Source organism: Hevea brasiliensis, chromosome 8 (genome assembly GCF_030052815.1).
Source record: "Hevea brasiliensis isolate MT/VB/25A 57/8 chromosome 8, ASM3005281v1, whole genome shotgun sequence".
Classification (NCBI taxonomy): domain Eukaryota; kingdom Viridiplantae; phylum Streptophyta; class Magnoliopsida; order Malpighiales; family Euphorbiaceae; genus Hevea; species Hevea brasiliensis.
In genome coordinates, this window is record NC_079500.1 from 79355034 (window position 1) to 79499212 (window position 144179).

Below are 144179 nucleotides of genomic sequence, written 5' to 3' on the forward strand. Positions count from 1 at the left end.
GCCAAGTCAAATTTTCACTCTCAAAACCCTAATTTTCCCTTTCAATTCACCCATACACCTAGTTAATCACTTTCATTCATTCTATATGTGTATATACACCTTAAACATAATCTCTAATTCATTTTAAGTCCATTAAAACCATCAAAAACACTCCATCATTGTTCCTTCCTTAGGGCTACCGAAATTCATGGTGGACATACACATATATTTGGTTCATTTAATTCACAAATTCTTACCTATTTCAAGTCTCTAACATGGAAATAAAGAGTTTAAGGTTTATATGTGCACTAACCTCTTGTAGGGCAGATTTTTCCAAGCTCAAACTTCACTTTCTTTCCTTTTCTAGGCTGCCAAACACTTTCCCAAGATGAGTGGACAAGTTTTAATGAAGAGAAGAAGGGATTTTATGGTGGGGAGTGAAGGGAATCAAGCATGAAACAAGAGCTTCAATGGAGGGAGAGGAAGATGGGTTTTGGCTGGTTGTAAGGAAGAAGATGGCTGCGGTATTTTTTTTATTTCTTTGGTCATATTTATCTCTTTTATTGGTTAATTAATTGGTTGTTTAGTTATAATTGGTGGAATCTTTTAAGTAACATCATAATGATGTCATATTTGACATTTTATTGATTTTCTTTTCTTTTCATCTCTACTCATTTTCAATTTAATTTTTAGTAATGTTTATTCATATTTTATGTCATAATAATTATTTACTTAACTGGACAAGTCGGCCAAAAATCACCTCTGAAGGCGAAATGACCAAAATGCCCTCCGTTTGGCTTAACGGGTCAAAATTGTTTGTACCGATTGAAAAATTTTTCTAAATATTTTCTTGGCATTCTAATGTCATAGGAACCTCAATGACCCTTCTCTGGAGTCCCAAAAATTATTTTATAATTTTTCCCCCGGGTCTAGGTCTCCTAGTTGCGAGAATCGCAACTTCCCACTGGTTACCCATCGCTTGGGCACCGGCTCGTTTAACTTGGTTGTATTTTATTTCTAAAATTTTTCTTAAATTTTTCTTATTAATATTTGAGTTAATTATGGTTCCTGACTTTAGTTTAAATATTTTTCCGGACGTTCTAGCTGTCCGGACCGACACCGGTCACCGGAACAGTAGAATGTACGGAGTTGCTACCGAGAGGGTGTTACATTAGTGACCAGAATGTCTTGGTCACTCTCCCCTACTAGTGTCCCCCTTTCTACGGGTAAGTTGATGCAGATGTATGAATGAGTGGATCCTGGATCCACCAATGCATGCACAGGTGTATTGTAGAAGGAGAACGCACTCGATGACGCCCGGGCATCTTGCTCCCTGAGCTCTAATGGCATAGGCTCGCAGTGGTCCGTTATCCGCCTCTCTGCTGGCTCAGATGCAGGCCTCTGTGATGGTCCCATTGCGTCAGATTTGCCAGATTTCCTATCCCTTTGTGGTGCAGGAGCAGGTCTGTCTGCTTGTGTTGGAGCAGCTGTAGTAGTTCTGCGTGGACAATTCTTCAACTGATGCTCTGTTGACCCACACCTTAAGCAGGCACCAGTTACTCTCCAACACTCCCCCTTGTGCCATTTCAGACAGTGTGGACATGCAGAAGATGCTGGGGCTGGTCCTCGAACCCATCCTCGAGAGCGCCCACCGATGGTGTGGACCGACCTCTCCTAGGGGTAACCGTGGTGCAGGCCCCTGAGACTGACCCTGACCGTGTGGCTGACCTAAACTCTGTGCAGGTGGACCCTTGAACCTCTTCCCAGATGCAGGAGCTGAACTAGACTGACCTGGGCCCCTCTTCTGCTGTTATCCCTTCTGGTCTGCTCACTGATTCTCACTTTTTCAACCTTTATTGCAGCTTCCACTAACTTAGTAAATTCTGTGATTCCCAGGGCAGTGAGCTGGATCTTTATGTTGTCATTTAGTCCCTCTTCAAATCTCTTACACCTTTCAGCTTCATTAGGGACTATCTCCCTTCCATAGCGGCTTAATCTAACGAATTCCTTCTCATACTCGGCCACTAACAGTTGTCTCTGCCTCAGGTTAATGAATTCCCTTCTTCTCTCTTCTAGGTATACAGTACCCACATATTTCTTCTTAAATTTAGAGAGGAAGAAGTCCCAAGTTATAGCTTATGGCTGTACTTCACTGGACACCGTATCCCACCACTCATATGCATCATCTTGCAATAGAGATATGGCAGCTTCTAAGTTTTGCTCTGGGTTGCAGTGGAGTTGTTTTAGAACTCTGCCTGTTCTGTTCAACCAATTTTCGGCTGCAACAGAATCATCTTCTCTCTTGCCGAAGAAGTCCACTGCTCCAAATTTTCTCAATTTTTTCAGGTGTGATTTTGGTTGTGGAGGTGGTGGTGGTGGTGCTGCTGCTGGCATTACCCTAGCCATTTGTCTGAAGAATTCGGCCATTTGTTGGAACATGGCCTGTGGAGGCTGAGCAGGCTCTGCTTGAACTGGCGGAGTAGGTTCTCCACTACCCCGAGTCTCAGCTGCTGCAGGTGGAGCATGACTCTCCACTTCCTCCTCAACTGCCCTCTGAGATGTAGGGTCCATATCCTATTTAAAATAAGAAAGACAAACAGATCTGCATTAGTGTCACCTCGACTCTTACAAATGCAATGCATAGTATGGACTCAATCTAGGCCCAGAAACGCCTAAACCGTGCTCTGATACAACTAAATGTGACACCTCTTACCCGTGTACAGTATATCCGAGTAAGCAATGTCACACAGTGTACCGGCACACTCTATTTTGCCTTAATTTATTTTTATCATAGTTTTGAATATAACTTGTGAAATATAGTTCATTTAAGCCATTTATTAAAATTACAATTTATTTGAGGTTCCAAAAATTTTATAGAAAATCCGGCAGAGTACCGGCTAAAAATGGAGAAAACAGTTCTTCAGAACCTGTGAAAAACACTTCCAATAGCCATGTTCAATCATTCTCAAACTCCAATATCAAAATCTCAACATTTTTCAATTTCATTTCTCAATCATTCATCTCATATAATATCATGTATAAATCACAATCAAACATTCACTTTTCCATTCACAAACACAATTCTCATTATTTACATGAACATCAAAATACATTTCATAAGTTCAACTACATATGAGAAAATAAAAATTTAGTTACAAAACACCAAAATGACACCTAGTGTCCTACCAATGCACTGTAGAAGTTGAGGTGACATGAACACTGTGCAGAGCTGCAAGATGGACTCACCCAGTCTGCGGTCTACTGGGCTCACGATCAGAATCTCCAGAACCTACGCGTGGCAAAAGCAACGCGCTAAGCAATGATGCTTAGTGGTGCAATAATAAAATAGAAAGAAATAACAGAAATAAATATGCATTGAATGTATATGTCTTATTTTTTTTGTATTTGTATATCCATTTATTTCTTTAACTTTGTCCACTTTCATTCATTTGGTTGCCCAAGTAACCTATACTGAACGACTGGATTGGATAAACGGGTAAACTGGCACTGGGTATCAAGTACCTTGGGCCGTCACACCATCGGTCACATATGTATCTCCCGGTGTGCAACAGAACAGCTAACAAGCTGTAAATAATATTAGGCATGAGACCAAGTCTCAACACAATATCAAAATGGCTAAAAGCCATAAAATCACAGAATGGCATAATGCCATGTGCAGTACTGCTAACTGAACCCTATTGGCATGCCAAACTATCCAAACCATTCTTGTTAGGTATACTAGGGCATTTGATACTTTTGAATTCTTCAAATTTTGAATTTCAAGTTTTGGTGTCACTATTCACCTCATTGGTCAACAAAAATGTTGACTTTTTGATAGAAAATAGGTACATTGGTTTTGGCACTCCCAACATACCACATTTTGCATTCAAAACTTGTTGGCATTAAGCATTAATACCATTTCTAAGCTTAAACCAAGGGAAGTAGAATTTTCAGTTTTTTGTAGCCCAATTTTACTGTTCCATTGGGCACTATTGCATTGGGAATTTGAGAAAATGGTAAACATGAAAGTTGTTTCTTATTTTGTCTAGTTGAATTTCGGTTTTTGAATCACTCCATTTGGAGTTTTGTAGCTCCAGATATGGTCCAAAAACCACAGCTGGCCGGATTTCAAATCTGCAGAATTTACCAAATCTATAGTACCATGAACAGTGGCTGCCACTGCCTTGTTGGATAGGTTCTGGTCATAATTTTGGGTAGGTTTCTTCATGAAAGTTGTTTGTATATGTCTTAACTTGTTGCTGTAAAAATTTCAGGTCAATTGACCATATCTACAGTGAGTTATGGCCAAATGAACAGTTACTGTTCATTTGGTCATTCTGCAGAACCTGTTTGCAGGGTATCCGGATTGGGGCCAACTTTTGGTCCACTTGCTTTGGTCTTTTGGACATGGTTTCTTCAGAAAAATTGTGCCATTATAAGTCTAGTTTCATGTCCAATTGGCCAAACACCAATTGGACCTACACAGCCAAAGATATGGCAGTCCAAACAGGCTGGACTCACAGCCTCATTGCTGCTGTCACTAGGCAGCCTACCAAAACTCTTTGTAACCCTCTAATGCACTTCAAATTATGGTCAACTTACCTCAAATGGTCACTAATTGACCATTAAAATGTTCTTTAACAATTTCATCAGCCAAGTCAAAATTTTACTCTCAAAACCCTAATTCCCATTATGAGTTTTCACAACATACTTTAATTAACTAACTAATCCATTATACTTATATTTACATACTTTAAACATAATCTCTAGTGCACTCCAAGTCCATCAAAAACACTCAATCTTGTTCCTTCCTTAGGGGCAGCCGAAATCCATGGGCTACATACACTTAACTTTTATTCATTTGGTTCACAAATTCACACTTATTTTGAGTCATTAACATGGAATAAGAAAGATAGGTGTATAAATAGGCACTAACCTCTTTGCTCAACTTATTGAACTTGTGAAAACTCTAGAATTTCTCCTCTTTGTGGTTGCCTAGAGCTTCTTTAGGATGTGTGGATTAGTTTTAGTGAAGATGACTTAGGGTTTTGGGGTGAGGTGTGAGAGATTTTTAAGCTTGAATGGGGTGTTAATGGAGGTTTAGGGCAAGGCATAGGTTCGGCTGGTTTGGGGAGGAAGATGGCTGATGGAATTTTTAATTCCTTTGGTCTAATTTTATCTCTTTTATTGGTTAATTAATTGGTTGTTTAGTTATAATTGGTGGAAGCTTTTAATTGACATCATAATGATGTCATATTTGGCATTTTATTGATATTTTCTTTTCTACTAGCTTTACATTAATTTTTCATCACCCTTAATTCATATTTTATGTTATAATAATTATTTACTCAACTGGACAAGTCGGCCAAAAATCACCTCTGAAGGTGAAATGACCAAAATGCCCTCCGTTTGGCTTAACGGGTCAAAATTGTATGTACCGATAGAAAAAATTTTCTAAATATTTTCTTGGCATTCTAATGCCATAGGAACCTCAATGACCCTTCTCTGGAGTCCCAAAAATTATTTTATAATTTTTCCCCCGGGTCTAGGACTCCTAGTTGCGAGAACCGCAACTTCCCTCTGGGTTACCCATCGCTTGGGCACCGGCTCATTTAACTTAGTTGTATTTTATTTCTAAAATTTTTCCTAAATTTTTCTTATTAATATTTGAGTTAATTACGGTTCCTCACTTTAGTTTAAATATTTTCCGGACGTTCTAGCTATCCGGACCGACACTGGTCACCGGAACAGTAGAATGTACGGAGTTGCTACCGGTAGGGTGTTACAAGGCATCAGTGTTAACATAGCTAGTGTCGGGAAAGGACTTTGCGGTCTTCAGTGATGCCTTGCATAATGGGTTAGGGTGTGTATTGATGTAAGAGGGGAAGATGGTTGCCTATGCTTTCAAGCAGCTGAGGCCACATGAACAGAACTTCCTTACCCATGATCTAGAACTTACAACAATTATCTTTGCACTGAAGATATGGAGGCACTACTTGTATGGTGAAAAGTGCTACATTTACACAGACCACAAAAGTCTAAAATATTTGCCAACCCAAAAGGAGCTCAACCTTAGATAGAGGCAATGGATTGAGTTCCTAAAGGACTATGACTGTGTGATTGACTATTATCCTAGGAAGGCTAATGTAGTTGCTAATGCTTTTGAAGGAATAGAAGCGTGAAAAACACAAGTTTATACCATTGAATTCAAAAATTTTCACCTAGGGTCACATGCATCATGGAAGATTTATTTTTATCTATTTGATTTCAATGATAAACAACATATTAAAACTCTTTTAATATGTTTTTGGATCTGTATTTGCCATTTAAGATTTTTAAACTAATCAGATTAATTTTCGAACCCTAGATTAAATCAAGAATGATTACACTAACCTCTTGATGCACTGCAGCGTGTCTGTGCCTTTGAGATTCGTCTTCAGGACACTAGATGTTGTCTCTCTAGCTTGTCCACACCAAGAACACCTATGGTAGCCCTTGAACAGCTTCTAAAGCTTTTTGTATTAATTAGAAATTCAAGTTCTTCCTTTTAAGAGATTAGAAATGTAAACAGGACCCTAGAAACAATTTCTAGTGTTCTTAATTCAAGAGATTGATGGCTAATATCTTTGAATTGATGAGAGATGAAGAAGAATAGATGGAGAGCCTCAAAATGGCGTGACAAAGGAGGAGTGGCTGCTGGTTATATTTTTCTTTTTCATAACAACACTTATAAAGGTAGGTTAACACATTAAACCCTTGCCATATGTCACCCTTCGATTAGCTCTAGGTTTAAGTGACCCAATCACATTGTGCCAAGTGTCAAACCTATATTTAATCTTGATTTTAATCATCTTACATGATTAAAAAAAAACATTTGGCAAGCTTATGTGTAATCCCATGTGTCACCATCTCATGGTACCACGTGTCATACTGTGAAATGACCAAAATGCCCCTGTGTCTTAATTTTGAGTTCTCAACCCAAAATAATTATTTTTCTTCTTCTAATTATCTTATATCAAATATAAATTAATTAATTAATCTATATTAATTAATTTATCATTAATTAAATTTATATTTAAACACTTTAAATATAAATTTAACTCATACTATACATCCAATAATCTAGATTTGGTTTCAAGTCATGCTAAGGACTTTGCAATCTAATTGCAAACCAAACCTATTTAATTAATCAATTAAACTCTTTAATTAATTAATTAAATCATATTTAAATAGGTGATAACTTGTGTATGTGTGTGACTGACTAGGCTCATTACTAATTGGCAATGAGACATGATATCAACTCTTAGTATCATCAGAACTCTTTCTTACCATAAATGATTTCTCTAAATCATTTTATGCACCTCATAGACAATGGTTAACACCTAGAATAGCATGTCATGGACACCCAATTAGTAATAAGGTTTACCTTAAATGAACCTATAATCATATGTTACCATGCACTAGAATCTCTCTGTTATAAAATCCCAACTCAAGCTGGAGCCATGGTTTATGTCAAACCCCATTTGCTATGAATATTATGTTCTCTTTTAATTCCAGTTCTTAATTAAAAAGATTTTCTCATCAGAAACTCTTTTCTGAATAAATCTATCTGTCCTGGCCAGGAACTTGAAACATCAAGAACAATTAAATAAACATAGGATTTTATCTTTATTTACTTAGAGGAACAAATTCCATCTTGATCAACACCTACCTCCATATATAACTAGTAGGAGCCAACACATGCCCATATACCCATACACAGTACAAGTATGAAAGCAGTATCAAACTCAAACTACCTATATACAAGATAACTGTTCTATCTCAGGTCTAAAGATTATATGCACTGATATGATTCACGACAAAACATTGACAAGAGTAAACTCCATGTGCTTGTCATAAGTGTCACTGGTTCGGCCTACTTATCATGTATAAGTGCCTATCATGTTTGTTATATGGCATGAGACTCACTATTCTATCTTATTTATATATCATATAAATAACTTGGGAACAAACATGAATATAATCTTTCTGGATAAGTCATGTCCTTATTATGAAGTATCCTCGATTGTGAACCTATTTATGATACTTTGTGCTAGAAATATCACTCATATTCTTAACAACTTAAGAATAATATTTCTAGCAAAATATCAATGGAACTTTTCTATTACACATAAATATATTATGTAAATGGAAAAGTGGAAATGCCTTTTATTAATAAAATATGTACAAGATACATACTAAATGATATGCTCTAGGCCATACTACTAACAATCTCCCACTAGCACTAGAGCCATTCATTACAATATCTTTGACCTATCTTCTCAAGATATCGGTCTAGCTGAGTCTGTGACATAGGCTTAGTGAGTGGATCAGCTGGATTTTCAGCTGATGCTATTTTCTACATGGTTATATCGCCTCGTCCAACTATTTCTCTGATAATGTGGTAGCGCCTTTCTATGTGTTTGGATTTTTGGTGAGACCTTAGTTCCTTAGCCTATATGACTGCTCCATTGTTGTCACAGTGTAGTGGAACTGCTGACTCAATGGAAGGAACTACTGTAAGTTTTATCGTGAACTTCTTTATCCAAATAGCTTCCTTTGTAGCATCTAATGCAGCAATATACTCAGCCTCTGTAGTGGATTTTGCAGTCGTGCTCTGGTTGGAACTCTTCCAACTGACTACACCTCCATTATAAATAAACACATATCCAGAGGTAGACTTTCTATCATTGATATCTGATTGGAAATCAGAATCAGTATAACCATCCAATTGCAAGTCTCCACCTTCACATATCAAGAATAAATCCTTAGTTCTTCTCAAGTACTTAAGGATATTCTTGACAGCTATCTAGTGTTCCAAACCTGGATTAGATTGATACTTGCTAGTCAAACTAACAGTATATGCAATATCCGGCCTAGTACATAACATTGCATACATTAAACTTTTAATAGCCGAAGCATATGGAATTCTGGCCATCTTATCTCTTTCTTCAAGTGTCTTTGGAGACATCTTTTTAGAAAGGTGGATAACATGTCTCACTGGTAATAATCATTTCTTGGAATCAAGCATGTTAAACCTCTTTAACACCTTTTCCAAGTATAGACTTTGGGATAAACTAATTATTCTTTTCACTCTATCTCTATAGATGCGAATCCCAAGAATAAAGGTTACCTCCCCTAAGTCTTTCATGGAGAATGTATTTGACAATCATACCTTTATAGTTGTCAACACACCTATGTCATTACCCATCAATAGTATGTCATCCACATATAAGACAAGGAAAGTGATAGCACTGTCACTAACCTTCTTATATACAAATGGCTCATCCTCATTTTTGATAAAACCAAAGGATTTAATGGCTTCATCAAAACAGATGTTCCAATTCCTCGAAGCTTGTTTCAACCCATAAATGGATTACTTTAGCTTGCATACCTTGGAACCATCTTGGGATTCAAAAACCCCTAGGCTGTTCCATGAAAATGTTTTCCTCAATGTATCCATTGAGAAAAGCTGTTTTGACATCCATCTGCCAAATCTCATAATCATAGTATGCGGCTATTGCTAATAAAATCCTAATTGACTTAAGCATGGCAATAGGAGAGAAAGTCTCCTCATAGTCGATTCCTTGCCTTTGGCGAAACCCTTTCGCTACTAGCCTTGCCTTATAGGTCTCTACCTTTCCATCAGAACCAATTTTCTTCTTGAAAACCCAATTGTTCCCTATAGGTACAATACCTTCAGGTGGGTCAACAAGATCCCAAACTTGATTCTTATACATGGAATCAATTTCGGATTTCATAGTATTAATCCATTTTGAAGAGTCTATATCTGATATAGCTTCTTCATAGGTAAGTGGATCATCTCTATGATCTACTTCTTAATGAGTAGACAACTCTTGTTCTTTTTCATGAAGGAAACCATAACTCACTGGTGGGTGAGATACCCTGGTTATTCTACGAGGAACAGCTGTAGATGTTTCATCAACGGGTATAGGTTGACTAGATGGATCTATATCCATCTGATCTGTTTGTTGGTTAGAATTCTCCAATTCTAACTCTATTTGCATTCCTTTGCCTCCTTCTTGAGCAAACTCTTGTTCAAGAAATGTGGCATCTCTACTTATCACAACCTTTTATGAAGTAGGCAAATAAAAATAATATCCAAAACTATCTTTTGGATATCCAACAAATCGACCCTTTTTTGATCTGGTCTCCAATTTATCAGTGTTCAGCTTTTTGATATAACCTGGATAACCCCAAATCTTAACATGCTTAAAACTTGATTTTCTTCCATGCCATATCTCATAAGGTGTGGAAGAAACTGATTTTGATGGAATTCTATTCAGAATATACAAAGCTGATTTTAATGCAAATCCCAAAAAGGAGATTGGCATATCAGTATAGCTCATCATACTACGTACCATATCCAATAGGGTATGATTTCTCCTTTTAGATACACCATTCAGCTGTGGCGTTCCTGGAGGAGTCAGCTGAAAAACAATGCCATGCTCTCTCAAGTATTCATCAAATTCAGTACTCAAATATTCACCTCCACGATCTGATCGAAGAGCTTTAATACTCTTTCCTGTTTGATTTTCTACTTCAGATTTAAATTCTTTGAACTTTTCAAAGGATTCATGTTTGTATTTCATCAAATACAAATACCCAAACCTTGATTTATCATCAGTAAAGGTAATAAAATAATGAAAGCCCCCTCTAGCCATTTCTTTAAATGGACCACTTACATCACTATCTATTAGCTCCAAAATATTTTCAGCTCTTAGCCCTTGTCCAACAAAGGATGATCTAGTCATTTTACCCTGAAGGAAAGATTCACAAGTTGGAGTAGGCTCAGAGCCCAATGAGGATAGAATCCCCATTTTCTCCAGTTTTGCAATCCTATCTTCTGCAACATGACATAACTTTAAGTGCCAAATATATTTTGAGGTTGAGTTAGTTTTCACCATGGCATTGCATTCTTTTAGATCACTTGCATTCAATTTGTGTTTGTCATTATTATCCAAATAATAAAGACCATCATTCATATAACCCGAACCAACATATTTATTTCCAAAATAAATATTGTAAACATCATCTGTGAACTGAAATTCATAGCCATTTCTAGTCAAACTAGATATAGAAATGTTATTCTTAAAAGCATCAGGTACATATAAAATATTATTGTAACATCCTCATTTTAGCTAGTCCGTACAGTCTACTGTTCCGGTGACCAGTGTCGGTCCGGACAGCTAAAACATCCAAAAAAATATTTAAACTAAAGTGAGGAACCATAATTAACTCAAATATTAATAAGAAAAATTTAGTAAAAATTTTAGAAATAAAATACAACCAAGTTAAATGAGCCGATGCCCCAGTGATGGGTAACCTAGTATGAAGTTCCGGTTCTCGCAACTAGGAGTCCTAGACCCGGGGGAAAAATTATAAAATAATTATTGGGACTCCAGAGAAGGGTCATTGAGGTTCCTATGGCATTAGAATGCCAAGAAAATACTTAGAAAAATTTTTCAATCGGTACAGATAATTTTAGTCTGTTAAGCCAAACGGAGGGCATTTTGGTCATTTCGCCTTCAGAGGTGATTTTTGGCCGACTTGTCCAGTTAAGTAAATAATTATTATGACACAAAATATTAATAAATGCTGGTAAAAATTAAATTGAAATGTGGTGGAAAAGAAAAGAAAGAAAAAGGAGTTAAATTGGGAGTTATGATGTCATGCTTATGTAATTAGGAGTTTCCACCCAATCACCACTTAACAAAATGACTAAAGAGATAAAAGGGACACAAAATAAGATAAAAACAAAGAAAAAAATTTCCAGCAACCATTTTCTTTCCAAAGCAACGGGAATATTAGAGAAAGAGAAAGAGAAAGAGAAGAGAAACTCCATGGGAGCTTAGGAAAGCTTGAGATAACCCATTAAACCTCCTTGAAACTCATCTTGGTCTTCACAAAAAATTATTTCTACACTTTGGGCAAGCTAAATACAGCAAAAGGAAGAAGAAAGGAGGAGATTTGATAAGTTTGAAATTCATTCCATTAGAGGTTAGTGACTTAAACTCATATTTCTCATCAAATTTATGTTGAATATGTATAATTAAGTGCAAAATTGCAAAGAAATTTGCTACATATCTTGTGTATGCCCTTCCCAAAATTTTTGGCAGCCTTGAACCTAGTAGAGTTTTGAAGATTTCTTAGAGATAAATTTTAAGTTGGCTGCCTTTAACATCAATACAATGCTTAGGACAATGGAAGGTATTTAAATGCATGACTTGAGATATTAGGGTTAGGGTTTGGGCATAAATTGGAGACTTTAATCATATAATGGTGAAATTAAGTTTTAAATGGTCAATTATTGACCATTTGGCTGTGTGTAACTTAGAAATGAAGTGGTTTATATAGTGGGAATTGAGATTGGTGTGGCTGCCCATGGTGACCTGCAGAATTGGACATGAGTCCAGCAGGTTTGGGCAGCCATAACTTAAATTATAGAGGTTCAATTGGTGCAAGGCCAATTGGACTAGACACATAATGGCACAACTTTGGTGAAGAAACCATACCCATAAAACCAAACCAAGTGGACCAAACTCTTACCCTAATCCGGGTGAACTGCAATCTGTTTCTACAGAATGACCAAATGAACAGTGATTGTTCATTTAGCCATAACTCAATGTAGAATGGTCTAATTGACCTGAAATTTTACTAGCAACAAGCTAAGATATATACCAACAACTTTCATGAAGAAACTTAACCCAAATTATGACTATAACCTATCCAACAAGGGAGTTGCAATCACTGTTCACTGCACTTTAGATATGGTCAGTCCAGAAAAATTCCAATCTGGCTAGTTGTGGTTTTTGGACCATAACTTGAGATACAAAACTCCAAATGGAGTGATTCAAAAAAGGAAATTCAACTAGACAAAATAAGAAAAAACTTTTATGTTAATCATTTTGCCAAATTCCCACTGCAAGAGTGACCAATGGAACAGTAAATATAAGGTATGAAAACTGAAATTTCTGCTCAATTAACTTTAAGCTTAGAGATGGCATTGGCAACCAATACCAACAAGTTTAAAATGCAAAATGAGGTATGTTGATGATATTTAAACTAATTTACCTATTGCCAATGCAAAAGTCAACATTTTGGTTGACCAATGAAATGAATAGTAATCATAAAAATTCAATTTCAAAGAATTACATAAATAAAAAGTGTTAAATGCCCTAGTAGGCCTAATGTGATTGGTTTGGATAGGTTGGCATGCCAATAGGGTTCTGGTAGCAGTACTGCATATGGCTTCATGCCATTCTGTATTTCATGGCTTTCCATGCCATTCTGTGACATAATAGCCTTTGGTTATGATATTGAGTTGTTATACTCGGGTTTAATCCCCTATAATTATTACAGCTTATTAGCTGTTCCGTTGCACTCAGGGAGACACAATGTGACCGATGGTGTGATGGTCCGAGGTACTTAGTACCCAGTACCAGTTTACTCGTTTATCCAGTCCAGTCAACTAGTATAGGTTACTCGGGCAATGTTAATAAATCTTACCAAACTTTAATCGAATAATATTGCAATAAATATTTGAAATTAAGTCTACCAAAAAATGTAAACATACATTCTGCATACATTTTTTTATTTTAATTTTATTTTATTTTATATTGTCACCACTAAGCAGAATTGCTTAGCGTGTCGCTTTTGCCACGCGCAGGTACTAGAGACATAGTTGTGGAGTCCAGCAGAATACAGGGTGAGTTTTCAGATCTACACTCAGAGTTCAAAGTCACCTCACAATTGCAGTGCATTGGTAGGACATTGGGCTACCTAAGTCTTTTGTATTTGTAATCTTTTGTTATGTATATTATAAACTCATGTAATCATATTTTTGCTGTAATTACCCATGAGCTGTGTAAATAAATAAATATGAGTATTTCTCATTGAATTGGGTGTGATATGAGATGAATGTGAATTTTGAGATACTGAATTGATTTGAGAAATTGTTGAAAAATGTTGGTGGTTGACTGAGATTGAGATTATAATTATATTGGAAGTGTTTTTAAACAGGTTCAGAAGAACTGTTTTCCAATTTATAGCCGGCACTCTGCCGGATTTTTTATAAAATTTGCGAAAAAATTTAGATTTATCAAAAATTATAAATAAATGAATAAAAAGGGATTAATTGAAATTGAAACATGAATTGTTGTTCCGACACACTGAGTGGCATAACTTGCTCGGCTATACTGTAGACGGGTAAGGGGGTGTCACATTTAGTGGTATCAGAGCATTGGTTTAGGCATTTCTGCGTCTAGATAGAGTCCATACCATTGCATTGCATTTGTAAGCGTTGAGGTGACACTGATGCATATCTGTTTGTTTTCTTATTTTCAATAGGACATGGATCCTGCTTCGCAAAGAGCAGTTGATGAAAAGGTGGAGAGTCATGCTCCACCAAGGGCTGAATCTGGGGGCAAGGGAGAACCTACTCCACCAACAACTGAGGCACCTGCTCAACCTCAGTTTGCTCTATTCCAGCAAATGGCTGAATTCTATCGACAAATGATGGGGGCAATTCCACCACCACAAGCACAGCCACAACCTCCACCAGCATAACAGAAATCTCATCTGGAGAAATTGAGAAAGCATGGGGCTATGGACTTCTTTGGGAAGAGGGAGGATGATCCCATGGCCGCAGAAAACTAGTTGGATAGAACCATCAGAGTGCTGAAACAGCTAAATTGCACCCTCGAGCAGAACCTAGTGGCTGCTGTGTCCCTACTTCAGGATGACGCATATCAATGGTGGGACACAGTAACCAGTGAGGTGCAACCTGAATGGATCACCTGGGAATTCTTCCTTACAGAGTTCAGGAAGAAATATATTAGCAAAGTGTGTTTGGAAGAGCAAAGAAGGGAATTTATCAGTTTGAGACAGAGACAGTTGTCAGTGGCTGAGTATGAGTGTGAGTTTGTCAGACTGAGCCGGTATGGGAGGGAGATAGTCCCTACCGAGGCAGAGAGGTGCAGACGGTTTGAGGAAGGGCTTAATGACAACATCAAAGTCATGATCACAGCACTGGAGATCATAGATTTTTCTAAACAGGTGGATGCTGCATCAAAAGTGGAAAGGGTCAGAATCAATAAACAAAATAGAAGGGAAAGACAGCAGAAGAGGGGTTCGGGTCAGTCCAGTGCATTTTCTGCCCCCAGTAAGAAGAGTAAGGGTCCTCCTGCTCAGAGTTTAGGACCACCACAGGGTCAGGGCCAGTCTCAGGGGCCAGACCACAGTTCACACCTAGGAGAGGCCAGTCTACACCATCAATGGGCAGCTCTTCAGGGACGGTATTTAGGGGACCAGCCCCTGTATCTTCTGCTTATCAGTACTGTCAGAAGTGGCATAAGAGGGAATGTTGGCGAGTGACTGGTGCATGCTTATGGTGTGGATCAACAGAACATCAGATCAAGAATTGTCCAAAGAGGACTGCTATAGTTGCTCCAACACAAACTGACAGACCTGCTCCTGCACCACAAAGAGGTAGGAAGCCTGGTAAACCTGAGGCAGCTGGTCCATCACTGAGGCCTGCATCCGAGTCAACTGAGAGGCCAAACACTAGGATACCTGCCAGGGCCTATGCCATCAGAGCTTAGGAGGAGCAAGATGCCCCGGATGTCATAAGATTACGTTTTCCCTCTACAACACTTTTGTACATGCATTGGCGAATCCAGGATTCACTCATTCCTACATTTGCATCAAACTACCCATAGAGAGGGGAGTTCCAGTAGAGGAGAGTGATCAAGACACTCTGGTCACAAATCTACTAGGCCATAGTGTGCTAGTGAATAAAGTGTATAAGGGTTTCCCGTTGAGGATTCAAGGGTATGAATTCTCGGCAGACCTAATTGAGTTGCCCTTCTACGAGTTTGACGTGATTTTGGGTATGGACTGGTTATCACATCATCAGGCAATAGTTGATTGCAAATTAAAGATGATTTCTCTGAAAACTTCTGAGGGTAATGAGATCACTGTTGCGAGCGAAAGGATAGATTTCCTGTCCAATGTTATCTCAGCCACAGTTGCAAGAAGAATGATGAGAAAAGGCTTTGAAGCTTACCTAGCACACGTGGTTAATACTAGGCAAGCTAAGCCAAACCTGGGTGATATACCCACAGTAAGAGACTTCCTAGATGTATTTCCTGAAGAGTTGCCTGGTTTACCACCAGAAAGAGAAGTCGAGTTTGCTATTGAGGTAATGCCGAGTAAATCACCCATTTCCATTGCTCCTTATAGGATGGCACCCACTGAATTGAGGGAGTTGAAAACTCAGTTGCAAGAGTTGCTTGATAAGGGGTTCATACGCCCTAGTGTGTCACCATGGGGAGTTCCAGTGCTATTTATGAAGAAAAAGGATGGAACCTTGAGATTGTGTATTGATTACCGTCAGTTGAACAAAGTAACTGTGAAGAACAAATATCCATTGCCCAGAATCGACGATCTGTTTGATCAGTTGAAAAAAGTCGGTGTATTTTCAAAAATTGATCTCAGATCAGGGCATCATCAGTAAAGGGTAAAGGATGCGGATGTGTCAAAAACTGCATTCAGAACCCGGTATGGGCATTATGAATTTCTAGTGATGCCGTTTGGGTTAACAAATGCAGCAGCAGCATTTATGGACCTTATGAACCGTATCTTCCATTCATACTTAGATCGGTTTGTAGTGGTCTTTATTGATGATATTCTAGTGTATTACAAGACCAGGGAAGAACATGATGAACATTTGAGGATTGTTCTGCAAACCCTGCGAGAAAAGAAGCTGTATGCTAAGTTGTCCAAGTGTGACTTCTGGATGAGTGAGATCTCTTTTCTTGGACACATAGTATCAGCTGAGGGGATTAGAGTGGATCCCAAAAAGATAGAAGCAGTGATGGAATAGAAGCCTCTCAGAAATACAACTGAGGTCAGAAGTTTCTTGGGGCTAGCTGGGTATTACAAAAGATTTGTGAAGGGTTCTCTCTTATAGCTGCTCCAATGACCAAGTTGTTGCACAAGAATGTGAAATTTGGCTGGAACGATAAGTGCCAAGCCAGTTTTGAGAGGTTGAAGGCTATGTTGACAGAAGCACCAGTGTTAACATAGCCAGTGTCGGGAAAAGACTTTGTGGTCTATAGTGATGCCTCGCATAATGGGCTAGGGTGTGTGTTGATGCAAGAGGGGAAAGTAGTAGCCTATGCTTCTAGGCAGCTAAGGTCACATGAACAGAATTACCCTTCCCATGATCTAGAGCTTGCAGCAATTATCTTCGCGCTGAAAATATGGAGGCATTACTTATATGGTGAAAAGTGCTACATTTACACAGACCACAAAAGTCTAAAATATTTGCCAACTTAGAAGGAGCTCAACCTTAGACAAAGGCGATGGATTGAGTTCCTAAAGGACTATGATTGTGTGATAGATTATCATCCTGGGAAGGCAAATGTAGTGGCTGATGCTTTGAGTAGGAAGTCCATCACAACTTTAAGATCACTAAATGCCTGTCTATCCTTAGCTCAAGATGGAGCTATTTTGGTTGAGTTACAGGTGAGGCCAACCCTACTACAGCAGATACAAGATGGGCAGAGGGCAGATGAAAAACTAATGGCCATTGTGGGAAAAATTCTTGAGGGGAAGGAAACTGAATATGAGATGAAAGCAGATGGGTGTTTGTACTATAGAGGAAGAGTGTGCGTACCGGATGATGGGGAACTGAAGACTAGTATTCTAAAATAAGCACACACTAGTGTTTATGCTATACACCCGAGGAGCACAAAAATATATAATGATTTGAAGCCTCATTATTGGTGGCCTAGTATGAAGAGGGATATAGCTGACTATGTAACTAAGTGTTTGACATGTCAGTAAGTTAAAGCAGAACATCAAGTTCCATCAGGATTGCTACAGCCTATAAGCATACCTGAATGGAAATGGGATCGGGTCACTATAGATTTTGTTAGTGGTCTACCTCTCACCCAAAGGAAGCATGATGCAGTGTGGGTGATAGTGGATAAATTGACAAAGTCAGCACATTTTCTGCCAGTTAGGATTGACTACTCATTAGAGAAGCTAGCAGAATTGTATATCAGTGAGATAGTTAGACTACATGGAATCCCACTTTCCATCATATCTGACCGAGACCTAAGGTTTACATCGAGATTTTGGAAAAAGTTGCAAGAAACCTTGGGCACACAACTCCGTTTTAGCACTGCTTTTCATCCCCAGACGGATGGACAGACAGAATGAGTAATCTAGGTAAACCTAAGAACTAATTGAATTTTCGCAATTAATAAATTGAAATGATAGTAACAATGTGAATCATGTGATAGATCCTGGAGGATATGCTAAGGAGTTGTGTCATTGAGTTTGAGGGGAGTTGGGATAGATATCTCCCACTGGCAGAATTCGCAAATAATAATAGCTACCAAGCTAGCATTCAGATGGCTCCGTATGAAGCACTGTATGGGAGGAAATGTAGAATCCTAGTATGTTGGACTGAATTGGGCGAAGATAAGTTGGTAGGAGCAGACCTGGTGAAATAGTCTGAGGAGAAAGTGAAGATAATCAAAGCTAACCTGAAGGTTGCCTCAGATAGATAGAAATCATATGCCGACTTGAAGAGAAAAGAGATAGATTATGCAGTTGGCGATAAAGTGTTTCTCAAAGTCTCATCATGGAAGAAAGTACTGAGGTTCAGAAGAAAGGGTAAGTTAAGTCCTAGGTTCATTGGCCCATATGAAGTCACTGAACGTGTGGGACCAATGGCCTATCGGCTAGCTTTACCACCAGAACTGGACAAAATTCATAATGTATTTCATGTTTCTATGCTGAGAAGATATCGCTCTGAACCTTCACATGTCATTTCCATGAAAGAGATTGAGATCCAACCGGACTTAACATACATAGAAGAACCTATACAGATCCTAGCTCGGGAAATGAAGGAACTGAGAAATAAACAAATTCCACTGGTGAAAGTGCTTTGGAGGCACCACAACACTGAAGAGGCAACATGGGAAAGTGAAGAGATAATGAGGCAACAGTTCCCTCAACTGTTTGCATCAGGTAAATTTTGAGGACGAAATTTTTCTTAGAAGGGAAGAGTTGTAACATCCGCATTTTAGCTAGTTCGTACAGCCTACTGTTCTGGTGACCAGTGTTGGTCCGAACAGCTAGAACATCCAGAAAAATATTTAAACTAAAGTGAGGAACCATAATTAACTCAAATATTAGTAAGAAAAATTTAGTAAAAATTTTAGAAATAAAATACAACCAAGTTAAATGAGCCGGTGCCCTAGTGATGGGTAACCTAGTGAGAAGTTGCGGTTCTCGCAACTAGGAGCCCTAGACCCGGGGGAAAAATTATAAAATAACTATTGGGACTCTAGAGAAGGGTCATTGAGGTTCCTATGGCATTAGAATACCAAGAAAATACTTAGAAAAATTTTTCAATCGGTACAGACAATTTTAGTCTGTTAAGCCAAACGGAGGGCATTTTGGTCATTTCGCCATCAGAGGTGATTTTTGGCTGACTTGTCCAGTTAAGTAAATAATTATTATGACACAAAATATGATTAAATATTGCTAAAAATTAAATTGAAATTTGGTAGTAAAGAAAAGAAAGAAAAATGAGTTAAATTGGGAGTTATGATGTCATGCTTATGTAATTAGGAGTTTCGATCCAATCACCACTTAACAAAATGACTAAAGAGATAAAAGGGACACAAAATAAGATAAAAACAAAGAAAAAAATTCCAGCAGCCATTTTCTTTCCAAAACCAACGGGAATATTAGAGAAAGAGAAAGAGAAAGAGAAGAGAAACTCCATGGGAGCTTAGGAAAACTTGGGATAACCCATTAAACCTCCTTGAAACTCATCTTGGTCTTCACAAAAAATTATTTCTACACTTTGGGCAAGCTAAATACAGCAAAAGGAAGAAGAAAGGAGGAGCTTTGATAAGTTTGAAATTCATTCCATTAGAGGTTAGTGACTTAAACTCATATTTCTCATCAAATTTATGTTGAATAAGTATAATTAAGTGCAAATTTGCAAAGAAATTTGCCACAAATCTTGTGTATGCCCATCCCAAAATTTTGGGCAGCCTTGAACCTAGTAGATTTTTGAAGATTTCTTAGAGATAAATTTTAAGTTGGCTGCCTTTAACATCAATACAATGCTTCGGACAATGGAAGGTATGTAAATGCATGACTTGAGATATTAGGGTTAGGGTTTGGGCATAAATTGGAGACTTTAATCATTTAGTGGTGAAATTAAGTTTTAAATGGTCAATTATTGACCATTTGGCTGTGTGTAACTTAGAAATAAAGTGGTTTATGTAGTGGGAATTGAGATTGGGGTGGCTGCCCATGGTGACCTGCAGAATTGGACATGAGTCCAGCAAGTTTGGGCAGCCATAACTTAAATTGTAGAGGTTCAATTGGTGCAAGGTCAATTGGACATGAAACTAGACACATAATGGCACAACTTTGGTGAAGAAATCATACCCATAAAACCTAACCAAGTGGACCAAAAGCTTACCCTAATCCAGGTGAACTGCAATCTGTTTCTGCAGAATGACCAAATGAATAGTGATTGTTCATTTGGCCATAACTCAGTGTAGAATCGTCCAATTGACCTGAAATTTTACCAGCAATAAGATATATACCAACAACTTTCATGAAGAAACCTATCCCAAATTATGACCAGAACCTATCCAACAAGGGAGTTACAACATCGCTCATCAGATCAGATATGGTCACCCGTAAAAATTCCAAACCGGCCAATTGTGGTTTTTTGACCATAACTTAAGCTACAAAAATCCAAATGTAGTGATTCAAAAAAGGAAATTAAACTAGACAAAATAAGGAACAACTTTCATGTTGATCATTTTGCCAAATTCCCACTGCAAGAGTGACCAATGGAACAGTAAATATAAGGTATGAAAACTGAAATTTCTGCTCAATTAACTTTAAGCTTAGAGATGGTATTGGCAACCAATACCAATAAGTTTAAAATGCAAAATATGGTATGTTGATGATATTTAAACTAATTTACCTATTGCCAATGCAAAAGTCAACATATTGGTTGACCAATGAAATGAATAGTAATCATAAAAATTCAATTTCAAAGAATTACATAAATGAAAAGTGTTAAATGTCCTAGTAGGCCTAATGTGATTGGTTTGGATAGGTTGGCATGCCAATAGGGTTCTGTTAGCAGTACTGCATATGGCTTCATGCCATTCTGTGTTTCATGGCTTTCCATGCCATTCTGTGACATAATAGCCTTTGGCTATGATATTGAGTTGTTATACTCGGGTTTAATGCCCTATAATTATTACAGCTTATTAGCTGTTCCATTGCACACCGGGAGACACAATGTGACCGATTGTGTGATGGTCCGAGGTACTTAGTACCCAGTACCAGTTTACCCATTTATCCAGTCCAGTCAACTAGTATAGGTTACTCGAGCAATGTTAATAAATCTTACCAAACTTTAATCGAATAATATTGCAATAAATATTTGAAATTAAGTCTACCCAAAAATGTAAACATACATTCTGCATGCATGTTTTTATTTTAATTTTATTTTATTTTATATTGTCACCACTAAGCAGAATTGCTTAGCGCGTCACTTTTGCCACGCGCAGGTACTGGAGACATAGTTGAGGAGTCCAGCAGACCTCACACAGGGTGAGTTTTCAGATCTGCACTCAGAGTTCAAAGTCACCTCACAATTGCAGTGCATTAGTAGGACATTGGGCTACCTAAGTCTTTTGTATTTGTATACTTTTGTTATGTATATTATAAACTCATGTAATCATATTTTTGCTGTAATTACCCATGAGCTGTGTAAATAAATAAATATGAGTATTTCTCATTGAATTGGGTGTGATATGAGATTAATGTGAATTTTGAGATACTGAATTGATTTGAAAAATTGTTGAAAAATGTTTGTGGTTGACTGAGATTGAGATTATAATTATATTAGAAGTGTTTTTAAACAGGTTCAGAAGAACTGTTTTCCAATTTATAGCCGACACTCTGTTGGATTTTCTATAAAATTTGCGAAAAAATTTAGATTTATCAAAAATTATAAATAAATGAATAAAAAGGGATTAATTGAAATTGAAACATGAATTGGTGTTCCGACACACTGAGTGGCATAACTTGCTCGGCTACACTGTAGACGGGTAAGAGGGTGTCACAATTATCCAAACACAAAACATGTCCAAACATGTAAAAAGATTTAGATTCTATGGCTAAAGCTTCAACAGTTGAGCCATTGCCAATCCAGACTCTAACATCTTAAGAACGCAAGCTGCTATTATTTGCTAGTTTCTGCATATCATTGAAAATGTGAAAATGGGCACCTGTATCTAAAACCCAAGCTATAGATGAACTATGAGTATCATTAGAATCTAAATAACAAGATATGGACATACCTTCCGAAGGTGTATCCTTCTTGTCCTTCAAAGAAGTAAGATACTCTGGGCAGTTTCTTTTCTAGTGCCCATCCTTTTGGTAGTGGAAACACTTTCCTTTGCCTCCATCAGCTTTAGTGTTCCTTTTTTGTTTAGCTATTTTCTTGGAAGGACTAGGAATCTGAGGTTTCTTTTTCTTATTGCCCTTCTTCTTGTTGTACTTTCCAGCAGAAGAAGATGCAATCAAAGCTACCTCTTTTCCTTTATTGCCCGGCATATTCTTTTGGGCAATAACCAGCATGTTGAGTAAACCAACTAAGGTCCATTCCTGTTGAGTCATATGAAAATTTGTCACAAAATTCCCAAAAGACTCAGGAAGGGACTGAAGGATCAAATCCGTCTGTAGTTGGAAATCCATGTTGAAGTCAAGATGCTCCAACTGCTCAATCAGCCGAATCATCTTGTGGACATGATCCCCAACATTTTATCCCTTAGACATCCTCATACGGAATAGCTATCTAGATATCTCATACCTAGCATTCCTGCTGTGCTCACCATACAACTCTTGTAGGTGAAGGAGGATCTCACTCGCACTTAACATGTTCTCATGCTACTTCTGTAACTCATTACTCATAGAAGCAAGCATGTAATACTTTGCTCTCATATCATGCTCCTTCCACTTGTCCAAAGTTTCATGTTCCTCTTGTGTGGCCTCTGGAGGTAAGGGACCAGGAACATTTGAATGTAGAACATATCCTATATGTTTAAGGTTTAGGACAAGTTTCAAATTTCTTAGCCAATCAGACAGATTAGGTCCTGTCAACTTATTACGATCAAGTATGCTTGTAAGGATATTGGATGGTGGTGGTTGTTCTGTGCTCATTTTTATTAGAAAATTAACTGCAAAAAATAACCAGATTAATTAGTAAATGTATCATGTAATTAACCAAAATGATTATGGTCTTTTAATCAAATTGGTCCTCCCACTAACTTAGCGAATCTTACACTTCCAAAGCAGAAAACGGAAATCCTAGTTGGATGGATTTCTAGTGGGTGATTGAATTCTTATAATTCTATTGATCATCCTCAGGTACATCCATTATTGGAATTACAATAAACTATAAGTGAGCAACTCCTTGCCCATCACATCTCATGTGAGGTTCAATCCTTTATCTAGCCCTTAATGCTTAAAATCTCAGGTACATCCATTATTGACTTATCTTGCATTAGTTAAGTTGATCCCATTGAGCCAGTAATTATGCAAATAATTTTAATGTCCTCATGTACATCCAATATTGGCCACCAAACCATTTACATATTTACAACATCTCATGCTTAACAATTATTCTTAAGAAAATCTCTTAAATTAATTGCATCTTATGCAACTATTTAAAATTTCTTAAAATAATTGCCCTAATGGAAGGCCCATGTTATAATTACTTTAATTATAGCATATCCAACTTAATCATTTATTTGGAAGATTTTATGGTCATCCTAATTACTATTAAGGTCTCACTTTGCAAATTATCCATTTAGCATGCATATATCATATACTGCATACATTCACATACATCTCATGCATTCATGGACAATAAATAAATATGGTATGATCATGGACTTTCTAAGGGATTCAATCTGAGCCACCAAGAATTGAATCAGGGCATTCCTAGGTGCATTTCATTCATTCATTTTACAAGAGTTGCTGAAGGAGTACACAATCAACACTTGATCTTGAATTCCTCCCACTGTTCCCACCAATGCTCTTGACCTCCTTGAACCTCTTGCAATCCAATATTACATAGTAATCCTTGGCATACCAAGGCGAATTTACAAGAACTTAAATAAATGAAATTACAACCCAAAAATTATTGCAAACTTAATAATACATGCCCAAAATAAATTAAAATAAATTAATTAATTTACAATCCCAAAGAAACATAAAAGAAATAAATCCAATCACATTGGTCTTTTATAGTCCATGATCATCCATCATGCATATCACTATTTAATAATTAAATAAAACATACATACTTAAATTAAATTTAATATCTCATATTCAACTTAAAAATCTAGATTTGAATATGATTCAAATAAATTTAAAATTTAGATTTGAATCTCATTCAAACAAATTTAAAAATTCAGATTTGAATCACATTCAAACATTTTTTAAAAATCAGATTTGAATCACATTCAAACATTTTTTAAAAAAATCAGATCTGAATATTATTCAATCAACTTAAAAAATCAGATTTAAATATGATTCAAACAACTTTAAAAATTCAGATTTGAATCACATTCAAACAACTTTTAAAATTCAGATTTGAATCACATTCAAACAATTTTTAAAATTCTGATTTGAATCATAATTTAATTGTGTCATTAAAACTACTAATTAAACACTTTAATTAGTCAAAGAATAGGCCTTAGATCATACAACAATTGCAAAATTAAAAGCCAAACCTTGAACCACCCATGGAAGCTAAACCATGCACACCATTGATGGTGTTTTTCAAGCATGTCGCCAAACCTACATTGCAACCAGCAATGGATAAATCATCTCATGATCATAACACACAATTAAATCATATAATCAATAATCTAAATGGCAAATATAGTGGCTCTGATACTAATTGAAGGAACAGAAGCGTGAAAAACACAAGTTTATACCATTGAATTCAAAATTTTTCACCTAGGGTCACATGCATCATGGAAGATTTATTTTTATCTATTTGATTTCAATGATAAACAACATATTAAAAATCTTTTAATATGTTTTTGGATCTATATTTTCCATTTAAGATTTTTAAATGAGTCAGATTAATTTTAGAATCCTAGATTAAATCAAGAACAATTACACTAACCTCTTGATGCACTGCAGCATGTCTGTGCCTTTGAGATTCGTCTTCAGGACACCAGATGTTGTCCCTCTAGCTTGTCCACACCAAGAACACCTATGGCAGCCCTTGAACAGCTTCTAAAGCTTTTTCTATTAATTAGAAATTCAAGTTCTGCCTTTTTAGAGATTAAAGATGTAAACAGGACACTAGAAACAATTTCTAGTGTTCTTAATTCAAGAGATTGATGGCTAATCTCTTTGAATTGATGAGAGATGAAGAAGAATAGATGGAGAGCTTCAAAATGGCGTGACAAAGGAGGAGTGGCTGCTGGTTGTATTTTTCTTTTTCATAACAACACTTATATAGCTAGGTTAACACATTAAACCCTTGCCATATGTCACCCTTTGATTAGCTCTAGGTTTAAGTGACCCAATGACATTGTGCTAAGTTTCAAACCTATATTTAATCTTGATTTTAATCATCTTACATGATTAAAAAAAAATATTTGGCAAGCTTATGTGTAATCCCATGAGTCACCATCTCATGGTGCCACGTGTCATACTGTGAAATGACCAAAATGCCCCTGTGTCTTAATTTTGAGTTCTCAACCCAAAATAATTATTTTTCTTCTTCTAATTAATTTATATCAAATATAAATTAATTAATTAATCTCTATTAATTAATTTCTCATTAATTAAATTCATATTTAAACACTTTAAATATAAATTTAACTTATACTATACATCCAATAATCTAGATTTGGTTTCAAGTCATGCTAGGGACTTTGCAATCTAATTGCAAACCAAACCTATTTAATTAATCAATTAAAATCTTTAATTAATTAATTAAATCATATTTAAATATGTGATAACTTGTATATGTGTGTGACTTACTAGGCTCATCACTAATTGTCAATGAGACATGATATCAACTCTTAATATTATCAGAACTCTTTTTTACCATAAATGATTTCTCTAAATCATTTTATGCACCTCATAGACAATGGTTAACACCTAGCATAGCATGCCATGGACACCCAATTAGTAATAAGGTTTACCTTAAATGAACCTATAATCATATGTTACCATGCACTATAATCTCTCTATTACAAAATCCCAACTCAAGCTGGAGCCATAGTTTATGTCAAACCCCATTCGCTATGAATATTATGTTCTCTTTTAATTCCAGTTCTTAATTAAAAAGATTTTCTCATCAGAAACTCTTTTCTGAATAAATCTATCTGTCCTGGTCAGGAACTTGAAACATCAAGAACAATTAAATGAACATAGGATTTTATCTCTATTTACTTAGAGGAACAGATTCCATCTTGATCAACACCTACCTCCATATATAACTAGTAGGAGCCAACACATGTCCATATACCCATACACAGTACAAGTATGAAAGCAGTATGAAACTCAAACTACCTATATACAAGATAACTGTGCTATCTCAGGTCTAAAGATTATATGCACTGATATGATTTATGACAAAATATTGACAAGAGTAAACTCCATGTGCTTGTCATAAGTGTCACTGGTTCGGCCTACTTATCATGTATAAGTGCCTATCATGTTTGTTATATGGCATGAGACTCACCATTCCATCTTATTTATATCTCATATAAATAACTTGGGAACAAACATGAATACAATATTTCTGGATAAGTCATGTCCTTATTATGAAGTATCCTCGATTGTGAACATATTTATGATACTTTGAACTAGAAATATTGTCACTCATATTCATAACAATTTAAGAATAATATTTCTAACAAAATATCAATGGACCTTTTCTATTACACATAAATATATTATGTAAACGGAAAAGTGGAAATGCCTTTTATTAATAAAATATGTACAAGATACATACTAAATGATATGCTCGAGGGCATACTACTAACAGCTTTGAGCAGAAAGTCCATCACAGCTTTCAGATCACTAAATGCCCGTTTGACTTTAGCTCAAGATGGAGCTATTTTGGCTGAGTTGCAAGTGAGGCCAAACCTGCTGCAGTAGATTCTAGATGGGCAGAAGGTAGATGAAAAGCTAATGGCTATTATAGGTAAAATCTCAAAAGGGAAAGAAACTGACTATGAGATGAAAGAAGATGGGTGTCTATACTACAAAGGAAGAGTGTGTGTACCAGATGATGGGGAATTGAAAGCCAATATTCTAAAAAAGGCACACACCAGTGTTTATACTATGCACCCAGGAAGCACACAAATGTATCATGACCTGAAGCTTCAGTACTGGTGGCCTGGTATGAAGAAGGACATAGCTGACTATGTGACTAAATGCCTGACATGTCAGCAAGTCAAAGCAGAACATCAAGTTCCATTGGGGTTGCTACAGCCTATAAGCATACCTGAATGGAAATGGGATCGGGTCACCATGGATTTTGTAAGTGGTCTACCTCTCACCCAGAAGAAGCATGACGCAGTATGGGTGATAGTGGATAGATTGACGAAGTCAGCACACTTTTTGCTAGTTAGGACTGACTACTCACTGGAGAAGTTAGCAGAACTGTATATCAGTGAGATAGTTAGATTGCATAGAATTCCACTTTCCATTAAATCTGATTGAGACCCAAGGTTTACATCAAAATTTTAGAAGATGTTGCATGAATCCTTGGGTACACAACTCTACTTTAGCACAGCTTTTCATCTTTAGACGGATGGGAAATCAGAAAGAGTAATCCAGGTTTTCATCCTCAATTGGTATCATCAAGTTTGAGGGAAGTTGGGATAGATACCTTCTATTAGCAGAATTTGCATATAACAATAGTTATCAAGCTAGCATCCAAATGGCCCCTTATGAAGCATTGTATGGGAGGAAGTGTAGAACTCCAGTATGTTGGACTAAATTGGGCAAAGATAAACTGGTAGGGCCAGACCTAGTGAAACAGACTGAAGAGAAGGTAAAGTTAATCAAAGCTAATCTGCAGGTTGCCTCAGACAAACAGAAATCCTATGCCGACTTGAAGAGGAAAGAGATAGAATATGTAGTTGGCGACAAAGTGTTCATCAAGGTGTCACCCTAGAAGAAGGTACTAAGGTTTGGAAGAAAAGGTAAGTTAAGCCCTAGGTTCATTGGCCCATATGAAGTCATTAAATGTGTTGGTCCAGTAGCTTACAGGCTAGCTTTACCACTAGAGCTGGACAAGATCCACAATGTGTTTTATGTATCCATGCTGAGAAGGTACAGATCAGATCCTTCATATGTCATTTTAATGGAAGAAATTGAAGTGCAACCGGACTTGACATATGAAGAAGAACCTATACGGATCTTGGCTCGGGAAGTGAAAGAACTGAGGAATAAACAAATTTCACTGGTGAAAGTACTTTAGAGGCACCACCACACCAAAGAGGCAACTTGGGAAAGTGAAGAGATGATGAGGCAATAGTTCCCTCAACTGTTTGCATTAGGTAAATTTCGAGGATGAATTTAAATTAGAGGGGAAGAGTTGTAACACCCTCACTGTAGCAATTTTGTACATTCTACTATTCCGGTGACCGGTGTCGGTCCGGATACCTAAAACGTCTGGAAAAATATTTAAACTAGAGTGAGGAGTTATAAATAACTCAAATAATAATGAGAAAAATTTAGGAAACATTTTAGAAATAAAATACAACCAAGTTAAATGAGCCGGTGCCCTATCGATGGGTAACCCATTGGGAAGTTGCGGTTTTCGCAACTAGAAGCACTAAACCCGAGAGAAAATTCTTGAAATAATTTTGGGACTCTAGAGAAGAGCCATTGAGTTTTTGCTGGCATTAGAATGCCAATAAAATGCTTAGAAAAATTTTTAGATTGGTACAAACGATTTTGGCTTAATAATCCAAACGGAGGGCATTTTGGTCAATTCATCTTCAGAGATAATTTTTGGTCAACTTGTCTAGTTAAATAAATAATTTATATGACATAAAATATAAATAAATATTGCTAAAAATTAAATTGAGAATGAGTAGAAAAGAAAAAGGAAAGAAAATAAATTAAATAGGATATTTGACATCATTATGATGTCATTAAAACATTTTCATCCAATCATATTGTGACACATGTTTATAAACCACTTAAAATGAGTTAAAAGGGAAGAAATGAAAGAAAAAAAAAATTAGACTCCTCTTCTTCTTTAATTGGCCGAACCAGCACCCTTCATGCTCCACCATTATTACTCCAACAAAGCTCCAAATCCCACCAATTTTCCCCATAAAACCCCTAATCCTCTTCACTAAAACGTGTTAACTCTTGTTGGGGAAGTGTTTGGCTGTCAAGAAAAGCCAAGAAAGTGAAGGAATTTAGAGTGGAAAAATTTTGCTCACAATGTTAGTGTTCAATCTTTCTCCCTTTCACTCAATACATGCTTACGGACTTGATTTAGATTAGGAATTGCAAGAAATTTAAAAGAAAACTATAAGTATGCACCCTTTCTAATTTCAGTAGCCCTAGGGTACATTAGGATTTCAAGGATTAAATTGAATTATAATGGTAGATGGATGCAATGGAATATGAATTTGATGGATAAAACTCATTGATTATATGTGTATGAAACATTGTAGTTGTTGGAGTTAGGGTTTAGGCATAATTTGGGATTTTGCTCATGTGTTAGTGAATGAAAGTTCTAATAGTCAATTAGTGACCATTTGGCTGAGTATAATGAGGAATTGAAGTGGATTGTAGCTTGGGATTTGAGGTTGGGTATGCTGCCTTGTGTGACCTGCAGGACTAGATGTGAGTCTAGTAAGTTTGGGCTGCTATAACTTGAATTGTGTAGGTTCAATTGGTGTAAGGTCAATTGGACATAAAATTAGACACATAGTGGCATAACTTTGATGAAGGAACCCTCTCTAAAAAACAAACTTAGGATGCCCTAAAAATTGGCCAAATCCGGGTAACACAAATTCTGCCTGGGCAAAATTACCAAATAAACAGTGTTCATTCATTTGGTCATAACTCAATGTAGAAAGGTCCAATTGACCTAAAATTTATATCAATGGAAAGCTTAGACAATTTAAAACAACTTTCATGTAGAACACAAATTCAAATTGTCACACCTTACTCCTCTGTAAGGCATAACATGATTCCATAGTATACCTAATGAATTACAAAACTTCGTCTACTGATAACCCATTAAACCCACTACAAGGGATTTTAAACTTTTTCTTATTTTTTTTATAGTAGTGAGCACTTTTCATAGGTGTTAAAATTTTTTTAATCGAAGTTATCAAAAAACAAATCTGAAGTATCAATAATTTCTGTAAAAATTTTAGCAGAGTGCTGTCTGTATTTGGAGCAAAACAGTTCTTCAAAAACCTGTCAAAAACACTTCTACTATATTTGTTCAATTCCAAACTCTTATATGGCTCAACTCAAATCAGTGTCTTCAACACAGTTCAAACTCAATTTAATATCATTTTCAGCAATTCCAAAGATAAAGTGCAAAATAAATGAGTATTTCAAAAGCTGAAATAAGAGAATTGTAATACAACATTTTGACAGGCCAAAATAATTTATAACTTTATTTTACAACTGCTCAAGACCAAGTACAATATATACATACAGTTCACATACATTATAATAATATTTACTAGGAAGTGGTATACTCAATATACCCGACAAAATCCCAAAGCGAAGTCACAAGCAGCCTACTCTGTTGCTTTATCTGTCGGTCTACCTGCGACAGTAATGAAAAAGCTATCGCTGAGTAAAATTTACTCAGTGGTGCACAAAAACAATTTAAAATGCAGTATATAAAACTTTTATTAACAATTTACAATTCAAATAATTCACAATTTCATGTCACAATTTTCAAAGCTCATATAACACAAATTTGATCAAACAATTGAATAACACAGTGTTACCAATTAATAACACAACTTAGGTCATGACATAAATTTTCCGAACATGTCATGTTGTATACCATGACAAGGCATACTCACCTCATTAATCAAAATCAATAAGGGAGGTGGCTAGCTAGCTAATGAGTACTCATCCAAACTCACCTCAGACTAGCAAGCCAGAGAGGGAGGAAAGTGATCAAATATCAAACTCAACCCCACAAGTGGAGGAGGAACATAGTAAGAGACTGCCATGCTAAGTGTGAATCAAAAACAATTTCATAATCATATTATTCAACATTTCATGCAAAACACAAATCAATTTCCAATTCAAATTTCTATTCATAAAATAGCAACACAACATTTCTCAAAACTCATAATTAGTACAACTAATTCACAATGCATAGCTAAATAAGTTTTCAATTAGAAAAAGATAAATTAAAGTTTATTGTGCACAAACCTGATTTGAGTCGCCTTTAGGCCTTGACTCAATATTCCTTATGCTTTTCAATATCGTTTCCAACTGAAATACACAATTTAAAGTGTTTCAGTACTCAGTTAAATTATTTCTAATAATAAAATCCAATATCTAAATTTTCTTGGTACTATTCCCTTCAATTCATTTCTTTAGTCAACCTATAATGTTGACCATTAATACACTCTAGGTGAATTAATTTTAATATTCCCAATTTGTCACATTTTATAGTCTCTAAGTGTTGGTATATATTACCAATTTTATTTTAAAGCTTATTGAATTTTATTGTAATTTTCCAGATTTCATGGCCAATGTTTACTATCTATTAGACTAAGATAAAGTGCAAATTTAATAGATTTCTCTTCATTAAATTGTTTCTCATTGTGTCTTCTTTAATTTTCTTTTTGAATCACTCTATTTGGAGTTGTATAGCTCAAGTTATGGTCAATTAACCATAACTAGGTTAAATCTAAATTTTAGTTTCCTTTTTAGGCATTTTTTATTTTGAATTTACTAATTTATTTGGACTGTTTGTAATCACATTGATGTCTAGCATTCTTCATAAGTATTGTTGCCCTATGTCTTAGGGACAACTAGAAATTTTGCTTATCGTTTTTTTAGTCTTATAGAATTCTTTATAGACAAATTATTAAATTGGACTCAAAGGTCCTATATTGGCATAGTCCTCAATTAGATCAATGGTTTGACCTTAAATTTTGACCTTATACATTTATAATTTGAGGAAGTTGTCTAAAACAACATTTTAGGTCTCTTTCTTAGTTTTCCAAATTGGTATGGCTCATTTAAATTGAACACTTCTGGTAGGAGATATGCTTATTTGAATTTTTTGGATTTTATGGTCAAATGTGCTAATTCCAGATTTAGTGTGCCAATTTAATCAAGTTAATTGACCTAGTTTCCTTGATTTTTGGGTTTTGGTGAAATTACCAATATTGTAGATCTATGTCTTATTGAAATTTTAGGACTGATTTCATGTCATTTGGAGTTCTATGGACCAAGTTATGGTCATTTTACTATTGCTGATCAAGTTGCACTTATATTACAAAGTTTAGGTCATTTTTAGGTCAAAGTCAATTCGGCCAGTTTTTGTAACCCAAATTTGGTGATCATTTTGACTTGGTAATTGGAATTTCTGGGCTTGGTGGTCTTCACCAAAGTTATAGCCTTATGTCTAAGCTTTCCAACGATATAAATTTCAGGTCATTTGGACCTGTTTTGAGTGAGTTATGGCCAAAAGACTGACCACTATTCAAATGGTCAATTTCTGAGTTCTCAAAGTTTCAGTTCCGGATTAGGTCATTCTTTTAGGTCAATTTTAGGAAGAATTTTGGTAGGCTTTCAACATGAAAGTTGGCACATTTTGTGCCTAGTTTCATCTCCAATTGGCTTCATACCAATTGGAGTCACACATTTAGAGGTATAGGCTCATTTGTATACTGTCCTTAAATACATTGCTTAAACATCTATCAATTGCACATTTACCTTGCTATAAGTCCGCTTCTCTACCCAATTCTGATTTGGTACATTACCATATTCATTTATCATTTTACATTATAGTCAACTTGGGCAGAATACAATGACCTTTAATACACCAAATATAATCCTAATTTACAAAGTGCATTTATATCAATTTATATACACATAACACTCCTAACCATTACAGATAACTTCCATCATCAATTATGCATACTGCCCCTACATCATCACCACCAGAATTCATCAATAATTTTCATCAATTTACACATAAAATCATGAGTTTACAAGCTGCCAACCGTGGCAGTTTACTAAGGTAATTAATTCCCCTTTTAAACCCCTAACTTCAACACTAACATTAATATACACATACAATTAACTTGTTAATCTTTCTAATCACTTCATTCAACATCAATTCCCACTAATTTAATGTGAGAATAAATCAAACCTCTTTCATCACCATGGCTGCCAAATTCATGGTGAACCAAAACTCAAGCATTTCCTCAAAATTTCTTAACCATTTAACTTGTCTCAAGCTTAACACAACTTTACTTAAGGAAACTTAAAGAAACTAGCACTAACCTAATTATGGAGCTTGATCAAACCTCAACTAATCCTTTCCTTTTTGTTCCCTACAATCTGCCTAAGGTGTGTAGAGCAATTTTAATGAACAAACTTAAAAGAAATGAGGGCTTGATGATGGTGGAGTGAAGCTCCTTGCATGGCCATCCAAGGTGGTTTCTATGGGAGAATTTTCAATTGGCCAAGAATGGAATTGAGAGGAAGAAGAAGGTGTTTTGGCTGTCCACTTGTCCACTTAGGTTTATATAATCCCATAGTGCTCCACTAAGGTGGATTAAAGATTTAATTAATCCAAGTCCCTTAATTTGTAATTTTGCCACCATTCTCTCACTATTTATTTTATATACCCGATTTCTTATTTTGATGGTATTTTTAAAATTTAATACTACTTATTTTTCATGGAAATTTAGGTCAAAAGTCAACTCTAGGTGTCAATTGACCAAAATGCCCCTCTTTGGGTTGTATTTTAAATTTTCAGTGTTACCAATTTACTCCTTGTATCGCTGATTTCTTTAATTTTAATTTTTTTTATTTGTACTAACTTACTAATTTTTCTTTGACATTTTCAAAGTCAATTACACCTCAGCAAACCTTTAATTATATCTTGAAAATATTTCTCAGGGTTCCCCGTAGTCCAGGGCTAGTCAACAGTCCTTAGCGCAACTTCCTGGTGCGGTCACCCATCGCTACAGTTTTTGGCTCATTTAACTTAATCACATTTCATTGCTCTTATTTTTCTTTTGTTTTTCTTGCATTTTCCTCTATTGTATTTCATTATCTTATTTCTCTTCACTAACATTTAAGTATAATTCCTGGCATCCTAGCTGTCTGGACAGACACCGGTCATCGGAACAGCAGAACGTACTATGGAATATAGGGGTATTGCACAAATTCTGGACTTAACTAAATGAAATTGCTAGCCAAAGTTGAACTACTACAAATAATTACCAAAAATTTGTCCATATGAGAAATCAACACATACACTGCATATTTATTTCTTTTTAGTTCTTTTTATTTTATTATTGACACCACTAAGCAGCATTGCTTAGCACGTTACTTTTTGCCACAGGTAGGTTCTGGAGAGACTGACAGAGAGCCCAGCAGACCACAGACTGGGTGAGACTTGTATACAAATCTGTATAGTGTTTGTGTCACCTCACAGACTATAGTAAATTGGTAGGACACTAGGTCCCATTTTGGTATTTTGCACTGCTTGTACTTTGTAATTAAATTTTTATTTTATCATGTATAGTTGAAACTCATGTAATACACTTTTATATTAATGCAGCTATTTGAATATTGTGTTTATAAATAAATATTGAGTATTCTCTTTTATGAAATTGAGTTGAATTATGTTCTGAATAAAAATTGTGGAATTGTAATGAACGGTTGAGATTATGTTGATATAAATGGAGTTTGAGAATGATTGAAAATGTATTGAAAGTTTTTTTCACAGGTTCCGAAGAACTATTTTCTCCATTTTTAACCGGTACTTTGCTGGATTTTCTATAAAATTTTTAGAACCTCAAATGAATTTATAATTTTAGTAAATGACTTAAATAAGATAAATTTCCTAAATTGCACTTCATAACCATGAATAAATAAATTAAGAAAGGATAAAAATAACAGAGATGAATTTTGGTGTTCTGGCACACTGTGTGGTATATCTTGCTTGACTACACTGTAGACGGGTCACAAATTATTTACAGTAAGAAAAAGTTCTAATAATATTAAGAGTTAATATCATTTCCCATTGCCAATTAGTAATGAGTTTAGTAAGTCACACATCTACACAAGCAATTCACCAAGTGTATTATGATTTAATTGATTAATTAAAGAGTTTAATTAATTAATTAGGTTTGGTTCACAATAAGATTGCTAAGTTCCTAGCATGACTTGAAACCAAATCTACGTTATTGGATGTATAATATAAATTAAATTTATATTTAAAAGGTTTAAATATGAATTTAATTGTGAGATTAATTAATAGAGCTTAATTAATTTGAAGAAGAGAAATAATAATTTTGGGTTGAGAACTTAAGGATATATAAAAGGGCAAATTGGTCTTTTCACATGGTGACATGTGGCACCATGAGATGGTGACACATGGCACCATACAAGCTTGCCACTTGTCTTCCATTCATAAAAGATGATTAAATGAAGATTAAATCTAGCTTTGACAAGTGGCTTAATGTGATTAAGTATTCTAAAAGTGAGATTCAATCGTAGCATGACATGTGGCAAGCATTTAAGTGAATTAGTCTTATGTATATAAATGAAGAAAGAAGAAGAAAAACTATCTTCTTCCTTCTTTTTCATGTTGGACAGCAACCATGGGAGTTCCTCTCTCTTCTTCAATTCTTAATTAATTCTTGAAGAAAGCTTTCATTTCATCTTGAATTAATTTACTAGAAAGTGTTTCTAGTTCATTATATACATTAACCCTCACTAAAGCAAGAATATCTCATTTTAGTTGTTTGGTAAACAAGAAAAGAGAGCTTAAGGGTAGCCATTGGTGAGTCTTAGTGAAGCTCTTGGTGGACAAGCTAGAGGGAAAACATTGGGAGTCCTTGGAGCACCCTAAGGGAGTAAGATTGATTGATTCTGTGCCTTAGAGGTTAGAAATCAACAATCCCTCTTTTAGTTAGGGTTTAATGAATTTAATTTCTATAATTCAATTCTTGATGGCAAATGAACCTCTGATGCATGCTAAAATGTGTTTTGCCATGTTTTTGGGCATTAAAAATTAGCTAGGCACATAACTTATATGGTATGGTGCATGTAACCCTATAATAGATTTTAAAATTCAATGCTCTAATGCCTTTAAATCCATGCTTCCATGCCTTTAGCTGGAACATCATAAGCTAGCAGAAATGCTTAACCCACTACCAATTTCTGAATGGAAATAGGAAAATGTGGCAATAGACTTTGTTGTGGGGTTACTAGTAGCCTCCAATAGGCATGGTTATTGTGGACAAGTTGATCAAGACTGTTCATTTCATTCTTATAAGAACTAACTATTCTGTGGATAAGTTAGCTCAAGTGTACGAGGTAGAGATAGTAAGGTTGCATCAAGCTTCAATGACAATAGTCTTTGATAGAGAACCATAATTCACATCAAGGTTTTGGCATTGTCTTCAGAATGAGCTAGGCACCAAGTTGGACTTCAACACAGCTTTCCATTCTCAGACAGATGGTCAGTCAGAAAGAACCATATAGACTTTGGAGGATATGTTAAGAATGTGTGTATTTGAATTTAAAGGATAGTGGAAAAAGTACCTTCCTCTAGTTGAGTTCGCATACTATAACAATTATCACTCTAGCATCGAAATGGCACTGTATGAAGCTCTATATAGAAGGAAGTGCAAGTCTCCTATGTGTTAGGAAGAAGTAGGTGAAAGAGCTTTAGCAAAAACACAGTTGGTGGAAATCACCAATCAGGCCATGCCTTTAATTAGAGCAAGGTTAAAGACAGTAGCCAGTATCTTCATTGAAGGATGTCATCTGGTTTGGGAGGTGAGGCAAACTGGCTCCAAGATATATTGGATGGTATGAAGTGCTACAAAGGATCAGAAATGTATCTTATAAGCTAGCCTTGCCACTAGAAATGGAGAGGATCCATTTGGTGTATCATGTTTCTATGTTGCGAAAGTATATGATAGATCCAAAAAAGGTTATAAGTGAACCCGACATGGAAATTTTAAAGAATCTTTCTTATGTTGAGCAACCTATAATAACCCAAACTATAGGTCATTATCAGCACTAGGGATTGAGTCAGCTTAAGGCTGCCAAAACCCATAGCAAGCCTAAAACCTGGGAAACATACATACATTTCTTCATCTCACCATTTACACATACATCAAACTATTAAACCTTAGTCCTTTCATTCATACATAAACATTCATAACATAATAATACTTCATAATTTGAACCTTAACATACATAAGATCCAAAGTGTAATGGTTTAATATGTGCACCCTCACAAGGGTTAGCACAACATATACATCATCATACTTAAACAATTATTACATATTTCTAATTATCCCTTAATCACTAGCACAATATTATGCATTCCTAATATACATGTCCATCTGTGATACCCCTTACCCGTCTACAGTGTAGTCGAGCAAGAGATGCCACACAATGTGCCGAAACACCATATTTTATCTCATTTATTATTATCCATTCTTGATTTCTTTATTTATAATTATTAAGTGAAATTTATGAAATTGATCTCATTTAGATCATTTATTGAAATTATAAATTAATTTGAGGTTCTAAAAATTTTATAGAAAATTCGTGTTACACCCTACTCCTCCGCAAGATGTAACATGATCCCGTAGTACACCTAATGAATTACCGTACTTCGCCTACCGGTAACCCATTAAATATACTACAAGGAATTTTAAATCAATTTTTGTGAAATTTAAATCATCGATTAAAATCTGGTGTTATAAAAATTTTTCAAAATTTTGGCAGAGTGTCGGCTGTATTTTGAGAAAACAGTTCTTCAAACCTTAAAAGGAAAACACTCCCAATATGTTTTCTCAAATACAACTCCAATAAACTTCATTTCATCTCACAATTCAATCTCATTAATCAAATCATTTCACTTTCAAACCAACCTCATCATAAAAGAAACATTTCATTGATTACAAGACTCAAAAATTAATATTACAAAACTATTCAGGTAAATGAAATCTCAAATTTACATTTACAATAATTTACATTTAATTACATACCAAAATATTTTACAAGTGTTTTTATACAACTGCTCAAATAATTTACATACATATATTTACATGCATACATCAAAACCTATGTACATGGGTATACCTATGTTATACCTGGAGCTGATCTGAATGTGTATTTAAAGAAGCTTACTCAACCGCTCTATGCTCTTTTCACCTGCGACAGCATACAAAGTTATCACTGAGTGGTGAACTCAGTGGTGCACAACTATAATTTAAAACATAGTACAATATAAATTGATAAAATTATAACAATTAATTTGAAAGTCTCAAAATTTAACAAAATTCCAAAAGTTAAAATCTTCATTGCCAATAATATAAATCATTAGTTAAAATGACTTTGAGCAAGAAATTCAATTTATCAAATCACAACTGGACATTTAAAGTAATTCCAGCAATCATGGAAATAAAGATTAATTCCAACAAAATCAATTATGCATAAATCCCATTTGAAATCGAAATTCTTTACTATTTAAAAACCATTCTTTATCTCACTAACTATGCAAGACTAATTCGAAAGGGCCATCTTCGGGGTGATTCTAACTCCCTATGGTCGGGAAGGTCGAATCGGATTCTAACTCCTTATGGTCCGGGAGGTCGAATCATCGTGTACAGTACACACCACAATAATGAAACTTCCGAAAGGGCCATAAAAAAAAAAAAAAAAAAAAAAAAAAAAAAAAAAAAAAAAACTTAGATCTAACCTCTAATAAGAGGACAATCTAAGCTTGTGCATGTACCATGGTAATCAAAACAAAACTAACTCCATTGTCTTCTCAACAAATGAGAGAGACGGGTAATAACCTAGTCAAGCATCTATAGTGAGATATAAAATAATATCATGAATCCCTTTGTCCTTTTTTTGAGCATAAATCACAACACAATTCGATTCAAAGTCAATTCCAATATCCAATAACTTTTATGCTCATCACAATGCAAAATATAAATTCTTATTTTTCCATGCAATTTGCCCATCACGATTCAAAACATATTCTATCACAATTTTTCAAAACATAATTTATTCAATCCACAATAATGCTTAATACTTGTCGAAATACCATTTCACAAAGCTAAATTCATACATACTATAACAATTTCAATAATCATTGAATTAAATCTAATACTTGATAAACATAATACATAAGGAAAATAATGTCATTTAATCATATAAAATATTTAGAACAAAATCAATTAAAAACTAGTTGTGCACAAACCTCTGATGAGTCATCACTTGGCCTTTACACAGTGGGTCCTTTCCTTTCCCAGTGTCTTTTCTAACTTAAACACACAATTTAAAGTATTTCAGTACTCATTTAAATTATTTCTAATAATAAGGTTCGATAATTAAATTTTATTAATACTACTCCTTTCATTAATCAACCTATAATGTAACACTCCTATGTTCGGTAGTGCGTCCTACTGTTTCGGTGACCAGTGTTGTCCGAACAGTTAGGATGCCTAGAACTATACTTAGATATGGATGAGAAGACATAAAATAATGAAATAAAAGAAAAGAAAATACAAGAAAAACAAAGGAAAAATAATAGCAATGAAATGTAACCAAGTTAAATCAGCCGAGAACCATAGCGATGGGTGACCGCACTGGGAAGTTGCGGTGTAGACCGTTGACTAGCCCTGGACCATGGGAAACCCTGGAAAATATTTTTAAGACTTAAATAAACATCTATTGAAGTATAAATTTCATTAAAAATATCAAAGAAAAATTAAATAATTAGTACAAAAAAAGACGAGAAATTGAGAAAACGACAAAACTCGGTATTACCGAAAAATCAGGAATGCAACCCGAACAGGGGCATTGTGGTCATTTGACACCCCGAGTTATCTTTTGACCTAAATTTCCATTAAAAATTAATGATATTACACTTTGAAAATGTCATGAAAATTTAAAATAGTGGTACATAATCTAAATAGCAAAAGATAGGAGGAAAATATGGAAAATTGGAAAGTTTAACATTAAAATATATTTTTATTCAATTAGTGCTCCACTAACACCCCTTAAGTGGACCTTTAATCAACCTTTGGATAGGAAAATTCTATCATCTTCAACCTTGGGAAAAACCAGCCAAAACAAGTGAGAGAAACCTTCATGGCCGAATCCTTTCCAAGCTCTATGCAATCCACTTTGAGCCACCATTTTCACTAAGTCTCTTCTTTAAAGTTAATCCTCACCTTGCAAGGAAGATTTTGATAGCAATTTTAAGGAGGTTTAGTGAGGTTTTGATCAAGCTTCAAAAGTGGTAAGTGTGTATTTTTTATTCTTATTTAATTAAACTTTGAGTGGATGTTGTGGTGAGTTGATTTGTGGAAGAAGTTTAGATGTTTGATGAGTTAATGGTGGTGCACCATTTTGGAAGCCATGAAACCTCACTATGAACAGCTTGTTCTTACATGTAAATAGTGGTTTGAATGATGATTTAAATGTTTGATTGTGTTGTAGTTGAATTCCATGTGTAAGGTTTGATTTGGAAGCTTGAAAAGTGAAAATGGAAATTGATGAGTATGTGTAAACTTGTGGCAGCCTCATGAAGAAGATTGAAGTGTTTGAGTTCATGAAATATTGTTGAATTATGTTGTCATTGATGGCAGCATGTGTATATAAATAATTGTTTGAATTTGGACATGTAAATGAGGTATGCCATGTGGTTAAATTGTTGTAAATGGACTTTGGAAAATTCTGTGTTATAGTGTGCATATTGAGAGTGCTTACAAGCTGCTAAAATGACCAAAAATGTGAAGTAAAGTGTGTTAATGTTATGGTACAAACCAGAATTGGCATGAAGGAAGTAGTTTGGTAAGTATAAAATGTGTAATTGGTATGTGATGAAGAAGTGTGTAGTAGGGCAGTATGTGTTTTGGCTTAGAACCTTAAGTGTGTGACTCCAATTGGTATGAGACCAATTGGAGGTGAAACTAGGCACAAAATGTGCCAACTTTCATGAAGGAAGCTTACCTAAATTCTGCCTGGAAGGTGACTTGAAAAATGACCAAATCCGGATTAGTGACTTGAAAGTCTGAAAATTGACCATTTTGGCAGTAGTTAGTGTTTTGACCATAACATACCCTAAAATGGTTCAATTAACCTGAAATTTTTACCATGAATAGTTGAGACATATATCTACAATTCTTGTGAAGACACCAAAGCCCAGAAATGGCCAGAACCAAGCCAAATAGCTTGCACAAATTTAGGTTCAAAAATTAGCTGAACCAAAAGTGGCCAAAAAATGACCTAAAGTTACCATTTTCGTACATTCTGTCCAGCATTGGTAAATTAACCATAACTTGGTTTACACAACTCAGAATAACCTGAAATTTTGCCCCGCCTGCAATAAGACATGGACCTACTGTTAGTAGTATGCCCTAGAGCATATCATTTAGTATGTATCTTGTACATATTTTTATTAATAAAAGGCATTTCCACTTTTCTATTTATATAATATATTTATGTGTAATAGAAAAGGTCCATTGATATTTTGTTAGAAATATTATTCTTAAGTTGTTAAGAATATGAGTGACAATATTTCTAGCACAAAGTATCATAAATAGATTCACAATCAAGGATACTTCATAATAAGGACATGACTTATCCAGAAAGATTGTATTCATGTTTGTTCCCAAGTTATTTATATGAGATATAAATAAGATGGAATGGTGAGTCTCATGCCATATAACAAACATGATAGGCACTTATAAATGATAAGTAGGCCGAACCAGTGACACTTATGACAAGCACATGGAGTTTACTCTTGTCAATGTTTTGTCATAAATCATATCAGTGCATATAATCTTTAGACACGAGATAGCACGATTATCTTGTATATAGGTAGTTTGAGTTTGATACTGCTTTCATACTTGTACTGTGTATGGGTATATGGGCATCTGTTGGCTCCTACTAGTTATATATGGAGATAGGTGTTGATCAAGATGGAATCTGTTCCTCTAAGTAAATAGAGATAAAATCCTATGTTCATTTAATTGTTCTTGATGTTTCAAGTTCCTGGCCAGGACAGATAGATTTATTCGTAAAAGAGTTTCGATGAGAAAATCTTTTAATCAAGAACTGGAATTAAAAGAGAACATAATATTCATAGCAAATGGAGTTTGACATAATTCATGACTCCACTTGAGTTGGGATTTTGTAAGAGAGATTCTAGTGCATGGTAACATATGATTATAGGTTCATTTAAGGTAAACCTTATTACTAATTGGGTGGCTATGGCATGCTATGCTAGGTGTTAACCATGGTCTATGAGGTTCATAAAATGATTTAGAGAAATCATTTATGGTAAGAAAGAGTTCTGATGATATTAAGAGTTGATATCATGTCTCATTGCCAATTAGTGATGAGCCTAGTAAGTCACACACATACACAAGTTATCACCTATTTAAATATGATTTAATTAATTAATTAAAGAGTTTAATTGATTAATTAAATAGGTTTGGTTTGCAATTAAATTGCAAAGTCCCTAGCATGACTTGAAACCAAATCTAGATTATTGGATGTGTAGTATAAATTAAATTTATATTTAAAGTGTTTAAATATGAATTTAATTAATGAGAAATTAATTAATAGAGATTAATTAATTAATTTATATTTGATATAAATTAATTAGAAGAAGAAAAATAATTATTTTGGGTTGAGAACTCAAAATTAAGACACAGGGGCATTTTGGTCATTTTGCAGTGTGACACGTGGCACCATGAGATGGTGACACATGGGATTACACATAAGCTTGCCAAATGTTTTTAATCATGTAAGATGATTAAAATCAAGATTAAATATAGGTTTGACACTTGGCACAATGTGATTGGGTCACTTAAACCTAGAGCTAATCAAAGGGTGACATGTGGCAAGGGTTTAATGTGTTAACCTATCTATATAAGTGTTGTTATGAGAAAAATAAAACACAACCAGCAGCCACACACCTTTGTCACGCCACTTTGAGGGTTTTCATCTCTTCTTCTTCATCTCTTATCAATTCAAAGAGATTAGCCATCAATCTCTTGAATTAAGAACACTAGAAATTGTTTCTAGTGTCCTGTTTACATCTTTAATCTCTTAAAAAGGCATAACTTGATTTTCTAATTAATAGAAAAAGCTTTAGAAGCTATTCAAGGGCTGCCATAGGTGTTCTTGGTGTGGACAAGCTAGAGGGACAACATCTGGTGTCCTGAAGACGAATCTCAAAGGCGCAGACACGCTGCTGTGCATCAAGAGGTTAGTGTAATCGTTCTTGATTTAATCTAGGGTTCTAAAATTAATCTGATTAATTTTAAAATCTTAAATGGTAAATACAGATCCAAAAACATATTAAAAGAGTTTTAATATGTTGTTTATCATTGAAATCAAATAGATAAAATAGATAAAAATAAATCTTGCATGATGATGTGACCCTAGATGAAAATTTTTGAATTCAATGGTATAAACTTGTGTTTTTCACGCTTCCGTTCCTTTACCTACAAGTTTGTAGTTTGGATCGAAACCCGAAAACCAAGGGAACTAGGTCATCCGGTTAGGTCAAATTAGTATACCGAAATCCGACAAATTGCAATAAAATGCAATATACATGAAAATGAATTTGGTAACATGTACCAACACTAAAAGGCTATAAAATGTGACATATTGGTAACATTAAACCTAATTCACCTAGAGTGCATCGAGGGTCAACATTTTAGGTTGACTAAGGAAAATAATAGAATTCAATAAATTAATTATTAAGCCTTATTGTTAGAGACAGTTTAAATGAGTACTAAAACACTTCAAATTGTGTGTTTCAGTTAGCAAAGACTCAGGGAAGGGGAAGGAAATATTGAGTCAAGGCCAAGAGACATTTATCAGAGGTTTATGAACAATAGTTATTTCTTTTGAATTTTTCAATTGAAATAAATTATGATAATTTGTATGTTATTGTTTTAAATTGTGAAAATTTATTTGAATGATATTTGATGGATACTTATTGATTGAAAAACATTGTAAATGGTTTGAAACCACAGCTATTATGTATATTGATTGAATTCCTTGCTAGCTTGTCTAGTGGGATGAATTGACTTTGAATTCCCTCTCTGGCTGAAGTGTTGAGGTGTGTGCCTGTTGAGGACGAATATAATGAGTACTCATATTATTACTAGCTAGCTATGTTATTCCTCACTAGCCATCGGCTTTTGGGACGAATTGGAGTTTGGCAACAAGATTAAGCTGTGTGTGTGATTTATTGATATTTATTGTGATATTGTGAAATGGAGTTTAAATTCTTTATGACATTCATTGTCTTTGAATTTAACTATGGTTTTAAGTATCTACTATTTATATGACTTGTGATTTGTGATTTAAAGTTGCATTTTGTTAATGTTGTGCACCACTGAGACATTGGCTCAGCGATAGCTTTTCATTGCTGTCGCAGGTAAACAAACAGATTGGGCAGCAGACTAGGCTGCTAGTGCTTCATTGAGAGTTCATCGGGTATATTGAGTATACCATATTTTGCATTTTGTATTGTAATGTATGTTCACTGTACGTATATATTATTCTTGGTTTTGAGGAGTTGTAAATTAAAATTGTACATTAAAGTTGTAAATTAAAATTGTAAATTATTTTGGCTTGTAAAAATATTGTGATATATTTCTTTTATTCCATCTTTTGGAAACACTGGAAAATTGATTGTTGAACTGAGTTGATAAATGTTGAGAAAATTGTTGTGTTGAATTGTTATTGGAGTTGGGGATTGAACAAACTTATTGGAAGTGTTTTTTATAGATTTTTAAAGAACTGTTTTATTGAAAATACAGATGGTACTCTGCCAAAAATTTTACAAAAATTATTGATACTTTAAATGTGTTATTTGGTTTCACTTCAGTAAAAGAAAATTTTTAACACCTGTCAATAGTGCTCACCACTATAAAAAGAAGTAAGAAAAGGTTTAAAATCCCCTGTAGTGTATTTAATGGGTTATCAGTAGACAAAGTTTGGGAATTCATTAGGTACACTACGAGATCATGTTATGCCTTACGGAGGTGTAACACCCCTATGTTCGGTAGTGCGTTCCACTGTTCCGGTGACCAGTGTTGTCCGGACAGCTAGGATGCCTAGAACTACACTTTGATATGAGGGAGGAGACATAAAATAATGAAATACAAAAAGAGAAAATACAAGAAAAACAAAGAAAAAATAATAGCAAAGAAAGGTAACCAAGTTAAGCGAGCCGAGAACCCTAGCGATGGGTGACCGCACCGGGAAGTCACGGCGTGGACCGTTGACTAGCCACGGATCGGGGAACCCTGGAAAATATTTTTAGGACTTAAAGAGACCCCTATTGAAGTATAAATATCATTAGAAATATCAAAGAAAAATTAATTAATTAGTACAAAGAAAAGTGAGAAATCAAAAAATGGACAAAACCCGGTGTTACCGAAAAATCAGGAATGTAACCCAAACAGGGGCATTGTGGTCATTTGACATCCCGAATTGTCTTTTGACCTAAATTTCCATTAAAAATAAATAATATTACACTTGGAAAATATAATGAAAAATTAAATTGGTGGTACATGAAGTAAATAGCAAAAATTATGGGTTTAATGTGGGATAAATGAAAGTTAAACATATAATATAATTTAATTTGTGTAAGTGGACCACTATGGAATAAACTAAACACTAAATGGGCAGGTGTAAACGTATTACACAATTTGCAACTTCATCTTCTCCAATTCCTTCATCCATGCCGAAATGGAAAACTTGAGAGCCACCATAGCCGTTTTGCTTCAAGCTTCATCCTCTCCTCCATTTCACCTCTAAACATCTAGGTTTCTTCATTAAAGATTATCCCCACATCACAAGGAAGAGTTTGATAGCAAAATCAAGGAAGTTTAGTGAAGATTTAACAAGTCCCAACAATAGGTAAGTTTGTGTTTTTGAATATTGTTTTGTTAAAGTTTGTAAGCATGTATGGGTGTTTGATTTGTGAAGAAAATTTTAAAGTTTTGAGGAGTTATTGATATATCCAGTTTGGACAGCCATGGAGTTGTATATTTAATGAAATATTCATACATATATTTGATGGGAATTTATGTTGAGTAGGGTGATTTAATGTCCTAGTAAGTTATTTCCATGTATATGTGGTGATTGTGCATTTGAAATTAAAGTTGACGAATCATGGGAAACTTTGGCAATGGGGAGCATTTCGGCAGCCTTGAGACTCCTTGATGAATGTTTGAATTCATGAAGATATTGGATGAATTGTGATATTGAGGATTGATGAATATATATGTAAATTGGTTGTGGAAATTGTATGTATAATTAGGAGTGGTTATGTGTATATATATTGTTTTATTTGGACTTTGTGAATTAGAGTTTCATTTGGTGTATTGAGGATATTTGTATTCTGCCCAAAGTGACTTTAATATGAAGTGATAAATGGTTTTGGCAATGTACCAAATCAGAATTGGTAAGAGAAGTGGATTTATAGCAAGTAAATGTGCAATTGATAGATGTTAAGCAATGTATTTAAGGACAGTATGCATTTTAGCCTATAACTCTAAATGTGTAAATCCAATTGGTATGAGACCAATTGGACATGAAACTAGGCACAAAATGTGCCAACTTTCATGAAGGAAGCATACCAAAATTCTGCTTGCAAGGTAGCTTGAAAAATGACCAAATCCGGATTAAGTGCAAGTGAGGCCTGAAAACTGACCATTTGGGCAGCAATTAGTGTTTAGGCCATAACTCACTCAAAACAGGTCCAATTGACCTGAAAGTTTAACCATGAATAGCTAAGACCCATATCTACAAGTCTTATGAAGACACCAAAGCCCAGAAATGACCATAAGCAAGTCAAAAAGCTTACACAAGTTCGGGTCCAAAAACTGGCCGAACCAAAGTTGACCAAAATTGACCTAAAATGACCAAATTTGATGACATTTGACCAGCAATAGTAAAATGACCATAACTTGGTCTACATAACTCAGAATGACCTGAAATTTTGCCCCACGTTCCATAAGATATAGATCTACAAGTTTGTAGTTTTGATCGAAACCCGAAAACTGAGGGAACTAGGTCGTCTGGCTAGGTCAAACTAGTATCCCGGAATCCAGCAAGTTGCAATAAAATGCACTAAAAAAGGAAATGAAATTGGTAACATGTACCAACCCTAAAAGACTATCGAATGTGACATATTAGTAACACTAAAACCTAATTTACCTAGAACGCATCGAGGGTCGATATATTAGGTGATTAAGCAAATAATAGCTTTCAGTGAATTACTTATCAAACATTATCGATAGAGACAGTTTAATTTAGTACTGAAACACTTCTAATTGTGTTTCTCAGTTAGTAAAGACTCAGGGAAAGGGAAGGAAACACTGAGTCCAGACCAGGAGACAGTTATCAGAGGTTTGTGCACAACAACTATTTCTTTTGAATTTTTCAATTGAAATGAATTATGACTATTTGTACATTATTATTTTAAATTGTGGTTGAATGGATATTTATCGCTTGAAAAGCACTGTAAATGGTTTGAAATTGTGAGCAATTGTTTGAATGATATTGATGGATACTTATTGATTGAAAAGCATTGGAAATGGTTTGAAACCACAGCTATCATGTATATTGATTGTATTCCTCACTAGCTTGTCTAGTGGGAAGAATTGAATTCCCTCTCTGGCTGAAGTGTTGAGGTGTGTGCCTGTTGAGGACGAATTGGATGAGTACTCATATTTTTGCTAGCTAGCTATGTTATTCCTCATTAGTCATCGACTTTTGGGACGAATTGAATACCTCATTAGCCATTGGCTTTTGGGACAAATTGAACTTTGGAACATGATTAAGTTGTGTGTGTGATTTATTGATTTGTATTATGAGATTGTGAAATGGAGTTAAATCTTTATTGACATTCACTGTCTTTTAAAGCTAACTATGTTTTGATCTCTGAGATTTATTGTGATATTGTGTTAAATTCCTTCTGACACTCATTGTCTTGAATTTAACTATGATTTTACATATCCATCATTTAAATGATTTATGAATTGTGATTTAAAGTTGTATTTGGTTAATGTTGTGCACCACTGAGACATTGTCTCAGCGATAGCTTTTTATTGCTGTCGCAGGTAGACAGATAGACAGGGCAGCAGACTAGGCTGCTAGTACCTCCAGCGAAAGATTTTCGGGTATAACGAGTATACCACATTTTGTATTTTGTACTGTAATATATGTTCACTGTATGTACATATTGTTTTTGATTTTGAGCAGTTGTAAATTCAAATTGTACCTTGAAGTTGTAAAATAACTATGAGTTATTTTGGCTTGTAAAAATTGTATTATATTTCTTGTATCGCAGTCTTTGAAAAATCACTGTGGATTTGAGTTGAGAAACATGTTGTGTTGAGAAATATGTTGGAGTTGAGATTTGGAAAAATATTGAAGTGCTTTTTACAGGTTTTTTAAAGAACTGTTTTATCCAAAATACAGATGGCACTCTGCCAAAATTTTTACAAAAATTCCAAATAATTCAAATGTGTTAGTTCTATCACTTCAGTTCAAAAAGGTTTTTAACACCTGTAAATAGTGCTCACCACTATAAAAGAAGTAAGAAAAGTTTTTAAAATCCCTTGTAGTGTATTTAATGGGTTATCAGTAGACGGAGTTGGTAATTCATTAGGTATACTGCGGGATCATGTTATGCCTTACAGAGGGGTAGGGTGTGACAGGAGGGGTAGGGTGTGGCATGTTTAAGTGGTATCAGAGCTAGTTTTTAAATTATGTTTTCACCTATAATTTGAATATTCTTTCTTCATAGTACAACTGCTTAATGTCAATGTTTGATACATACAGTACATTACATTATAAATATGCACTAACGGGAGGAAATGTCCTTGTGTTATTTGTTCAGGAGGTCTAAGATCCTTGAATTGACTATGGAAGAGGGTGATCATTCAGGCGATCAATCTATAGAGGCTAAGGTATAAGGGGATGCCCCAGGCCTACACAATGTCAGTGGATCAGCTACACCAGCCCCCTCGGTATCACAGTTTTCTGCTCAGTTTGCACAGCATATGGCTACAATATTCTAACAAATGGCTGGTAACATGCCTACTCAAGTCCCACTACAGACACCAGTGGTACAACCACAGTCTTTTGCTAGGCAGTATGACAAATTAATGAAATATAGGGCTACTGAGTTCAAGGGGACAGTAGATCCTCTAGAGGCAGAACAGTGGTTAGAGAGAATGGATAGGGTGTTCAAGAAGCTACATTGTACAGAGGAGCTCAGATTTGAATATTCATTGTCTCTGCTACAAGGGGATGCATAAAACTGGTGGAAAACCATTCTCCATAGTCTGGTTGAACCTTCAGTGCTAACATGGAATGATTTTCTATGGGAGTTTAAACAAAATATGTCCCTGATGCTTATGTGGACCAGAAGCTGCAAGAGTTTCTAAGTATGAAACACGGGAGTAGAACGGTGGCTAAATATGAAAGGGAATTTTCCTGCCTGAGCTATTATGCAGTAAGTCTACTTGCTACTAGCAGGGAGAGATGTAAGAGGTTTGAAACTGGCTTGAAGCCCAGTATTAGATTACAAGTGGTCGGATTCAAACATACTAACTTCTCTGAACTTATTTCTCAAGCACTGGAATTAGAAAGAATTGAGTTAGAAGCGGCCCCAGAGAAAAAGAAATCAGAGAAGACAGAAAAAGAGGGAAAGTCAGTAGAACAAAGTTCCAGTGGTCCTACTAGAAAGAGGAAGAACCATGGGGGACACAACAAAGGTGGTAAAAAGTTTGGTAGGGGAAGATATTTGGGACAAAAGCCTCCTCTATCTGGTCAGCAGAGTACCAAAAGTTTCTACCAGCCCCGCCAATGTGAAACTTATGGAAGAAATCATGGTGGGGTGTGCTACAAGGCCATAGGAGCCTGTTATAACTGTGGAGGCACAGGGCACTCTACCAAAGACTGCACCAGTACTCGCAAAGTTGGACCACCTTCTACTACTACAGAAGGGTCAGTTCAGAATCCTGCCATCAGAGGTTCACAACCACCTAGCAGAGGTAGAGGTAGGGGTAGAGGTAGTCCAGTAGGCAGCCAAGGCATAGTGAATCAGTCAGAGTAAGGAAGTGCATCAGTCAGAGTCTACGCCATGAGATAGAGAGAAGAGGCTGAGACATCTGATGTTGTGGCTGGTACCTTTTCAACTTTTAATCAATATGTGTTTGTGTTATTTGATCCAGGTTCTACCCATTCTTATGTGAGTGCTAACATCATTGATTGCCTTGTTGTTCCATGTACAAAAATGGACTTTGAGGTGCTAGTAACAAGTCTGCTAGGATAAGAGGTTAGGGTCAATAGAATGTATAGAGATTATCCTCTGGTGATCCAAGGACATACTTTTCTGTTTGATTTCATTGAAACGCCCTTCAGAGATTATGATATCATCTTGGGCATGGATTGGTTAGCCAGACATCACGCCATGATTGACTGTAGGCTGAAGACAGTCACTTTTGGTCTCTCTCAGTATAGTGATGTGGTAATACATGGGGAGAGGCAGCTATTGCCATCAAACGGCCTTTCGACTGTACTTGCCAGAAAAATGATCAGAAAGGGGTGTGAAGCATACTTGGCACATTTGGTAGACACCCAAGTGGGGAGTCCAGCATTGAGGGACATCCCTATAGTATATGACTTTCCAGATGTGTTTCCTGATGAATTGCCAGGATTACCTCCAGAAAGAGAGGTGCAGTTTGAAATTAATGTTATGCCTGGTGTGGATCCAATCTCCATAACACCATACAGAATGGCACTAGTAGAGTTAAAGGAGTTAAAGGTACAGTTGCAAGAACTACTTGAAAAGGGTTTCATCCACCCTAGTGTGTCACCTTGGGGAGCGCCAGTATTGTTTGTTAAGAAGAAAGATGGCACTCTTCGCTTATGTATTGACTACCGGCAATTGAATAAGGTGATAAAAAAGAACAGATATCCATTGCCTCGCATTGATGATCTATTTGATCAATTGATGGGTGCAACTGTATTCTCTAAAATTAATTTGCGATCTGGTTAGTATCAGTTAAAAGTGCAAGAGCAGAGTATTTCAAAAATTGCTTTCAGAACTCGATATGGCTACTATGAGTTTCTAGTAATGCCATTCGGGTTAACTAATGCTCTAGCTGCTTTTATGGATCTGATGAACACTATCTTCAGACCATATCTCGACCAGTTTGTGGTGGTGTTTATTGATGACATTTTGATATATTTGAGGGATGCAGAGAAGCATGACAGACTTCTGCGGATTGTACTGCAGACTTTAAGGGAGAAATGGCTATACGCCAAATTGTCGAAATGTGAATTTTGGCTAAAAGAAATCTCCTTCTTGGTACATATTGTGTCAGCTAAAGGGATCAAGGTAGTTTCCAATAAGGTAGAAGCTATCCTTAATTGGAAGCTGCCTAGGAATATCACAGAAATTCACAGTTTTCTGGGTTTAGCTGGATATTACTGCCAATTTGTGAAAGGGTTTTCTATGTTAGCTTCTCCACTAACCAAGCTACTTCGAAAAGATGTAAAATTTCAGTGGATAGATAAATGTCAGCAGAGTTTTGATAAGTTGAAGAGGTGTTTGACTGAAGCTCCAGTCCTTACTTTACCTACACCATGTAAAGAATACACAGTTTATAGTGATGCTTCTCACAATGGGTTAGGCTGTGTACTGATGCAAGACTGAAATGTCATTGCTTATACATCACGCCAGCTGAAACCGCATGAGAGGAACTACCCAACGCATGATTTGGAGCTTGCAGCTATTATTTTTGCTCTGAAGATCTGGAGACACTATTTGTATGGAGAGAAATGCTACATTTACACAGATCACAAGAGCTTGATGTACTTGGGCACCCAGAAGGAATTGAATTTGAGGTAGAGGAGATGGTTAGAACTGATTAAAGACTATGATTGCTTAATAGACTATCAGCCAGGGAAAGCAAATGTGGTGGCTGACGCCTTAAGTCACAAGACTATGGCAAGTCTCAGAGTTTCTCCTTTGTCCATGGTACATGAGTTGAAAGCACAGCATGCTAGTTTGGAGATTGATGATGAGCGACAGACAGTAGTTGCATGGCATGTATAGCCAGTGTTGATTGATCAGATCAAAATGGCTGCTCAGAATGATGAAAAATATCAGAAGCTACTGAAAGAAGTCTAGCAGGGTAAGAAACCTAAATTTTCTGTGAGGGATGATGGTTTACTACTACATCAAGGTAGAATGTGTATTCCTAGTGATGTGGACTTAAGATGGGTCATTATCAAGGAAGCATATGAGTCTCCTTTTGCTATGCATCCTGGTGGAACTAAAATATATAGAGGGCTGAAATAGCATTACTGATGGATGGGTATGAAGAAGGATATAGCTGAATTTGTTTCCAAATGCCTAACTTGTCAACAAGTAAAGGCAGAACATCAAGTTCTAGCTGGTTTGTTACATCCATTACCTGTACCAGAGTGGAAATGGGAACGGATAACTATGGATTTTGTTACGGGACTTCCGAGGAAATAAAATAGTCATGATGCAGTATGGGTTATAGTTGACAGACTGACTAAGTCTGCTCACTTTTTGCTAGTCTAGATGGACTATAGTTTAGAAATTGTTCAGCAGACAGAGAAAAAGATCATATTGATCAGAGATCGACTAAAGGCTGCATCAGACCGCCAGAAGTCCTATGTGGATCTGAAGAGAAGAGATATTGAATATGCAGTGGGTGAAAAGGTATTCCTCAAAGTTTCTCCTTGGAAGAGAATTATGAGATTTGGCAGAAAGGGGAAACTAAGTCCTTGTTTCATCGGACCATATGAGATTCTGGAAAGAGTGGGTCCTTTGGCATATCAGCTAGCATTACCTCCAGAGCTAGAAAGGATACACAGTGTCTTTCATGTGTCCATGTTAAGGAAGTACAGATCTTACCCATCTCATGTACTATCAGTTGAAGAGATTGAGGTAAATCCACACCTCTCATATGAGGAAGAACCCATAGAAATTCTGGCATATGAGGTGAAGCAGCTGAGGAATAAACAGATACACCTAGTTAAAGTGCTGTGGAACTATCATTCAGGCCAGAAAGCTACTTGGGAACGTGAACAGGACATGAAGAGATAGAACCCACAGTTGTTCAGAAACTAATGCCAGGTAAAATTTCGAGACAAAATTTATTTTAAGGAGGGGAGAATTGTAACACCCCTATGTTTGGTAGTACGTTCTACTGTTCTAGTGATCAGTGTTGTCCGAACAGCTAGGATGCCTAGAACTATACTTAGATATGGATGAGGAGACATAAAATAATGAAATACAAGAAAAGAAAAGACAAGAAAAACAAAGTAAAATAAATAGCAATGAAATGTAACCAAGTTAAACAAGCCGAGAACCATAGCGATGGGTGACCGCACTGGAAGTTGCGGTGCAGACCGTTGACTAGCCCTGGACCACGGGGAACCCTGGAAAATATTTTTAAGACTTAAATAAACATCTGTTGAAGTATAAATGTCTTTAAAAATATCATAGAAAAATTAAATAATTAGTACAAAGAAAGACAGGAAATCGAGAAAACGACAAAACTCGGTGTTACTGAAAAATCGAGAATGCAACCCAAACAGGGGCATTGTGGTCATTTGACACCCCGACTTGTCTTTTGACCTAAATGTCCATTAAAAATAAATGATATTACACTTGGAAAATATCATGAAAAATTAAAATAGTGGTACATAATCAAAATAGCAAAAGATAGGAGGAAAATTGGAAAGTTTGACATTAAAGTATATTTTTATTTAATTAGTGCTCCACTAACACCACTTAAGTGGAGCTTTAACCAACCTTTGGACAGAAAAATTCTGTCATCTTCAACCTTGGGAAAAACCAGCCAAAACAAGTGAGAGAAATCTCCATGGCCGAATCCTTTCCAAGCTCCATGCAATCCACTTTGAGCCACCATTTTCACTAAGTCTCTTCTTTAAAGTTAATCCTCACCTTGCAAGGAAGATTTTGATAGCAATTTTAAGGAGGTTTAGTGAGGTTTTGATCAAGCTTCAAAAGTGGTAAGTGTGTATTTTTTATTCTTATTTCATTAAACTTTGAGTGGATGTTGTGGTGAGTTGATTTGTGGAAGAAGTTTTGATGTTTGATGATTTAATGGTGGTGCACCATTTTGGAAGCCATGAAACCTCACTATGAACAACTTGTTCTTGTGTAACACCCTCCCGATAACCACTCCGTACATCCTACTGTTCCGGTGACCGGTGTCGGTCCGGACAGCTAGAACGTCCGGAAAAATATTTAAACTAAAGTCAGGAACTATAATTAACTCAAATATTAATAAGAAACACTTAGTAAAAATTTTAGAAATAAAATACAACCAAGCAAAACGAGCCGGTGCCCAAGCGATGGGTAACCGGAGGGAAGCTGCGGTTCTCGCAACGAGGAGCCCTAGACCCGGGAGAAAAATTATTATTTTTGGGACTCCAGAGAAGGGTAATTGAGGTTCCCATGGCATTAGAATGCCAAGAAAATACCTAGAAAAATTTTTCAATCGGTACAGACAATTTTGACCCGTTAAGCTAAACGGAGGGCATTTTGGTCATTTCGCCTTCAGAGGTGATTTTTGGCCGACTTGTCCAGTTGAGTAAATAATTAATATGACATAAAATATGAAGAAACATTACTAGAAATTAAATTGAAAAATGAGTAGTGGAGGAAAGAAAAGAAATTGCAATAAAATGCCCATTTATGACATAATGTGAGGTCACTTAAAAACTTCCACCAATCACCATTAAGCTCCCATTTGACTAAACTATTAAAAGACATAAAATAAGACCAAAATAAGAAAGAAAAACCAGCAGCCATCTTTCCCCAAAAGACCAGCCGAAATCCCTAAACCCTTTCCTCCATTGATGCTCAAGTTTAGCTTTAAATCTTCCAACATCCAACCTTAAAACCTTAAGTTATCTTCACAAAAATTTGCCCTAGCACTTTGCTAAAGCTTTTGGCAGCCAAGAAGAAGAAAGAAAGTGAAGCTTTCTCAAGCTTGGATTGGCATACAACAAGGTTAGTGCATATATGTAGTTAAAATACATTAATTCCATGATTTAGGATTGTAATGAACTAGAAATTGTGAAATAATGAAACAAATTCAATGTGTATCTCCACCAAAGAATTCGGCAGCCCTAATAGAGGAAGGGTTTTGAATGGACTTAGCATGAGTTGGAGATTGTATTTAAGTTATATATTTACATAGATGTTGAACTAGGGTGCTAATTGAGGGTTTATGGGTAAATTGCATTGGACATTAGGGTTTTGAGGCATGAAAATGTGACTTGGCTTATTAAACTGTTAAAGAACAATCTAATGGTCAATAAGTGACCATTTGAGGTATGTTGAACACAATTTGGACTGAAAAATGGTATGGTAAACTCAAGGTGTAAACTGCCCTAGGACAGCAGCAGAGGGACTGAAAATTCAGTCCCTCTGCACTGCCATAACTTGGGTTGTGTTAGTCCAATTGAAGTTTGGCCAATTGGACATGAAACTAGGTTTATAATGGCACATTTTTGCTGAAGAAACCATGCCCAAAGGACCAAAGCAAGAGGACCAAAACTTGGCCCCAATCTGGAACTCTGAAACTGATTCTGCAGAATTGGCCAAATGAACAGTAACTGTTAATTTGGCCATAACTCACTGTAGATTTGGTCAATTGACCTGAAATTTTTACAGCAACAAGTTAAGACATAGACAAACAACTTTTATGAAGGAACCTACCCCAAATTATGGCCAGAACCCATCCAACCAAGTGACTCTAGTTACTGTTCATGCACTGTAGATATGGTAATTTTCTGCAGAATGCACATTCGGCCAGCTTGGGTCTTTGGATCATATCTAGAGCTACAAAACTACAAATGGAGTAATTCAAAAAAGGAAATTAAACTAGACAAAATAAGGAACAACTTTCATGTTTTACATTTCTTCAAATTCCTACAGTAACAGTGTCCAATGGAACATTGAATTTGACTAACCAAAACTGAAAATTCTGCTTGTGTTGAGTTACACTTTAAAATGGTATTAACACTTAATACCAACAAGTTTTAAACACCAAATGTGGTATGTTGGGAGTGCCAAAGTCAATGTACACATTTTTATTCTAAAAGTCAACATTTTTGTTGACCAATGATGAATAGTGACACCAAAAATTTGAAATTCACAAATTGAAGAATTTAAAAGTTTCAAATGCCCTAGTATACCTAACAAGATTGGTTTGGATAGTTTGGCATGCCAATAGGGTTCGATTAGCGATCGCACATGGCAATATGCCATTCGTGATTTCATGGCTTTTAGCCATTCGACTTTATATTGAGACTTGGCCTTGTGCACGATATTATTCTGACTTGTTAGTCGTTACATTTGCCTGCCGGTAGATACATATGCGACCGATGGTGTGACGGCCTGAGGTACTAGATACCCAGTGCCAGTTTACCCGTTATCCAGTCCAGTCATCTAGTGTAGGTTACTTGGGGCAACCAAATGAATAAAAGTGAACAACGTTAACGAAATAATGGATATACCAATACCAAACAAAGAAAGCATACACATTCTATACACATTCATTTTCTTGCTATTTTCTTCTATTATATTATTGCACCACTAAGCATTATTGCTTAGCGCGTTGCTTTTGCCACGCGTGAAATCGAGAGACCCCGATCGTGAGCCCGGTAGACCACGATGGGTGAGTCCATCCGGCGATTCGCTCGATTCTGCGTGTCACCTCATCACCTGCAGTGCATTGGTAGGACACTAGATGTCATTTTGTCATTTGTTAATTAAATTTTTATTTCTCGTATGTATTTGGGATTTATGTAATGTATTTTGAGCTTTATGTAAATAATAAAGATTTATGGTCATGTATGGTATTAATTTGAGTATTTAATGGTTGTTTATATATGAGAACCCTGAGGAAGGGATGTTTTGAGCAATGAAAAGGTTGTTGAGACCTGAAATAGAAAAAAATTGTTGAGATCTTGATATTGAGTTTTGTGATGATATTGGAGTTGAGAATGAATGAAATTGTATATTGGAAGTGTTTTTAACAGGTTCCGAAGAACTGTTTTTTTCCATTTTTAGCCGGTACTCCGCCGGATTTTCCTTAAAATCTTCGGAACCTCAAATGAATAATACTTTTGATAAATGGTTAAAATAAATCATATTTCATAAATTAACTTCAAAAGCATGACACAAATTAAGTAAGGTATATTAGAGTGTGCCAGTACACCATGTGGCATTACTTATTCGGGTATACTGTACACGACTAAGGGGTGTCACATTTAGTGGTATCAGAGCCCGGTTTAGGCGTTTCTGGGCCTAGATTGAGTCCATACCATGCATTGCATTTGTAAGAGTCGAGGTGACACTAACGCAGATCTGTTTATCTTCCTTATTTTGAATAGGATATGGATCCTTCATCTCAGAGAGCCGTTGAGGAGGAAGTGGAGAGTCATGCTCCACCTGCAGCAGCTGAGACTGGGGGCATGAGAGAATCTGCTCCGCCAGCTCAAGCAGAGCTGCTCGCCACCTCCACGAGCCATGTTCCAACAAATGGCCGACTTCTTTAGACAAATGGCTGGGTAATGCGGTACCACCACCACCACCACCACTCCACGCAGTAAATCCCATCCGGAAAGGCTAAGGAAGTTTGGAGTGTGGACTTCTATGGCAAGAGAGAAGATGACTCATGTTGGTAGAATTGGTTGAGCAGGCAGTGCAGAGTACTAAAACAACTCCACTTGCACTCCAGCAAAACACGAAGTCGCCATCTCTTTACTGCAAGATGATGCATATGAGTGGTGGGACACCGTGTCCAGTGAAGTGCAGCCAGAAGCTGTAACTTGGGAGTTCTTTCTCTCTAAGTTCAAGAAGAAATATGTGAGTACTGTATACCTGGAAGAGAGAAGAAGAGAATTTATTAACCTGAGGCAGAGACAATTGTCAGTGGCTGAGTATGAGAAAGAATTCATCCGATTAAGCCGCTATGGAAGGGAGTTAGTCCCAAATGAAGCTGAAAGATGCAAGAGATTTGAAGAGGGACTAAATGACAACATCAAGATCCAGCTCACTGCCTTGGGAATCACGGAATTTAGCAAGTTAGTGGAAGCTGCAATAAAGGTGGAAAAAGTAAGAATTAGTGAACAGACCAGAAGGGATAGACAGCAGAAGAGGGGACCAGGTCAGTCTAGTTTCGCTCCTGGATTTGGGAAGAAGTTTAAGGGTCCTCCCGCATGAGTTCGGTCAGCCACGTGGTCGGGGTGAATCTCGGGCCTGTGCCACGCTCACCCCTAGTAGAGGTCAGTCCACACCATCAGTGGGCAGCTCTCCAGGGATGGGGTTCAGGGGACCAGCCCCAGCATCTTCTGCATGTCCACACTGTCAAAAATGGCATAAGGGGGAGTGTTGGAGAGTGAATGGTGCTTGCTTGAGGTGTGGGTCAACAGAGCATCGGCTGAAGAACTGTCCACGTAGAACTACTACAGCTGCTCCAACACAAGCGCATGCACTGCCTCCCGCACCACCAAGGGGTAGAAGGTCCGTAAATCAAGCCGTGGGACCATCTCGCAGGCTCGCATCTAAGCCGCAGAGAGGCGGATAATGCACCACTGCCGAAATTATGCCCTGAGAGCTCAGGAGGAGCAAGATGCCCCGGACGTCATCAGGGTTACGTTCTCCCTATACACTACACCTGTGCATGCATTGGTAGATCCAGGATCCACCCATTCATACATCTGCATCAACCTACCCGTAGAAAGGGGGATACTAGTAGGGGAGAGTGACCAAAACATTCTGGTCACTAATCCATTGGGCCACAGTGTAGTGGTGAACAAGGTATACAAAGGTTGCCCGTTAAGGATTCAAGGGTATGAATTCTTGGCAGACCTGATTGAGTTGTCCTTCCACGAGTTTGACGTGATTTTGGGAATGGATTGGTTGTCACGTCATCAGGCAATAGTTGATTGCAAATTGAAGAGGATTTCTCTGAAAACTCCAGAGGGTAATGAGATTATAGTTGTGGGGGAAAGGTCAGATTTTCTGTCCAATGTCATCTCAGCCACAGCTGCAAAAAGAATGATGAGAAAAGGCTGTGAAGCCTACCTAGCACATGTGGTGGATACTAGGCAGGCTAAGCCAAACCTGATTGATATACCCACAGTGAGAGACTTCCCAGAGGTATTTCCTGAAGAGTTGCCTGGTTTGCCACCAGAAAGGGAAGTCGAGTTTGCTATTGAGACAACGCCGGTACAAAGACCCATTTCCATTGCTCCTTATAGGATGGCACCCATTGAATTGAGGAGTTGAAAACTTCGATTGCAAGAGTTGCTGGATAAGGGGTTCATACGCCCCAGTGTGTCACCATGGGGAGCTCCAGTGCTGTTTGTAAAGAAGAAGGATGGGACTTTGAGGCTATGTATTGATTACCGGCAGTTGAATAAAGTGACTGTGAAGAACAAATATCTGTTGCCTAGAATTGATGATCAGTTTGATCAGTTGAAGGGAGCAGGAGTATTTTCTAAGATTGATCTCAGATCAGGGTATCATCAGTTGAGGGTGAAGGATGCAGATGTGCCCAAGACTGCATTCAGGACCCGGTATGGGCATTATGAGTTCCTGGTGATGCCCTTTGGCCTAACAAATGCACCAGCGGCATTCATGGACCTTATGAACCGTATCTTCCATCCATACCTGGATCGGTTCGTAGTGGTCTTTATTGATGATATTTTGGTGTATTCCAAGACCAGGGAAGAACATGATGAGCATTTGAGGATTGTTCTGCAAACCCTGAAAGAAAAGAAGCTGTATGCTAAGTTGTCCAAATGTGACTTTTGGTTGAATGAGATTGCATTCCTTAGACACATAGTGTCAGCTGATGGGATTAGGGTGGATCCCAAGAAAATAGAAGCAGTGATGGAATGGAAGCCTCCCAGAAACACAACTGAGGTCATAAGCTTCTTGGGGCTAGCTGGGTATTACAGAAGATTTGTGAAGGGATTTTCCCTAATAGCTGCTCCAATGACCAAGTTGTTACACAAGAATGTCAGATTTGACTGGAATGACAAATGTCAGACCAGTTTTGAGAGGTTGAAGGCTATGTTGACAGAGGCACCAGTGTTAACACAGCCAGTGTCAGGAAAGGACTTTGTGGTCTACAGTGATGCCTTTCATAATGGGTTAGGGTGTGTATTGATGCAAGAGGGGAAGGTGGTCGCCTATGCCTCCAGGCAGTTGAGGCCACATGAACAGAACTACCCTACCCATGATCTAGAGCTCGCAGCAATTATCTTCACACTGAAGATATGGAGGCATTACTTGTATGGTGAAAAGTGCTACATTTACACAGACCACAAGAGCCTGAAATATTTGCCAACCCAGAAGGAGCTCAACCTTAGACAGAGGCGATGGATTGAGTTCCTAAAGGATTATGACTGTGTAATTGACTACCATCCTGGGAAGGCAAATGTAGTTGCTGATGCTTTAAGCAGAAAATCCATGACAGCTTTGAGATCATTGAATGCCCGTCTAACTTTGGTTCGAGATGGAGCTATTTTGGCTGAGTTGCAAGTGAGGCCAAACCTGCTATAGCAGATTTTAGATGGGCGAAAGGCAGATGAAAAGTTAATGACTATTATGAGCAAGATCTCAGAGGGAAAAGCAACTGACTATGGGGTGAAAGCTGATGGGTGTCTGTACTATAAAGAAAGACTGTGTGTACCAGATAATGGGGAATTGAAAGCTAGTATTCTAAAAGAGGCACACACTAGTGTATATGCTATGCACCCAGGAAGTACAAAGATGTATCATGACCAAGCTTGATTGGTGGCTGGTATGAAGATAGACATAGCTGATTATGTGACTAAATGCTTGACATGTCGCAAAGTCAAGGCAAAACATCAAGTTCCATCAGTTTGCTACTGACCTATACGCATACCGAATGGAAATGGGATCGGTCACCATGGATTTTGTAAGGGCCTACCTCTCACCGGAAGAAGCATGATGCAAGATGGGTAATAGTTGATAGATTGACAAAGTCAAGACACTTTCGCGATTAGACCGACTACTCACTAGAGAGGTTAGCAGAATTGTATATTAGTGAGATAGTTAGACTGCATGGAATTCCACTTTCCATCATATCTGATCGAGACCCAAGGTTTACATCGACATTTTGGAAGAAGTTGCATGAATCCTTGGGTACACAACTCCATTTCAGCACAGCTTTCCATCCTCAGACGGATGGGCAATCAGAAAGAGTAATCCAGGTAAACAATTGAAACCCATGAAATTGATACAAATATTGAATTGAAATGATAACAATAACGTGAAATATATGTCAGGTCCTTGAGGATATGCTGAGGAGTTGTGTCATTGAGTTTGAGGGAAGTTGGGATAGATACCTACCACTAGCAGAATTTGCATACAACAATAGCTACCAAGCTAGTATCCAAATGGCCTCGTATGAAGCACTGTATGGGAGAAAATGTAGAACTCCAGTGTGCTGGACTGAATTGGGTGAAGACAAACTGGTAGGGCCAGACCTGGTGAAACAGGCTGAGGAGAAGGTAAAATCAATCAAAGCCAATCTCAAAGTTGCCTCAGACAGATAGAAATCTTATGCCGACCTGAAGAGAAAAGAAATAGAATATGGGGTTGGCGACAAAGTGTTCCTCAAGGTGTCACCATGGAGAAAAGTATTGAGGTTTGGAAGGAAAGGTAAGTTAAGCCCTAGGTTCATTGGCCCATATGAAGTCATTGAACGTGTGGGTCCAGTGGCCTATAGGCTAGCTTTACCACCAGAGCTGGACAAGATCCACAATGTGTTCCACATGTCCATGCTCAGAAGATACCGCTCAGATCCTTCGCATGTCATCTCCAGAGAAGAAATTGAAATACAGCCGGATTTGACATATGAAGAAGAACCTCTACGGATCCTAGCTCGGGAAGTGAAAGAGTTGAGAAACAAGCAAATTCCATTAGTGAAAGTGCTATGGAGGCACCAGAACACCGAGGAGGCAACTTGGGAAAGTGAAGAAATTATGAGGCAACAGTTCCCTCAACTATTTGCATCAGGTAAATTTCGAGGACGAAATTTAAATTAGAGGGGAAGAGTTGTAACACCCTCCCGATAACCACTCCGTACATCCTACTGTTCCGGTGTGACCGGTGTCGGTCCGGACAGCTAGAACGTCCGGAAAAATATTTAAACTAAAATCAAGAACCATAATTAACTCAAATATTAATAAGAAACACTTAGTAAAAATTTTAGAAATAAAATACAACCAAGCAAAACGAGCCGGTGCCCAAGCGATGGGTAACCGGAGGGAAGTTGCGGTTCTCGCAACGAGGAGCCCTAGACTGGGAAAATTATAAAATAATTTTTGGGACTCCAGAGAAGGGTAATTGAGGTTCCCATGGCATTAGAATGCCAAGAAAATACCTAGAAAAATTTTTCAATCGGTACAGACAATTTTGACCCGTTAAGCCAAACGGAGGGCATTTTGGTCATTTCGCCTTCAGAGGTGATTTTTGGCCGACTTGTCCAGTTGAGTAAATAATTAATATGACATAAAATATGAAGAAACATTACTAGAAATTAAATTGAAAATGAGTAGTGGAGGAAAGAAAAGAAATTGCAATAAAATGCCCATTTATGACATAATGTGAGGTCACTTAAAAACTTCCACCAATCACCATTAATGTAACACCCCAAAGTTCGGTAGTGCGTTTTGCTGCTCCGGTGACCAGTGTTGTCCGGACAGCTAGGATGCCTAGAACCGTACTTCGATATGAGTGAGGAGACATAAAATAATGAAATACAAGAAAAGAAAACACAAGAAAAACAAAGGAAAAATCATAGCAAAGAAATGTGATCAAGTTAAACGAGCCGGGAAACCTAGCGATGGGTGACCGCACTGGGAAGTCACGGCGTGGACCGTTGACTAGCCCTGGACTGCGGGGAAGCCTGGAAAACATTTTTAGGACATAAATAGACCCTTATTGAAGTATAAATCTCATTAGAAAGATTAAAGAAAAATTAAATAATTAGTACAAAGAAAAGTGAGAAATCGAAAAACAGACAAAATACGGTGTTACCGAAAAATCGGGAAAGCCACCCGAACAGGGGCATGATGGTCATTTGACATCCCGAATTGTCTTTTGACCTAAATGTCCATTAAAAATAAATAGTATTACACTTAGAAAATGAAATGAAAAATTAATTTGGTGGTACCTAAAATAAATAGTGGAAATAATGGGTTAAATGTGGATTAGTTGAAAGTTAACTTATAATATGTTTTAATTTTAGTTAGTGGACCACTATAGGATTAATTAAACATGAAATATGGCTGAAGTGGTCCACTAACCATCTGAAATCCCATCTTCCTCAAATCCTCTCAAATGGCCGAATTGAAGAACCCTTGAAAACCTCCATTGACGTTTTCTTTGAGCTTGATTTCCTCTCTCCATTTCAACTCCATTCACTTAGGTTCTTTCATGAAAAATGGTCTACACACCACAAGGAAGATATTAATACCAATTTTGGGAAGTTTGGTGAAGGTTTAGCAAGTTACAAATACAGGTAAGTTTGCATTTTTGAGAAATCCTTGTTAAAGTTTTTGTGCATGTTATGGGTATTAGTTTGGTGAAGGAAAATTTTGAGTTTGAAAGGTTATTGTTATTTTCATTTTGGACAGCCATGGGTCACGTTTATGATGAGGTATTTGTGCATATAATTGATGGGAAAGAATGTTAATAATGGTGATTTAGTAACTTAGTGAGTTATTGCATGTTTATATGGTGAATTATGCACTTTGATGGGAATTGGCATATGGTACGGCAATGTGATGTTGATGAATGATTTGTGGCAGCTTGTGGACACTTGAGAAATGGTGTATATTGAAGGAAGAGTGGGCAGAATATTGACCTAGAAGGATTGATGATATGTATGTGAATGAATGTTGTAAAGTGTATGTAAAGTTTGTAATGTTTAGGTGTGGTTGTAATGGTATTTAGAAATTATAATTGTGAATGATATTTGGTGTGTTGAGGATGATTGGAATCTGCCCAAAATAATGCTAATGTAATGTAGAAAATGTTTTTGGTAATGTGCCAAAACAGTTTGGTAGGGTATGGAAGTAAACCTTGCAAGGTGAGTATGTGTTTGAAGTTGGGGTGTGAAATGCATATTGAGGGCAGTGTATATTTTAGCCTATAACCTTGAATGTGTAACCTCAATTGGTATGAGACCAATTTGGGGTGAAACTAGGCACAAAATGTGCCAACTTTCATTGAGAAACCATGCCAAAATTCTGCTTGCAAGGTGACCTAAAAATTTGACCAATTCGGATTAGGTGCAATTAGGACCTGAAAAATGACCAATTGGGCAGCAGTGAGTATTTAGGCCATAACTCACTCAAACCAGGTCCAATTGACCTGAAATTTTAACCATGAATAGTTAAGACCCATACCTACAAGTCTTATGAAGACACCAAAACCCAGAAATGACCATAAGCAAGTCAAACAACTTGCACAAGTTCGGGTCCAAAAACTGGCCGAACCAGAATTGACCAATTTGACCTAAAATTGACCTAAAATGGTACCACTTGACCAGCAATAGTGTAATGACCATAACTTGGTCTACTTAACTCGGATTGACCTGAAATTTTGCACCGCGTGCAATAAGACCTAGATCTACAAGTTTGGAGTTTCAACCGAGACCCGAAAACCGAGGGAACTAGATCGTCCGGTTAGGTCAAACCAGTATCCCGAAATCCAGCAAGTTGCATTAAAATGCACTAAACAAGGAAATGACTTTGGTAAAACATACCAAACCTAAAACCCTATCGAGTGTGACATATTAACGACACTAAAACCTAATTTACCTAAAACGCATCGAGGGTCGGTATATTAGGTGATTAAGCGAATAATTGAGTTCAGTGCATTATTTACCAGACCCCATCGATAGAGACAATTTAATTTAGTACTGAAACACTTCAAATTGTGTTTCTCAGTTAACAAGGACTCAGCAAAAGGGAAAGAAATACTGAGTCAAGACCAGGAGACAAATATCAGAGGTTTGTGCACAACAACTGTTTCTTTTGAATTATTTTCAATGGAAATAAATATTGATTATTTGTATATCATTATTTTAAATTGTGGAAATGTGTTTGAGGAATATTTATTGATTGAAAAATATTGTGAATAGTTTGAAACTGTGACAATGGTTTGAATGACATTGATGGATACTTATTGATTAAAAAGCATTAGAAATGGTTTGAAACCACACTATCATGTATATTGATTGTATTCCTCTCTAGCTTGTCTAGTGGGATGAATTGAATTCCCTCTCTGGTGAAGTGTTGAGGTGTGTGCTCACGAGGACGAATAGAATGAGTACTCATATTTTTGCTAGCTAGCCATGTTATACCTCATTAGTCATCGACTGTTGGGATGAATTGAATACCTCATTAGCCATCGGCTTTTGGGATGAATTGAATTATGGATCATGATTAAGCTGTGTGTGATTTACTGATGTGTATTGTGAGATTGTGAAATGGATTTTAAACTCTCATTGACATATACTGTCTTTTGAATTCAAACCTGATCTGACTTATAGAAAATTATTGTGATATTGAGAAATGGAGTTTAAATTCTTATTGACCTTTATTGTCTTAAATTTGACTATGGTTTTAAGTATCCACTATTTACATGATTTATGAATTGTGATTTAAATTGTATTTGGTTAATGTTGTGCACCACTGAGACATTGTCTCAATGATAGCTTTTATTGTCGCCGCAGTAGAGAGACAGACAGGGCAGCAGACTAGGCTGCATATACATCCAGCGAGGGATTTCCTGGTATTTTGAGTATACCAGTATTTTGCATTTTGTACTGTAATGTATGACACTGTATGTACATATTGTTTTTGGTTTTGAGCAGTTGTAAATTAAATTGTACCTGGAAGTTGTAAATTAATTATGAGTGTTTTGGATTGTAAAAGTTGTATTATATTTCCTTATCTCGGACTTTGAAAAATTCCTATGGAATTGTGTTGATAAATTGTTGTGTTGAGAAATGTATTGGAGTTGAGATTTGGAAAATTATTGAAGTGCTTTTTTTACAGGTTTTCTGAAGAACTGTTTTATCCAAAATACAGATGGCACCTTGCCAAAATTTTTACAGAATTCCAAATAAATCAAATGAGTTAGTTGTTTCACCTCAGTTCACCAAAGTTTTTAACACCTGTAAATAGTGCTCACCACTGTAAATGAAGTAAGAAAAGTTTTTAAAATCCCTTGTAGTGTATTTAATGGGTTATCAGTAGACGGAGTTGGTAATTCATTAGGTATACTACGGGATCATGTTATGCCTTACAGAGGGGTAAGGTGTGACAATTAAGCTCCCATTTGACTAAACTATTAAAAGACATAAAATAAGACCAAAATAAGAAAGAAAAACCAGCAGCCATCTTTCCCCAAAAGACCAGCCGAAATCCTTAAACCCTTTCCTCCATTGATGCTCAAGTTTAGCTTTAAATCTTCCAACATCCAACCTTAAAACCTTAAGTTATCTTCACAAAAATTTGCCCTAGCACCTTGCTAAAGCTTTTGGCAGCCAAGAAGAAGAAAGAAAGTGAAGCTTTCTCAAGCTTGGATTGGCATACAATAAGGTTAGTGCATATATGTAGTTAAAATACATTAATTCCATGATTTAGGATTGTAATGAACTAGAAATTGTGAAATAATGAAACAAATTCAATGTGTATCTCCACCAAAGAATTCGGCAGCCCTAATAGAGGAAGGGTTTTGAATGTTTTTAATGGACTTAGCATGAGTTGTAGATTGTATTTAAGTTATATATTTACATAGATGTTGAATTAGGGTGCTAATTGAGGGTTTATGGGTAAATTGCATTGGACATTAGGGTTTTGAGGCATGAAAATGTGACTTGGCTTATTAAACTGTTAAAGAACAATCTAATGGTCAATAAGTGACCATTTGAGGTATGTTGAACACAATTTGGACTGAAAAATGGTATGGTAAACTCAAGGTGTAAACTGCCCTAGGATAGCAGCAGAGGGACTAAAAATTCAGTCCCTTTGCACTGCCATAACTTGGGCTGTGTTAGTCCAATTGAAGTTTGGCCAATTGGACATGAAACTAGGTTTATAATGGCACATTTTTGCTGAAGAAACCATGCCCAAAGGACCAAAGCAAGAGGACCAAAACTTGGCCCCAATCCAGAACCCTGAAACTGATTCTGCAGAATTGGCCAAATGAACAGTAACTGTTAATTTGGCCATAACTCACTGTAGATTTGGTCAATTGACCTGAAATTTTTACAGCAACAAGTTAAGACATAGACAAACAACTTTTATGAAGGAACCTACCCCAAATTATGGCCAGAACCCATCCAACCAAGTGACTCTAGTTACTGTTCATGCACTGTAGATATGGTAATTTTCTGCAGAATGCACATTCGGCCAGCTTGGGTCTTTGGATCATATCTAGAGCTAAAAAACTCCAAATGGAGTGATTCAAAAAAGGAAATTCAACTAGACAAAATAAGGAACAACTTTCATGTTTTACATTTCTTCAAATTCCTACCGTAACAGTGTCCAATGAAACAGTGAAGTTGACTCACCAAAACTGAAAATTTTGCTTGTGTTGAGTTACACTTTGAAATGGTATTAACACTTAATGCCAACAAGTTTTAAACACCAAATGTGGTATGTTGGGAGTGCCAAAGTCAATGTACACATTTTTATTCCAAAAGTCAACATTTTTGTTGACCAATGATGAATAGTGACACCAAAAAAGTTGAAATTCACAAATTGACAAATTTAAGAGTTTCAAATGCCCTAGTATACCTAACAAGATTGGTTTGGATAGTTTGGCATGCCAATAGGGTTCAGTTAGCAGTACTGCACATGGCAATATGCCATTCCGTGATTTCATGGCTTTTAGTCATTCTGACTTTATATTGAGACTTGGCCTTGTGCCTGATATTATTTACAGTTTGTTAGCTGTTCTGTTGCACACCGGGAGATACATATGTGACCGATGGTGTGACGGCCCGAGGTACTAGATACCCAGTGCCAGTTTACCCGTTATCCAGTCCAGTCGTCTAGTGTAGGTTACTTGGGGCAACCAAATGAATAAAAGTGAACAACGTTAACGAAATAATGGACATACCAATACCAAACAAAGAAAGCATACACATTCTATACACATTCATTTTCTTGCTATTTTCTTCTATTATATTATTGCACCACTAAGCATTATTGCTTAGCGCGTTGCTTTTGCCACGCGTAGGTACTGGAGACCCCGATCGTGAGCCCAGTAGACCACAGACTGGGTGAGTCCATCCGACAGTTCTGCTCAGTGTCTGTGTCACCTCGTCACCTGCAGTGCATTGGTAGGACACTAGATGTCATTTTGTTATTTGTTAATTAAATTTTTATTTCTCGTATGTATTTGAGATTTATGTAATGTATTTTGAGCTTTATGTAAATAATAAAGATTTATGGTCATGTATGGTATTAATTTGAGTATTTAATGGTTGTTTATATATGAGAACCCTGAGGAAGGGATGTTTTGAGCAATGAAAAGGTTGTTGAGACCTGAAATAGAAAAAAATTGTTGAGATATTGATATTGAGTTTTGTGATGATATTGGAGTTGAGAATGAATGAAATTGTATATTGGAAGTGTTTTTAACAGGTTCCGAAGAACTGTTTTTTTTCCATTTTTAGCCGGTACTCCGCCGGATTTTCCTTAAAATCTTCGGAACCTCAAATGAATAATACTTTTGATAAATGATTAAAATAAATCATATTTCATAAATTAACTTCAAAAGCATGACACAAATTAAGTAAGGTATATTAGAGTGTGCCAGTACACCGTGTGGCATTACTTATTCGGGTATACTATACACGAGTAAGGGGTGTCACATCTTGCATATAAATAATGGTTTGAATGATGATTTAAATGTTTGATTGTATTATAGTTGAATTCCATGTGTAAGGTTTGATTTGGAAGCTTGAAAAGTGAAAATGGAAATTGATGAGTATGTGTAAACTTGTGGTAGCCTCATGAAGAACATTGAAGTGTTTGAGTTCATGAAATATTATTGAATTATGTTGTCATTGTAACACCCCTATGTTCGGTAGTGCGTTCTACTGTTCTGTTGTCACACCCTACCCCTCTGTAAGGCATGACATGATCCCGTAGTATACCTAATGAATTATCAACTCCATCTACTGATAACCCATTAAAGTACACTACAAGGGATTTTAAAAACTTTTCTTACTTCTTTCATAGTGGTGAGCACTATTTACAGGTGTTAAAAACTTTTGTGAACTGAAGTGGTAGAACTAACACATTTGACTTATTTGGAATTTCTGTAAAAATTTTGGCAGAGTGCCATCTGTATTTTGGATAAAACAGTTCTTCTTGTAAAACTCAGAAAAAGCACTTCAATATATATTTCCAAATCTCAACTCCAACAAAATTCAACACAATATTTTTCTCAACTCAATCCACAACAATTTTTCAGTATTTTCAAAGGATGAGATAAAAGAAATATAATACAAATTTTACAAGTCAAAATAACTCATAACTCACTTTACAACTTCAATGTACAATTTTAATTTACAATTGCTCAAATAATTTACATACATATTATTACATGCATACATCAAAACCTATGTACATGGGTATACCTATAATATACCCGAGTCGATCCAATATATCTTCAAGGAAATTTACTTATCATTCTATGCTCTTCTTACTGCGACAAAGATACAAAGCTATCGCTGAGTGGTGAACTCAGTGGTGCACAACTATAATTTAAAACATAGTACAATATACATTGATAAAATTTACAGTAAATAATTTGGAAATCTGAATACTCATCAAATTCCACAACTCAAAATATTCATTGCCAATAATGTAAATCATTTGTATAAATGACTTTGATCACAAAATTCAATTTATCAAATCATAACTATCCATTTAAATAATTCTAACGAAATCAATTATACATAAACCATAATTGAAATCAAAATTCCTTACCATTCAAAAGCCATTCTGTATCTCAAAAATCATTATGTATTTCAAAATCATATCAGATCTCAAAAATCATCTGCATCTCAAAATCATATCAGATCTCAAAAATCATTCTTTGTCTCAAAAATCATTCTTTATCTCAAAAATCAATCTTTAACTCAAAATCATTCTTTATCTCAAAAATCATTCTTTATCTCACTAACTATGCAAGACTAATCCGAAAGGGCCATATTCGATGTGATTCTAACTCCCTATGGTCGGGGAGGTCGAATCAGATTCTAACTCCCTATGGTCGGGGAGGTCGAATCGTCGTGCACAGTACCATCACAATAATGAATCTTCCGCAAGGGCCATAACGATAAAATAAACTTAGATCTAACATAAAATCAGAGGAAAATCTAAGCCTGTGCACGTACCATGGTAATCAAAATACAACTAACTCCATTGTCTTCTCAACAAATGAGAGAGACGGGTAATAACCTAGTCAAGCATCTATAGTGAGATATAAAACAATATCACAATCCATTTAGTGAGCATAAATCACAATACAATTCGATTCAAAGTCAATTTCAATATCCAATAAAGTTTTATGCTCATCACAATTCAAATCATACAATTGCATTTTTCCATGAAAATTGCCATCACAATTCAAAACATGTTCTATCACAATTTTCTAAAACATAATTTATTCAATCCATAACAATGCTTAATACTTGTGGAAATACCATTTCACAAAGCTAAATTCATACCTACTATAACAATTTCAATAATCATTGAATTAAATCCAATGCTTGTTAAACATAATACATAAGAAAGATATGTCATTTAATCATATGAAATATTCAAAACAAAATCAGTTAAAAACTAGTTGTGCACAAACACAATTTAAAACAATAACATACAATTAATCATATGAAATATTATTCAGAGCAAAATCAGTTGAAAACTAGTTGTGCACAAACCTCTGATGACTATCTTCTGGTCTGGACTCAGTGTTTCTTTCCCTTTTGCTAAGTCCTTGCTAACTGAGAAACACAATTTGAAGTGTTTCAGTGCTAAATTAATTTGCCTCTGACGATAATGTTCGATAAACAATTCACTGAATACCTTTATTTGCTTAATCACCTAATATACCGACCCTCGCTGTTTTCTAGGTAAATTAGGTTTTAGTGTCCTTTATATGTCACATTCGATAGGGTTTTAGGGTTGGTACGTGTTGCCAAACTCAATTCTATGTATATTGCGTTTTCTTGCATTTCATTGCAAATTGCTGGATTTCGGCATACTAGTTTGACCTAGCCGGACGACCTAGTTCCCTCGGTTTTCGGGTTTTGGTCAAAACTAAAAACTTGTAGATCTATGTCTTATGGACCGCGGTGCAAAATTTTAGGTCATTCCAATTTAAGTAGACTGAGTTATGGTCATTATACTATTGCTGGTCAAATGGTATCAAATTAGGTCAATTTTAGGTCAATTTGGTCAACTTTGGTTCGGCCAGTTTTTGGACCCGAACTTGTGCAAGCTTTTTGACTTGCTTCTGGTCATTTCTGGGCTTTTGTGTCTTCATAAGACTTGTAGGTATGGGTCTTAACTATTCATGGTTAAAATTTCAGGTCAATTGGACCTGTTTTGAGTGAGTTATGGCCTAAACACTCACTGCTGCCCAATTGGTCATTTTTCAGGTCCTAATTGTACCTAATCCGAATTGGTCATTTTCTTAGGTCACCTTGCAAGCAGAATTTTTGTATGCTTTCTCAATGAAAGTTGGCACATTTTGTGCCTAGTTCCACCTCCAATTGGTCTCATACCAATTGAGGTTACACATTTAAAGTTATAGGCTAAAATGTACACTGCCCTTAGTTACTTTGCTTAAACATACATCAATGACACATTTACCTTGCAATATGTTTACTTCCCTACCAAATCTGTTTTGGTACATTACCAAAACCATATTCCACTTTACATTAACATCATTTTGGGCAGATTGCAATTATCCTCAATACACCAATTAAAACTCACATTTACAAGTTCTAAGTACAATCACATACACACCTAACCATTACAAATCTTACATACACTTTACACAATCCATCTATATACATATCCATCAAACTTCTATGTCAATATTCTGCCAACACCTTCATGAACACACACATTTATTCAAGCATCCCCAAGCTGCCGAAATTCTTCCTCAATACCAAAGTGTCCTACAATCATCAATTTTCATCCAAGTGCAAAAATCACCATATACATATGAAGTAATTCACTAGGTTATTAAATCACCATAACCAACATTATTTCCCATCAAATATATGCACAATTATTTCATCAAATACATGACTACATGGCTGCCCAAAAATGGATATCTCAATAACTCTTCAAACTTAAAAATTTCCTTCACAAAACCAACACCCATAACATGCACACAAAGTTTAACAAAGCAAAGTTCAAAAATGTAAACTTACCTTATGGTTGGAACTTGCCAAACCTTGATTAAACTTCTCAAATTTGGTATCAAGCTCTTCCTTATGATGTGTAGATAATTTTTGATGAAGGAACCTAAGTGATTGGAGTTGAAATGGAGGGTGTTAAGTGAGCTTGAAGAAAATGGCCATGGAGTTTTCCTTTTCCTTCAATTCGGCATGGATGGAGCATTTGGAGAAGATGAAGTTTCTGATTGCATTTTAGGTGTACACATGTCCCACTTAACTCTTAGTTTATTCCTTTAGTGGCCCACTCACTCACTTAATCATATAATATGTTAAACTTTCACTTAATCCCACATTAAACCCTTAATTCTCACTATTTACTTTAGGTACCACTAAATTAATTTTTCATTTTATTTTCTAAATGTAATATTATTTATTTTTAATGGACATTTAGGTCAAAAGACACCTCGGGATGTCAAATGACCATAATACCCCTGTTCGGGTTGCATTCCCGATTTTTCGGTAACACCGGGTTTTGTCTGTTTTTCGATTTCTCACTTTTCTTTGTACTAATTATTTAATTTTTCTTTGATCTTTCTAATGATATTTATTCTTCAATAAGGGTCTATTTAAGTCCTAAAAATGTTTCCCAGGGTTCCATGATCAGGCTAGTCAGCGGTGCACGCCGTGACTTTCGATGGCATCCCCCATCACTAGCTTCCGCTTAACTTGGTTACATTTATTTGCTATGATTTTTTCTTTGTTTTTCTTGTATTTTTTTTTCTTGTATTTCATTATTTTATATCTCCTCACTTATATTAAAGTGTAGTTCTAGGCATCCTAACTGTCCGAATAACACTGGTCACCGGAGCAGCAGAACGCACTACCGAACTTAGGGGTGTTACATCTGTGACCAGTGTTGTCCGGACAGCTAGGATGCCTAGAACTACACTTCATTATGAGTGAGAAGACATAAAATAATGAAATACAAGAAAAGAAAATACAAGAGAAACAAAGGAAAAATAATAGCAAAGAAATGTAAACAAGTTAAGCGAGCCGAGAACCCTAGCGATGGGTGACCGCACTGGGAAGTCACGGCGTGGACCGCTGACTAGCCCTGGACTGCGAGAAACCCTGGAAAATATTTTTAGGACTCAAATAAATATTTATTGAAGTATAAATATCATTAGAAATATCAAAGAAAAATTAAATAATTACTACAAAGAAAAGTGAGAAATCGCAAAACGGACAAAACCCAGTGTTACCAAAAAATCGGGAATGCAACCCGAACAGGGGCATTGTGGTCATTTGACACCCCGAATTATTTTTTGACCTAAATTTCCATTAAAAATAAATAATATTACACTTGGAAAATGTCATGAAAAATTAAATTGGTGGTACATAGTTTAAATAGCAAAATTTGGGAGTTAAATGTGGGAAAATGAAACCTTAAGATTAAATTAACATTATCCTTCCACTTAGTGGTCCACTAACACCTAAAGTGGACCATTAATCTGATTTTTGGACAGTATAAAATTACTTTCTTCTACCTCTCAAATTCCAGCCCAGAACAAGGAGGAAGAAAACCTCCATGGCCATTTGTTTCAAGCTTCATGCAAGCTTCATCCCTTCATCTCCAAGCCAATTTTCTTACCTTTTCCTTCACAAAAACTGTTCTACAACACTTGGGCAGTAGATAGGCAGCAAGAAGATCAAGTTTAGTCAAGGTTTTGAAGAGTTTCCAAAGTGGTAAGTTTGTGTTTTTGGTTAGTGCTTCATTAAAGTTAGTAAGGATGTTATGGGTGTTTGATTTATGGAGAGATTTTTGAGGTTTGATGTTGAATGGGGAAGTGTACTTTTGGCAGCCATGGAAACACTTTAAAGACAGTTTATTTTTGCTTGTAAATGGTGGATTAAAGGATTGATGAAATATATATGTGTGTAGGAAATTGATTGGGTGATGTATACTAAGTATATTGTGAATGTATACTTGAATTTGGAAGCTTGGAACTTTATTCAAAGTGAGGTATAAATTGGTAGCCTGGTTTGGTGAACCATAAGGATTTTATTTCATGTTTGGTTTATGGAATAATGATGTTAAAATGTGTTGGTTGTTATGGCAGTTTGAGTGTGTGTATGGTAGTGTGAAGTGGGATATGTAAATGAGCATGTATAGGTGATTGAATTGTTGTAAATTGGATTGAAAAATTATGCACTTGTTGGTGCACATTGAATGTAATTGTACGCTGCCAAAATGACCTATAATGTGTTGTGAATTATGTTTAGGTCATGGTACAACCAGAATTGGCTTGAATGTTAAGTTTGGTAAGTGTTAGGAGTGATCCCTGATGTGTATGGAAGAAATGCAATATGGCAGTTTGAGTTTTAGGCCTATAACTTTAAGTGTGTGGCTCCAATTGGAATGAGACCAATTGGAGGTGAAACTAGGCATAAAATATGCCAACTTTCATGAAGGAAGCATGCCAAAATTCTGCTTGCAAGGTAGCTTGAAAAATGACCAAATCCGGATTAAGTGCAAATAAGGCCTGAAAATTGACCATTTGGGCAGCAGTTAGTGTTTAGGCCATAACTCACTCAAAACAGGTCCAATTGACCTGAAATTTTGACCATGAATAGTTAAGACCTATATCTACAAGTCTTATGAAGACACCAAAGCCCAGAAATGACCATAAGCAAGTCAACCAGCTTGCCCAAGTTCGGGTCCAAAAACTGGCCGAACCAAAATTGACCTAAAATGACCTAAAGTGACCAATTTTGATGCACTTTGACCAGAAATAGTAAAATGACCACAAAATGGTCTACATAACTCAGAATGACCTGAAATTTTGCCCCGCGTTCCATAAGACATAGATCTACAAGTTTGTAGTTTTGACCAAAACCCGAAAACCGAGGGAACTAGGTCGTCCGGCTAGGTCAAACTAGTATCCTGCAATCTAGCAAATTGCAAGAAAATGCAGTATACACGGAAATGAACTTGGTAACATGTACCAATCCTAAAAGACTATCGAATGTGATATGTTAGTAACATTAAAACCTAATTTACCTAGAATGCATCGAGGGTCGATATATTAGGTTGATTAAGCAAATAATAGCATTCAGTAAATTAATTATCAAGCATTATCATTAGAGACAGTTTAATTAAGTACTAAACACTTCAAATTGTGTTTCTCAGTTAGTAAAGACTCAGGGAAAGGGAAGGAAACACTGAGTCAAGACCAGGAGACAGTTATCAGAGGTTTGTGCATAACAGTTATTTCTTTTGAATTTTTCAATTGAAATAAATTATGAATATTTGAATATTATTGTTTTCAATTATGAAAATATGTTTAAATGGATACTCATTTCTTGAAAAGCATTGTAAATAGTTTGAAATTGTGAAAAATTGTTTGAATGATATTGATGGATACTTATTGCTTAAAAAGCATTGTAAATGGTTTGAAACTGTGGAAAAAATTTTTTAGTGTGATTTGTGAAAATTGAAGTTACTTATGAATTGTGTTGCCATTTTGTGAATGAAATTATGACTTTGGAAATTTATTGGATTCTCACGAATGATTTGAATAAAATGTTTGGAATTGATTTTGTGTTCACACTTAGCATGACAGTATCGTATCATTCCTTCTCCATTTATGGGATTGTGATCGTTTGTTTTCCTTCTCCATTTATGGAGTCGTGATCGTTTATTTTTCTCCCTCTCTGGTTTACCAGTTGAGGTGATCGGATGAGTACTCATTATATAGCTAGCTCCCTTCCTCATTGATTTCGATTAGTGGGGTTGTGATTGCTTTGTCGTGGTGTACAACGCGGCATTAATCGGAAATTTTGTGTCATGGCTTAAGTTGTGAATGAATTGGCAACACTGTATTCTTAAATTATTCGACTAAATTGTGTTATTATGCGATTTGATAATTTGTGAAATGGAGTTTAAATTCTTATTGACATTCACTATCTTTTGAATTTAACCATGTTTTGACTATTGAGATTTATTATGATATTGTGAAATGGAGTTTAAATCCTTATTGACATTCACTGTCTTATGAATAACATGTCACACCCTGCCCCTCTGTAAAGCATAACATGATCCCGTAGTATATCTAATGAATTACCAACTCCGTCTACTGATAACCCATTAAATACACTACAAGGGATTTTAAAAACTTTTCTTACTTCTTTTACAGTGGTGAGCACTATTTACAGGTGTTAAAAACCTTTTTGAACTGAAGTGATAGAACTAACACATTTGAATTATTTGGAATTTCTATAAAAATTTTGGCAGAGTGCCATCTGTATTTTGGATAAAACAGTTCTTCAGAAAACCTGTAAAAAGCACTTCAATAATTTTTTTCAAATCTCAACTCCAACATATTTCTCAACACAACATATAATTCAAATGTGTTTGGTAACTGGTCTGGACTCAGTGTTTCCTTCCCTTTTTCTGAGTCTTTGGTAACTGAGAAACACAATTTGAAGTGTTTCAGTGTTTCAGTACTAAATTAAATTGTCTCTAACGATAATGTTCAATAAGTAATTCACTGAAAGCTATTATTTGCTTAATCAACCTAATATATCAATCCTCGATGCGTTCTAGGTAAATTAGGTTTTAACATTACTAATATGTCACATTCGATAGTATTTTAGGGTTGGTACATGTTACCGATTTCATTTCCTTGTTTAGTGCATTTTATTGCAACTTGCTGGATTCCAGGATACTAGTTTGACCTAGCCGGACAACCTAGTTCCCTTGGTTTTCGGGTTTCGGTCAAAACTACAAACTTGTAGATCTATTTCTTATGGAACGCGGGGCAAAATTTCAGGTCATTCTGAGTTATGTAGACCAAGTTATGGTTATTTTACTATTGCTGGTCAAATGGCATCAAATTTGGTCATTTTAGGTCAATTTTGGTCAACTTTGGTTCGGCCAGTTTTTGGACCCGAACTTGTGCAAGCTTTTTGACTTACTTATGGTCATTTCTGGGCTTTGGTGTCTTCATAAGACTTGTAGATATGGGTCTTAACTATTCATGGTTAAAATTTCAGGTCAATTGGACCTATTTTTAGTGAGTTATGGCCTAAACACTAACTGCTGCCCAATTGGTTAATTTTCAGCTCTCAATTGTACTTAATCCGGATTTGGTCATTTTTCAAGTTACCTTGCAAGCAGAATTTTTGTATGTTTCCTTCACGAAAGTTGGCACATTTTGTGCCTAGTTTCACCTCCAATTGGTCTCATACCAATTGGAGTCATACATTTAAAGTTATGGCTAAAATGCATGCTGTCCTTAATTACATTGCTTATACATGTATCAATTACACATTTACCTTACTCTAAATCCACTTCCCTTACCAATTATGATTTGGTACATTACCAAAACCATTTACTACTTCACCTTAAAGTTACTTTGGGCAGAATACAACATCTTTAATACACCAAATGAAGTCTTAACTCACAAAGTCCAAATACAACAATAGATACACATAAAACTCCTAATTATTACATACAATTTCCACAACTAATTTACATACATGTTCATCAACCCTCAATATCACAATTCATCCAACATCTTCATGAATTCAAACATTCATTAAGGAGTCCCAAGGCTGCCGAAATGCTCCACAATGCCAATGTTTCCCATAATTTCGTCAACTTCAACCCCAATTGCACAATCACCACATATACATGGAAATAACTTACTAGGACATTAATCACCCTACTCAACATAATTTCCCATCAAATATATGTAAGAATAAGTCATCAAATATACAACTCCATGGCTGTCCAAACTGGATATATCAATAACTCCTCAAAACTTAAAAATTCCTTCACAAAGCACACACCCATAACATGTATACAAAGTTTAACAAAGCAATATTCAAAACTACAAACTTACCTATTGTTAGAACTTGTTAAACCTTCACTAAACTTCTTGATTTTGCTATCAAACTCTTCCTTATGATGTGGATATAATCATTAATGAAGCCACCTAGGTGTTTGGAAGTGAAATGAGGAGGTTAATGGAGCTTGAAGGCAAAACGGCAATGGAGGTTTTCATCTTTTCATTTCGGCATGGTTGAGGGAATTGGAGAAGATGGAGTTGCAGAATGTGTAATGGACTTACACCTACCCAATTAGCTTTTAATTTATTCCTTAGTGGTCCACTTACACAATTTAAATCATATAATAAGTTTAATGTGCTAATTACACAATTTTCACTCCACTTTTGGCTATTTACATTAGGTACCACCAAACTAATTTTTCATTTTATTTTCTAATTGTAATATTATTTATTTTTAATGGACATTTAGGTCAAAAGACAATTTGGGATGTCAAATGACCACAATGCCCCTATTCGGGTTGCATTCCCGATTTTTCGGTAACACCGGGTTTTGTCCGTTTTTCGATTTCTCACTTTTCTTTGTACTAATTAATTAATTTTTCTTTGATATTTCTAATGATATTTATACTTCAATAGGGGTCTCTTTAAGTCCTAAAAATATTTTCCAGGGTTCCCCGCAGTCCAGGGCTAGTCAATAGTCTACGCCGTGACTTCCCGGTGCGGTCACCCATCGCTAGGGTTCTCGACTCGTTTAACTTGGTTGCATTTCTTTGCTATTATTTTTCCTTGGTTTTTCTTGTATTTTCTCTTCTTGTATTTCATTATTTTATGTCTCCTCACTCATAATGAAGTGTAGTTCTAGGCATTTTGTACTGTAATGTATGTTCACTGTATGTATATATTGTTCTTGGTTTTGAGTAGTTGTAAATTAAAATTGTACATTAAAGTTGTAAAATAAATTATGAGTTATTTTGACTTGTAAAAATTGTATTATATTTCTTGTATCTCTGTCTTTAAAAAAATTACTGTGGACTTGAGTTGAGAAATATGTTGTGTTGAGAAATATGTTGGAGTTGAGATTTGGAAATATATTGAAGTGCTTTTTACAGGTTTTCTGAAGAACTGTTTTATCCAAAATACAGATGGCACTCTGCCAAAATTTTTACAGAAATTTCAAATAATTTAAATGTGTTAGTTCTACCACTTCAGTTCAAAAGGGTTTTTAACACCTGTAAATAGTGCTCACCACTGTAAAAGAAGTAAGAAAAGTTTTTAAAATCCCTTGAAGTGTATTTAATGGGTTATTAGTAGACGGAGTTGGTAATTCATTAGGTATACTACGGGATCATGTTATGCCTTACAGAGTGGTAAGGTGTGACATGTTTTAGTGGTATCAGAGGTAGTTTTTAAATTCTGTTTTCACAGGTTATTCGAATATTCTTTCTTCATAGTACAACTGCTCAATATCATTGTTTGATACATACAGTACATTACATTATAAATATGCATTAACGGGAGGAAATCTCCTTGTGTTATTTGTTCAGGAGATCTAAGATCCTCGAATTGACTATGGAAGAGGGTGATCATTCAGTCGATCAATCGATAGAGGCTGAGGTACAAGGGGATGCCCCAGCCCTATACAATGTCAGTGGTTCAAAGAAGACCAAATTTCACAAGACTGCAGCTTTCTGCTCGGTTTGCTCGCAGATGGTCGCAATGTTCCAACAAATGGTCTGGTAATGTGCCTACTCAAGTCCCAATACTGCACACAGTGGTACAACCACGGTCTTACGCTAGACAAGATGACAAATTGATGAAATATGGGGCTACAGAGTTCAAGGGTACAGATCCTCTAGAGGTGAACAAAGGGTTAGAGAGGATGGATAGGGTATTCAAAAAGCTGACCGCATGAGGAGCTCAGATTTGAATACTCAGATCTTTGCTCTGGGGATGCTTATGACTGGTGGAAAACCATTCCCCACAGTCTGGTAAAACCTGCAGTGCTAACATGGAATGACTTTCTCAGGGAATTCAGACAAAAATATGTCCCTGATGCTTATGTAGAGCAGAAGTTACAAGAATTCCTAAGTCTTAAACAGGGGAGCAGATCAGTGGCTGAGTATGAAAGGGAATTTTCCCGCCTATGCCATTATGCAGTGAGTTTACTTTCTACCAGCAGGGAGAGATGCAAGAGGTTTGAAATTGGCTTGAAGCCTAGTATCAGATTACAAGTGGTCGGATTCAAACACACTAACTTCTCTGAACTTGTTTCTCAAGCCCTAGAGTTGGAAAGAATTGAGTCTGAAGCTGCTCTTGAGAAAAAGAAATAAGAGAAGACAGAGAAAGAGGGAAAATCAGTAGAACAGAGTTCCAGTGGTCCTACTGGAAAGAGGAAGAATCATGGGGAACACAACAGAGGTGGCAAGAAGTCTAGTAGGGGAAGACATTCAGGACAGAAACCTCCTCTATCTGGTCAGCAGAGTACCAGAGGTTCCTACCATTCCTGCCAATGTGAAACTTGTGGAAGATATCATGGTGGGATATGCTATAAGGCTATTGGAGCCTGTTATAACTGTGGAGGCACAGGACACTTTGCCAAGGACTGCACCAGTAGTCGCAGAGTTGGACCACCTCCTACTACTGCAGAAGGGTCAGTTCAGAGCCCTGTCACCAGAAGTTCACAACCACCCAGCAAAAGTAGAGGCAGGGGTAGAGGTAGCCCAGTAGGCAGCCAAGGCACAGTGAAATAGTCAGAGCAAGACAGTGCTCCAGTCAGAGTCTATGCATTGAGACAGAGAGAAGAGGCCGAGACATCTGATGTTGTGGCTGGTACCTTCTCAACTTTTAATCAAGATGTGTTTGTGTTATTTGATTCGGGTTCTATCCATTCTTATGTGAGTGCTAGCATAATTGATTGTATTGCTGTTCCATGTACAAAAATGGACTTTGAGGTGCTAGTAACAAGTCTGTTAGGACAGGAAGTCAGGGTTAATAGAATGTATAGAGATTGTCCTTTGGTGATCCAAGGACACACTTTTCTGTCTGATTTCATTGAAATGCTCTTCAGAGATTATGATATCATCTTGGGCATGGATTGGTTAGCCAGGCATCATGCCATGATTGACTGTAGGCTGAAGACAGTCACTTTTGGTCTCCTTCAGTACAGTGATGTGGTAATACATGGGGAGAGGCAGTTATTGCCATCAAACATCATTTCGGCTGCACTAGCCAGAAAAATGATCAGAAAGGGGTGTGAAGCATACTTGGCACATGTGGTAGACACCCAAGTGGGGAGTCCAGCATTGAAAGACATCCCTACAGTATGTGACTTTCCAGATGTGTTTCCTGATGAATTGCTAGGATTACCTCCGGAAAGAGAAGTGCAGTTTGAAATTAATATTATGCCTGGTGTGGATCCAATCTCCATAACACCATACAGAATGGCACCAGCAGAGTTGAACTAGTTGAAGATACAATTGCAGGAACTACTTGAAAAGGGCTTCATCCACCCTAGTGTGTCACCTTGGGGAGCACCAGTGTTGTTTGTTAAGAAGAAGGATGGTACTCTCCGCTTATGTATAGATTACCGACAATTGAATAAGGTGACAATAAAGAACAGATATCCATTGCCTCGCATTGATGATCTGTTTGATCAGTTGAAGGGTGCAGCTGTATTCTCCGAAATTGATTTACGATCTGGTTATTATCAATTGAAGGTGCAAGAGCAGAGTATTCCAAAAACTGCTTTCAGAACTCGGTATGGCCACTATGAGTTTCTAGTAATGCCATTCGGGTTAACAAATGCTCCAGCTGCTTTTATGGATCTAATGAACACTATCTTCAGACCATATCTCGATCATTTGTGGTGGTGTTTATTGATGACATTTTGATATATTCGAGGAATGCAGAGGAGCATGACAGACATCTACAGATTATACTGCAGACTTTAAGGGAGAAACAACTATACGCCAAATTGTCGAAGTGTGAATTTTGGCTGAAAGAAATCTCCTTTTTGGGACATGTTGTGTCAGCTAAAGGGATTAAGGTAGATTCTAGCAAAGTAGAAGCTATCCTTAATTGGAAGCCGCCCAGGAATATCATAGAAATTCACAGTTTTCTAGGTTTAGCTGGATATTACCGTCGGTTTGTGAAGGGGTTTTCTATGTTATCTTCTCCAATGACCAAACTGCTTCGGAAAGATGTAAAATTTCAGTGGGCAGATAAATGCCAGCAAAGTTTTGATGAGATGAAGTAGGTGAAAGGAAGATGATTGGGCCAGAAATTATTCAGCAGACAGAGGAAAAGATCAGATTGATCAGAGATAGACTCAAGGCTGCATCAGACCGTCAGAAGTCCTATGTTGATCTGAAGAGAAGAGATATTGAATATGTAGTGGGTGATAAGGTATTCCTCAAAGTTTCTCCTTGGAAGAGAATTGTGAGATTTGGCAGAAAGGGGAAACTGAGTCCTCGTTTCATCGGACCATATGAGGTTCTGGAAAGAGTGGGTCCTTTGGCATATCGGTTGGCATTACCTCCAGAGTTAGCAAGGATACACAATGTCTTCCATGTGTCCATGTTAAGAAGGTACAGATCTGACCCATCTCATGTACTATCAGTTGAAGAGATTGAAGTAAATCCAGACCTCTCATATGAGGAAGAACCCATAGAAATTCTGGCTTATGAGGTGAAGCAGTAGAGAAATAAACAGATACACCTAGTTAAAGTGCTGTGGAACCATCATTCAGGCCAGGAAGCTACTTGGGAACGTGAAGAGGATATGAGGAGACAACACCCACAACTGTTCAGAGACTAATGCTAGGTAAAATTTTGAGATAAAATTTATTTTAAGGAGGGGAGAATTGTAACACCCCTATGTTCGGTAGTGCGTTCTACTGTTTCTGTGACCAGTGTTGTCCGGACAGCTAGGATGCCTAGAACTACACCTCATTATGAGTGAAAAGACATAAAATAATGAAATACAAGAAAAGAAAATACAAGAAAAACAAAGGAAAAATAATAGCAAAGAAATGTAACCAAGTTAAGCGAGCCGAGAACCCTAGCGATGGGTGACCGCACTGGGAAGTCACGGCGTGGACCGTTGACTAGCCCTGGACTGCGGAAAACCCTAGAAAATATTTTTAGGACTCAAATAAATATTTGTTGAAGTATAAATATCATTAGAAATATCAAAGAAAAATTAAATAATTAGTACAAAGAAAAGTGAGAAATCAAAAAACGGACAAAACCCGGTGTTACCGAAAAATCGGGAATGCAACCCGAACAGGGGCATTGTGGTCATTTGACACCCCGAATTATTTTTTGACCTAAATTTCCATTAAAAATAAATAATATTACACTTAGAAAATGTCATGAAAAATTAAATTGGTGGTACATAGTTTAAATAGCAAAATTTGGGAGTTAAATGTGGGAAAATGAAACCTTAAGATTAAATTAACATTATCCTTCCACTTAGTGGTCCACTAACACCTAAAGTGGACCATTAATCTGATTTTTGGACAGCATAAAATCACTTTCTTCTACCTCTCAAACTCCAGTCGAGAACAAGGAGGAAGAAAACCTCCATGGCCATTTGTTTCAAGCTTCATGCAAGCTTCATCCCTTCATCTCCAAGCCAATTTTCTTACCTTTTCCTTCACAAAAACTGTTCTACACCACTTGGGCAGTAGATAGGCAGCAAGAAGATCAAGTTTAGTCAAGGTTTTGAAGAGTTTCCAAAGTGGTAAGTTTGTATTTTTGGTTAGTGCTTCATTAAAGTGAGTAAGGATGTTATGGGTGTTTGATTTATGGAGAGATTTTTGAAGTTTGATGTTGAATGGGGAAGTGTACTTTTCGCAGCCATGGAAACACTTTAAAGACAGTTTATTTTTGCTTGTAAATGGTGGATTAAAGGATTGATTAAATATATGTGTGTGTAGGAAATTCATTGGGTGATGTATACTAAGTATATTGTGAATGTATACTTGAATTTGGAAGCTTGGAACTTTATTCAAAGTGAGGTATAAATTGGTATCCTGGTTTGGTGAACCATAAGGATTTTATTTCATGTTTGGTTTATGGAATGATGATGTTAAAATGTGTTGGTTGTTATGGCAGTTTGAGTGTGTGTATGGTGGTGTGAAATGGGGCATGTAAATAAGCATGTATAGGTGATTGAATTGTTGTAAATTGGATTGAAAAATTCTGCACTTGTTGGTGCACATTGAATGTAATTGTAAGCTACCAAAATGACCTATAATGTGTTGTGAATTATGTTTAGGTCATGGTACAACCAGAATTGGCTTGAATGTTAAGTTTGGTAAGTGTTAGGAGTGATCCTTGATGTGTATGGAAAAAATGCAATAAGGCAGTTTGAGTTTTAGGCCCATAACTTTAAGCGTGTGGCTCCAATTTGCATGAGACCAATTGGAGGTGAAACTAGGCATAAAATATGCCAACTTTCATGAAGGAAGCATGCCAAAATTCTGCTTGCAAGGTAGCTTGAAAAATGACCAAATCCGGATTAAGTGCAAATAAGGCCTGAAAATTGATTATTTGGGCAGCAGTTAGTGTTTAGGCCATAACTCACTCAAAACAGGTCCAATTGACCTGAAATTTTGACCATGAATAGTTAAGACCTATATCTACAAGTATTATGAAGACACCAAAGCCCAGAAAGGACCATAAGCAAGTCAAACAGCTTGCACAAGTTCGGGTCCAAAAACTGGCCGAACCAAAATTGACCAAAAATGACCTAAAGTGACTAATTTTGTTGCACTTTGACCAGAAATAGTAAAATGACCATAACTTGGTCTACATAACTCAGAATGACTTGAAATTTTGCCCTGCGTTCCATAAGACATAGATCTACAAGTTTATAGTTTTGACCGAAACCCGAAAACTGAGGGAACTAGGTCGTCCGGCTAGGTCAAACTAGTATCCCGGAATCTAGCAAATTGCAAGAAAATGCAGTATACACGGAAATGAACTTGGTAACATGTACCAACCCTAAAAGACTATCGAATGTGATATGTTAGTAACATTAAAACCTAATTTACCTAGAATGCATCGAGGGTCGATATATTAGATTGATTAAGCAAATAATAGCATTTAGTAAATTAATTATCAAGCATTATCGTTAGAGACAGTTTAATTAAGTACTGAAACACTTCAAATTGTGTTTCTCAGTTAGCAAAGACTCAGGGAAAGGGAAGGAAACACTGAGTCAAGACCAGGAGACAGTTATCAGAGGTTTGTGCACAACAGTTATTTCTTTTGAATTTTTCAATTGAAATAAATTATGACTATTTGAATATTATTATTTTCAATTATGGAAATGTGTTTAAATGGATACTCATTTCTTGAAAAGCATTGTAAATAGTTTGAAATTGTGAAAAATTGTTTGAATGATATTGATGGATACTTATTGCTTGAAAAGCATTGTAATTGGTTTGAAACTGTGGAAAAAATTATTTAGTGTGATTTGTGAAAATTGAAGTTACTTATGAATTGTGTTGCCATTTTGTGAATGAAATTATGACTTTGGAAATTTATTGGATTCTCATGAATCATTTGAATAAAATGTTTGGAATTGATTTTGTGTTCACACTTAGCATGACAGTATCATATCATTCCTTCTCCATTTATGGGGTTGTAATCATTTATTTTCCTTCTCCATTTATGGAGTCGTGATCGTTTATTTTTCTCCCTCTCTAGTTTACCAGTTGAGGTGATCGGATGAGTAATCATTATATAGCTAGCTCCCTTCCTCATTGATTTCGATTAGTGGGGTTGTGATTGCTTTGTCGTGGTGTACAACGCGGCATTGATCAGAAATTTTGTGTCATGGCTTAAGTTGTGAATGAATTGGCAACACTGTATTCTTAAATTATTCGACTAAATTGTGTTATTATGCGATTTGATAATTTGTGAAATGGAGTTTAAATTCTTATTGACATTCACTGTCTTTTGAATTTAACCATGTTTTGACTATTGAGATTTATTGTGATATTGTGAAATGGAGTTTAAATCCTTATTGACATTCACTGTCTTATGAATTTAACTATGTTTTGATTACTGATATTTAATGTGATATTGTGTTAAATTCTTTATGACATTCATTGTCTTGAATTTAACTATGGTTTTACGTATCCATCATTTATATGATTTATGAATTGTGATTTAAAATTGTATTTGGTTAATGTTGTGCACCACTGAAACATTGTCTCAGCGATAGCTTTTCATTGCTGTCGCAGGTAGACAGATTAACAGGGCAGTAGACTAGGCTGTTAGTGCATTCAGCGAGAGATCATCGGGTATATTGAGTATACCACATTTTGCATTTTGTACTGTAATGTATGTTCACTGTATGTATATATTGTTCTTGGTTTTGAGCAGCTGTAAATTAAAATTGTACATTAAAGTTGTAAAATAAATTATGAGTTATTTTGACTTGTAAAAATTGTATTATATTTCTTGTATCTCAGTCTTTAAAAAAATTACTGTGGACTTGAGTTGAGAAATATGTTGTGTTGAGAAATATGTTGGAGTTGAGATTTGGAAATATATTGAAGTGCTTTTTATAGGTTTTCTGAAAGAACTATTTTATCCAAAATACAGATGGCACTCTGCCAAAATTTTTACAGAAATTCTAAACAATTTAAATGTGTTAGTTCTACCACTTCAGTTTAAAAGGGTTTTTAACACCTGTAAATAGTGCTCACCACTATAAAAGAAGTAAGAAAAGTTTTTAAAATCCCTTGTAGTATATTTAATGGGTTATTAGTAGACGGAGTTGGTAATTCATTAGGTATACTACGGGATCATGTTATGCCTTACAGAGGGATAGGGTGTGACAGTCATTGGTGGCAGCATGTGTATATAAATAATTGTTTGAATTTGGACATGTAAACGAGGTATGTCATGTGGTTAAATTGTTGTAAATTGACTTTGGAAAATTCTGTGCTATAGTATGCATATTGAGAGTGGTTACAAGCTGCCAAAATGACCAAAAATGTGAAGTAAAGTGTGTTAATGTTAAGGTACAAACCAGAATTGGCATGAAGAAAGTAGTTTGGTAAGTATAAAATGTGTAATTGGTATGTGAGGAAGAAGTGTGTAGTAGGGCAGTGTATGTTTTGGCTTAGAAACTTAAGTGTATGACTCCAATTGGTATGAGACCAATTGGAGGTGAAACTAGGCACAAAATGTGCCAACTTTCATGAAGGAAGCTTACCTAAATTCTGCCTAAAAGGTGACTTGAAAAATGACCAAATCCAGATTAGTGACTTGAAAGCTTGAAAATTGACCATTTGGGTAGTAGTTAGTGTTTTGACTATAACTTACTCAAAATAGGTCCAATTGACCTGAAATTTTTACCATGAATAGTTGAGACATATATCTACAATTCTTATGAAGACACTAAAGCCCAAAAATGGCCAAAACTAAGCCAAATGGCTTGGACAAATTCAGGTCCAAAAACTGGCCGAACCAAAAGTGACCTAAAAATGATCTAAAGTTACCATTTTGGTACATTCTATCCAGCATTGGTAAATTGACCATAACTTGGTCTACACAACTCAGAATGACCTGAAATTTTACCCCGCATGCAATAAGACATAGACCTATAAGTTTGTAGTTTGGACCGAAACCTGAAAACTGAGGAAACTAGGTCATCCGATTAGGTTAAATTAGTATACCGAAATCCGGCAAATTGCAACAAAATGCAATATATATGAAAATGAATTTGGTAACATGTACCAATACTAAAAGGCTACAAAATGTGACATATTGTTAACATTAAGCCTAATTCACCTAGAGTGCATCGAGGGTCAACATTTTAGGTTGAATAATGAAAATAATAGAATTCAATAAATTAATTATTAAGCCTTATTGTTAGAGACAGTTTAAATGAGTACTGAAACACTTCAAATTATGTGTTTCAGTTAGCAAGGACTCAGGGAAGGGGAAGGAAACACTAGACATTTATCAGAGGTTTGTGCACAATAGTTATTTCTTTTGAATTTTTCAATTGAAATAAATTATGACAATTTGTATGTTATTGTTTTAAATTGTGAAAATTTGTTTGAATGATATTTGATGGATACTTATTAATTGAAAAACATTGTAAATGGTTTGAAACCACAGCTATCATGTATATTGATTGAATTCCTCGCTATCTTATCTAGTGGGATGAATTGACTTTGAATTCCCTCTCTGGCTGAAGTGTTGAGGTGTGTGCCTGTTGAGGACGAATAGAATGAATACTCATATTATTGCTAGCTAGCTATGTTATTCCTCACTAGCCATCGCCTTTTGGGACAAATTAGACTTTGGCAATATGATTAAGTTGTGTGTGTGATTTATTGATATTTATTGTGATATTGTGAAATGGAGTTTAAATTCTTTATGACATTCATTGTCTTTGAATTTAACTGTGGTTTTAAGTATCCACTATTTATATGACTTATGATTTGTGATTTAAAGTTGCATTTTGTTAATGTTGTGCAGCATTGAAACATTAGCTCAGCGATAGCTTTTCATTGCTATCGCAGGTAGACAGACTGACAGGGCAGCAGACTAGGCTGCTAGTGCTTCATTGAGAGTTTATCAGGTATATTGAGTATACCATATTTTGCATTTTGTATTATAATGTATGTTCACTGTATGTCTATATTGTTCTTGGTTTTGAGCAGTTGTAAACTAAAATTGTACATTAAAGTTGTAAATTAAAGTTGTAAATTATTTTGGCTTGTAAAAATATTCTAATATATTTCTTTTATCCCATCTTTTGGAAACAATGGAAAATTGATTGTTGAACTGAGTTGATAAATGTTGAGAAAATTATTGTGCTGAATTGTTATTGGAGTTGGGGATTGAACAAACTTATTGGAAGTGCTTTTTACAGGTTTTTGAAGAACTGTTTTATTCAAAATACAGATGGCAATCTGCCAAAAATTTTATAGAATTTATTGATACTTTAAATGTGTTATTTGGTTTCACTTCAGTAAAAGAAAATTTTTAACACCTGTCAATAGTGCTCACCACTGTAAAAATTATTAAGAAAAGGTTTAAAACCCCTAGTAGTATATTTAACGAGTTATCAGTGGATGAAGTTTGGAAATTCATTAGGTATACTACGGGATCATGTTATGCCTTACGGAGGGGTTGGGTGTGACATATAATGTTGATCTTTATTGCACACTTGGTGAATTAGTTTTAATATCACTAATATGTTCCATTTTTCATTACTCACTTGTTGACATGTGTTGCCAATTTCATTTCAGAGCTAATTGCATTTTATTATAATTATTCAGATTTCATGGCCAATGTTTATTGTCTATTGGACCAAGCTGCCGTGTAAATTTAACAGATTTCTCTTCATTAAATTGTTTCTCATTGTGTATTTGGATTTATATAACTAAAGTTATGATCAATTGACCATAACTAGGTCAATTCTGAATTTCGGTTCCCTTACTAGGCAATTTTAGTATTACACTTTGCCAATTTTATTTGAGTAGGTTGCTGCCATATTTAGGTCTATTACTTTTCATAAGATATGTTACCCTATGTCTTATGGTCACTAAGAATTTTTTATTCTAATTTTTCAAGTCTTGTAGAGTTACTTATGGTCAAGTTATTGGACTGGACTCAATGGTCTTGTAGTGACAGGATGTTCAACTAGGGCAGTAGAGTTGACCCAACATTTGAGCTTCTTACATTCATAAGGTGAGGGAGAGGTCTAAAACAAAGTTGAAAGTCTATTTCTTAGCTTTCCAGAATGGTATGGTTCATTTTGTTTGAAGACTTCTAGTGGGAGTTATACTTAAAACATTTTGCTGGAGTTAATGGTCATTTGAACCATTTCCAGATTTAGTATGCCAATTTAATCAACTTAATTGACCTAGTTCCCTAAGTTTCTGGGCTTTGGTCAAAATACCATTATTGTAGACCTATGTCTTACTGAAAATTCGACACTGGTTTCAGGGCATTTGGAGTTATATGGACCAAGTTATGGTCATTTTACTATTGCTAGTCAAGTTGCACATATATTGCAAAGTTTAGGTCAAAGTCAATTCGGCCAGTTTTTGTAACCCAACTTGTGCAAGCATTTTGACTTGGTTATGGTCATTTCTGGGCTTTGGTGTCTTCATAAGAGTTTCAGCACTATGTCTAAGCTTTTCATGGTATAAATTTCAGATCATTTAGACCTGTTTTGAGTGAGTTATGGCCAAAATACTAACTACTGTTCATATGGTCAAAATTCTGGGTTTTCATGTCATGCAATTCCGGATTTGGTCATTCTTTTAGGTCACTTCTAGGCAGAATTTGGACAAGCTCTCGACATGAAAGTTGGTCTATATTGAGTCTAGTTTCACCTCCAATTAGCCTCATACCAATTGGAGTCACAACTTTACACTTATAACCTAATTTATACACTGTCAACAATCACAACCTGCATAAGGGAATTTACACTCCCAATTTGGCAATCCTCCTCCTCCCAATACTTCAATATTCATTCTTGGAACTTCTATATTTATTCAACACAATTCCAGCAAAGTAAATTGGGTAGAATACTCAAATAATATAGGCTCCCATGGCTACCTAAAATTGGGCAGTCCAATAACTCAACAATTCCATCAATTTTCATCACCAATCAACTCATCTCAAGCTAAACATAAAATTTACTTAAGAAAGGAAGTGAATTGGACCCTTACCTCTTTTTGGAGCTTGGTCAAACCTTAACAAAACTCATTCTTTTTGATCCCAATATGCTGCCCAAGGTATGAGGATAAAGTTTAATGAAAGAACTTCGAAGATTCATAACTTGATCTTGGTGGATGAGAGCTTGAAGCTTTGGCCATCCATGGAGTTTTTGGGAGGATTGGATTCTGCTTGAAGATGAAATGAAGAAGAAGAAGTGGCCGAAGTGGGATATGCTATCTACTTAATCAATATACAAATCCATAGTGCTCCACTAAGGTGGATTAAATGTTTAATAAAATCTAAATTTTTCCTTAATTGTAATTATGCCACAAACTTCCATCTTTTACTTTATGTACCATATTTTTAATTTTCATGACATTTTCAAAGTGTGCTATCACTCATTTTTAATGGACATTGAGGCCAAAAGGCAACTTTAGGTGTCAATTGACCAAAATGCCCCTATTCGGTTTGTATTTCCTATTTTTCGGTAACACCGATTTTTGTTTATTTTTTGATTTTTCATTTTTCTTTGTACTAATTTATTAATTTTTTTTTGACATTTCTAATGTCATTTATACCTCAATAGATGTTTAATTAGGTGCCAAAAATATTTTCCAGGGTTACCTGCGGTCCAGGGCTAGTCAAGGGTCCTCACCGCAACTTCCCGGTGCGGTCACCCATCACTACGGTTTTTGGCTTGTTTAACTTAATCACATTTCATTGCTCTTATTTTTTCTTTGTTTCTCTTGTTTTTTCCTCTATTGTATTTCATTATTTTATGTCTCCTCATTAACATTTAAGTATAATTCTAAGCATCCTAGCTGTCCGGACAGACACTGGTCACCGGAACAGTAGAATGCACTATCGAATATAGGGGTGTTACAATTCTCCCCCCCGTAAAATAAATTTCATCTCAAAATTTTACCTGATTTTAGTCTCTGAACAACTGTGGGTGCTGCCTCCTCATATCCTCCTCTAGTTCCTAAGTAACTTCCCTGCCTGAATGATGGTCCATAACACCTTAACCAAATGTATACATTTATTTCTCAGCTGCTTCACCTCATGTACTAAGATCTTTATGAGTTTCCCCATCATATGTTGAATTTAAATTCATTTCACCTTTTTAGAGGTAAGAAATTTTGTGTGCTAACAAATCCACTCTTTCTAGGACCTTGTGCGGTTCTATGGAGTGAGAACTTACTTTTTCTCTTTTCTATACAATCATATAATCTTCTTTCCTTTAAGTTTGTGTAAGACTTTTAACAATCTAATACAACATTTAATTTGTTCGTATAACATTAATGTTCTCTTACTATTGTTCTGTCTAATATTTCAATTCATGTTTCCTTATCAAATAACCATTGTGGTCATGTTAGAATTATTTACCTAATCATTGGTCCTCTGACCATTCTAGTCAACAATCTTACTCATATTCGTAATATTTCTTGTTTCATTTAAATCAACTATTCAAAATTTCACTTCCATAACTCGTTTATCTACCAATATTCTATAAATTACTTCCTTTTGTACTGAACTATAACCTTTCGATATTCTAACTTTTGAGTTTTAAATTCCTAAGTATGATTTCCAAACTCATTTCCAACAATAAAAATCTGTCCTGGCATAACTATATCAAAACAGATGCCGTTGGCAACTATTCTCATCTTAGTGTACTATCGAGTAGTACGTAGCTCTACACAATAATCTCAAGTCAGTACTGTAATCTGCAGCTTACAGTACAAATATTAAGAATATTGCATAGTTATTATGATACATTCCATTAGATCAAATTTTCTTATATCTTATCCTTCTTGAGTTCACTTATATTCTAAACTTATTCTGATTACAATATCCATTAATAATTACTAATTGTAACATCTTTACCCTCGTCTTGAGCAAGTCTATTACTGCAACTTACTTTTAAATCCTCTTGCCTTACATTAAGTAGGCTTGCTAATTAGCTTTATAATTTATGGTGTGTTAGAAAATACTTTTAGTTAACAATTCTTTCAAAATTAATGTCAATCATACTTGTTATTATAGTTTTTATCCTAAAGGACTAGTCACTAATACATCAAAATTTATTCCCATGTAAAGGAATAGCAACATAACATGTTCTAAGACTAACATGTAACTAAGTAGTACTAGGATCAAATAATAACTAATTGTTTCTTTCAAAAATTAAGAACTTACCAGTAGCTACATCAGAAGTTTCGGTTCTTTCTCCTTGGCGCATAGTGGACGCTCTGACTGGTGCGCTACTATATTCGGGTTGATTCATTGTGTAGGGTTGTGAGGAGTACTAACTCTATTTTTATCTCGACTCGAACTGACTGTCTGTAAACTCTAAAGAGCAGATCGAGGTGCTCTAGTACAATCTCTAACAAAGTGTTCAAGCTTTCCACAATTGTAGCAGGCTCCATTGGTCTTACGAAAAATACCCCCATATAGTTTTCCTCAAACATGGCAGATACGGGCAGAATAGGAATTTCTAGTTGTTCGACGAGTGGACCTTGGTGGCCTCTGCCCTGAAGATTTGCCTCTATCAGATCCATAACCACTAGGCTCTCTAGTGTTTTTCCTTTTTCCTAATTTACTATTTGAACTTTGATCACCAGGTCTTTCATTCTTCTCTACTTCATATTGCCCTTGTGGGTGTTGGGTTTGTGCTTGAGCTTGAGCTGACAGTGTGTCAGCCATTTATTGAAAGAAAGTGGCCATTTGCTGGGCTATTTGTGCAGTAATTTGTACAGGTGGAGCTGGTAAAGTCGAGCTTCCGACTCTCTGAGGGGCTGAGGCTTCACCTTGTACTTCTGCCATTACAAACTGTTCTATTGTCTCATTCTTCTCTTCCATATCTTTTCACAGGGTTTTCTATTTCCTGTACAACCACCATATAGAGATTTCTGTCCATTAGTTCATATTTATGATGTAAATGTACTATATGTATCAAAAATTTGAGCAGTTGTATTTATCGATAAAAAGATTTCATATTCACTGTTTAAAATTTACTTTAAAACCATTGCTCTGATACCACTAAACATATTTCACCCTACTTCTCTGTAAGATGTAACATAATCCCATAGTACACCTAATGAATTACCGTACTGCGCCTACCGGTAACCCATTAAATATACTATAAGGGATTTTAAATCAATTTTAGTAAAATTTAAATCATCGATTAAAATCTGGTGTTATAAAAATTTTTCAAAATTTCGGCAGAGTGCCGGCTATATTTTGAGAAAATAGTTCTTCAAACCTGAAAAGGAAAACACTCCCAATATGTTTTCTCAAATACAACTCCAATAAACTTCATTTTATCTCACAATTCAATCTCATTAATCAAATCATTTCATTTTCAAACTAACCTCATCATAAAAGAAATATTTCATTAATTATAAGACTCAAAAATTAATATTACAAAACTATTCAGGTAAATGAAATCTCAAATTTACATTTACAATAATTTATATTTAATTACATACCAAAATGTTTTACAAGAGTTTTTATACAACTGCTCAAATAATTTACATACATATATTTACATGCATACATCAAAACCTATGTACATGGGTATACCTATGATATACCTGGAGCTGATCTGAATGTGTTTTTAAAGAAGCTTACTCAACTGCTCTGTGCTCTTTTCACCTGCGACAGCATACAAAGCTATCACTGAGTGTGAACTCAGTGGTGCACAACTATAATTTAAAACATAGTACAATATACATTTATAAAATTATAACAATTAATTTGAAAGTCTCGAAATTCAACAAAATTTCAAAAGTCAAAATCTTCGTTGCCAATAATATAAATCATTAGTTAAAATGACTTTGAGCAAGAAATTCAATTTATCAAATCACAACTGGACATTTAAAGTAATTCCAGTAATCATGGAAATAAAGATTAATTCCAACAAAATCAATTATGCATAAATTCCATTTGAAATCGAAATTCTTTACTATTCAAAAACCATTCTTTATCTCACTAACTGTGTAAGACTAATCCGAAAAGGCCATCTTCGAGGTGATTCTAACTCCCTATGGTAGGGGAGGTCGAATCGGATTCTAACTCCCTATGGTCAGGGAGATCGAATCATCGTGCACAGTACACACCACAATAATGAAACTTCCGAAAGGGCCATAACAAAAAAAAAAAAAAAAAAAAAAAAAAACTTAGATCTAACCTCTAATAAGAGGAGAATCTAAGCCTATGCACGTACCATGGTAATCAAAACAAAACTAACTCCATTGTCTTCTCAACAAATGAGAGAGACGGGTAATAACCTAGTCAAGCATCTATAGTGAGATATAAAACAATATCATGAATCCCTTTGTCCTTTTTCTGAGCATAAATCACAACACAATTCAATTCAAAGTCAATTCCAATATCCAATAATTTTTATGCTCATCACAATGCAAAACATAAATTTTTATTTTTCCATGCAAATTGCCCATCAAGATTCAAAACATATTCTATCACAATTTTCCAAAATATAATTTATTCAATCCTCAACAATGCTTAATACTTGTTGAAATACCATTTCACTAAGCTAAATTCATACATACTATAACAATTCCAATAATCATTGAATTAAATCCAATACTTGATAAACATAATACATAAGGAAAATAATGTAATTTAATCATATAAAATATTTAGAACAAAATCAATTAAAAACTAGTTGCGCACAAACCTCTAATGAGTCACCTCTTGGCCTTGACTCAGTGTGTCTTTTCCTTTTCCCAGTGTCTTTTCTAATTGAAACACACAATTTAAAGTGTTTCAGTACTAATTTAAATTGTTTCTAATAATAAGGTTCAATAATTAAATTTTATTAATACTATTCTTTTCATTAATCAACCTATAATGTTGATCTTTAATGCACACTAGGTGAATTAGTTTTAATACCACTAATATGTTCCATTTTTCATTCCTCACATGTTGACATATGTTGCCAATTTCATTTCAGCATTTTATTGTAATTATTCAGATTTCATGGCCAATGTTTACTATCTATTGGACTAAGCTACAGTGTAAATTTAACAGATTTCTCTTCATTAAATTGTTTCTCATTGTGTCTTCTTTAATTTTCTTTTTGAATCATGTCATTTGGATTTGTATAACCCAAGTTATGGTCAATTGACCATAATTAGGTCAATTCTGAATTTTGGTTCCCTTACTAGGCAGTTTTAGTATTACACATTGCCAATTTTATTTGAGTAGGTTGTTGTCATATTTAGTCTATTACTCTTTACAGGATATGTTACCCTATGTCTTATGGTCACTAAGAATTTTTTATTGTAATTTTTCAAGTCTTATAGAGTTACTTATGGTTAAGTTATTGGACTGGACTCAATGGTCTTGTAGTGTCAGGATGTTCAACTAGGGCAGTAGGTTTGGCCTAACATTTGAGCTTCTTACATTCTTAAGATGAGGGAGAGGTCTAAAACAAAGTTGAAGGTCTATTTCTTAGCTTTCCAGAATGGTATGGCTCATTTTGTTTGAAGACTTCTAGTGGGAGTTATACTTAAAACATTTTGTTGGAGTTAATGGTCATTTGAACCATTTCTAGATTTGGTATGCCAATTTAATCAAGTTAATTGACCTAGTTCCCTAAGTTTCTGGGTTTTGGTCAAAATACTATTATTGTAGGCCTATGTCTTAGTGAAAATTAGGCACTGGTTTCAAGGCATTTGGAGTTATATGGACCAAGTTATGGTAATTTTACTATTGCTGGTCAAGTTGCACTTATATTGCAAAGTTTAGGTCAAAGTCAATTTAGCCAGTTTTTGTAACCCAACTTGTGCAAGCATTTTGACTTGGTTCTGGTCATTTCTTGTCTTTGGTGTCTTCATAAGATTTTTAGAACTAAGTATAAGCTTTCTATGGTATAAATTTCAGGTCATTTGGACCTGTTTTGAGTGACTTATGGCAAAAATACTAACTATTGTTCATATGGTCAAAATTCTGGGTTTTCAAGTCATGCAATTCTGGATTTGGTCATTCTTTTAGGTCACTTCTAGGCAGAATTTGGACAAGCTCTCTACATGAAAGTTGGTCTATATTGAGTCTAGTTTGACCTCCAGTTGGCCTCATACTAATTGGAGCCACAACTTTACACTTATAACCTAATTTATATAATGCCAACAATCACAACCTACATAAGAGAATTTACACTGCCAATTTAGCAATCCTCCTCCTCCCAATACTTCAATATTTATACTTGGCACTTCTATATTTATTCAACACAATTCCAGCAAAGTAAATTGGGCAAAATACTTAAATAATATAGGCTCCCATGGCTGCCTAAAATTGGGCAGTCCAATAACTCAACAATTCCATCAATTTTCATCACCAATCAACTCATCTCAAGCTAAACATAAACTTTAATTAAGAAAGGAAGTGAATTGGACCCTTACCTCTTTTTGGAGCTTGGTCAAACCTTAACAAAACTCATTCTTTTTGATCCCAATATGCTGCCCAAGGTATGAGGATAAAGTTTAATGAAAGAACTTTGAAGATTTCATAGCTTGATCTTGGTGGATGAGAGCTTGAAGCTTTGGCCATCCATGGAGTTTTTGGGAGGATTGGATTCTGCTTGAAGATGAAATGAAGAAGAAGAAGTGGCAGAAGTGGGATATGCTATCCACTTAATCAATATACAAATCCATAGTGCTCCACTAAGGTGGATTAAATGTTTAATAATCTAAATTTTTCCTTAATTGTAATTATGCCCCAAACTTCCATCTTTTATTTTATGTACCATATTTTTAATTTTCATGACATTTTCAAAGTGTGCTATCACTCATTTTTAATGGACATTGAGGCCAAAAGGTAACTTTAGGTGTCAATTGACCAAAATGCCCCTATTCGGTTTGTATTTCCTATTTTTCGGTAACACCGATTTTTGTATATTTTTTTATTTTTCATTTTTCTTTGTACTAATTTATTAATTTTTTTTTGACATTTCTAATGTCATTTATACCTCAATAGATGTTTAATTAGGTCCCAAAAATATTTTTCAGGGTTCCCCGCGGTCCAGGGTTAGTCAACGATCCTCGCCGTAACTTCCCAGTGCGATCACCCATCGCTACGGTTTTTGGCTTGTTTAACTTAATCACATTTCATTGCTTTTATTTTTCCTTTATTTTTTTTGTATTTTCCTCTATTGTATTTCATTATTTTATGTCTCCTCACTAACATTTAAGTATAATTCTAAGCATCCTAGCTGTCCGGATAGGCACTAGTCACCTAAACAGTAGAATGCACTACCGAATATAGGGGTGTTACAATCCTGCAGAGTACTGACTAAAAATGGAGAAAACAGTTCTTCAGAACCTGTGAAAAACACTTCTAATATATTTTCCATCATTCTCAAACTCCATTATATCAACATAATCTCAATATTTCTTAGCCATTTTTCAAAAATTCTTCTATTTATCATTCATTCATTTCACATGATAATCATGTACAAATCATAAGTAAATACTCAATTTTCATTTATAAACACAAATTAAAAATATTTGCATTAATACAAAAATATATTACATGAGTTTCAACTATACATGAGAAAATAAAAGTTTAATTACAAAATACAAATAGTACAAAATACCAAAATGGGACCAAGTGTCCTACCAATACACTGTAGTCTGTGAGGTGACATGGACACTATGTAGATCTGTATACAAGTCTCACCCAGTCTGTGATCTACTGAGCTCTCTGTCAGTCTCTCCAAAACCTACGCGTGGCAAAAAGCAACGCGCTAAGCAATACAGCTTAGTGGTGCCAATAATAAAATAAAAAGAACTAAAAAGAAAATAAAAATGCAGTGTATATGCTGATTTCTCATATAGACAATTTATTTGTAATATTATTCATATGGTGTTGTTTATATTAGTTATTTACTTAAATTTATCCATTTCCATTTTGGTTGCCCAAGTAACCTATACTGGATGACTAGACTAGATAAACGAGTAAACTGGCACTGGGTATTAAGTACCTCAGGCCGTCACACCATTGGTTACAATATGTCTCTCGGTGTGTAACAGAACAACTATTAAGCTGTAATAAACATTGAGCATAAGGCCAAGTATCACACTGATATTAGAATGGCTAAAAGCCATAAAATCATAGAATGGCATAATGCCATATGCGATACTGCTAATTGAACCCTATTGGCATGCCAACCTATCCAAACCAATCTTACTAGGGGTACTAGGGCACATTACAAAGTTATTGATTGAATTTTCATGTTTTACATGTAAGGTTACTATTCATTTTACTATTTAGGTCAAATTATTGACTTTCCAATGCATAATAGTTACATGAGTCCTAATCACATAAATTTACCACATTTTGGTTCCCAAAAGTGTTGGCATTAGTTGCCAATCCATACTTCTAACCAATGGAGAATAAATCAAAATTTTAGATTTTGGGTGCTAGAGGCTATTCTACAGTGAAAATTTGGCCAAGTGTTCTTAATTAAAGTTGTTCTTTATTGTGTCTAGTTACATTTCACTTTTTGAATCACCCCATTTAGAGTTTTCTAGCTTAAGTTATGGCTATTTCACCATAACTGGTCTGATTTCCATTACCCATAATTTCTGGGCAATTTTTGGTTTTGCCAGATTTGGTAGTTCAACTTTGGCTAGCAATTTCATTTAGTTAAGTCCAGAATTTGAGTTTGTGTTCTACATGAAAGTTGTTCTTAATTGCCTCAGCTTTCCATTGATATAATCAATTGGACCTTTCTACACTAAGTTATGACCAAATGAATGAACATTGTTCATTTGGTTATTTTGCCTAGGTAGAATTGGTGTTACTCGGATTTTGTCAAATTTTTAGGGCATCCTAAGTTTGTTTTCTGGATAGGTTTCCTTCATCAAAGTTGTGCCACTATGTGTCTAATTTCATGTCCAATTGGCCTTGCATTAATTGAACCTACACAACTCAAGTTACAGCTACCCAAACTTGCTGGACTCACATCCAGACCTACAGGGCACATTGGACAGCATACCTAACCTCAAATTTCCTTGGCACCATTCACTCAATTTCCTACTCAAATATGACCAAATGGTCACTAATTGACCATTACAACTTCTTTTCATCAATATATAAACAAAATCCCAATTTTGGTACCCAAACCCTAACTCCAACAACTACAATTCTTCATATACATACAATCCATGAATTAAAATACCAAAATCATGTTCAATGGCAGCCATACATAACTATTATACAATCAAATTGATGAAACCCTAAGGTAACCTAAGGCTACCGAAATTTCATGGGGGCAAGTTCATACATCTTTAATTCATTTTTCATCAAATTTTCAACTTAACTCAACTTAGATTCATGCTTAGAAAAGAGTGGAAGCAAGAAAATTGGCACTAACCTTGACTTAGTCACTTTCCAAGACTTCAAAACTTCACTTTCTTCCTTTCTTTTTGCTGTCCAAAGCTTGCTCCAGGTGTGAGGATGAGTTTTTGTGATGGGAAGCTAGGGTTTTGAGGTGGTTTGGTGGGTTAACCAAAGCTTGGTGGAGCTTTAATAGTGGAAGGGAGAGGGAGCTGGTTCGACTGGAAGAAGAAGGAAGAAGCAATCTGATTTTTTTTCTAAGCAATCAGATTTTTTTTCCTTTCATTTTTGCCCATTTAATTCATTTTAAGTGAGTTATAGCCATGTGTCACAATGTGATTGGGTGGGAGTATTTTAATAATGATGTCAAAATTCCAAATTTCCTTCATTTTCTTTCCTTTTCTTTTTTTCTCATTTTCAATTAAATTTTTAACAATATTTATTCACATTTTATCTCATAATAATTATTTACTTAATTGGATAAGTCAGTAAAAAATCATCTTCAAAGACGAAATGACCAAAATGCTCTCCATTTGGCTTATCGAGCCAAAATCGTCTGTACTGATCTAAAAAATTTTTAAAGTGTTTTCTTAGCATTCTAATGCCATCGAAGCCTCAATGACTCTTCCTTGGAGTCCCAAAAAATATTTTAGGAATTTTCTCCTAGGTTTAGGGCTTTTAGCTGCGAAGACCACAACTTCCCTCTAAGTTACCCATCACTAGGGCACAGGCTCATTTAACTTAGTTATATTTTATTTCTAAAATTTTTCCTAAATTTTTCTTATTTGTATTTGAATTATTTATTACTCCTTACTCTAGTCTAAATATTTTTCCAGACGTTCTAGCTGTCCGGACCTACACCGGTCACCTGAACAGTAGAATGTACGAAATTGCTACAGTGAGGGTATTACACCATCTACCCATACATCATACATAAATAAGGGCTAAGACTATCCTTGATGCTCTTTCCTTAAGGAACTCTTCTAATCCTGCAACCCTATACCTTGGGCTTAGGGGAATGGGATAAGCTTACACAAGCTCAGTGAGTAAACTAACCATCATTAATTTCATTATTCATTCATTTATATATGTCAATGCATCATTCACATGGATTTTCACATCAAAATATTTCACGTAAGATAGACATGATCACTAATAACTTCCCAAACTTTCCTTTTAAAAATGACTTGTGTTATAACACCCCTTACCCGGTCCATAGTGTAGCCGAGTAAGGGATGTCACATTCTATGCCGGAGCATCTTATCTTACCTTATCTTGTTTCTTATTAGCTTAAATGACATTATATTTTAAACTCAATCATTTCAATTCATACCTCATCATGCCTTCATCCACTCATATAAATTTTCCATAATCACTCATGTAGAAATCATCTCATTTGATTTATAAAGTCCAAGTACATAAGTTATATAACTCATACAAATCTCAAAATTAAGTACAAGCTTTCCTATTTACAATGCTCAAAATGAATACATATATCTGATAACCATGGGTCCTACCAAAATGAACAACTAAGGTGACCACTCTTCTACTACAGATCTGATCATTACTAGTCCCCATCTCCAGTACTTACGCGTGGAAAGCCAACACGCTAAGCATATTGCTTAGTGGTGCAATAATATAATGAAAATAAACTAAATAATAAAAATACAGTTTTCATGTGTGTAATATCATAGAATATTTCATTTATATAATTCATTCACATATCTATGTATATTTCAGGTTTACACATTTTTTGTGATCATTGGAACATTTAGTTTATTTGAATCTTCTTCATTCATTTAGTTAACATCCAATCTTATTATTACTTTTCAATGCCCAAGTAACCTATAACAGATTTTTAAGACTGGATATATAGGAGTATACTAGTTAAACACCCATGTGCCTCTCAGGTATACATTTGTCAGGCATAAAGCCAGCAGGCAGTCTTGAAGCAAGTAAAATTATGTAGGGCATAAAGCCAACAGGTAGGCATAAAAGCCAGTAATCATGTTAGGTATAAAGCCATCGGGCAGTACGCAATCTGTAGTCCCTAATTGACATGTCAATCGATCCAACTGAAGAAGCGGAAGCATGAAAAACACAAGTTTAAATTGAAATTTAAAATTTTTCATCTAGGGTCACATGTATCATACAAGATTTATTTTTATCTATTTGATTTCAATAATAAATAGTATATTAAAACTCTTTTAATATATTTTTGGATCTACATTTTCTATTTAAGATTTTAGAATTAACAGATTAATTCATTAGAACCCCATATTAGATCAAGAATAAGTGCACTAACCTTTTAATGCACTACAGTGTGTTTGGCACCTTTGGGATGCGTCTTAGGACACCAGATGTTTTCCCTCTAGCTTTTCCACACCAAGATCAACTATGGCATCCCTTAAACAGCATCTAAAGCTTTCTTTATAAATTAGAAAATCAAGTTTTGCCTTTTGAGAGATTACAGAGGTAAACCGGACACTATAAATAATTTCTAGTATTTTTAATTCAAGAGATTGTTTGCTAATCTCTTTGAATTGATGAGAGATGAAGAAGAGAAGGGAGGGGCAGCCAAGGGTGGCGGCACAAAGAGAATGAACAACTTGTTCTATTTTTTTCTTTTCATAACAACACTTATATAGCTAGGTCAACACTTAAAACCCTTACCATATGTCACCTTTTGATTAGCTCTAGGTTTAATTGACCCAATCACATTGTGCCAAGTGTCAAACCTATATTTAATTTTACTTTGATCATCTTACATGATTAAAAGAAATATGGCAAGCTTATGTGTAGTGCCATGTGTCACTATCTCATAACGCCACGTGTCACCCTATGAAATGACCAAAATACCCCTATGTCTTAATTTTGAGTTCTCAACCCAAAATAATTATTTCTCTTCTTCTAATCAATTTATATCAAATATAAATTAATTAATTAATCTCTATTAATTAATTTCTTATTAACTAAATTCATATTTAAACACTTTAAATATAAATTTAACTTATACTATACATCCAATAACTTAGATTTGGTTTCAAGCCATGCTAGGGCTTTGCAACCTAATTGCAAACCAAACCTATTTAATTAATCAATTAAACTCTTTAATTAATTAATTAAATCATATATAATTTGGTGATTACTTGTGCATGTGTGTGACTTACTAGGCTCATCACTAATTGGAAATGAGACATGATATTAACTCTTAATATCATCAGAACTCTTTCTTACCATAACTGATTTCTCTAAATCATTTTATGCCGCTCATAGACTATGGTTAACACCTAGCATAGCATGTCATAGCCACCCAATCACTAATAAGGTTTACCTTAAATGAACCTATATTCATATATTACCATATACTAGAATCTCTCTGTTACAAAATCCCAATTCGAGCTGGAGTCATGGTTTATGTCAAACTCCATTTGCTATGAATATTATATTCTCTTTTAATTCCAGTTCTTGATTAAAAATATTTTTTCATCAGAAACTCTTTTTTCTGATTAAATCTATCTGTCCTGGCCAGGAACTTAAAACATCAAGAATAATTAAATGAACATAGAATTTTATCCCTATTTACTTAGAGGAACAGATTCCATCTTGATCAACACCTACCTCCATATATAACTAGTAGGAGCCAACACATGCCCATATACCCATTCACAGTACAAGTATGAAAGCAGTATTAAACTCAAACCACTTATATACAAGATAACTGTGCTATCTTAGGTCTAAAGATTATATGCACTGATATGATTTATAACAATGCATTGACAAGAGTAAACTCCATGTGCTTGTCATAAGTGTAACTGGTTCGACCTACTTATCATGTATAAGTGCCTATCATGTTTATTATATGACATAAGACTTACCATTCCATTTTATTTACATCTCATATAAATAACTTGGGAACAAACATGATTACAATCTTTCTGGATAAGTCATGCCCTTATTGTAAAGTATTCTCGATTGTGAACCTATTTATGATACTTTGTGCTAGAAATAATGTTACTCATATTCTCAACAACTTTAGAATAGAATTTCTAACAAAATCTCAATGGACCTTTTCTATTACACATAAATATATTATGTAAATGGAAAAGTGAAAATGCCTTTCATTAATAAAAGATGTACAAGATACATACTAAATGATATGCTCTAGGGCATACTACTAATAATCTTCCACTTGCACTAGAGCCATTCATTACAATATCTTAGACCCATTTTTTCAAGATGTTAGTCTAATTGAGCTTGTGACAAAGGCCTAGTGAATGAATCTGCTGAATTTTCAGCTGATGCTATTTTCTGTATGGCTATATCGCCTTGCCCAACTATCTATTTGATAATATGGTAGTGTCTTTCTATGTGTTTGGATTTCTGGTGAGACTGGGGTTCCTTATATCCAAACAACTTCTTTTGCAGCATCTGATCCAGCAGTATACTCAGCCTCTATAGTGGAATCAGCAGTCGTACTCTGTTTGGAACTCTTCCAACTGACTGCACCTCCATTACAAATGAACACATACCCAGAGGTAAACTTTCTATCATCGATATCTGATTGGAAATCAGAATCATATAACCATCCAATTGCAAGTCTCCACCTCCATATATCAAGAATAAATCCTTAATTCTTTTTAAGTACTTAAGGATATTCTTGACAGCTATCCAGTGTTCCAAACTTAGATTGGTTTAATACCTGCTAGTCAAACTAATAGCATGTGTGATATCCGGCCTAGTACACAACATTGCATACATCAAACTTCCAACAACCAAAGCATATGGAATCCTAGCCATTTTATCTCTTTCTTCAGGTGTCTTTAGAGACATCTCTTTAGAAAGGTGGATACCATGTCTCACTGGTAATAATCCTCTCTTGGAATCAAGCATGTTAAACCTCTTTAACACCTTGTCCAAGTATAGAATTTGAGATAAACCAATTATTCTTTTTTCTCTATCTCTATAGATGTGAATCCCAAGAATATAGGTTGCCTCCCCTAAGTCTTTCATGGAGAATGTATTTGACAACCATAACTTTACAGTTGTCAACATACCTGTGTCATTACCCATCAATAAAATATCGTCCACATATAGGACAAGGAAAGTGACAGCACTATCACTTACCTTCTTATATACACATGGCTTATCCTCACTTTTGATAAAACCAAATGACTTAATGGCTTCATCAAAACGAATGTTCCAACTCCTCGAAGCTTGTTTGAACCCATAAATGGATTGCTTTAGCTTGCATACCTTGGAACCATCTTAGGATTCAAAACCCCTAGGTTGTTCAATGAAAATGTTTTCTTCAATGTATCCATTAAGAAAAGCTGTTTTGACACCATCTGCCAAATCTCATAATCATAGTATGCAGCTATTGCGAATAAAATCCTAATTGATTTAAGCATGGCAACAGGCAAGAAAGTCTCCTCATTGTTGATTCCTTACCTTTGGCGAAACCCTTTCACTACTAGCCTTGCCTTATAGGTCTCTACTTTTCCATCAGAACCAATTTTCTTCTTGAAAACCCATTTATTCCTTATAAGTACAATACCTTTAGGTGGGTCAACAAGATCCCAAACTTGATTCTTATACATGGAATCAATTTCGGATTTCATAGCATCAATCCATTTTGAAGAGTCTATATCTGATATAGCTTATTCATAGGTAAGTGGATCATCTCCATGATCTACTTCTTCATATGTAGACAACTCTTATTCTTCTTCATGAAGGAAACCATACCTCACGAGTGGTTGAGATACCCTGGTTTTTCTATGAGGAACAGTTGTAGATGTTTCATTAATAGGTGTAGGTTGACTAGATGGATCTATATCCATCTGATCTGTTGGTTGGTCAGAATTCTCTAATTCCAACTCTATTTGCCTTCCTTTGCCTCCTTCTTGAACAAACTGTTATTCAAGAAATGTGGCATCTCTACTTATCAAAACCTTTTGTGATGTAGGCAAATAGAAATAATATCCAAAACTATCTTTCAGATATCCAACAAATCGACCTTTTCTGATCTGATTTCCAATTTGTCAATGTTTAGTTGTTTTTTATATAAGCTGGACAACCCCAAATCTTAACATACTTAAGACTTGGTTTTCTTCCATGCCATATCTCATAAGGTGTGGAAGATACTGATTTTGATAGAATCCTATTTAGAATATGCAAAGCTGATTCTAATGCAAATCCCCAAAAAGAGATTGGCATATCAGTATAGCTCATCATACTACGTACCAAATCCAATACGGTACGATTTCTCCTTTCAGATACACCATTCAGCTATGGTGTTCCTGGAGGAGTCAGCTGGGAAACAATGCCGTGCTCTCTCAAACATTCATCAAATTCAGTACTCAAGTATTCACCTCCACGATTTAATCAAAGAGCTTTAATACTCTTTCCTGTTTAATTTTCTACTTGAGATTTAAATTCTTTGAACTTTTCAAAGGATTCATATTTGTATTTCATCGAATACAAATACCAAAACCTTGATTTATCATCAGTAAAGGTAATAAAGTAATGAAAACCACCTCTAGCCATTTCTTTAAAAGGACCACATGCATCACTATGTATTAGCTCCAAAATAGTTTCAGCTCTTAGCCCTTGTTCTACAAAGGGTGATCTAGTCATTTTGCCTTGAAGGCAAGATTCACAAGTTGGAGTAGGCTTAGAGCTCAATGAGGATAAAATCCCCATTTTCTCCAGTTTTGCAATCCTATCTTCTGCAACATGACATAATCTTAAGTGTCAAATATATTTTGAACTTGAGTTGGTTTTCACCATGGCATTGCATTCATTTAGATCACTTGCATTCATTTTGTGTTTGTCATTATTATCCAAATAATAAAGACCATCTTTCATATAACCCAAACCAACATATTTATTTCCAAAATAAATATTGCAAACATCATCTGTGAACTGAAATTCATAACCATTTCTAGTTAAACTAGATATAGAAATGATGTTGTTAAAAGCATCAGGTACATATAAAATATTATCCAAACACATAACATGTCCAAACATGTAAAAGGATTTAGATCCTATAGCTAAAGCTTCAACAGTTGAACCATTGCCAATCCGGACTCTAACATCTCGAGAATGCAAGCTACTACTATTTGCTAGTTCTTGCATATCATAAGAAATGTGAGAACTGGCACCAGTATCTAAAACCCAAGTTATAGATGAATTATGAGTATCATCAGAATCTAAATAACAAGATATGGACATACCTTCTGAAGGGGCATCCTTCTTGCCCTTCAGAGAAGCAAGATACTTTGGGCAGTTCCTTTTCCAGTGCCCATTCTGCTGGTAGTGGAAACACTTTCCTTTGCCTCCATCAGCTTTAGTCTTCCCTTTCTATTTACCTATTTTCTTAGAAGGACTAGGAATCTGAGGTTTCTTTTTCTTATTGCCCTTCTTCTTATTAGACTTTCCAGCAGAAGAAGATGCAATCAAAGTTACCTCTTTTCCTTTATTGCCCAGCATATTCTTTTGGGCAATAATTAGCATGTTGAGTAAACCAGCCAATGTGCATTCCTGTTTAGTCATATAGAAATTTGTCACAAAATTCCCAAAAGACTCAGGAAGGGACTGAAGGATCAAATCCGTTTGCAGTTGGAAATCCATGTTAAAGTCAAGGTGTTCTAGTTGCTCAATCAGCCGAATCATCTTGTGGACATGATCCCCAACATTTTGTCCCTCAGACATCCTCATGCGGAACAACTGTCTAGATATCTCATACCTAGCATTCCTACTGTGTTCACCATACAACTCTTGTAGGTGAAGGAGGATCTCACTCGCACTCTGTATGTTTTCATGCTGCTTTTGTAACTCATTACTCATAGAAGCAAGCATGTAACACTTAGCTCTCATATCATGCTCCTTCCACTTGTCCAAAGTTTCATGTTCCTCTAGAGTGGCCTTTGGAGGTAAGGGACTAGGAACATTTGAATCTAGAACATATCCTATATGTTCAAGGTTTAGAACAAGTTTCAAATTTCTTAGCCAATTAAATAGATTAGGCCCTGTCAACCTATTTCGATCAAGTATACTTGCAAGGATATTGAATGGTGGTAGTTGTTTTATGCTCATTGCTATCAGAAAATTAATTGCAGAAAATAACCAGATTAATTAGTAAATGTATCATGTAATTAACCAAAATGATTATGGCCTTTTAATAAAATTGGTCCTCCCACTAAGTTAGCGAATCCTACACTTCTAAAGTAGAAAACAAAAATCCTAGTTGGATGGATTTCTAGTGGGTGATTGAATTCTTATAATCCTATTGATCATCCTCAGGCACCTCCATTATTGGAATCACAATAAACTATAAGTGAGCAACTCATTGCCCATCATATCTCATGTGAGGTTCAATCCTTTATCTAGCCCCTAATGCTTAAAATCTCAGGCACATCCATTATTGACTTATCTTGCATTTGTTAAGTTGATCCCATTGAGCCAGTAAACATGCAAATAATTTTAATGTCCTCAGGCACATCCATTATTGGCCACCAAACCATTTACATATTTACAACATCTCATGCTTAACAATTATTCTTAAGAAAATCTCTTAAATTAATTACATCATATGCAACTATTTAAAAGTTCTTAAAATAATTGCCCCAATGGAGGGCCCATGTTATAATTACTTTAATTATAGCATATCCAACTTAATCATTTGTTTAGAAGATTATGTGGTCGTCCTAATTACTATTATGGTCTCACTTTGCACATTATCCATTTAGCATGCATATGTCATATACTTGCATACATTCCCATACATCTCATGCATTCATGGATAAACAGTAAATATGTAACACCCCTATGTTCGGTAGTGCGTTTTACTATTCTAGTGACCAGTGTTTGTCCGGACAGCTAGGATGCCCAAAACTACATTTAAATGTTAGTGAGGAGACATAAAATAATGAAATACAAGAAAGGAAAATATAAGAAAAATAAAGGAAAAAAAAATAATAATGAAATGAAACTAAGTTAAACGAGCCGAAAACCATAGCGATGGGTGACCACACCGGGAAGTTGTGGCGTGGGCCGTTGACTAGCCCTGGATCGCGGAGAACCCTAGAAAATATTTTTAAGACTTAAATAAACATCTATTGAAGTATAAATTTCATTAGAAATATCAAATAAAAATTAATTAATTAGTATAAAGAAAAACGAGAAATCGAGGAAACGACAAAACTCGGCATTACCGAAAAATCAGGAATGCAATCCGAATAGGGGCATTGTAGTTATTTGACATCCCAAGTTACCTTTTGACCTAAATGTCCATTAAAAATAAATGATATTATACTTTGAAAATGTCATGAAAAATTAAAATGAGATACATTATGTAAATAGTGAAAGTGTGGTGGCCAAATTGCAAAATTTGGAAACTTTAAATAAATAACCATTAAATTATTCCTAAGTGCTCCACTAACTCTCATCTTAAGCCACCTATATAAGTAATTGAGATAGATTGTTCCACTAAACCATTTCATTTTCTTCAAGCTTTCATCCATGGATGAAATGAAATCCTCCCAAATTCACCATGGCCGTTTCATGCATGAGCTCAAGTTCTCCATGATCAAGCCATTATTTCTTCAAGCTTCCTTCATGAAAAATGATCCTTACACTATGGGCAACCTATAGGTAGCAAAAAGGAGAGGAAATTTCAAGGATTTGTCAAGCACAAGTTGAGGTTAGTGCTTAATCTTTCCATTTTCCTTCATTAATCCTTGCGTTGAGCTTTGGGTAAGTTGAATTGCTAAGAAAAATTGAGGAAATGATGAGTATTGGTGAACCTTAGTTTTGGCAGCCATGAAAATGCATGGTTAGTGACTTATTCTTATATGTATTTGATGGGATTTAAGGTGGATTAACTCAAATGGAAGTTGAAGTAGGTTAATATTCAAGTATGTGCATATTAATGCTTGAATTAAGGGTTTGAAAATGGACTTTGATGCTTTGGTAAACTGCCATGTTTGGCAGCCTATAATATCATGAAATTGTATGTGAGTATATGTAACTTATTGATGAGATGTCATAATGTTAAATTGTAGTTGATATTGAGGTATGAGTATATGGAAGTGCATGTGTAATATTGATATTGAGGTATGTTGAATTTTGGTGGAAGTGAATGTTGAACTTGAATGGTGTATTATGTGCATTAAACACTTGAGTGTTCTACCCAAAATGATTGCTAGAATTGTGTACAATATATATAGAAGTGCCATGATTAAATGTTGAAGTATTGGGAGGAGGAGGATTGTCAAAATTGGAAGTGTAATTGTCAAATGCAGGTTGTGTGTGTTAGTAGCACCTAAATTAGGTCATAAGTGCAAAAATATGAACCCAATTGGTATGAGGCCAATGGAGGGTGAAACTAGACACCAAATAGGCCAACTTTCATGTAGAAATGTTACCTAAATTCTGCCTAGAAGGTAACTTGAAAAATGACCAAATCTGGATTAGTGACTTGAAAGCCTGAACATTGACCATTTGAGTAGCAGTTAGTGTTTTGACTATAACTTACTCAAAACAGGTCCAATTGACTAAACCTTTTACCATGAATATTTTAAACATATATCTACAATTCTTATGAAGACAGCAAAGCCCAGAAATGGCCAGAACCAAGCCAAATAGCTTGCACAAGTTCAGGTACCAAAACTGGCCGAACCAAAAGTGACCTAAATATGACCTAAGCTTACCATTTTAGTGCATTCTGTCTAGCATTGGTAAATTGACCATATCTTGGTCTACACAACTCAGAATGACCTGAAATTTTGCCCCACGTGCAATAAGACATAGACCTACAAGTTTGTAGTTTGGACCGGAACTCGAAAACTGAGGGAACTAGGTCATCCAGCTAGGTCAAAATAGTACACCGAAATTCGGTAAATTGCAATAAAATGCAATACACTTGGAAATGAAATTGGTGACATATACCAACACTAAAGGGCTATAAAATGTGACATATTGGTAACATTAGAATTGACTCACTTAGAGTGCATCAAGGGTCAACATTACAGGTGGACTAATGAAATGAATTCAAGGAAATAGTACCAAGAAAATTTAAATATTGGATTTTATTGTTAGAAACAAATTCATTGAGTACTGAAACACTTTAAATTGTGTGTTTCAGTTGAAAAGGATTGTGACACCCCTTACCCGACTACAGTATAGCCGAGCAAGTTATGCCACTCAGTGTGCCAGAGCACTCTATTTTATCTGATTTCATTACAGTCCTTGATTTATTTATTCAAAAACTTTATTGAAGATTTAGGCTATTTTTACTTTTATCAAAATCTAACTAAGTTGGAAATTTCAAAAATTTTAACGATAATCCGACAAAGTGTCGGCTGTAATTTGGACTAACAGTTCTTCTGAACCTGCCAAAGACAATTTCAATATATACTCAATTTCTCAAACTTAATAGTCTCAAAAATTTTCAAACATAATGTATCTCAATATAGTATTCAGATTTCTCAGAAATCTCATTAGATTTTCAATATCTCAATATTCACAAGTATAATCTCATTATAACTCAAATTCAATTCACATACTAAAATACTTACTTTGAATAACTTCCATAAATCATAGGTTAATTACATGAGTTTATTTTGTACAAGATATACAAATAATTTACAATGTGCTAGGAATGAACAATATACATAACATGTATAAAATGAGCCCTATCGACATGCATTGCTGAGGAGGTGACAATCTTGAACTCTTCTGACACTTCTGCAGATCTGGACTCCAAAAATCTCAGTCGACAGTCTATTGGTTTTACCTTCAGTACCTGCGCGAGGAAGCAATTCCATCGCGCTAAGCATTTCTGCTTAGTGGTGCAATAATATAACCAGAAATAATATATACAAGTAAAGAAAGAAATAAATGATAATTCAGATACTCAAGAATCAATTTAATTTGGTATGGTATTTCTAGTATCAACGATCTTATATACTAGTTTGTTCCTCTTTGGAAGTGCTTAGTTTATAACTTTTCAGTAATACTAGCAGGTATATAATTTATTCTATCTGTATTGTATTTCAAGTGCATGCAGTTACGCAATTTATATTTTTGTTATGTTTCTTTTGCTAATCTCTTTTGCTTATTCATTCAATACTTAATTTAATTGTCTTGGATTTTCATTATACTTAACTTAACTTAGTCGCTGAATTGAATAATACTTTAATTGATCGCCCAAGTAACCTATACTAGGCGATCGGATGGATAACGGTCGTTGGCCTTTGGACACCGCGGTGCCTCGGGCCGTCATACCATGGGACGCAGAACGTCAACCATGTATGCAGTCAGTATGGCTAAAAAGCCATGATATCACATAATCGGGCATAAAAGCCATGAATACGGGCATAAAACCATGAATACAGGCATAAAGCCTTTCGCAGTACTGCTAAAACAATACCCTATTGGCATGCCAAACTATCCAAACCAATCTTGTTAGATATACTAGGGCATTTGATACTTTAAAATATTAATATATTGTGCTTTATGACTTCATTATTTTATGATAAATTTCAATCATAATTCATACATTCATTTGATCATTAACATGATCACAATTCACATCAATTATCCTTTTATACCATTGTACTCAAAATACTTCTCCTCTTTACAATAATGAGAACTAATGTCTCATTCATACATTAATACGGTTTATTTGTCCATTCATTATGTTATTCATATTGATCACATCAATTAGGTGACTTATCTTTCATGTTTCAAGTAATCCATGAATATTTCATGGATTTCAAATTTATGGCCTAAATTTCTTTTTAACAATTTTGACTAGGATGCATAGTCCATATTTGTCATACAATTCTAAGCATTTAAGCTTAGAATTGGTTCTAGGTCTTCATCTTAATTTACTAATCATTTTGATTACTATTCACCTTACCAGTCAACCAAAATGTTGACCTTTTTATACTTAATGGATATATTAATTCTTATTACACCAAGATCCCACATTTTGAGTTTTACATTTGCTAGTATTAATTGCCAATTGCAATTTAAAGTCCCCTAGATGCATTTCTAATTTCAAATTTTGAATTTCAAGTTTTGGTGTCACTATTCACCTCATTGGTCAACAAAAATGTTAACTTTTGCATAGACAATAGGTACATTGGTTTTAACACTCCCGATGTACCACATTTTGCATTTAAAACTTGTTGGAATCAATTACCAAATCCATTTCCAAGCTTATTTCAAGTTTTCATGTCACTATTCACTTTATTAGTCAACTAAAATGTTGACTTTTGCATAGAAAATATGTACATTGACTTTGGCACTTCAAACATACTACATTTTTCATTTAAAACTTGTTGGTTTTGGTCACTTTCTCAAAGCTTAGGTCATTTTGGCAAAATTGCCAATTTTTGGTTTTGGTGTCACTATTCACCTCATTGGTCAACAAAAATGTTGAATTTTGGATAGAAAATAGGTGTATTGGTCTTAACACCTCAAACATACCACATTTTGTATTTCAAACTTGTTGGTATTGGTTGCCAATACCATTTTTAAGCTTAATGCTAATTGAGCAAAATTTTCGGTTTTCATGCTTCATTTTTACTGTTCCATTTGTTATTTTTACAGTGGGAATTTGAGGAAATGGTAAACATGAAAGTTGTTCCTTATTTTGTCTAGTTGAATTTCCTTTTTTGAATCACTCCATTTGGAGTTTTGTAGCTCAAGTTATGGCTAAAATAAGTTTACTGTTCACGTGCCTTCGTTCATCTTGAGATTTTGGTCCGCAGATTTTTGGTCCAACTTTGGTCAGTAATTTGATCAAGTTAAGTTCATAATTTGGTCTAACTTTCTTCATATGAAATGTTCTACTATGCCTTAGGTTTTCATCGGTTCAAGAATCGCCTAAATCCGAGTTTTCTAGAGAGAGTTATAGCCATCCAACCATTACTGCTCAAATGAAAATCTGCAGAGTTGCAGGTTTGAACAGTAACTGTGACTGCCATTTGGGTTAGGTTTTGGTCATAATTTTGAGTAGGTTTCTTCATGAAAGTTGTTTTTCTATGTCTTAACTTGTTGCTGTAAAAATTTCAGGTCAATTGAACAAATCTACAGTGAGTTATGGCCAAATGAACAGTTACTGTTCATTTGGTCATTTCTGCAGGGGCTGTTGCAGGGTGTCCGGATTGGGGCCAAGTTTTGGTCCACTTGCTTTGGTCTTTTGGGCATGGTTTCTTCAGCAAAAATGTGTCATTTTAAGCCTAGTTTCATGTCCAATTGGCCAAACACCAATTGGACCTACACAGCCAAAGTTATGGCAGTGCAAGTGGACTGAATTTTCAGTCCCTCTGCTGCACTAACAAGGCAGCCTACACATTCACTTGGCTATACTATTTTTCAGTCTAATTCATGGTCAACATACCTAAAATGGTCACTAATTGACCATTAAAATGTGCTCTAACAATTTCATAAGCCAAATCAATTTTTCACTTCTCAAAACCCTAATGTCCAATTCAATTTGCCCATAAACCTCAATTAGCACACTAGTTCAACATCCATGCATATTCATACCTTAAACATCATTTCTATCCACTCTAAATTCATTAAAACAATCAAACTCATCCTTCCTTAGGGCTGCCAAAAATTCAAGGGATGCATACACTTAACTTTTATTCATTTAATTTACAATTTCTCACTTATTTCAAGCTTCTAACATGGAATCAAAGAAGTATATATATAAGTAGGCACTAACCTCACTTTAACCTCTTGTAGGGCAGATTTCTCCAAGCTAAAACTTCACTTTCCTTCCTTTTCTAGGCTGCCAAACACTTCCCAAGAGGTAGAGACAAGTTTTTAGTGAAGGGACTTAGGAGTTTTGGGATGAGGAAAGCATGGAAATTGAAGCTTTTAAGAACCAAAAATGGAGGAGCATGGGTGACGTTTTTTGAAGAGAGAAAGGGCTACTGAAATTTCTGGAATTCTGCCTCATTTATCCCTTTTTATTGAATTTTAATTGTCTTGCTTTAATGTGATTGGCCATAGCATTTTTAATTACCTAAGCATGACATCATAATTCCCAATTTAGCTCCTTTTTCTTTCTTTTCTTTTCTACTAAATTTCAATTTAATTTTTAGTAATATTTATTCATATTTTATGTCATATTAATTATTTACTTAACAAGACAAGTCGACCAAAAATCACCTCTGAAGGTGAAATGACCAAAATGCCCTCCGTTTGGCTTAACGGGTCAAAATTGTCTGTACCGATTGAAAACTTTTTCTAAATATTTTCTTGGCATTCTAATGCCATAGGAACCTCAATGACCCTTCTCTGGAGTCCCAATAATTATTTTATGAATTTTTCCCCGGGTCTAGGGCTCCTCGTTGCGAGAACCGCAACTTACCTCTGGTTACCCATCGCTTGGGCATCGGCTCATTTGACTTAGTTGCATTTTATTTCTAAAATTTTTTCTAAATTTTTCTTATTAATATTTGAGTTAATTATGGTCCCTCACTTTGATTTAAATATTTTTCCGGACGTTCTAGCTGTCCGGACCGACACCGGTCACCGGAATAGTAGAATGTACGGAGTTGCTATCGGGAGGATGTTACAACTCTTCTCCTCTTATTTAAATTTCGTCCTTGAAATTTATCCAGTGTAAATAGCCAAGGAGCTACTACCTTTTTATTTCTTCACCTTTTCGTGTTATCCTACTTCACTCTCTCCTTAGTCTCAATCCTATCCTCAAACAGTTATGTACTCATCCTTTTTCATCTTAAATACAGTCTCCTTCTCATCTCCATTCGCTATCTCATTGTCTCTTCACTGTCTTATTCCATACCTTAACCTAAAATAAACAGAAAATATGAAGGAACGGAAGCGTGAAAAACACAAGTTTATACCATTGAATTCAAAAATTTTCACCTAGGGTCACATGCATCATGCAAGATTTATTTTTATCTATTTGATTTCAATGATAAACAACATATTAAAACTCTTTTAATATGTTTTTGGATCTGTATTTGCCATTTAAGATTTTAAAATTAATCAGATTAATTTTAGAACCCTAGATTAAATCAAGAACGATTACACTAACCTCTTGATGTGCTGCAGCGTGTCTGCGCCTTTGAGATTCGTATTCAGGACACCAGATGTTGTCCCTCTAGCTTGTCCACACCAAGAACACCTATGGCAGCCCTTGAACAGCTTCTAAAGCCTTTTCTATTAATTAGAAATTCAAGTTCTGCCTTTTAAGAGATTAGAGATGTAAACAGGACACTAGAAACAATTTCTAGTGTTCTTAATTCAAGAGATTGATGGCTAATCTCTTTGAATTGATGAGAGATGAAGAGAAATAGCTGGAGAGGCTCAAAGTGGCGTGACAATTGAGAGGAGAGGCTGCTGGTTATGTTTTCTTTTCATAACCACACTTAAATAGCTAGGTTAACACATTAAACCCTAGCCACATGTCACCTTTTGATTAGCTCTAGGTTTAAGTGACCCAATCAAATTGTGCCAAGTGTCAAACCTATATTTAATCTTGATTTTAATCATCTTACATGATTAAAAAACATTTGGCAAGCATGTGTTATGCCATGTGTCACCATCTCATGATGCCACGTGTCACACTGCAAAATGACCAAAATGCCCCTGTGTCTTAATTTTGAGTTCTCAACCCAAAATAATTATTTTTCTTCTTCTAATTAATTTATATCAAATATAAATTAATTAATTAATCTCTATTAATTAATTTCTCATTAATTAAATTCATATTTAAACACTTTAAATATAAATTTAACTTATATTATACATCCAATAATCTAGATTTGGTTTCAAGTCATGCTAGGGACTTTGCAATCTAATTGCAAACCAAACCTATTTAATTAATCAATTAAACTCTTTAATTAATTAATTAAATCATATTTAAATAGGTGATAACTTGTGTATGTGTGTGACTTACTAGGCTCATCACTAATTGGCAATGAGACATGATATCAACTCTTAATATCATCAGAACTCTTTCTTACCATAAATGATTTCTCTAAATCATTTTATGAACCTCATAGACCATGGTTAACACCTAGCATAGCATTCCATGGCCACCCAATTAGTAATAAGATTTACCTTAAATGAACCTATAATCATATGTTACCATGCACTAGAATCTCTCTGTTACAAAATCCCAACTCAAGCTGGAGTCATGGTTTATGTCAAACTCCATTTGCTATGAATATTATGTTCTCTTTTAATTCCAGTTCTTGATTAAAAGATTTTTCTCATCAGAAACTCTTTTCTGAATAAATCTATCTTTCCTGGCCAGGAACTTGAAACATCAAGAACAATTAAATGAACATAGGATTTTAACTCTATTTACTTAGAGGAACAGATTCTATCTTGATCAACACCTACCTCCATATATAACTAGTAGGAGCCAACAGATGCCCATATACCCATACACAGTACAAGTATGAAAGCAGTATCAAACTCAAACTACCTATATACAAGATAATTGAGCTATCTCAGGTCTAAAGATTATATGCACTGATATGATTTATGACAAAACATTGACAAGAGTAAACTCCATGTGTTTGTCATAAGTGTCACTGGTTCGGCCTACTTATCATTTATAAGTGCCTATCATGTTTGTTATATGGCATGAGACTCACCATTCCATCTTATTTATATCTCATATAAATAACTTGGGAACAAACATGAATACAATCTTTCTGGATAAGTCATGTCCTTATTATGAAGTATCCTCGATTGTGAATCTATTTATGATACTTTGTGCTAGAAATATTGTCACTCATATTCTTAACAACTTAAGAATAATATTTCTAACAAAATATCAATGGACCTTTTCTATTACACATAAATATATTATGTAAACGGAAAAGTGGAAATGCCTTTTATTAATAAAATTATGTACAAGATACATACTAAATGATATGCTCTAGGGCATACTATTAACAATCTCCCACTAGCACTAGAGCCATTCATTACAATACCTTAGACCCATCTTCTCAAGATGCCGGTCTAACTGAACTTGTGACAAAAGCTTAGTGAATGGATCAGCTGGATTTTTCAGCTGATGTTATTTTTCTGTATGGCTATATCGCCTTGCCCAACTATATCTCTGATAATGTAATAGTGCCTTTCTATGTGTTTGGATTTTGGTGAGACCTTAGTTCCTTAGCCTGTATGACTGCTCCATTGTTGTCACAGTATAATGGAACTGCTGACTCAATGGAAGGAACTACTGTAAGTTCTGTCACGAACTTCTTCATCCAAACAGCTTCTTTTGCAAGATCGATGCAAAGAATATACTCACCTCGATGAGTGGAATCTGCAGTCATGCTTTGTTTGGAACTCTTCCAACTGACTGCACCTCCATTACAAATGAACACATATCCAGAGGTAGACTTTCTATCATCGATATCTGATTGGAAATCAGAATCAGTATAACCATCCAATTGCAATTCTCCACCTCCATAAATCAAGAATAAATCCTTAGTTCTTCTCAAGTACTTAAGGATATTCTTGTGACTATCGATGTTCCAAACCTGGATTGGATTGATACCTGCTAGTCAAACTAACAGCATATGCGATATCCGGCCTAGTACACAACATTGCATACATTAAACTTCCAATAGCCGAAGCATATGGAATCCTGGCCATCTTTTCTCTTTCTTCAGGTGTCTTTGGAGACATCTCTTTAGAAAGGTGGATACCATGTCTCACTGGTAACAATCCTCTCTTGGAATCAAGCATGTAAAACCTCTTTAACACCTTTTCCAAGTATAGACTTTGGGATAAACCAATTATTCTTTTCGCTCTATCTCTATAGATGCGAATCCCAAGAATATAGGTTGCCTCCCCTAAGTCTTTCATGGAGAATGTATTTGACAACCATACCTTTATAGTCGTCAACATACCTGTATCATTACCCATCAATAGTATGTCATCCACATATAAGACAAGGAAAGTGATAGCACTGTCACTAACCTTCTTATATACACATGGGTCATCCTTATTTTTGATAAAACCAAAAGATTTAATGGCTTCATCAAAACGGATGTTCCAACTCCTCAAAGCTTGTTTCAACCCATAAATGGATCGCTTTAGCTTGCATACCTTGGAACCATCTTGGGATTCAAATCCCTTAGGTTGTTCCATGAAAATGTTTTCTTCAATGTATCCATTGAGAAAAGCTGTTTTGACATCCATCTGCCAAATCTCATAATCATAGTATGCAGCTATTGCTAATAAAATCCTAATTGATTTAAGCATGGCAACAGGTGAGAAAGTCTCCTCATAGTCTATTCCTTGCCTTTGGCGAAACCCTTTCGCTACTAGCCTTGCCTTATAGGTCTCTACCTTTCCATCAGAACCAATTTTCTTCTTGAAAACCCATTTGTTCCCTATAGGTACAATACCTTCAGGTGGGTCAACAAGATCCCAAACTTGATTCTTATACATGGAATCAATCTCGGATTTCATAGCATCAATCCATTTTGAAGAGTCTATATCTGATATAGCTTCTTCATAGGTAAGTGGATCATCTCCATGATCTACTTCTTCATGAGTAGACAACTCTTGTTCTTCTTCATGAGGAAAACCATATCTCACCGGGTGGGTGAGATACCACAGTTGTTCTACGAGGAACAGTTGTAGATGTTTCATTAATGGGTATAGGTTGACTAGATGGATCTATATCCATCCGATCCATTGGTTAGTCAGAATACTCCAATTCTAACTCTATTTGCCTTCCTTTGCCTCCTTCTTGAACAAACTGTTGTTCAAGAAATATGGCATCTCTACTTATCACAACCTTTTGTGAAGTAGGCAAATAAAAATAATATCCAAAACTATCTTTTGGATATCCAACAAATCGACCTTTTTCTGATCTGGTCTCCAATTTATCAGTGTTCAGCTTTTTGATATAAGCTGGACAACCCCAAATCTTAACATGCTTAAGACTTGGTTTTCTTCCATGCCATATCTCATAAGGTGTGGAAGAAACTGATTTTGATGGAATCCTATTCAGAATATATAAAGCTGATTCTAATGCAAATCCCCAAAAGGAGATTGGCATATCAGTATAGCTCATCATACTACGTACTATATCCAATAGGGTACGATTTCTCCTTTCAGATACACCATTCAGCTGTGGCGTTCCTGGAGGAGTCAGCTGAGAAACAATGCCATGCTCTTTCAAGTATTCATCAAATTCAGTACTCAAATATTCACCTCCACGATCTAATCGAAGAGCTTTAATATTCTTTCCTGTTTGATTTTCTACTTCAGATTTAAATTCTTTAAACTTTTCAAAAGATTCATGTTTGTATTTCATCAAATACAAATACCCAAACCTTGATTTATCATCAGTAAAGGTAATAAAATAATGAAAGCCCCCTCTAGCCATTTCTTTAAATGGACCACATACATCACTATGTATTAGCTCCAAAATATTTTCAGCTCTTAGCCCTTGTCCAACAATGGGTGATCTAGTCATTTTGCCTTGAAGGCAAGATTCACAAGTTAGAGTAGGCTCAGAGCCCAATGAGGATAAAATCCCCATTTTCTCCAATTTTGCAATCCTATCTTCTGCAATATGACATAACCTTAAGTGCCAAATATATTTTGAACTTGAGTTGGTTTTCACCATGGCATTGCATTCATTTAGATTACTATACTCTGGCCAGTGGAAACACTTTCTTACTGACAATGGAAACACTTTCCTGTTGGCAATGGAAACACTTTCCTGTTGGCAGTGGAGACACTTTCCTTTGCCTTTATCAGCTTTAATCTTCCTTTTCTGTTTAGCTATTTTCTTGGAAGGACCAGGAATCTGAGATTTCTTTTTCTTATTGCGCTTCTTCTTGTTGGACTTTCCAGTAGAAGAAGATGCAATCAAAGCTACCTCTTTTCCTTTATTGCCCGGCATATTCTTTTGGGCAATAACCAGCATGTTGAGTAATTCAGCTAAGGTGCATTCCTGTTTAGTCATATGGAAATTTGTCACAAAATTCCCAAAAGACTCGTGAAGGGATCAAGGATCAAATAAGTTTGTAGTTGTAAATCCATGTAGAAGTCAAGATCTTCCAACTGCTCAATCACCGAATCATCTTGTGGACATGATCCCCAACATTCGTCCCTCGGACATCCTCATACGGAATAAGCTGTTTAGATATCTCATACCTAGCATTCTCTTTGTGCTCACCATACAACTCTTGTAGGTGAAGGAGGATCTCACTCGCACTCTGCATGTTCTCATGTTGCTTCTGTAACTCATTACTCATGGAAGCAAGCATGTAACACTTAGCTCTCATATCATGCTCCTTCCACTTGTCCAAAGTTTCATGTTCCTCTTGTGTGGCCTCTGGAGGTAAGGGACCAGGAACATTTGAATCTAGAACATATCCTATATGTTCAAGGTTCAAGACAAGTTTCAAATTTCTTAGCCAATCAGACAGATTAGGTCCTGTCAACCTGTTGTGATCAAGTATGCTTGCAAGGATATTGGATAGTGGTGGTTGTTTTGTGCTCATTTTTATCAGAAAATTAACTGCAGAAAATAACCAGATTAATTAGTAAATGTATCATGTATTTAACCAAAATGATTATGGTCTTTTAATCAAATTGGTCCTCCCACTAACTTAGCGAATCCTACACTTCCAAAGTAGAAAACGGAAATCCTAGTTGGATGGATTTCTAGTGGGTGATTGAATTCTTATAATTCTATTGATCATCCTCAGGTACATCCATTATTGGAATTACAATAAACTATAAATGAGCAACTCCTTGCCCATCACATCTCATGTGAGGTTCAATCCTTTACCTAGCCCCCAATGCTCAAAATCTCAGGTACATCCATTATTGACTTATCTTGCATTAGTTAAGTTGATCCCATTGAGTCAGTAATTATGCAAATAATTTTAATGTCCTCAGGTACATCCAATATTGGCCGACAAACCATTTACATATTTACAACATCTCATGCTTAACAATTATTCTTAAGAAAATCTCTTAAATTAATTGCATCTCATGCAACTATTTAAAATTTCTTAAAATAATTGCCCCAATGGAGGGCTTATGTTATAATTACTTTAATTATAGCATTTCCAACTTAATCATTTGTTTGGAAGATTTTATAGCCATCCTAATTACTATTAAGGTCTCACTTTGCACATTATCCATTTAGCATGCATATATCATATAATTGCATACATTCCCATACATCTCATGCATTCATGGATAAGCAGTAAATATGGTATGATCATGGACTTTCTAAGGGATTCAATTCTGAGCCACCAAGAATTGAATCAGGGCATTCCTAGGTGCATTTCATTCATTCATTTTACAAGAGTTGCTGAAGGAGTACATAATCAATACTTGATCTTGAATTCCTTCCACTGGTCCCACCAATGCTCTTGACCTCCTTGAACTTCTTGCAATCCAATATTACATAGTAATCCTTGGCATACCAAGGCGAATTTACAAGAACTTAAATAAATGAAATTACAACCCAAAAATATTAAAAACTTAATAATACATGCCCAAAATAAATTAAAATAAATTAATTAATTTACAATCCCAAAGAAACATAAAAGAAATAAATCCAATCACATTGGTCTTTTATAGTCCATGATCATCCATCATGCATATCACTATTTAACAATTAAATAAAACATACATACTTAAATTAAATTGAATATCTCATATTCAACTTAAAAATCCAGATTTGAATATGATTCAAATAAATTTAAAAATTCAGATTTGAATCTCATTCAAACAAATTTAAAAATTCAGATTTGAATCACATTCAAACAACTTCAAAAATTCAGATTTGAATCACATTCAAACATTTTTTAAAAAATCAGATTTGAATCACATTCAATTATTTCTTAAAAAATCAGATCTGAATTTTATTGAATCAATTTTAAAAAATCAGATTTAAATATGATTCAAACAACTTTAAAAATTCAGATTTGAATCACATTCAAACAACTTTTAAAATTCAGATTTGAATCATAATTTAATTGTGTGATTAAAACAACTAATTAAACACTTTAATTAGTCAAAGAATAGGCCTTAGATCATACAACAATTGTAGAATTAAAAGCCAAACCTTGAATCACCCATGGAACCATTGTTGCCGCCACTAATGGTGGCTTCACCATGTGTGCCGCCACATCTCATGATCCAACCAGCAATGAATCTCTTGATCTCATGATCAAACACACAATTAAATTATATAATCAACAATCTAAATGGCAAATATAGTGGCTCTGATACCAATTGAAGGCAGGCGTGAAAAACACAAGTTTATACCATTGAATTCAAAAATTTTCACCTAGGGTCACATGCATCATGCAAGATTTATTTTTATCTATTTGATTTCAATAATAAACAACATATTAAAACTCTTTTAATATGTTTTTGGATCTGTATTTGCCATTTAAGATTTTAAAATTAATCAGATTAATTTTAGAACCCTAGATTAAATCAAGAATGATTACACTAACCTCTTGATGTGCTGCAGCGTGTCTACGCCTTTGAGATTCGTCTTCAGGACATCAGATGTTGTCCCTCTAGCTTGTCCACACCAAGAACACCTATGGCAGCCCTTGAACAGCTTCTAAAGCCTTTTCTATTAATTAGAAATTCAAGTTCTGCCTTTTAAGAGATTAGAGATGTAAACAGGACACTAGAAACAATTTCTAGTGTTCTTAATTCAAGAGATTGATGGCTAATCTCTTTGAATTGATGAGAGATGAAGAGAAATAGCTGGAGAGGCTCAAAGTGGCGTGACAATTGAGAGGAGAGGCTGCTGGTTATGTTTTCTTTTCATAACCACACTTAAGTAGCTAGGTTAACACATTAAACCCTAGCCACATGTCACCTTTTGATTAGCTCTAGGTTTAAGTGACCCAATCAAATTGTGCCAAGTGTCAAACCTATATTTAATCTTGATTTTAATCATCTTACATGATTAAAAAACATTTGGCAAGCTTATGTGTTATGCCATGTGTCACCATCTCATGATGCCACGTGTCACACAGCAAAATGACCACAATGCCTCGTGTCTTAATTTTGAGTTCTCAACCCAAAATAATTATTTTTCTTCTTCTAATTAATTTATATCAAATATAAATTAATTAATTAATCTCTATTAATTAATTTCTCATTAATTAAATTCATATTTAAACACTTTAAATATAAATTTAACTTATATTATACATCCAATAATCTAGATTTGGTTTCAAGTCATGCTAGGGACTTTGCAATCTAATTGCAAACCAAACCTATTTAATTAATCAATTAAACTCTTTAATTAATTAATTAAATCATATTTAAATAGGTGATAACTTGTGTATGTGTGTGACTTACTAGGCTCATCACTAATTGGCAATGAGACATGATATCAACTCTTAATATTACAGAACTCTTTCTTACCATAAATGATTTCTCTAAATCATTTTATGAACCTCATAGACCATGGTTAACACCTAGCATAGCATTCCATGGCCACCCAATTAGTAATAAGATTTACCTTAAATGAACCTATAATCATATGTTACCATGCACTAGAATCTCTCTGTTACAAAATCCCAACTCAAGCTGGAGTCATGGTTTATGTCAAATTCCATTTGCTATGAATATTATGTTCTCTTTTAATTCCAGTTCTTGATTAAAAGATTTTTCTCATCAGAAACTCTTTTCTGAATAAATCTATCTGTCCTGGCCAGGAACTTGAAACATCAAGAACAATTAAATGAACATAGGATTTTAACTCTATTTACTTAGAGGAACAGATTCTATCTTGATCAACACCTACCTCCATATATAACTAGTAGGAGCCAACAGATGCCCATATACCCATACACAGTACAAGTATGAAAGCAGTATCAAACTATAACTAGCTATATACAAGATTACTGTGCTATCTCATGTCTAAAGATTATATGCACTGATATGATTTATGACAAAACATTGACAAGAGTAAACTCCATGTGTTTGTCATAAGTGTCACTGGTTCGGCCTACTTATCATTTATAAGTGCCTATCATGTTTGTTATATGGCATGAGACTCACCATTCCATCTTATTTATATCTCATATAAATAACTTGGGAACAAACATGAATACAATCTTTCTGGATAAGTCATGTCCTTATTATGAAGTATCCTCGATTGTGAACCTATTTATGATACTTTGTGCTAGAAATATTGTCACTCATATTCTTAACAACTTAAGAATAATATTTCTAACAAAATATCAATGGACCTTTTCTATTACACATAAATATATTATGTAAACGGAAAAGTGGAAATGCCTTTTATTAATAAAATTATGTACAAGATACATACTAAATGATATACTCTAGGGCATACTACTAATAAAATACAGATCTGCAATAGTGTCACCTCGACTCTTATGAATGCAATGCATGATATGCAATCTATCTAGGTCCAGAAACGCCAAAACCGCGCTCTGATACCACTAAATGTGACACCCCTTACCCGACTACAGTGTAGCCGAGCAAGTTATGCCACTCAGTGTGCTGGAGCACTCTATTTTATCTGATTTCATTACAGTCCTTGATTTATTTATTCAAAAACTTTATTGAAGATTTAGGCTATTTTTACTTTTATCAAAATCTAACTAAGTTGGAAATTTCAAAAATTTTAACGATAATCCGACAAAGTGTCGGCTGTAATTTGGACTAACAGTTCTTCTGAACCTGCCAAAGACAATTTCAATATATACTCAATTTCTCAAACTTAATTGTCTCAAAAAATTTTAAACATAATGTATCTCAATATAGTATTCAGATTTCTCAGAAATCTCATTAGATTTTCAATATCTCAATATTCACAAGTAAAATCTCATTATAACTCAAATTCAATTCACATACTAAAATACTTACTTTGAATAACTTCCATAATTCATAGGTTAATTACATGAGTTTATTTTGTACAAGATATACAAATAATTTACAATGTGCTAGGAATGAACAATATACATAACATGTATAAAATGAGCCCTATCTATATGCATTGCTGAGGAGGTGACAATCTTGAACTCTTCTGACACTTCTGTAGATCTGGACTCCAAAAATCTCAGTCAACAGTCTATTGGTTTTACCTTCAGTACCTGCGCGAGGAAGCAATTCCATCGCGCTAAGCATTTCTACTGAGTGGTGCAATAATATAACCAGAAATAATATATACAAGTAAAGAAAGAAATAAATGATAATTCAGATACTCAAGAATCAATTTAATTTGGTATGGTATTTCTAGTATCAATGATCTTATATACTAGTTTGTTCCCCTTTGGAAGTGCTTAGTTTATAACTTTTCAGTAATACTAGCAGGTATATAATTTATTCTATCTGTATTGTATTTCAAGTCCATGCATTTCTCGCAATTTATATTTTTGTTATGTTTCTTTTGCTAATCTCTTTTGCTTATTCATTCAATACTTAATTTAATTGTACTGGATTTTCATTATACTTAACTTAACTTAGCTGCCTGAATTGAATAATACTTTAATTGACTGCCCAAGTAATCTATACTAGACGACTGGACTGGATAACGGGTCGTTGGCACTGGACACCGCGGTGCCTCGGGCCGTCATACCATGGGACGCAGAACGTCAACCATGTATGCAGTCAGTATGATTAAAAAGCCATGATATCACATAATCGGGCATAAAAGCCATGAATACGGGCATAAAAGCCATGAATACGGGCATAAAGCCATGAATACTGGCATAAAGCCTTTCGCAGTACTGCTAAAACAATACCCTATTGGTATGCCAAACTATCCAAACCAATCTTGTTAGGTATACTAGGGCATTTGATACTTTAAAATATTAATATATTGTGCTTTATGACTTCATTATTTCATGATAAATTTCAATCATAATTCATACATTCATTTGATCATTTACATGATCACAATTCACATCAATTATCCTTTTATACCATTGTACTCAAAATACTTCTTCTCTTTACAATAATGAGAACTAATGTCTCATTCATACATTAATACGGTTTATTTGTCCATTCATTATGTTATTCATATTGATCACATCAATTAGGTGACTTATCTTTCATGTTTCAAGTAATCCATGAATATTTCATGGATTTCAAATTTATGGCCTAAATTTCTTTTTAACAATTTTGACTTGGATGCATAGTCCATATTTGTCATACAATTCTAAGCATTTAAGCTTAGAATTGGTTCTAGGTCTTCATCTTAATTTACTAATCATTTTGATTACTATTCACCTTACTAGTCAACTAAAATGTTGACCTTTTTATACTTAATGGATATATTAATTCTTATTACACCAAGATCCCACATTTTGAGTTTTACATTTGCTAGTATTAATTGCCAATTGCAATTTAAAGTCCCCTAGATGCATTTCTAATTTCAAATTTTGAATTTCAAGTTTTGGTGTCACTATTCACCTCATTGGTCAACAAAAATGTTAACTTTTGCATAGACAATAGGTGCATTGGTTTTAACACTCCCGATGTACCACATTTTACATTTAAAACTTGTTGGAATCAATTACCAAATCCATTTCCAAGCTTATTTCAAGTTTTCATGTCACTATTCACTTTATTAGTCAACTAAAATGTTGAATTTTGCATAGAAAATATGTACATTGACTTTGGCACTTCAAACATACTACATTTTTCATTTAAAACTTGTTGGTTTTGGTCACTTTCTCAAAGCTTAGGTCATTTTGGCAAAATTGCCAATTTTTTGTTTTGGTGTTACTATTCACCTCATTGGTCAACAAAAATGTTGACTTTTGGATAGAAAATAGGTGTATTGGTCTTAACACCTCAAACATACCACATTTTGTATTTCAAACTTGTTGGTATTGGTTGCCAATACCATTTTTAAGCTTAATGCTAATTGAGCAAAATTTTCGGTTTTCATGCTTCATTTTTACTGTTCCATTTGTTATTTTTACAGTGGGAATTTGAGGAAATGGTAAACATGAAAGTTGTTCCTTATTTTGTCTAGTTGAATTTCCTTTTTTGAATCACTCCATTTGGAGTTTTGTAGCTCAAGTTATGGCTAAAATAAGTTTACTGTTCACGTACACTGTTCATGCTGAGATTTTGGGTCTGGCAGATTTTTTGTCCAACTTTGGTCAGTAATTTGATCAAGTTAAGTTCATAATTTGGTCTAACTTTCTTCATATGAAATGTTCTACTATGCCTTAGGTCTTCATCGGTTCAAGAATCGCCTAAATCCGAGTTTTTTAGAGAGAGTTATAGCCATCCAAACATTACTGCTCAAATGAAAATCTGCAGAGTTGCAGGTTTGAACAGTAAATGTGACTGCCATTTGGGTTAGGTTCTGGTCATAATTTAGGGTAGGTTTCTTCATAAAAGTTGTTTGTCTATGTCTTAACTTGTTGCTGTAAAAATTTCAGGTCAATTGACCAAATCTACAGTGAGTTATGGCCAAATGAACAGTTACTGTTTTGGTCATTTCTGCAGGGGCTGTTGCAGGGTGTCCGGATTGGGGCCAAGTTTTGGTCCACTTGCTTTGGTCTTTTGGGCATGGTTTCTTCAGAAAAAATGTGTCATTTTAAGCCTAGTTTCATGTCCAATTGGCCAAACACCAATTGGACCTACACAGCCAAAGTTATGGCAGTGCAAGTGGACTGAATTTTCAGTCCCTCTGCTGCACTAACAAGGCATCCTACACATTCACTTGGCTATACTATTTTTCAGTCCAATTCATGGTCAACATACCTAAAATGGTCACTAATTGACCATTAAAATATGCTCTAATAATTTCATAAGCCAAATCAATTTTTCACTTCTCAAAACCCTAATGTCCAATTCAATTTGCCCATAAACCTCAATTAGCACACTAGTTCAACATCCATGCATATTCATACCTTAAACATCATTTCTATCCACTCTAAATTCATTAAACAATCAAACTCATCCTTCCTTAGGGCTGCCAAAAATTCAAGGGATGCATACACTTAACTTTTATTCATTTAATTTACAATTTCTCACTTATTTCAAGCTTCTAACATGGAATCAAAGAAGTATATATATAAGTAGGCACTAACCTCACTTTAACCTCTTGTAGGGCAGATTTCTCCAAGCTAAAACTTCACTTTCCTTCCTTTTCTAGGCTGCCAAACACTTCCCAAGAGGTAGAGACAAGTTTTTAGTGAAGGGACTTAGGAGTTTTGGGGTGAGGAAAGCATGGAAATTGAAGCTTTTAAGAACCAAAAATGGAGGAGCATGGGTGACGTTTTTTGAAGAGAGAAAGGGCTGATGAAATTTTTGGAATTCTGCCTCATTTATCCCTTTTTATTGAATTTTAATTGTCTTGCTTTAATGTGATTGGCCATAGCATTTTTAATTACCTAAGCATGACATCATAATTCCCAATTTAGCTCCTTTTTCTTTCTTTTCTTTTCTACTAAATTTCAATTTAATTTTTAGTAATATTTATTCATATTTTATTTCATATTAATTATTTACTTAACAAGACAAGTCGGCCAAAAATCACCTCTGAAGGCGAAATGACCAAAATGCCCTCCGTTTGGCTTAACGGGTCAAAATTGTCTGTACCGATTGAAAACTTTTTCTAAATATTTTCTTGGCATTCTAATGCCATAGGAACCTCAATGACCCTTCTCTGGAGTCCCAATAATTATTTTATGAATTTTTCCCCGGGTCTAGGGCTCCTCGTTGCGAGAACCGCAACTTACCTCTGGTTACCCATCGCTTGGGCACCGGCTCATTTGACTTAGTTGCATTTTATTTCTAAAATTTTTTCTAAACTTTTATTTTTAATATTTGAGTTAATTATGGTCCCTCACTTTGATTTAAATAATTTTCCAGACGTTCTAGCTGTCCGGACCGACACCGGTCACCGGAACAGTAGAATGTACGGAGTTGCTACCGGGAGGATGTTACAAGGATATTGAGAAGCATAAGAAACACTGAGTCAGGGCCAAGAGGCATTTATCAGAGGTCTGTGCACAATACTTTTTATATTCACTGCTTTTACTAGAAAATTTATTTGGAGAATTGAGTTATGAATAATTTTTTATTGTTTTGACTTTGGAATTTTATTTGGAAATTTTTGTGTTGCCTACTTTACAAATGGAAATTTTGAGATAAAATATGTTTTGTAGTTTGTATGAAATATTTAAATATTGTAATTTGGAATTATTTTGATTCGCACTTGGCATGACAATATTACTATGTTTCTCCTCCATTTATGGGGTGAGTGTGATTATATTCCTCCCTCTTTGACTTGTCAGTCTGAGGTGAGTGTGGATGAGTACTCATTATCTAGCTAGCTTCCTCCCTCATTGATTTCGATTAGTGGGGAGAGTGTGCCTTATCGTGATGTACACATGGCATGTTCAGAAAAATTTGTGTCACGGCCTAAATTGTGTTATTGATTGGCAACACAGTGTTATTCAGTTATTTGATCAAATTATGTTATTGATTAGCAACATTGTGTTATTTAGTTATTTGATCAAATTGTGTTATTGATTAGCAACAGTGTGTTATTCAGTTATTTGATCAAATTGTGTTATTGATTGGCAACACTGTGTTATTCAATTGTTGATCAAATTTGTGTTATATGAGCTTTGAAAAATTGTGAATTGTTTGGATTGTAAATTGTCAATAAAAGTTTTGCATATCGCATTTTAAATTGTTATTGTGCACCACTGAGTAAATTTTACTCAGCGATAGCTTTTTCATTGTTGTCGCAGGTAGACAGACGGACAGAGCAGCAGAGTAGGCCGCTTGTACCACATTTTGAGATTCACCGGGTATATTGAGTATACCATAATTTGTAGTTTTTGTTGTAATGTATGTGCACTTTATGTATATATTATACTTGGTCTTGAGCAGTTATAAACTAAAATTGTAAACTATTTGGCCTGTAAAAGTATTGTGATAAATTTGTCTTATCTCATTTTTTTTTTTTTTTGAAACATTGGAAGATTGATTATTGAATTGAGTTAATAATGTTGAGAAATTTATTGTGTTAAATAAATTATTGGAGTTTGGGATTGAGGAATTATATATTTGAAGTGCTTTTTACAGGTTTTTGAAGAACTGTTTTATTCAAAATACAGATGGCACTCTGCCAAAATTTTACAGAAATTATTAATACTTCAAATGTGTTATTTGGTTTCACTTCAATAAACGAAAATTTTTAACACCTGTCAATAGTGCTCACCATTGTAAAAAGAAGTAAGAAAAGTTTTAAAATCCCTTGTAGTGTATTTAATGGGTTATCAATAGACGAAGTTGGTAATTCATTAGGTATACTACGGGATCATATTATGCCTTATGGAGGGGTAGGATGTGAAAAAATATTGTATGATCATGGACTTTCTAAGGGATTCAATTCTGAGCCACCAAGAATTGAATCAGGGCATTCCTAGGTGCATTTCATTCATTTATTTTACAAGAGTTGCTGAAGGAGTACATAATCAATACTTGATCTTGAATTCCTCCCACTGGTCCCACCAATGCTCTTGACCTCATTGATCTTCTTGCAATCCAATATTACATAGTAATCCTTAGCATACCAAGGCGAATTTATAAGAACTAAATAAATGAAATTACAACCCAAAATTATTACGACCTTAAGAATACATGCCCAAAAATAAATTAAAATAAATTAATTAATTTACAACCCAAAGAAACATAAAAGAAATAAATCCAATCATATTGGTCTTTTATAGTCCATGATCATCTATCATGCATATCACTATTTAACAGTTAAATAAAACATACATAATTAAACTAAATTGAATATCTCATACTCAACATAAAAATCCAGATTTGAATATGATTCAAACAAATTTAAAAATTCATATTTCAATCACATTCAAACAACTTTAAAAATTCAGATTTGAATCAAAATTTAATTGTGTGATTAAAACTCTAATTAAACAATTTAATCACACATAGGATGAGCTTTTAAATCATACAACATTCAAATAATTTTTAAAATTTAGATTTGAATCAAAATTTAATTGTGTGATTAAAACTCTAATTAAACAATTTAATTACACATAGGATGAGCTTTTAGATCATACAACAATTGTAAATCAAAAACCCAAACCTTGTGCACACCATTGGAGACCACCATGTGTGCGCACTAATGGTGTTCATCACCATGCCGCCACCATTCCTTTGTAACTAGCAATGGATCTATCATCTCATGATCATACCACACAATTAAATCATATAATCAACAATCTAAATGGCAAATATAGTGGCTTTGATACCAATTGAAGGAGCACAAGCATGAAAAATATAAGTTTAGATCATTGAAATTTAAACTTTTTCATCTAGGGTCACATGCATCATGCAAGATTTATTTTTATCTATTTGGTTTCAATGATAAACAACATTTTAAAACTGTTTTAATATATTTTTGGATCTATATTTGACATTTAAGATTTTGGAATTAACAGATTAATTCATTAGAACCCTAGATTAGATCAGAATAAGTACACTAACCTTTTAATGCACTGTAGTGTGTTTGGCACCTTTGGAATGCATCTTAGGACACCAGATATTGTCCCTCCAGCTTGTCCACACCTATAGAAGCCCTTGAACAGCTTCTAAAGCTTTTTCTATGAATTAGAAAATCAAATTTTGCCTTTTGAGAGATTACAGATGTAAACCGAATACTAGAAATAATTTCTAGTATTTTTAATTCAAGAGATTAATTACTAATCTCTTTGAATTGATGAGAGATGAAGAAGAAGAGTGTCACACCCTACCCCTCCGAAAGGCATAACATGACCCCGTAGTATACCTAATGAATTACCATCTTCGCCTACTGATAACCCATTAAATACACTACAAGAGATTTTAAAACTTTTCTTACTTCTTTTTACAGTGGTAAGCACTATTGATAGGTGTTACAAAATTTTTTTAACTGAAGTGAAACCAAATAATACATTTGAAGTATTAATAATTTCTGTAAAAATTTTGGTAGAGTGCAATCTGTATTTTGAATAAAATAGTTCTTCAAAAACCTGTAAAAAGCACTTCAAATATATAATTCCTCAATCCCAAACTCCAATAATTTGTTCAACACAATAAATTTCTCAACATTATCAACTCAGTTCAACAATCAATTTTCAAGTGTTTCCAAATGCTGAGATAAGATAAATTTATCACAATTCTTTTACAAGCCAAAATAATTTACAATTTTAGTTTATAACTGCTCAGGACCAAGTACAATATATATATACAGTGCACATACATTACAACAAAAACAACACAATACAGTATACTCGATATACCCGGCGAAATCTCAAAATGTGGTACAAGCAACCTACTCTGCTGCTCTGTCCATCTGTCTACCTGCGACAACAATGAAAAAGCTATCGCTGAGTAAAATTTACTCAGTGGTGCACAATAACAATTTAAAATGCGATATGCAAAACTTTTATTGACATTTACAATCCAAACAATTCACAATTTTTCAAAGCTCATATAACACAAATTTGATCAACAATTGAATAACACAGTGTTGCCAATCAATAATACAATTTGATCAAATAACTGAATAACACAGTGTTGCTAATCAATAACACAATTTGATCAAATAACTAAATAACACAATGTTGCTAATCAATAACAAAATTTGATCAAATAACTGAATAACACTGTGTTGCCAATCAATAACACAATTTAGGCCATGACACAAATTTTTCCGAACATGCTGTGTGTACATCACGACAAGGCATACTCACCCCACTAATCGAAATCAATGAGGGAGGAAGCTAGCTAGATAATGAGTACTTGTCCACACTCACCTCAGACTAGCAAGTCAAAGAGGGAGGAATATAATCACACTCACCCCATAAATGGAGGAGGAACATAGTAATATTATCATGCCAAGTGTGAATCAAAACAATTCCAAATAACAATATTTAAATACTTCATACAAACCACAAATCATATTTTATCTCAAAATTTTCATTTGCAAAGTAGGCAACACAATAATTTCCAATAAAATTCCCAAAGCCAAAAAAATAAAAAATTATTCATAACTCATTTCTCCAAATAAATTTTTTGGTAAAAGCAGTGAATATAAAAAGTATTGCGCACAAACACAATTTAAAACTATAATGTTCAATTAAATTTTTAAGTAGAAAATCAGAAATCAAAATTATTGTGCACAAACCTTTGATATTTGCCTCTTGGCCCTGACTCAGTGTTCCTTAAGCTTCTCAATATCCTTTTCAACTGAAACACACAATTTAAAGTGTTTCAGTACTCAATGAATTTATTTCTAACAATAAAATCTAATATTTAAATTTTCTTGGTACTATTCCTTTTAATTCATTTCATTAGTCAACCTATAATGTTAACCCTTGATGCACTCTGAGTGAGTCAATTTTAATGTTACCAATATGTCACATTTTATAGCCCTTTAGTGTTGGTATATGTCGCCAATTTCATTTCCAAGTGTATTGCATTTTATTACAATTTACCGGATTTCAGTGTACTATTTTGACCTAGCCGGATGACTTAGTTTCCTCAGTTTTCGGGTTTTGGTCCAAACTACAAATTTGTAGGTCTATGTCTTATTGCACGCGGAGCAAAATTTTAGGTCATTCTGAGTTGTGTAGACCAAGATATGGTTAATTTACCAATGCTGGACAGAATGCACTAAAATGGTAGGCTTAGGTCATTTCTAGGTCACTTTTAGCTCGGCCAGTTTTGGTACCTAAACTTGTGCAAGCTATTTGGCTTGGGTTTGGCCATTTCTGGGCTTTGGTGTCTTCATAAGAATTGTAGATCTATGTCTAAAATATTCATGGTAAAAATTTCAGGTCATTTGGACCTGTTTTGAGTAAGTTATGGTCAAAACACTAACTGCTGCCCAAATGGTTAATTTTCAGGCTTTCAAGTCACTAATCCAGATTTGGTCATTTTTGAGGTTAATTTCTAGGCAGAATTTTGACAACATTTCTACATAAAAGTTGGCCTATTTGGTGTCTAGTTTCACCCCCCATTGGCCTCATACCAATTGGGTTCACAGTTTGGCACTTATGACCTAATTTATATACTGCCATCAATACACAACCTGCACAAAACACTTACACTTCCAATTTGATATTCCTTCTCCTCCTCGTTACTTCAATATTCAATCAATGGCACTTCCATGTATATATTGTACACAATTGCAGCAAGCATATTTGGCAGAACACTTAAGTGCTCAATGCACACAATTCACCATTCAAGCTCAACATTCACTTCCACCAAAATTCAACATATCTCAATATCAATATTACACATACACTTCAATATACTCATACTTCAATATTACTTACAAATGCTGCCTACAATTTAACACTATCATATTTCATTAATAAACTTCATATTCACGCATAAATTTATGAGATTATAGGCTGCCAAACATGGTAGTTTGCCAAAGCATCAAAGTCCTATTTCAAACCCTTAATTCAAGCACTAACATGCACATACTTGGACATTAACCTACTACAACTTTTATTTGAGTTAATCAACCTTAATTCCCATCCAATACATATAAGAATAAGTCACTAACCCTACATTTCCATGGCTGCCAAAATTAAGGTTCACCAATACTCATCATTTCCTCAATTTTTCTTAGCAATTCAACTTACCCAAAGCTCAACACAAGGATTATTGAAGGAAAATTAAAAGATTAAGCAGTAACCTCAACTTGAGCTTGACAAATCCTTGAAATTTCCTCTCCTTTTTGCTGCCTATAGGTTGCCCATGGTGTAAGGATCATTTTTCATGAAGGAAGCTTGAGAAATAATGGCTTGATCATGGAGAACTTGAGCTCATGCATGAAACGACCATGGTGAATTTGAGAGGATTTCATTTCGGCCATGGATGAAAGCTTGAAGAAAATGAGATGCTTTAGTGGAACAATCTGTCCCAATTACTTATATAGGTGGCTCAAGATGAGAGTTAGTGGAGCACTTAAGAATAATTTAATGGTTATTTATTTAAAGTTTCCAATTTTTACAATTTGGCCACCACACTTTCACTATTTACATAATGTATCTCCTTTTAATTTTTCATGACATTTTCAAAGTGTAATATCATTTATTTTTAATGTACATATAGGTCAAAAAGGCAACTCGGGATGTCAAATGACCACAATGCCCCTATTCGGGTTGTATTCTCGATTTTTCGGTAATACCGAGTTTTGTCATTTTCTCGATTTCTCGTTTTTCTTTGTACTAATTAATTAATTTTTCTTTGATATTTCTGATGACATTTATACTTCAATAGATGTTCATTTAAGTCTTAAAAATATTTTTCAGGGTTCCCCGCGGTCCAAGGCTAGTCAACGGTCCACGCCGCAACTTCCCGGTGCAGTCACCCATCGCTATGGTTTTCGGCTCGTTTAACTTGGTTTTATTTTATTGCTATTATTTTTCCTTTGTTTTTCTTATATTTTCCTTTCTTGTATCTCATTATTTTATGTCTCCTCACTAACATTTAAATGTAGTTCTGGGCATCCTAGCTGTCCGGACAGACACTGGTCACTGAAACAGTAGAACGCACTACCGAATATAGGGGTGTTACAATTCTCCCCCCCCCCCCTCCCCCCCTTAAAATAAATTTCATCTGCAATATTTTACCCAATAGCCATCTTACAATAGTCATACGTTTATTTTCTCCTTTATATATGATTGTATAATCCTCTTTCCTCTAAATTTGTATAAGACTTTTAACAATTTAATATAACATTTACTTTGTTTATACAGCACTAATCTTTTCATACTATCGTTCTGTCTAATATTTCGATTCATGTTCCCTTCTTGAATGACCATTATGGTCGTATTAGAATTACTTATCTAATCATGGGTCCTTTGACCATTCTAGTAAACAATCTTACTCACATTCGTAGCATTTCTTTGTTATGTCTGAACCACTATTCAAATTTTTACTTTCACAACTCTTTTTATCTATTAATTTTCTATAACTTACTTTCTTTTGTACTAAACTATAACCTTTCGATATTCTAACTTTTGAGTTTTAAATCCCTAAATAGGATTTCCAAACTCATTTTCAACAATAAAATTTTGTCCTGACATAACTATACCAATACAAATGCCGTTGGCAACTATTCTCATCTTGGTGCACTATTAGTAGTACGTAGCTCTACACAATAATCTCAAGTCAGTACTGTAATATGTAGCTTACAGTATAAACATCAAGAACATTGCATAGTTACTATGATACATCCTAATAGATCAAATTTTCCTATATTTTATCCTTTTTGAATTTATTGATATTCGAATCTTATTCTAATTACAATATCTATTAACAATTACTAACTGTAACATCATTGTCCTTATCTAGAGCAATTCCATTACTGTAACTTACTTTTAGATAACTGAAATTTTTTTTTATACGAGGGATAGTAGGAAGGCAAACAATGCTAGCGCTAATATAAAAGTATGCAGACCCTGGGTCAAACAATATATATACATATCAATTACTAATTTAGAGAGTACCAGCAACGATGTCAAAAGTCTCAGCCTCTTCGCTCTGTTGTATAGCATATACTCTAGCTGAAGCATCACCTTGTTCTGGCTTATTCACAGTACTCTGACTTCTAGGTGTACTACCCCTACCTCTACCTCTGCATCTACTAACTGATAGTGAACTCTTTGGGGTAGAAACTTATATTGATCTCTTTGGTGTAGTAAATGATCCAAAACGGCATGGATTTATACAATCCCTAGCAAAATGACCAGTCTCTCCACAATTAAAACATGCTCCTATGGCTTTATAACATACCCCACTATGTGGTTTACCACAAGTTTCAGGAAGTCGATCTGACAGTGCATTTCTGAGTCTTTGCTGAGCTTGCTGATCCGATCGAGGTGCTTTCTGTCCAGAAGATCTATCTCTACCCGATTCGCGTGAGCTAGATCCTCCAAAGTGCTTTCTCTTTCCTGACCCACTATCAGGAACTTGATCAGTAGTCTTTCTAGTTTTCTCTTTTTCTGTTGTACCATTTTTAACTGTATCTTCATTCTTAATTCTTTCCAATTCTAGTGCTTGCGATATTAGCTCTGAGAAGTTCTGGTGTCAAAACCCCACAACTTGCATTCTTAGACTAGGCCTTAACCCAGTCTCAAAATGTTTACATCTGTCTCTATGAGTGGTAACCAGGCTTCCTGCATAATGACTCAATCGAGAGAAGTTTCTCTCATATTCTGCCACTGTTCTGTTCCTTTGCTTCAGGCTTAAGAACTCCTGTAGCTTCTAGTCCACATAGGCATCTGGGACATATTTTTGTCTGAATTCTCTAATAAAGTCATCCCATGTCAGCACTGGGGATTCCACCAAACTGTGGGGAATGGTTTTCAACCAGTCATATGCATCTCCCTATAGAAGTGAGACTGAGTATTCAAACTTCAGCTCATAGGTGCAGTTCAGCTTCCTAAAAACTCTTTCCATCCTTTCCAACCATTGTTCTGCCTCTAGCGGATTCACTGTCCCCTTGACCTCAGTAGCCCCATACTTAATCAGCTTGTCGTACTGCCTAGCTGAAGGCTGTGGTTGAACCACTGGTGTCTGCAGTGGGACTTGAGTAGGCATGTTACCAGCCATCTGTTGGAACATCGCATCCATTTGCTGAGCAAATTGATCAGGGAACTGTGGTATTGAGGGGATTGGTGTAGCTGATCCACTCACATTTTGAAGGGCTGGGGCTTCCCTTGTACCTCAGCCTCTATTGATTGATTGACTGAACGGTCCCCTTCTTCCATAGTCAATTAGAGGATATTATACCTCCTGAACAAATAACACAAGGAGATTTCCTCATGTTAGTGCATATTTATAATGTAATGTATTTTATGTATCAAACAATGACATTGAGCAGTTGTACTATAAAGAAAGAATATTCAAATTATAGGTCAAAATAGAATTTAAAAACTAGTTTTAATACCACTTAAACATGTCATACCCTGCCCCTCCATAAGGCATAATATGTTCCCGTAGTATACCTAATGAATTACCAACTTCGTCTACTGAAAACCCATTAAATACACTACAAGGGATTTTAAAACTTCCTGGTGCGGTCACCCATCGCTATGGTTTTTGGCTCGTTTAACTTGGTTTCATTTCATTGCTATTATTTTTTCTTTGTTTTTCTTGTATTTTCCTTTCTTGTATCTCATTATTTTATGTCTCCTCACTAACATTTAAATGTAGTTCTGGGCATCCTAGCTGTCCGGACAGACACTGGTCACTGGAATAGTAGAACGCACTACCGAACATAGGGGTGTTACAAAGAGAAGGGAGGGGCAGCCAAGGGTGGTGGCGCAAAGAGAATGAACAGATTTTTCTATTTTTTTCTTTTCATAACAACACTTATATAGCTAGGTCACCATTTAAAACCCTTGCCACATGATTAGCTCTAGGTTTAATTGACCCAATCACATTGTGCCAAGTGTCAAACCTATATTTAATCTTTACTTTGATCATCTTTCATGATTAAAAGACATATGGCAAGCTTATGTGTAGTGCCATGTGTCATCATCTCATGGCGCCACATGTCACCCTGTGAAATGACTAAAATACCGCTGTGTCTTAATTTTAAGTTCTCAACCAAAAATAATTATTTCTCTTCTTCTAATCAATTTATATCAAATATAAATTAATTAATTAATCTCTATTAATTAATTTCTCATTAATTAAATTCATATTTAAACACTTTAAATATAAATTTAACTTATACTATACATCCAATAACCTAGATTTGGTTTCAAGCCATGCTAGGGACTTTGCATTCTAATTGCAAACCAAACCTATTTAATTAATCAATTAAACTCTTTAATTAATTAATTAAATCATATATAATTTGGTGATTACTTGTGTATGTGTGTGACTTACTAGGCTCATCACTAATTGTCAATGAGACATGATATCAACTCTTAATATCATCAGAACTCTTTCTTACCATAAATGATTTCTCTAAATCATTTTATGCAGCTCATAGACTATGGTTAACACCTAGCATAGCATGCCATAGCCACCCAATCAGTAATAAGGTTTACCTTAAATGAACCTATAATCATATGTTACCATGCACTAGAATCTCTCTGTTACAAAATCCCAATTCGAGCTAGAGTCATGGTTTATGTCAAACTCAATTTGCTATGAATATTATGTTCTCTTTTAATTCTAGTTCTTGATTAAAAAGATTTTCTCATCAGAAACTCTTTTTTCTTATTAAATCTATCTATCCTGGCCAGGAACTTGAAACATCAAGAATAATTAAATGAACATAGAATTTTATCCCTATTTACTTAGAGGAACAGATTCCATCTTGATCAACACCTACCTCCATATATAACTAGTAGGAGCCAACACATGCCCATGTACCCATACACAGTACAAGTATGAAAGCAGTATCAAACTCAAACCACCTATATACAAGATAACTGTGCTATCTCAGGTCTAAAGATTATATGCATTGATATTATTTACGACAATGCATTGACAAGAGTAAACTCCATGTGCTTATCATAAGTGTCACTGGTTCGACCTACTTATCATGTATAAGTGCCTATCATGTTTGTTATATGGCATGAGACTCATCATTCCATCTTATTTACATCTCATATAAATAACTTGGGAACAAACATGATTACAATCTTTTTGGATAAGTCATGTCCTTATTGTGAAGTATCTTTGATTGTGAACCTATTTATGATACTTTGTGCTAGAAATACTGTCACTCATATTCTTAACAACTTAAGAATAGAATTTCTAATAAAATATCAATGGACCTTTTCTATTACACATAAATATATTATGTAAACGAAAAAGTAAAAATGCCTTTTATTAATAAAAAGATGTACAAGATACATACTAAATGATATGCTCTAGGGCATACTGCTAACACCAACCCATACAAATAAGTCTAGGCATACAAGGTCAAATTTAATGTCTTTATGTGTTCATAAATTTCAATATCTTGTCACTTGTTTTATTCATGTTTCTTAGAATTAGTACACTATTCATAGTAGGAACATAAATCCCAATGACATGTTCATGTAGTTCATGTGATCATTAAACCATTTATATCAAGTTATTTTCACATTTCAAGTCATTCGGGAAAGATTCAAGAATTTCCAAAATTGGGGTTGTAAATTTCCCTTGCAATTTAGCCAAGATGCAAAATCTATTGGGCACACTTCCTTCATGGAAGTTATTCCTTTATGTTTTAACTTTATTTCCTTTTTTCAATCATTCAATTTCAAGTTTTGTAGCTCTATACTATTTTAGGGCACTAAACCTATACTTTCCATGTTACCAGAAATTCAATAAGTTTTTGCAACTAAATTCTGAGCACATTAGGCTTAGAATTGGCTTTAGGTTCCTAAAACAAAGTTTTAGGCTTTTGTCTTAGGTTTCCAAATCCTTTTGAATCACTTCATTTGGAGTTTTCTAGAAGAAGTTATGATCTATTAAGTATCCAGAGGCCATGAGGCATGTCTGCAAGATTTCAGAATTCCAGCTTTGTCACTACTAACTTGTCCAAGCAATTTCTCAAAGTTGCCTTAAGTTATGGGTTCTGATCAAAAGAGAAAAGTTTTAGTTCTATGTCTTATGAGAATTTTGAATATAGAATTACTATATTTGCAGTTTTTTAGCTTGAGTTATGTCATTTTTACCAAAACTGGTTAGGTACCCAAAATTCAGGATTTTCAGGTCTGGTTCTGGTACAGGGCAGATCTACTGACCCAAATTTTTCCAGCAATTTGGTTAGGTTAAGTTCATAATTTGGCCCTAAGTTCTTCATATGAAATGTTCTTCAATGTCTTAAGTTTCCCTAGGTTTAAGATTCAGGTCAATTGGAGTTTCCTAGAGTGAGTAATGCTCAAATTACTGAGCATTGTTCAAATGGTCATTCTGTTTAGGTCCAGAATGGCACATCCAGATTCAAGCCAATTTTAGGGTAAGCTATGGTCAGTTTCTGGGAAACCTTCCTTCATGAAATCTCAAAAATTATGTCTTAGGTTTTATCTCCAACTAGCCTCACAGCAATTGGAACTATGTAGCTCTACTTATGGCCACATAAACACACTAGACACAAGGGTCCAGAATCCCTACACAGAAGTTACACTTCCAATTTCACAATTCAACTCCACAACGAACTTCAAAACTCAGCCAATTTTCATCAAATGGTCAATATTTGACCTCAACAACTTTAATTAAACATTCCAGCATAAAACCCCAAAATTTCCCCTTAAAACCCTAACTTCCAATTCACAATTCATGCAACACATGCTGTGACACCCCTTACCCGTGTATAGTATACCTGAGTAAGTAATGCCACACGGTGTACTGGCACACTCTAATATACCTTACTTAATTTGTGTCATGCTTTTGAAGCTAATTTATGAAATATGATTTATTTAAGCCATTTATCGAAATTATTATTTATTTGGGGTTCCGAAAATTTTAAAGGAAATCCGGCGGAGTACCTGCTAAAAATGGAGAAAATAGTTCTTCGGAACCTGTTTAAAAACACTTCCAAATAATTTCCAAACAATCCCAACCTCAATTTATCAACAAATTCTCAACATTAAGATCTCAACAACATTTCAATTCCAGTTCTCAATCATCCATCACATGTGATGATCACATATAAATCACAAGTAAACATTTACATTTCCATTCACAAGCACAATTTTCATAATTTACATAAACATCAATATACATTACACAAGTTTAATTACATATGAGAAAACAAAATTAAGTTACAAAATGTCAAAATGACACCTAGTGTCCTACCAATGCACAGCAGAAGTTGAGATGACACGGACACTGAGCAGAACTGCGGGATGGACTCACCCAGTCTGTGGTCTACTGGGCTCACGGACGGTATCTCCAGTACCTACGCGTGGCAAAAGCAATGAGCTAAGCAATAATGCTTAGTGGTGCAATAATATAATAAAAGAAAATAGCAAGAATTTAAATGTGTAGTGAATGTATATGTTTCATTTGCTTGGTATTTGTATATTATTTACTTTGTCCACTTTTATTCATTTGGTTGCCCCAAGTAACCTACACTAGACGACTGGACTGGATAACGGGTAAACTGGCACTGGGTATCTAATACCTCGGGCCGTCACACCATCGGTCGCATATGCATCACCTGGCAGCAATGTACGACTACCAAGTCAGAATAATCTCAGGCA